The 142,423-nt window shown below is 48.9% G+C and overlaps 4 protein-coding genes and 1 pseudogene across 5 annotated transcripts in view; 1 reads left to right on the top strand and 4 right to left on the bottom strand.

The window, feature by feature from the left end:
- The window catches only part of ARHGAP23 (Rho GTPase activating protein 23), a gene marked incomplete at both ends in the record, with an annotated part of 87,624 nt that extends 77,340 nt beyond the window's left edge, over positions 1-10,284 (bottom strand). The window contains one exon of the mRNA XM_080714050.1: positions 10,222-10,284. Within this exon, the coding sequence (XP_080570176.1) occupies positions 10,222-10,284 (63 nt within the window). The remainder of the gene's footprint in view (positions 1-10,221) is intronic.
- Positions 10,285-23,603: 13,319 nt separating this feature from the next.
- LOC308275387 (reactive oxygen species modulator 1-like) lies at positions 23,604-23,838 on the bottom strand (annotated as a pseudogene). Its single transcript has one exon. The product of its transcript is annotated as a reactive oxygen species modulator 1-like (transcript).
- Positions 23,839-43,016: 19,178 nt separating this feature from the next.
- SOCS7 (suppressor of cytokine signaling 7) lies at positions 43,017-77,460 on the bottom strand (the record flags this gene model as incomplete). The annotated part of the gene is made up of 9 exons (XM_080713413.1): positions 76,262-77,460; positions 63,116-63,180; positions 58,386-58,490; positions 57,830-57,931; positions 56,866-56,996; positions 56,194-56,362; positions 51,014-51,142; positions 43,693-43,828; positions 43,017-43,137 (listed from the first exon to the last, which is right to left on the bottom strand). The coding sequence occupies exons 1-9, from the start codon at positions 77,257-77,259 to the stop codon at positions 43,017-43,019; spliced, it is 1,956 nt and encodes a 651-aa protein (XP_080569539.1). The 5' UTR covers positions 77,260-77,460.
- A 5,120-nt stretch (positions 77,461-82,580) lies between these two features.
- On the top strand, positions 82,581-109,574 carry GPR179 (G protein-coupled receptor 179; the record flags this gene model as incomplete). The annotated part of the gene is made up of 13 exons (XM_080714049.1): positions 82,581-82,658; positions 86,105-86,151; positions 86,405-87,232; positions 91,884-91,992; positions 95,618-95,705; positions 96,057-96,292; positions 97,348-97,416; positions 97,752-97,861; positions 98,125-98,363; positions 98,496-98,634; positions 99,172-99,277; positions 99,990-100,136; positions 104,652-109,574. The coding sequence occupies 13 exons, from the start codon at positions 82,581-82,583 to the stop codon at positions 109,572-109,574; spliced, it is 7,119 nt and encodes a 2,372-aa protein (XP_080570175.1).
- Positions 109,575-117,193: 7,619 nt separating this feature from the next.
- Positions 117,194-139,208, bottom strand: MRPL45 (mitochondrial ribosomal protein L45; the record flags this gene model as incomplete). The annotated part of the gene is made up of 8 exons (XM_080714048.1): positions 139,134-139,208; positions 136,816-136,993; positions 135,658-135,775; positions 130,013-130,111; positions 122,386-122,434; positions 120,016-120,165; positions 118,195-118,368; positions 117,194-117,280 (listed from the first exon to the last, which is right to left on the bottom strand). The coding sequence occupies exons 1-8, from the start codon at positions 139,197-139,199 to the stop codon at positions 117,194-117,196; spliced, it is 921 nt and encodes a 306-aa protein (XP_080570174.1). The 5' UTR covers positions 139,200-139,208.
- Positions 139,209-142,423: the final 3,215 nt, after the last annotated feature.

Below are 142,423 nucleotides of genomic sequence, written 5' to 3'. Positions count from 1 at the left end.
GTCTAGTTAAGTTGGCCAGGCTGGCCTTGAACTTGTGATCTTCCTATCTCAACCTCTTGAGTCTCTGGGATTACAGGCCTGCTCCACTACCACACCCAGCAGGAGCTCAGTCAGTTCTTGTGTCTGTAAATACAAGCTCACCTCTTTATTTTTGGTACTGAGATTGAATTTAGACGCATTAAAACGCTGAACTACGCCCCCAGCCCTATTTTATTTTTATATTGAAACAGGTCTCACTAAGTTGCTGACAGCCTCACTAAATTGTTTGTTTGTTTTTTGTGAGCCCAGGAGCATTCTACCTCCAAACTACACCCCAAGCCCTATTTTTCATTCTTTGTTTTGAAACAGGGTCTCACTAATTTGTGAAGGGCTTACTAAGTAGCCGAGGCTGGTGTAGAATATGTGATCCTCCTGTCTCAGCCTCCCAGCTACTGGGATTACAAGCGTGTGCCTCCATGCCCAGCTGTCTCACTAAGTTTTTGAACCTGGCTTCAAACCTTCGATCTTCTGTCTCAGCCTCCCAAGTACTGGGATTACATGTGTGCAAAAGGTATTTTCTAAAGAATTCTTAACTTGGGCTGGAAGTATAGCTCAGAGGCAGAGCCCTTGCCTGCAGGTGCAAGGCCCTGGGTCTGATCTCCAGAACCACAGGAGGAGAAAGTCTTCAAATTAAAGTTAAATTTGGAAAGAGGAGATGAGAGAAAGGAGATTAATTATATCACCAAGTGTATTTTGTTTGTTTGATTGTTTGTGGTACTGCGGAGTGAACCCAGGAGCATTCTACCTTCAAGCTACACCCCCAGCCTCATTTATTTATTTATTTATTTATTTTGGTACTGGGGACTGGCCTCACTAAGTAGCTGAGGCTGTCTGCGAACCGCACTCCTCCTGTCTCAGCCTCCCAAAAGCTGGGATTACAAGCGTGTGCCACCACTCCTGGCTCCACTAAGTGTTTGCTTGCTTGCTTGTTGCAGTACTGGGTATTGAACCCAGGGGCATTCTACCTGTGAACTACATCCCCCAGTCTGATTTTTTATTTTTTATTCTGAAACAGGGTCTCACTAAGTTGTGGAGGGCCTCACTAAGTAGCTGAGGCTGGCTTTGAACCTGAGATCCTCCTGTCTCAGCCTCCCAAGTACTGGAATTACAGTACCGGGAGCCACCATGCCCGGCCCTCCAAGTGGCTTTTAACCAACACCTACAGCAATTCAACCCAGTGACTGTGCTTCCATCTTAAACTCCGGCTAGCACCTTTGTGACCTCATTCACATGCAGAGGGCATCACCGGGAGCACACCAGCCTGCATCTACAGCACTGTGACTGTCTCCCCAACAGGATGGGGATTTTTTTTACATAAATATTTTGGGAAGGGGGGATGCAGGGAGCAGTCTGAACTTGTAGGCAGCCAAGAACAGATCTCACGAGACATGGTTATAAAATCTCAGAGGAGACTTTTGGTCTGGCTTTTGGGCAATAAGAAAAACAGCCTAGAAACCCCTTGAGGGCAGGGCTGGATCTTACTCACCCAGGTACCAGGAGCCAGAGAGTGTCTGGATCAGGAGGGCATTTGAGTAATGGCCACCCACGGGTGAAGGCTGGTTTGCTCTAAGACCTGGCCCACCACCTGGTTCTCCCAGCCCAGCCCTTGAGCTTCCCGCACTGCCCCTGGCTGAAATGAGGGGGATCCAGGCGTGGTGGTGCACATCTGTAATCCCACTACTTGGGAGGCTGAGACAGGAGGATCACAGGTTCGACACCAGCCTCAGCTTCTTAGTAAGAACTTGTTTCAAAATAAAAAAGATAAAAATAGAGCTTGGGGAATAGCTCGGAGTAGAATGCCTTGGGTTCAATCCCTAGTTACCAGGAAAAAGAAGGAGGAGGAGGAGGAGGAGGAGGAGGAGGAGGAGGAGGAGGAAGAAAAGGAGGAGGAGGAGGAGGAGGAGGAGGAGGAGGAGGAGGAGGAGGAGGAGGAAGAGGAGGAAAATAAATGAGGGAAAGAAAGAACAGCAGGAACACTTTACGGGGGAATGCTAGCAGGGAATGCTAGCATCCCCAGGCCACCCCTGAGAACCATGGGGGAGGAAAAGCCCCCAGGGGGAAGGAAAGGGTTTTCTCCCAAACTCCCTGGCAGCCCCAGCCTCAGGTGGCCCCATTTCCTGCATCCTCCCGCCTCGAGCTCTGGGCTCAACCTCAGCTGCCCAGCACCCTCCCCAGGTGCAGCAGGCCAGGCTTCATTAGAGCTAATGAGGGCTCAGCTCTGCAGATACCAGCGCGAGATACCAAGAGCAGGAGAGTGGCCCACGGCCCCCAAGCAAGCTGCAGTCCTCAGCTCCCCTCCCCTCTTGGGGAGGGACCAGGCCCATGAAAGGGAGATTAGATTCTACCCGAGAACAGTCGTGCATCACTTAATGACAGGGATATGTCCTGAGAAGTGCACCCCTGGGTGATTCCATCACCGTGGGAACATCAGCCTGTCCTTGCACAGACCCAGGCAGCCCAGACCTCTCTTGGGACAGCCAATACATAAGTGGCCCACTGAAACGTCCTTAGGCAGGCAGCGCAGGACTCTACAGAGAGTGTCCTGATGGGAGGACGTGTGGGGGTGTGAATTAGGAAACAGAGCCAGGGTGGAGCAGGGACCTCACCTGGGCTGCCGAGGACTCTCCTGTCCGCTGCTCAGCTGTCCCTGGACTCTGGGAACCCATCGACACAAACCCGCCCCCCCCACTCATGCAGTCAGAGCAGAGGGGCTTGCCCATCTGCCCCCCAGCCCCCCTGCCTGTCCCTTCTCCTCTCCTGTCCCATCCCCTTGGCCTATCTTGTCTCTAGGTCTGTTCCCCGAGGAGCAAATGAGCTGGGGAAGAGGCAGCCTTTGGTATTCCTCCACCGGAAACATAAAAGGGGTGCCCTCTCTGCTCTGCTGCTCTCCTTCCTCCTCCTCCTCTGTGAATAATATCGTTCCTCCCCCTTAGGAATGGGTGGACTGTGGTAGGGTCTCCGTTCAGCCACCCCTCTCAGCCTTCCAGGGGCTCCGAGGACCAGGAAAAGCCCGGATAGCCCAGACCCCCACCCTGTCCCACAGGCTCCTAGGCCGTGTGCCCACCATCCCTGAGCTGCTCTCTGCCGCCGCAGGTATTAACGATGAAGCCACAGCTGCTGTTAGGCACATCAGACAGATCAGGCCGATGGAAACCAGGCCGAGGGCCAAGATGGACTCTGCCCTCCCTACACTGACCCCCACTGGGCACCAGGGCCCCTGGGGGCTGCCCTCCTATGTGCTCCCACAGCTGGCCACATTCCTCCAGCCCACAGGCCGGCCTCCTACCCACCCCACGGAGCCCAGCGCTGCTGCTCTGTCGTCCTTTTGCCTTGCCCAGTCTGTCTCTCCTTCCAGGGACTCGGCCTGAGCTTTGAAAGGGTCACTTCAAAGAGGACCTGCCTGTGAGGGCCCAGCCAGACCCAGGGCCGGCTCCTCAGCCAGATTCCCGGCAGCTGGAGACAAGGGCTCCACTGTTCCCCGACCCCCAGACGCCCCCAAATGCACTGGGCATGAGAAGGCTTTCTTTCCCCAGTTCCGTTTGCAGGCCCGGGATCCTTGCCACGGGGAGCTGCCCTGGCCCCTCCCCCGGGAGAGGCTGGCAAGGGGAAACAGGGAACTCCTGGTTTCCCACCCCACCAGTGTGCACCCAAATCCCACAGCCACGCGACATTTGATGAAGCGGTCCTGGGACCAACTTCAGGACCAGCAGCCAGCCCCGGCTCCTCCCTGCCCCTCACCACCGAGGCTGATCTTGAACCTGTGATCCTCCTGTCTCAGCTTCCCAAGTACTGGGAATATAGGCCAGCACCACCATGCCCAGCTTCGTGTCATTTCTTTTTCTTTTTTGTACTGGGGGTGGAACTCAGGGGCCTTCTACCTCCGGGCTATACTCCCAGACCTATTTTATGCTTTATTTGAAAACAGGGTCTCACTAAGTTGCTGAGAGACTCACTAAGTAGCTGAGGCTGGCTTCGAACCTGTGTGTTCCTCCTCTCTCAGATTCCCAAGCGCTGGGATTACAAGCGTGCGCCACCACGCCTGGCTTTAATGTCATTTCTTTTTTTTTTTTCTTTTTTTTTTTGTGTGGTACTGGGGATGGAACTCAGGGGCATTCTACCTCCAAGCGACACCCCATCACTTTATTTTTTTTATTTTTTATTTGGAAACAGGGTCTCTTAAGCCAGAGAGGCTGGCTTCAAACCTGCGCACTCCTCCTGTCTCCACCTCCCAAGCGCAGGGATTACAAGCGTGCGCCACCACGCCCGGCGTCCAATCCCTAATTTTTATTCTTTATTTTGAAACAGGATCTCACTAAATAGCTGAGGCTGTCTTTGATCCGCAATCCTCCAGTCTCAGCCTCCCAAATGCTGGGATTACAAGCGTGCGCCACCACGCCCGGCTTTCACGTCATTTTCTTAATAATTCTGAGAGATTATTTCAGGGATAAGAAAACCGAGACTAATCCACGGGTGGTAGTACATGCCGGTAATCCCAGCTAGGGAGGAGATTGAAATCGGAAGTTTGAGGCCAGCCCGGGCAATTTACCAGTCCTTGTCCTGGGCAAAAAAAAAAAAACAAAAAAAAAACAGTCCTTGTTTCAAAATAAAAAATGAAAAGGGCTGAGGTTATAGCTCAGAACAGGAAGAAGAAAGGACCAACCAACCTGGACTAAAGCAATTCTGTCATCCCAGGCCACAAAGTGAAAAGGGCAGAGGTGAAATCTGAATGTCACTCAGCAGGCCGAGGGCGAGGCTGTACTCTCAACAGGGTGCCCAGGCCTCCGCCAGGCCCAGGCCGCTCCTCTGCCCTGGCGTCCTGGCCAGCTCCCCACCAGCCTTTCTCAGCAGATGAAGCATGGCCTGGGAGCGGGGACCCACTAATGTTAATTCAAGCTGGTGAAGGGAGAGAAGAGAACCAACAGGTGGCCGGCACAGGCACGGAAGGGTTGGAGGAGAGTGGAGATGCCTCTGGGTCCCAGGTTTAGGACTGAAGCTGGTTGGATAACATCCCCTTTTGTAAGAGTCAAAGTATTGATGGTTAATGGGCTGTGTGTGTGTGTGTGTGTGTGTGTGTGTGTGTGTGTGTGTGTCTCAGTGGTTAAGCGCTTGCCTAGCATGTGCAAGGCCCCAAGTTGGATCCCCAGCACCACAAAATTTAGTAAGGAGGCGGGGCGTGGTGGCACATGCCTGTGATCCCAGTACTTGGGAGGCTGAGACAGGAGGATCGCAGGTTTGCAGCCAGCCTCAGTAGCTTAGTGAAACCCTCTGTAACTTAGTGAGACCCTGTTTCCAAATAAAAATAAAATAGGATCGGGAGTGTCTCTCAGAGGCAGAATGTCCGTGGGTTCAATCCCTGATACCATAAATAAATCATTCATATTGGCCCTGCCCCAAACCTGACTCAAGCCTCTCTCCCATTGGGCAAGGTCAGAGCCTTCCATCTCAAGGCCAGAGAGCTAAAAAAAAAAAACAAAAAAAAAAAAAACAAACAAACTGGGCTCTGTGATCCAACCTGTAGTCTTTTTCCATTTGTCCATTCCTCGGCACTGTCCCCTCCTACTCTTGGGGGAGGGGAAGGGGGAAGGAATGAGAGAGAGGAGCCAGGAGATTGGGGGAGCCCACAGGCGCCTCTTACAAATCCCGGAGAGCAGTGGGGAGGGGTGATGCGCCCTGACAGGGTTCTGAGCATGCGCCAGCTCTCCCTCCCTCGCTGGGTTTGGCTCGGGCGCTCTGGTGGCAAAAATAGCGGCACCTTCAGGCGGCCTTCCCAAGATATCCCAGCCCCACCCACTTCCCCGCGGTTTTGATCCACACTGGCCCAGCATTAATGAATTCAGTCAGTCAGCCTGTCAACAAACACTTTTGAGTACTGGCAGGGTGCCAGGCTCTGTGGATGACAAGACAAACATGACCCACCCACCCCGTGCCCGGGCCGCTGGGAACGCTGTAAAGAGCGCGGTCAACTCCTCGGCTCTGCCCCTGTGCGTTCTGTGACCTTAGGAAGCCATATCTCTGCTACGGTTTTTCATCATCCAGTGGGGCGCTGCTAACGGGTCTCCTGAGCGGTGAGCGGTAAGCACTACGCACACAGCACAGCTGCTTTTTTTTTTTTTTTTTTTTTTCCTGTCCTCAAGTAACCATGTAGAAGCCGGGTGTGGTGGTGCACGCTTCTAATCCCAGTACTTGGGAGGCTGAGACAGGAGGATCACAGCTTCAAGGCCAGCTACTTACTTAGTGAGGCTCTCAGCAACTTAGTGAGACCCTGTTTCTAAATAAAATATAAAACAGATCTGGGCATGTAGCCTAGAGGTAGAAAACCCCATGGGTTCCATCTCCAGTACCACAAAAAATAATAACAATAACCATGTAGGTAGGTGGACCACCACAATGCCAGGGGAAGAGCTGGGCTGAGCCCCCGGGAGGCGGGGAGGGGCTACTCCCTGGCTTGTGCATTGCAAACATTGATGGAGAACCGCTCGGTGCCAGGCGCTGCACTGGTCACTGGGGACACAGAGATGAACAGGACACATTGTCCACTCATCCCTGCCCCCCTCCCTCTCAGGCCCCAGTCTCAGAACCTGGCACTGAGGCGGCACCAAGAACAGAACGATGGAGGGAGAGGCATGGCCTGGGACTTGGGGGTCAGAGGACAGGGGTCTTTGTCTGCCACTCACAAGCTGAGGGACAAGGGCGCTCTCTGGCACCACTTTTCCCATGGTAGCATGGGGTTATTGGACAAGATGGCCCCCTGGTCCTGACCACTTTGACAGGTGATGAATATACCCCACCCCAAAGGGCTTTAAACTTGTCCCAGTATCCAGTCCCAAGGCCACCTTGGCCTGAGAGTCCACTGAGGCAGGGGGAAAGGAGATGCCCGCCTGACACAGACTGGCACTGCCCTGCTCACCAGCTGGCACGATTTCATAAGAAACAGGGGGCCTGGATCTAAGGGCGGGTTGTTTGAAGAGGATGGGGGTGTCGGGGAGAGGCAGCGCCAGCTCCCACAGGCCCTATTCATGGCTCTCTCCCGGGAGGGCGAGAGTGCGGGATAATTAAAACCGGGCTTTGTCCAAATCCCTGACCAAGCCAATACCTCACCTCTGAACCCCTGCGGCCAACAGAGCGGGGCTGATGCGTCTTTGAAAGGACAGTGCCAGTGACCAGAGGCGGGCCCAAGGGCAGCGGGCAGGCAGGCCAGCTGCAGGGGAAGCAAGCTGCCTCACCAGCGGCCGGGGAGTGATAGCCGAGGCTTTGTCCCCCTGAGGACAGGCAGAAGGACAAGTGACCAGGCTCCAATCCAGTGGCAGAGTTTGGTTTTGTGGTACTGGGAATTGAACCCAAGGATGTTCAACCCCCTCAAGCTACATCCCTAGTCCATTTTTATTATTTATTTATTTGTGGGTTTTTTTTTTTTTTGGTGCTACTGGGGGTGGAACCCAGAGGCTTTCTACCTCCGGGCTATACTCCCAGACCTTTTTTATATTTTATTTAGAAACAGGGTCTCACTAAGTTGCTGAAAGCCTCACTAAGTAGCTGAGGCTGGCTTTGAACCTGTGTGATCCTCCTGTCTCAGCCTCCCAAGGGCGGGGATTACAAGTGTGAGCCACCATGCCCGGCTTATTTATTTGTTTATTTATTGTGGTACTAGGGATTGAACCCAGGGACATTCTACCTCCAAGCTACACCCCCAGCCCTATTTTTTTTTTTTATTCTTTATTTTGAAACAGGGTCTCACTAATTTACAGAGGGCCTCACTAAGTAGCTGAGGCTGGCGTGAACCTGCGATCCTGCTGTCTCAGCCTCCCAAGTACTGGGATTACAAAGCGTGGGCCACCACATCCAGCTTATTTTTTGTTTTTGAAAACGGGTCTCCCTTAGGTTACTAAGAGTCTTGCTACACAGCTAAGGCTGGTTTTGGACCTGCAATCCTCCTGTCTCAGCCTCCCAAGTACAGGCATGCACCACCACCCCTAGTACAACAGGTTGACGTGCTTGCAGGCCATGTCCAAGGCAGACCCAGAGGCAGAGTGGGAAGGACAGCAAGACGAAGCCGGTCCTGAGAAGCCAGCAGTAACTCGACTCACTAGCAATGCAACCTGGGCTGAGCTGTTAGCACTCTGGGCCTCTATGTCATTACCTGTAAATGGGGATAATAATGGTATCTACCTCAAGGTTGTATTGTGAGGATTAAATGGAGTAATCTGTGTAAGTCCTGGCCCAGAGTAATTGCTATCCGTGTCTTAGCTATCAGCTATTAAAACAACTCCTCTTCCTTTAAAACACATTGTTTTCTTCCCCGGGCAGTAATGTATATGCTCACTTGAGTATACCTGCACACCCAATGAATCTCTTTGGATTTCTGTACTGAAATCCAACATCACAGGAATCTACCTGGGCCACTGCACTGGCAAACCCACCTGCAGTGATGTAACTTATTCCAGTCTCCAGCTTTGGAGTCTTTTACTTACACACAAGGAAGACCTTCCAAGTATTCCTGCACCTGGGAGTGAAGCAATCCACTGCCCACTCCTGCACGGCCCTGCTCTGCAACCAGTGCCCTCCCCATCCCTGGATGCCAACAATGCCACCAGTGCCACATCCCTTCATCATGAGTTCAGGCCTGAGGCGGTGGCACAGAAGGCCCCACTCGGGCTGCCCAACACCAGGCCTGCGCCAGGTTCCGTGCCCCTCCGCTCGTGCTGGGACCCACCCGAGCCTGCCCATCCCTTGTGGCATCCCAGCCTCTTTTCTAGTAATTTTCCTCTCCACACCTCATCTTGTGCCCTGACTACCATCAGGAAATGGAGGCCCTTGGATCCAGCTTGAATACAGGGGATCTCCTGATCTCATTCCCCAGGAGGGGGCATTCTCGGTCTCCCTGGGGCGGCCCCCACCTCACGGTGGGCAAGAGGAAGAAACAGCCAGGACTGGGGGCCTGTAGGCCAGGGTCGGAGGCAAAATGATCAGTTATGTAATCAAGATTCAAACGGCATGCCCACGAGCACATCTCAGCCAAAGCTGGCCACTTTTGAGAATGGGCCTGTTGCCCTGGCAGGGGGAGGGAACCATTTAGGATCAAAAGCCATCCTCCCCCAGCCAGGCCACCGGGTGGGGGCAGAGATGTGAGGGGATAGAGATGACGGAGGTGTTGTGGTGGGGGGAGAATCTGAGGGACTCATGCTTAATGACCTCCACCCCCGCCCCCTGTCCATCCTGAATTTCAAGTTTATAATTAGGAAACATACTCTGGCCGGAGGGAGGCGAGGAGAGATGCAAGCAGAGAGAACTGAGGACATACAGCTCCAGAAAGCACAACAGTCACAAGAGTCCTGAGAAGCCCCAGCTCCTGGGGCCAGTGGTGTAGGGGGGCTGGAGAGGGGTGTGCCAAGCCCTCAGCACCCCCAAAAGAGGAAGGGGCCTCGCTCAGCCCAGGCTGGGACCCAATCTGGACCGCAGGGAACTTCTTTCCCGGTCCCAAGAAAACTGCCCACCTGACTGTTCTCAGCCCTTCATCTGGGGACACGGTGGGGGTGTTAGGGGGCCTCTGAAGGACTGGCACCCAGGCCCAGAGGTGGGGGCTGGTCCTGGCGTGCGGATGGGGGCCGCAGGCCCCTGCCGGCCCCTCCCCAGCCTCAGCAGCTGGCAGATGAAAGAGCCCAAGCAAAGCAGCCCAGCGCTGAGTAATGCCCCTGGCACCCCGCGCCCAGACCCGCCCACAGCCAGCAGGAGGGGCAGAGAGGAGCGCAGCCGGCTGCAGGGCCGGGGGTCGCGGGCCACGACTCTTTCCCGGCACCCAGGGGGGCGGCGGACCCGAGCCTGGCAGCCCGGGGCGGCACGGCTCCGCGGGGCCACTGAGTGGCGTGGGGAGGGGGTGTCCGGCCGCGGTGGCCGAGGACGTCCCGCCCGGGCACCCCTCCCCCACCGCTCCCCTCCAGCTGTGCCGGGGCCTCGCTAAAGGAAAACGAAAACTCGGGCAGAGGAAACGGCGGCGGGCGCCCCGCCTGAAAAACCCGGACAAAAGGCGCGGGCCTGCCGCCCCCGCTCCGGGCGGCCGGGGGCCGGGCACTGCCCGAGCCGGCGGCCCCTGCCCAGCGCCCTCCTTCGCGCCCCCGGCCCGCCGGTGCCCGCCAAAGGGGGCGCGGCGACCCCGGCCCCGCAGCCCGCCCCGCCGGGCGCCCTCACCTGGGGGGGCCGGGGCTCCGGGCGCGGCGGGATCCCGACCAGGCAGAAGGCGACTCCATTCATCGGGCGGCGGCGGCGGCTCTGCGGCCGGGGCGCTGCCGGGGGCGCGGGCCGGGACCCGGGGGCGGGGCCGGGCGGGGCCCTGGGGCCGCCCCGTCGCTCCTCCTCCCGGCCACCCGCGATCCCTCCCCACGGGGCGCACCCCCTCGTCTCCCAGGGCCGCCGAGGGGAGAGGGTCCTGAGGCTGAAGGACGCGCGGGACCCGGGCTAGAGACTGGACGCAGCCTGGCCCCGAGAGGTGCCGGCCTGCAGGGGACGGTCCAGATAGACGGCCACCCGGCCCGGAGGGAGGACAGGACGGTCCAGATAGACGGCCACCCGGCCCGGAGGGAGGACGGGCGCCGAACTCAGAACTAGCACAGGGAGAGGAGGGAGCGCAAGCCAGAGAAAAAGCCAGAGAGCGATGGGCTTGGAGACCCAGAAAGTGTGAGCGGCAGAGGCAGAGTCGGGGGAGGCCCTCGGAGGTAGCGATGAGGTCACCCCGTCTAGGGAGGGAAGGGGCACAGGCTCAGGAAGACTTCGCCAAAGCCCAGGTGCATGGGGGTGCCCTCAATCTAGGAAAGGCCTCCTCCCAGGCAGAGCCTCAGCCAGGACCCCACAGTGGAGGGCGCTGAAAGCTGGAAGAGGGGGTGGGCAGAAGCGCCAATCCTGCCAGCCTCGCCTACCAGGGACTTTGCTCTGCCCGGAGCAGCCAAGACCAGACCCAGGCCACAGGGTCCCCAAGACTCCCTTTCTGGACTCACTCCGAGCTGGGCCCACAGAGACACCCAGGCCTCAGCCGGCTTCTCATTTCCTGCGCCAGCAGGACCCCTCCAGCATCCCCCACCTTCCTTCCTTGTGCTGGAACTCCGCTGCCCAACTCCCATTCTTCCTCATTTTAATTCCTACATGCTGTGCCTGTCTCCTCAGGCCTTCTCGCCATATTCTTACTCCTGCGTTCCTTTTCCCAGGTTATGAGAGAAAAAAAAGCCAGCTGGGGCGCAGTGGTACACACCTGTATTCCCAGTGCTTGGGAACCTGAGATAGGAGGATCGCAGGTTTGAGGTCAGCCTCTGCAAGTAGTGAGACCCTCATTAGCCTAGCGAGACCCTGTTTCAAAATAAAAATAAGCCGGGCGTGGTGGCGCACGCTTGTAATCCCAGCATTCGGGAAGCTGAGACCGGAGGATCACGGTTTGTGGACAGCCTCAGCTACTTAGTGAGGCCCTCTGCAACTCAGTGAGACCTGGTTTCAAAACAAAGAATAAAAAATAGGGCAGGAGCTGTAGCTCGGAGGTTGAATGCCCCTGGGTTCCATCCCCAGACCCGCACAAAATAAATAAATAATAAATAAATAAATAAATAAATAAATATAAGATAGGGCTGGGGGTATAGCTCAGAGGTAGAATCCTCCTGGGTTCAATTCCCATTACCATAATAAAATAAAATAAGAAATTAAAAGGGCTGTATGTGTAGCCTAGAGATAGAATGCCCCTGGGTTCAACACCCTCTACCCCCAGCCCCGAACCAAAAGCCAATGATAGGAACAGGCTTTGAGGAGGCAGACAAGTAAAGAAGGAAGGCGGGCGCTGCCTGGTGAAGTCACAGCCTTGGGCTAAGAAGACCTCCTGAAGCCAGGACCACCTGAGCACTGCTGACCAGCCCCAAGCCCTGCTCCCACCTTGATCAGGGTCAGGAACTCAAGTCCTGAGAGCAGGGACAGTAACCAAGCAGGCCGTCCCTCCTGTGAGCCTGAAGAAGGACATATATGTATATATATATATTTGGGGGAGGAGGTACTGGGGGTGGAACCCAGGGGCTTTCCTACCTCCAAGCTATACCACCAGCCCAATTTTATTTCTTATTTGGAAATAGGGTCTCATTATGCTCCTCAGAGTCTCGCTAAATTGCTAAGGCTGACTTTGAAACTGAAACCCTCCTGTCTCAGCCTCCCAAGTACAGAGATTACAAGCATTCGACACTATGCCTGGCTAGTTACAGGTTTTTTGTTTTTTTGGGGGGATGTTTGTTTGCTTGTTTGTTTTGCGGGTCTAGGGATGGAACCCAGGGGCATTCTACCTCCAAGCTAACCCCATGCCCTATTTTTAATTCTTTATTTTGAGACAGGGTCTCACTAAGTTGCAAAGGGCCTCACTAAGTAGCTGAGGCTGTCCACGAACCACAATCTTCCTGTCTCAGCCTCCCGAATGCTGGGATTACAAGCAATCGCCGCCACGCCCAGCTAGTTACAGGTTTTTAAAAATCAAATGCTTAATTTAAGTCCCCTACAGTCAACAGAAAAGAATTTTCCTCTATAATGATGGAGGAGCAGTAATAACTCCTCTTCCTCCTCCACCCTTTTCATCAAGGTCACGTGCGGCTGGACGTATTCCCCACTTCTAGAAAGTGCTATCTGTCTTCATCCTAATCTCCAACCCAGTCCCTGGTCCTGCCTCTCTCTGCCCCACAGCTCCAGTGACCGAGGTGCGTTCCAGCCGGGCACAGGGATCCTTTCTTAGGAGAACAAAAGGTCGTCTCTGGCAGAGGAGGGCTGGCATGAGAAAGCCAGGCGGCTGAGGCTGTGGGGGAGGGGCGGAGGGTGGGGACCCCTGGGGTGCCCCTGGCTCACTTTTTCCAGAGCTTGATGCCCTCAGACCCCGCAGGAGGCCGTGAGAGGAAATGAGCTCACACTGGCCGGCAGGAATTCCTCCCTCCACAATGCACGGCACAGACCTCCCCCCACTTCCCAGAAAGTGTCCCCCACCCCGCTGCCCTCCCCTGCTTCCTGCCTCGACCCTTCCCACCCATCTTCCCCAAGCCTTCGCCCCCATCCTTCCCGTCTATCCCAACTCCCCGTCCTGCACCCCAAACCCACCTCCCTCCTACGCTCTTTCTCTGGAGTCTGGGCCAACAGAGCCCAATGTAGGGTGGATGGTGAGCGCCTTCCAGACACTCCCCCCTTTCCAGATTCCTCCCCGGCCCACTCACCTCCTACATTCCATTCCCAGACACTTCTTGGAACCCTAATGTGTGAGGCAGTGGGGATTGTGGGGGAGCAGGCAAAGGCCCCGGGATACAGAGAGCAGGGAGCTCCTTCCCTTGAGGGGGCCTGGTCCTGCCCAATCATAGCTCTCCCTGAGATCCCAAAGAGCAAGGGGTGGGCCAGGTGGGGTGCAGACAGCGGCAGGGAGGGAGAGCAGACGGAAACAGGAGGGAGGAGAGCAGAGGGAAACGTGGAGGGAGGAGGAAGGAAACCGAGGTGGGAGGTGACAGGGGTAGCCTAGCTTGGGCAGACACGGTAAGCAGAGACGTGCTGAGTCCTCTTGGGCACTTGATGGGGATGAGAACAGAGGAAGCAAGTAAGGAGATTGGGCAGGGGAGTTACCAGGCCAGGGGGCAGGGAGCAGCCAACATCAGAGGCTTCTGGGGCTCAGTGACCTACTGGGTAGAGGAGGAAGGAGACGGAAGAGTCTAGAAGTCCAAGGTTTGGTATATCAGGTAGATCAGTTGTCTAGGGTGGTACCCCGGAGAGAGAACAGGTACAAAACGAGCCCTTTGTATGCATTATTCCAATTCAATCCTACAAAGAGCTATGAAATATATAGTATTTTAGTTTTCTGTTTGTTTGTTTGTTTGGTATTGGGGGTTGAACCCAGGGCAATCTACCTTTAAACTACACCCCTACCCATTTTTATTTTATCTTTTGTTTTGCTGAGAGTCTTGCTACATTGCTGAGGCTGTCCTTGAACCTGCTGTCCTTCTGTCTTAGCCTCCAAAGTACTGGGATTACAGGTGTGTGCCATCACGCCTGGCTTAGTATTTTGTTTTATGGGTAAGAAAACTAAGGGCCAGAGAACCCAAGGACCTTACCCAAGGCCACACAGAATTTTTTTTTTTTTTTTTTTTTTTTTTTTTTTTTGCAGTACAGGGACATCCTACCTCCAAGCTACAGCCCCAGCCCTATTTTTTATTCTTTTTATTTTGAAACAGGGTCTCACTGAGTTGCAGAGGGCCTAAGTAGCTGAGACTGTCTGTGAACCATGATCCTCCTGTCTCAGCCTCCTCAATGCTGGGATTACAAGCGTGCGCCACCACACCTGGCCGCCACGCAGGATTTTGACCCAGTTATTTGGGCTCCAAGTCCGCACAGGTAACTCACAGGCTGGAGCAGTGACTGAAGGCTTGAACCCCGAGCTCCTCTCCCTCCATGTGACAGGCCTGATGGAGGCCCAGCTGTGGAAACCCAGTGGTCCCCGAGACCAGAGGTGTGGCTCAGTCTCCAGGGAGAAGGAAGAGTGGGGGAGACAGTGCCCAGAGAGCACCAGGCTTTAGGGTCAGGAAGAGGAGGAGGTGGCAGGGAGGACTGAGAGGAAGCAGGCAGCCGGAGGACATGGCACCTGTCGGGCAGAGAGGGCACCTCCTGCAGGTCAGCGGGGGCAGAGAACCCATTGTGCTGCGAGGAAGAGCCTCAGGGACGAGGGGCGAGGCACAGAGAGGGACAGGAAGGGGGTGCTGGGCACAGGTGAGCCTCGGGCGAGATACAGTTCCACTGGGGCAGGGTCGAGCAGGTGCCCCAGAGCCTGAGGACATGGGAGGAGGGGGAGTGAGCTCAGACAGAGGCCAGGACAGCACAGGGGTGGTCACAGAGTCCCGCGGCCAGAGCCATCACGAGGATCAGGCCTGGCCCAGGAGCTGGTAAAGGGTTTATAGTTTATCAAAGGAACACAGAAGCCGGGCGTGGTGGCGCACGCTTGTAATCCCCGCGCTTGGGAGGCAGAGACAGGAGGATCGTGCAGGTTCGAAGCCAGCCGTGCGCGCTGGCTTAGGAGACCCTGTTTCCAAAATGAAAATGTAAAAATAGGTCTGGGAGTGTAGCCCAGAGGTAGAGGGGCTTCCAGGAACCCCAGTACCACAAAAAAAAAAAAAAAAAAGGAACACAGAAGCCAAATATGAGGAGGGAGGGTGAGGGGATGGGGCGGGAACTGGGGAAGGGCTGACTGGGTAACATGTGCATGTATGCCTCCACCATCTTGTACCCGTTAAGATGTGTGACTACAAAGCACCAATAAACATTTTTTTAAAAATGAGCGCAGAAAGCCGGGCATGGTGGCGCACGCTTGTAATCCCCGCGCTTGGGAGGCTGAGACAGGAGGATCGCACAGGTTCAAAGCCAGCCTCAGCTACTTAGTGAGGCTCTCAGCAACTTAGTGAGACCCTGTTTCCAAATAAAATATAAAATGGGTCTGGGAGTATAGCCCGGAGGTAGAAAGCTGCTGGGTTCCACCCCCAGTACCACCAAAAAAAAAAAAAAAAGAGCCCAGAAGCAGGAGTCAGGAGGGAGTTCATATCTACATCCTGCCGACCAGGTAGCTTCCAACTTTGAGGGCAAGTCGTCCACTCCCTAAATCTCAACTGCATCCTCTGTACGATGACAAGGCCTTCTTGGCCTGCCTCTGATTGGGTTGCTTTGTTTTGTTACTGTTGTTGTTACTGGGGATTGAACCCAGGGGCATTCTACCCTCCAGCTTCATCCCCTGCCCTTTTTATTTTCTTTTGAAACAGGGTATAGCTAAGTTGCTGAGGTTGGCCTCTAATATGTGATCTTCCTGTCTCAGCCTCCCAAGTACTGGGATATTACAGGTGTGCACCACCATGCCTGGCTTCCTGTCTCTGATTGTGTGTGTGTGTGTGTGTGTGTGTGTGTGTGTGTGTGTGTGCGTGCGCGCGCGCGCGCGTGATGTCGCACGCTTGTAATCCCAGAGCTTGGGAGGCTGAGACAGGAGGATCGCACAGATTTGAAGCCAGCCTCAGCTACTTAGTGAGGCTCTCAGTAGCTTAGTGAGACCCTGTTTCCAAATAAAATATAAAATAGGTCTGGGAGTGTAGCCCGGAGGTAGAAAGCCTCCTCTGGATTCCACCCCCAGTATCACCAAAAAACTAAAACTAAAAAATAAAAAATAAATAAAACAGTATCATGCTAGATTGATGGTCTCACTCAAACCTGCTACCCTCCTGTCTTACCCCCAGCACAAGGCTTACAGGTGTGCGCCACCACACCTGGCCTGCCTCTCATTTGAAGCTCACCTTTGGCAATGGACTCTGGGAGCTGAAAGGAAAAACAACACAGGTTCCTCCATTGTCGAGAGGGTTGTGTGTTGCTCTGCGAATCCATTATAAGCTGAAAATACCATAAGCCACCAAGGCACTTTCGACACCTAACCTACACAACACCACCCAGCATGGGCCGTGGTGCTGGCTGGGAGCTGCGGCTCCTGCCGCTGCCCAGAATCACAAGAGGATGGTACCACAAGTCACCAGCCCTGGAAAAGGTCAAAATAGTGCCTACTGAATTTGTATTGCTTTCTCACATGATAAAGTCTAAAAGTCTTAAGTCGAACCACTGTAAGCCAGGGGCTATCTGCAATGTGTGAAATGTGGGTTACTGGGCAAGAGGGCCATAAACCTGGTCACAGCACAGGCCCTTCCACATAAGGGGAGAGAGCGCCCCCTCGTGGAGAAGAAGAGGAGGGCAAGGTTAGAGGGGAGAGCTGTTCTTGAACCTGTGACTTTCAGCCCCAAGGTCTTCTACTGTCCCTGGAAGACCACAGAACTTCCTCCCCAATCTGTATCCACTTGCCCAAAGCAGATGCAATCCAGTTCAGTCAAGGCAAAAGGCATTTATGGCCTGTAATCCTAGTACTGGGGGGGGGGGCTGAGACAGGAGGATCACAGGTCCCAGCCAGCCTCAGCAACTTAGCTGAGACCCTGTGTCTGTCTGTCTGTCTTATTCTTTATTTTGAAACATGTTCTCACTGAGTTGCAAAGGGCCTCACTAAGTAGCTGAGGCTGTCCGAGAACCATGATCCTCCGGTCTCAGCCTCCCAAATGCTGGGATTACAAGTGTGCGCCACCAGGCCCAGCGAGACTCTGTTTCAAAGTAAAAAATAAAATAGGGCTGGGAGTGTAGCTCAGAGGCAGAATGCCCCTGGGTTTAATCCTCAGTGACACACACACACGTATACACACACACACACACACACACACACACACACACACACACACACACACAGGCATTTATGGAACACCTGCTACATGCAACCACCGTGCAGGTGGTGGGGATAGTTGAGAAGCCAGGCCATGTGGCTGTCGGCAGTGAGCCCTGTTCTGGGGGGCAATGAACCCCGAGAGGGCCGGCTGGGATGGGGCTGCCGTGGTGGTGGAAGCCCTAAGCAAAGCTGGGGAGTCCAGAGTGAAGGGAGAAATGAGGCCCCTGGGAGGCAGTGTTTGACCCAGACCTTTCTGGAAGGCCCTCGAGGACAAACTGCAGAGAAATGGGGCCCGGCCCCAGCCATGGAGCGGGCTCACCAGGCAGCTGTGGCGCTGTCGGTGGGCTGAGAGTAGGGAAAGGGCGCCACAGCAGCCCTGAGTCAGGGCAGGAGGGAGGTGACAGGTGCCCCGCTTCTGCCACGCAGGACTGGCTGTCCCTTAGGAGCCATGTTTAGGGAACCGAGTCGGGGTTCTGGGAGGGGAAGAGATTTGGGCTGGGTCTCATCCCTGCAGCTTCCAACTGTGTGCACAGCTGAATGATGCCCGGGCCTGTGTGTGCACGGCTGAATGATGCCCGGGCGTGCGTGTGCATGGCTGAATGATGCTGGAGCGTGTGTGTGTGTGGCTGAATGATGCCGGAGAATGTGTGTGCACGGCTGAGGCCCGGGCGTGTGTGTGCACGGCTGAATGATGCCCAGGCGTGTGTGTGCACGGCTGAATGATGCCCGGGCGTGTGTGTGCACGGCTGAATGATGCCTGAGTCTGTGTGTGCTCGGCTGAATGATGCTCGGGCGTGTGTGTGTGCATGGCTGAATGATGCCCGGGCACATGTGTGCATGGCTGAATGATGCCCGGGCATGTGTGTGCACAGCTGAATGATGCCTGAGCGCATGTGTGCACGGCTGAATGATGCCGGGGCATTGTGTGCATGGCTGATGATGCCTGGGTGTGTGTGTGCACAGCTGAATGATGCCTGAGTCTGTGTGTACTTGGCTGAATGATGCTTGGGCATGTGTGTGCACGGCTGAATGATGCCCAGGCACATGTGTGCATGGCTGAATGATGCCCAGGCATGTGTGTGCACAGCTGAATGATGCCTGAGCGCATGTGTGCACGGCTGAATGATGCCTGGGCGTGTGTGTGCATAGCTGAATGATGCCTGAGCGCGTGTGTGCACGGCTGAATGATGCCGGGACATGTGTGTGCACGGCTGAATGATGCCGGGGTGTGTGTGTTCACGGCTGAATGATGCCAGGGCATTGTGTGCATGGCTGATGATGCCTGGGTGTGTGTGTGCACGGCTGAATGATGCCTGAGTCTGTGTGTACTTGGCTGAATGATGCTCAGGCATGTGTGTGCACGGCTGAATGATGCCTGAGCGCATGTGTGCACAGCTGAATGATGCCCGGGCATGTGTGTGCATGGCTGAATGATGCCTGGGCATGTTGTGCACGGCTGAATGATGCATGAGCACGTGTGTGAATGGCTGAATGATGCCTGAGCCTGTGTGTGCATGGCTAAATGATTCCTGAGCCTGTGTGTGCACGGCTGAATGATGCCTGAGCGTGTGTGTGCACGGCTGAATGATGTTGGAGCGTGTGTGTGCACGACTGTATGATGCCTGGGCGTGTGTATGCATGGCTGAATGATGCATGAACATGTGTGTGCACGGCTGAATGATGCCGGCGCATGTGTGTGCACGGCTGTATAATGCCCGGGCGTGTGTGTGCATGGCTGCATGATGCCTGAGCATGTGTGTGCACGGCTGAATGGTGCTGGAGCATGTGTGTGCACGACTGAATGATGCCTGGGCGTGTGTGTGCACGGCTAAATGATGCCTGAGCCTGTGTGTGCTCGGCTGAATGATGCTCGGGTGCATGTGTGCACGGCTGAATGATGCCCAGGCATGTGTGTGCACAGCTGAATGATGCTTGAGTGTGTGTGTGCACGGCTGAATGATGCCTGGGTGTGTGTGTGCACGGCTGAATGATGCCTGGGTGTGTGTGTGCACGGCTGAATAATGCCTGAGCCTGTGTGTGCATGGCTAAATGATGCCTGAGCCTGTGTGTGCTAGGCTGAATGAAGCCCAGGCATGTGTGTGCACGGCTGAATGATGCCTGACCTCGTGTGTGAACGGCAGAATGATGCCTGAGCCTGTGTATGCATGGCTAAATGATGCTTGAGCCTGTGTGTGCACGGCTGAATGATGCCCGGGCGTGTGTGTGCATGGCTGAATGATGCCTGACCTCGTGTGTGAATGGCTGAATGATGCCTGAGCCTGTGTGTGCATGGCTAAATGATGCCTGAGCCTGTGTGTGCTCGGCTGAATGATGCCTGAGCCTGTGTGTGCACGGCTGAATGATGCCTGAGCGTGTGTGTGCACGGCTGAATGATGCCTGAGCGTGTGTGTGCACGGCTGAATGATGCCCAGGCATGTGTGTGCACAGCTGAATGATGGCCTGTGCCGACCACAACATCCCCTCGCAGGAACCTGGAAATACCAAGATGGAAAGGAAAGGAACTGAATCTATCATGTCATAATCTTGCCAAACACGTGTGTGTGTGTGTGTGTGTGTGTGTGTGTGTGTGTGTGTGTTTTACTGGGAACTGAACCTAGGGGCATTCTACCTCCGAGCTACACCTCCAGCCCTATTTATTTTTTATCTGGAAACAGAGTCTCAAGAGCCTCACTACGTTGTTGATGCTGGCTTTGAACCTGTGATCCTCCTGTTGCAGCCTCCTAAGAACTGAGATACAATTGTGCGCCACCACGCCGGACTCCAACACCTTTCTTTCTTTCTTTTTTTTTTTTTTTGGTGGTACTGGGGTTCCTGGAAGCCCTTCTACCTCCGGGCTACACTCCCAGACCTATTTTTACATTTTTATTTGGAAACAGGGTCTTCTAAGCCAGCGCGCGCGGCTGGCTTCGAATCTGCGCGATCCTCCTGTCTCTGCCTCCCAAGCGCAGGGATTACAAGCGTGCACCACCACGCCCGGCCAACACCTTTCTTTTAATGCCCAGGACAGCATTAGAAGGAGAGCATCACTAGCCCCTTCTAATGTGAAAATGAGGAAATAGACTCAGAGAGGTTAAGTAGCTTGCCTAGGATCTTCCAGCTTCACTGGGGAACTCACAGGAGGTCTGGCCCTAAGTCTTTGCTCTAACCACATCTAACTAGCCTGGGAGGGTCAGGCCGTCCTTTCCAGCTCCAGGACACTGGATCCTATGGATCTAGTGAGGACTCCAACTCTTCCTGCACCTGCCTGGGCCTCCTTCCCCACTCTGCCTCACCCCCACACACCCCTGCACACAGGATGGGTTTGGGGGCTGTTCAACTCTCCTCCCTGTCTCCAATTTGCCCTTCAGGAAGGGTGGAGGGAGGGAAAAAGAGGAGAGAGGAGGGGAGGGGACCTGGAGGAAGACAGGAGAGGAAGAGAGGGGAGGGGAGGAAGGAGGACAGGAGGACAGGAGGAGAGGAGGAAGGAGGACAGGAGGAAGGAGGACAGGAGGAGAGGAGGACAGGAGGAAGGAGGACAGGAGGAGAGGAGGACAGGAGGAAGGAGGACAGGAGGAAGGAGGACAGGAGGAGAGGAGGACAGGAGGAAGGAGGACAGGAGGACAGGAGGACAGGAGGAAGGAGGAAGGAGGACAGGAGGAAGGAGAGGAGGACAGGAGGAAGGAGGACAGGAGGAGAGAAGGACAGGAGGAAGGAGGAGAGGAGGAGAGGAGGAAGGAGGACAGGAGGACAGAAGGACAGGAGGAAGGAGGACAGGAGGACAGGAGGAAGAAGGACAGGAGGAAGGAGGACAGGAGGACAGGAGGAAGGAGGAGAGGACAGGAGGACAGGAGGAAGGAGGACAGGAGGAGAGGAGGACAGGAGGAAGGAGGACAGGAGGAAGGAGGACAGGAGGAGAGGAGGACAGGAGGAAGGAGGACAGGAGGAAGGAGGACAGGAGGAAGGAGGACAGGAGGAGAGGAGGACAGGAGGAAGGAGGACAGGAGGAAGGAGGACAGGAGGAAGGAGGACAGGAGGAAGGAGGACAGGAGGAGAGGAGGAGAGGAGGACAGGAGGAAGGAGGACAGGAGGACAGGAGGAAGGAGGACAGGAGGACAGGAGGAAGAAGGACAGGAGGAAGAAGGACAGGAGGAAGAAGGACAGGAGGAGAGGAGGACAGGAGGACAGGAGGAAGGAGGACAGGAGGAGAGGAGGACAGGAGGAGAGGAGGAGAGGAGGACAGGAGGAAGGAGGACAGGAGGAAGGAGGACAGGAGGAGAGGAGGACAGGAGGACAGGAGGAAGGAGGACAGGAGGAAGAAGGACAGGAGGAGAGGAGGACAGGAGGACAGGAGGAAGGAGGACAGGAGGAAGGAGGACAGGAGGAAGGAGGACAGGAGGAGAGGAGGACAGGAGGAAGGAAGACAGGAGGAAGGAGGACAGGAGGAAGGAGGACAGGAGGAGAGGAGGAGAGGAGGACAGGAGGAAGGAGGACAGGAGGACAGGAGGAAGAAGGACAGGAGGAAGAAGGACAGGAGGAGAGGAGGACAGGAGGACAGGAGGAAGGAGGACAGGAGGAGAGGAGGACAGGAGGAAGGAGGACAGGAGGACAGGAAGACAGGAGGAAGGAGGACAGGAGGAGAGGAGGACAGGAGGAAGGAGGACAGGAGGAAGAAGGACAGGAGGAGAGGAGGACAGGAGGACAGGAGGACAGGAGGACAGGAGGAAGGAGGACAGGAGGAGAGGAGGACAGGAGGAAGGAGGACAGGAGGACAGGAGGAAGGAGGACAGGAGGAAGAAGGACAGGAGGAAGAAGGACAGGAGGAGAGGAGGACAGGAGGAAGGAGGACAGGAGGACAGAAGGAGAGGAGGACAGGAGGAGAGGAGGACAGGAGGAAGGAGGACAGGAGGAAGAAGGACAGGAGGAAGAAGGACAGGAGGAGAGGAGGACAGGAGGAGAGGAAGACAGGAGGAGAGGAGACAGGAGGAGAGGAGGACAGGAGGAAGGAGGAGAGGAGGACAGGAGGAGAGGAGGACAGGAGGAGAGGAGGACAGGAGGACAGGAGGAAGGAGGACAGGAGAAAGGAGGACAGGAGGAGAGAGGACAGGAGGAGAGAGGACAGGAGGAGAGAGGAGGGCTCCCGCCTCCCGCTGGAAGCCCTGGACATCCCCAGCAGCTGCTTCCCTCTCCTGTCTGGCCCTGAGCCAGCCCTGGGCAGAGTGAGGAGAGTCTGATGGGGAGAAAAGAGGGGCAGGGCCAGCCATGGGTGGGAGAACCCCTCAGTCCTGACACCCACCCCACCGCAATTCCAGCCCCCGTGACAGATTCCAGGCATGCTCGCCTTTAAGGAAACCGTACATGCCAAAATCCACACATACCAAACAGACACATGAGGGCGGCTCTTGCACTATAAAAGGATTCTTTGCTTTACAAGAAGGCTCAGCACATGGGAAACTTAAAATAGGAGCTTCTCCGGCGCTGTGGAAAGCAGCTCCCCTGTCCACACCGCACCGCCAGGATGCACGAACATTTTCCACATGATCAGAAGGCACCAGCGGCTGGCAGGGCCTGGTACCTCCAAATTGGGCAGATCACCAGACTCCGCACCTGTGGGGCCTCGTGGTCCAGGGGAAGGCCAAGCTACTGTGCTCCGTGGCAGAGTCGTCCTAGGACATCTAGAGAGGACCTGGAGAGCCAGCGCCCGGCACAGCTGCCAAGGATTTCAGCCTGGAAAGTGGACTCACATCCGAGGCCTCCCAAGGACTTTTTAACAGTGCCGAGGATCAAACTAGGACCTTGAGCATGCTAGGCAAGCACTCTACCCCTGAGCCGTATCCCCAGTCCCTCCCAGTGACCTCCAGGGACTCCATGTTCAGACAGTCCTCCCAGGGGAGGGATTAGGGGAACAGGCCCGGCCTGGTCTGTCCTCTGGGAATGTGAAGACGCTGACCCCAGGACAGGTAGGGAAGGCTGGTGACGGCTGATGGGGGGGGGGGGCAGGGGCCAGCCGCTTGGAGGAGGACTGGAGCAGAGCTGCAGGAGACAGGGAGGAGTGGAGCCCTGCTCCTCTTAAAAAATAAAAATACACAGCCGGGCGTGGTGGTACAGGCTGGTAATCCCAGCATTTGGGAGGCTGAGACAGGAGGATCATGGTTCGTGGACAGCCTCAGCTACTCAGTGAGGCCCTTTGCAACTCAGTGAGACCCTGTTTTTTTTTTTTGTTTTGAGAAGAAAAACTTTTATTATGGTACAAGGGCCAGGATGGATGTGAAGGTGAAGACGTGGGCGGCCTCTGCTGTGCTTAGCATCGGAGGCCCATTCCGATGGCCACGAATGTGCCAAAGGTGCCGCCACTCTGCATCATGGTTTTCCCAATGCCGCCCGTCAGCTCCCGACCCCGCATTCCCGATCCTGAGGCAGGAAAAGGTCCCGAACAGCGCCGCCATGCCCACGGCGCAACCCATGACAAAGCCCATCTTCACGCGGTCGAAGCAGCTCGGCTGGGACTGCCCGTAGGGGCCCACGGCCACCGGCATCTCGCTCGCGGCCATGCTCGTCGGGTCTCAGTGAGACCCTGTTTTAAAATATAGAATAAAAAATAGGGCAGGAGTGTAGCTCGGAGGTAGAATCCCCTGGGTTCCATCCCAATACAAAAAAAAAAAAAAAAAAGGAAAAAAAACATATAGCCAGGCATGGTGGCACATGCTTGTAATCCTGGTACTTGGGAGGCTGAGACAGGAGGACCCCAGGTTTGTGGCCAGCCTCAGCTACTTTGGGAGGCGCCGTTTCAAAATAAAAAATAAAAAGGGTTTGGGAGGTGGGAGGTGTATAGCTTGGAGGTAGAATGTCCCTAGGTTCAATCCCCGGTATACCCCCCAAAAGAGGTAAAATTCACATAACATAAAATTAATAGTTTTACAACAGGCCTCCCGTGTCATTTAGTGCCTTCTTGCCTATTTGTGCTCTCGTCAGTTATGGCAGCAACAGAAAATGCCAGGCCTAGTCCTTCAGGGAGCTGCCACTGGTCATTTAAATTAATGACCATGATGCCAAGCAGGCGGGACTAGACCAGCCCACAACTCCCCCCAAACACCACGCCCAGCTCAGGGAAGATGGTGCCCTGAGCGCTCCGGCCTCCCAGTGGCTCCCTCCAACCCCCAGCCCCTCACAATCTAGGGCCACTCCACCTGGACTCCTCACCATCACAGATCCCAAGCACAAACCCCTGGGCTCAGTGTGGCGGTGCGCTCAGGGCCCTGGACGGGGGCCACTAGCTGAGACTGGGGCAGGGAAAGGAGAGTGTGGGCAGACTCCGCTCTCCTACCCAGACCTCACCTAAGCAGAGGAGGGGAAGCAGCAACCCCATCACCACCCATGCCCGCTGCTGGCCTTCTAGAGGAGGGGGCTGCACACGCTGGGGTAGGGCCCGCGCTGGCTGGGGTGGCCTGGCCAGGCTTGTCCGGGATTTGCTGAGCTGCCTGCAGGGGTGAGAGCTGTGATGGGGGGGTGCCTTCCCCCCTGTCCACTCTGCCCAGCCCACACCCTTAGTGCCCTCCTGAAAGAGGGACGGCCCCCTCCCACCTGCTGGCTGCAGTACTGTATTTGGGGCACATGTGGAGAGGGCCTCCCAGCCGACCCATCCTCTCACCGCCATGAAATGGTGGCAGCAGCTGCTGCAGCTGCTGTAACTAGGGGAGGAGGGCGCCTGGCTGGGAGAAGCCCCTGGACGCGTGGGGGGAGGGGCCGCTGTATCCTGAGGTCCCACGGAGGGGGGGGTCGGGGTTACATAGTTGTATGTATGGCAGGGAGCCACCCCCAATTCGCATCGCCGTTCTGCAAAACCTACAGCCCCCTCAGGCCTTGGTCCCGAGCGCAGGGGCCGGGACCTTACCTCGTGGGGCTGGGGGCTTCTAAATGTGGAATGTGGATGCTCTCTTTCTGGAGGGGGCAATGCCCCCTGTGCGCGCGCCTCCCTGGGTATCAGTGATGTAGGAGCAGCACACGCCCGAGTGTGTGTGTGTGTGTGTGTGTGTGTGTGTGTGTGTGTGTGTGTGTGTGTACCAGCTCTGTATCACACCGGCCCCGCCCAGAGCTCCGGCGCCCCAACCCCTCCCGGGTCCCCGGGCTATGGGCGCGCCCACCCTGGCCCAGTCACAAGGCCCGCCGCAGCCCTCGGCTCTCAGACACGCACCCACGCCCCGCGCCCGCTGACCTGCTCCATGCTGCGCCCCGCTAGGCCGTCGTCGCCGCTGCGCGGGCCCCGGGGGGCGAAGGGGGCGGCGGCCCCTCCATGCGCCCTGGCGGGGCAGCTGCACCGGCCAGCGCGCCGCGGGAGGAGCCGGCGCCGGCCCGAGCCGCCCCGCCCCGAGCCCCGCCCCCGCCGGGGTGGGGGCCTCGCCCCGCGAGCACACTCGCCGGCGCACACGCAGCCACCCACTCACACGCGCGGAGTCGCACGGTGTCACACACGCAGCGCACACTCCCTCGGGGGGCCGGCTTGGGAGAACCCCCCTGCAGGGATCCCTGCCCTCCTTTTCCAGGGTTATCAGAGTCAGAAGGAGCCCATCCTCATTTTACGGGCACCAGAGAGGGGCTTGCCCACGGTCACCACGCAGCTCGGTGGCAGAGGGGGCGGCCCACCCGCAGAGCCGCTACCCAACACCGGAGCCCCACCTGGGGGTGGCCAGCGAGGGCTGCTCCTCCTGCCCAGGGTCCAGCCTGTGTTCAGATGTGTCCTGAGGCCCTGGCTGGGGGGGAGCAAAGATGCAGATTCCTGCCGCCTGCCCGGTGTGCCATGCCCAGGCATGGCCAAGTGGAGGACGCTGACCTGTCTGTCCACTCACAGAGCCCACCCCCCAACCTGGCTTGGGGATAGTGGGGCCACTCCCTCTGGTGAAGACCAAGAAGGTGATGAAACATCTTCTCCCCCCACTGAGGCCCCACAGGGAGGCTCCTGACCACCCACCGCCCCTGCGTCCTGCTGGACAGGTCCAAACTGAGAGGGCCATCACGGGAAGGGCATGCAGCTGCCCAGGGCAGGGTGGAGTCTGAAGAAAGCGTGGATTCGCTGGGCGGGGGTGGGGGGTGGGCACAGGGCAGACTGCCTGAGCTCCCAAGCCTGCAGGTCGGGGCTGGCAGGGAGGTGACCTTACCAATGCTCCCCGAGCCCTGGCCTCTTCTACAGACCCCAGAGGGTGAGGGAGAGGAGGACAGGAAGCTGAGATGGACGTCCTCAGTGTGCCAGACAAAGGGGCTTTATAGGCTGGGGTAGGGGCATGAGGGGGCAGGGCGGCAGGGAGGGGGGTGGAGGCCCCGCTCCCCGCGGCTCACTGGGGGCTGCCATGGGACTCCCTAGCACTCTCATGCCTTGGCCAGCAGGGGATTGCCGCCAAGAGTCCGGGAGGCCCCTCCGCCTTGGCCGGCTGGGCAGGGGTCTGGTGGGCCCTGGCCACGCGCCCTGGCCTCACCCCGCTGACCAGGTCCACTCTCAGCTTCCTGCCTCGCCCTCTAGGCAGCCTCTGCTGCTGTCTGCTACTGAGGGACCCCTGGCTGCCTGGGAGGGAGGGCAGACTGGGTGGGGTCACAAGGCTATGGGGTCAATGGGGCCTTTGTCCCTGACTAGAGATGGGAGACAGGACAGTGCCAGCCAGCAGCCATGCCTCTCCCTCCCCTGGCCTCTTCCAGACCCTGGCAGAAAGTGAAAACAAAGGGGATGAGGGCCAGCACTGGCCTGCGCCCCGCCCCGCAGCTTCTGAGGTAGCTGCTGCTTCTGCAGGCCTGGGTGCTGTGCTGTGCCACCAAGCCTGGCTCTCTTTCTTTCTTTCTTTCTTTCTTTCTTTCTTTCTTTTTTTTTTTTTTTTTTTTTTTTTTTTTTTGCAGGTCTGGGGATGGAACCCAGGGGAATTCTACCTCCGAGCTATACCCCTTGCCCTATTTTTTTTTTCTTTATTTTGAAACAGGGTCTCACTAAGTTATGAGGGCCTCACTAATTAGCTGAGGCTGTCTGCAAACCGTGATCCTCCAGTCTCAGCCTCCCCAATGCTGGGATTACAAGCGTGCGCCACCACGCCCGGCTTTGTTTTGTTTAGAAACTGGGTCTCACTAAGTTGCTGAAGGCCTTGCTAACTTGTTGGGGTTGGCCTCGAACCTGTGATCCTCCTGCCTCAGCCTCCCAAGCACTGAGATTACAGGTGTGTGCCACCAGACTTGGCTTCCAACCATCTGATGAAGGAGGAGGCTAAGATTCAAACCTGAGGTCAGTCACTTAAGAGGCCTGTGGTCTTAGACAAGTATTCTCACCTCTCTGTGCACCAACGTCCTCTCTGTAAGCCAGGAGTGATGACATGACACTTCGCCACCTCACAGGGTAGTTAAAGGAGGATGTGGGCAGAAAGCACTTTGGTCCACTGGCAGGCACAGAGTGACCAATGAGAGTTAAGTAGCTTCTACAAGGGCCGAATTAGTTCATCTCATGTTGACTATTATTAGCCTCAGCTCAGCAGGTGACAGTTTCTGACCTTATCACCCAATTCCGGGAGGCCATACCTGGCTGCAAGCGGGTATTTCCTATGGGGGAACAGTCCAGCATGGCTGTCATCCCTGCCTCCCAGCCTCCTTTGCTGTCTACGGGAGAGGGAGGGTACAGGAGAGGGTGGGTAAGCCTGGGGTGCCTTGGGCCTGTGAAGGGAGAAGGAGGATTACCCAGGAGCGGGTGGAAGGAGATGAGAGGGAAGGGGGCGGGCAAGAGGGCCTGCCTCCTGCACCTGCTGCTGAGAACAAAGCCGAGCATGATGCAATCCTGGCTGGGCACAGCTGGGGCTGGCAGGCCAGAGGAAAAGTGGATGTCAGGGTAGGAAGGGCGTAAGGTGGGCACAAAGTGCTGGTGGACGCCTGGCCCTGGATTCCTGGCCCACGTGGCTCCTTCCAGTGACTCCAGGCTTCCTCCCAAAGCCCCTGGCCCAGGCCCAAGCCCAGACTCCCCCCAAACAGTCACAGCCACCTTCTATGCAGGAGGCTGGCCTGACGCAATGAGGACATCAGGCAGGCATCTCCTCAGAAGGGAGGCAACTCCCGTGGGGCGAGGGAGGCAGACTCAGATGAGAGCTGTCTCCTCCACCCCTCCCCACGGAGGCCTTCTGCAGGCCTCCCCCCTCTCCTCTTGCCCTGGAAACAAAAGGGCAAAATCCTCCGGAGAAGGTGTGATGGAAGGCGCTGCAGACCCCGAACCCAGGGCCATCCCGAGCCAGCCGGGCCCCAGCACCTCCCAAGGGCAGTTGTCAAGCCAGCGGGGCATCCATGGCCCCCAGGGTGTCTGCCCCAGCTCCCTAGGGCCACCCGGGGAGCCCAGGGAACAAAGGCGTCCAGCTTCCCCTCCACCTAGAGAAAGGGTCCTGTCCACACACCAGGGCCGGGGGAGGATGTGTAAGGAGCCAGGATTCCCCGAGGGGGCTGGGCATGCAAGAACCGGAGGAAGAGGGTTGCAGACGCTGTTGGAGTATCTAAGCCTGGCTTCGCCCCGGCACACACACTGAGGCACAGCTCAGAGTAGCCACTAGGTGGCAGGAGAGGCCTAAGGACTCAGGGCTCCACCCAGGCACCACCAGCCCCGGAGTCCAGAGTACCTGGGAGAATTTCCCTGCTGCTCTGCAGCTTCCAGGATGGGCTCCCTTCCCGAAGCCTTTGGAGAGGCAGAAAACTCTCAGCCCTTCTCTTCAAAAGACTGATGATAAACCGGGCGTGGTGGCGCACACTTATCATCCCAGCATATGGGAGGCTGAGACAGGAGGATACCGGTTTGTGGCCAGCCTCAGCTACTTAATGAGGCCCTCTGCAACTTAGTGAGACCCTGTTGGAAAATAAAGAATAAAAAGAAAGGAAAAGAGCCGGGCGTGGTGGCGCACGCCTGTAATCCCCGCGCTTGGGAGGATGAGACAGGAGGATTGCACAGGTTCGAAGCCAGCCTCAGCTACTTAGTGAGGCTCTCAGCAACTTAGTGAGACCCTGTTTCCAAATAAAATTTAAAAAAGGTCTGGGAGTATAGCCCGGAGGTAGAAAGCCTCTGGGTTCCACCCCTAGTACCACCAAAAAAAAGAAAAGAAAAGAAAAGAAAATAGACCAGCGGTGTAGCTCTGAGGTAGAATGCCCCTGGATTTAATCTCTAGTATCACCACCAACAAAAAAAAAATTTAAATTTTTATTTTTATTTTGAGACAGGATCTCACTAAATTTCCCAGGCTCGCCTCAAACTTGCAATCCTCCAGCCTCAGCCTCCCCAGTTTCTTGGATTATTGGTGAGGGCCATTCACTGGGCTGTAGCTATTTATTGAGTGCTCAATGTGTACTGAGCATGGTAAAAACATGGTTATCTCACCTATTCACAGATGAGTCAGGTGATATCCTTTCTCTTTTATTTTTTGGTACTGGGGATTGAACCCAGAGGTATTCTACCTCCAAGTCCACCCCAGTTCATACATATACATATATGTATATATAAATACTAATATATCTTATATATTTATGTATGTAAATATTTTATATATATGTATATTTGGGGATACTGGGGATTGAACCCAGGGGCATTCTACCATTTTTATGTTTTGTTCGTGAAATAGGGTCTCACTAGGGTGCTAAAAGTCATGCTAGTTGCTGAGGCTATCCTCAAACCTACAATCCTCCTGTCTCATCCTCCCAAGTATTGGGGTTACAGGTGTGCATCACCACGCCTGGCTTCTTATTTTTAATTTTGAAGCAGGGTCTTACTAGATTGCTGAGACTTTCACTAAGTATTGAGGCTGGCCTCATACCTGTGACCTTCTTGTCTCAGCTTCCTAAGTACTGGGATTATAGGTGTGCATGACCTCACCAGTTCATTCTCCCCTTTTTAAAGAGGAAACAAACCCAAAAAGCATCAATAAACTGCCCAAGGTCACACAACCAGCCAGTAGTGAGGCCTGGACTTCTCCTCAGGCTGGCCAGTCCCAGGCAGGGCCTCCCAGGAGTGTTAACAAGTAGGTACCCGCACGGGAGGGGAGCTGGGGGGAGACAAAGGACCCCTGAGTGCATCTGAGAATCCACCGTCCTTCCCCTCACCCCGCCCACCTGGAGATGCCAGGGGCCTCTCCTGTGTGATCCAAGTGCCAGCCACACCTGCTCCCTCTCCTGCTGACCGCACAGAGCATTCTGCGCCCTCCTCACCAGCATCACTGGAAACCATCCACACGTACGTTCCCAACCCAGTATGGTTGCCCCCACGCAGGCGCAAAGGTGATCCCAGCCCAGAGGCCCTGCCGGCCTGGCTGTCCACCTTTTTCAGCAAATACTCAGGGGTGTCTTGGCGTGCTAGGCACAGTGGTAACTGTAGGATGGGGCATGGCAGAGAGGAGCCAGAGTCCACTCCCTGCGTCCAGATGCAGAGGAGCAGTGTCTAAAGCCAGGCCCATGTCTTCTCTACATGCAGTGTCCTACTCAAAGAAAGAGTGACCCCCTGACCAGAAGAAAACAATGTCCACCCCTATTAGTCTTTTTTTTTTTTTTTTTTTTTGCAGATCTGGGGGTGGAACCCAGAGGCATTTGAGCTTCGAGCTAAACCCCCTGCCCTATTTTTTATTCTTTATTTTGAAACAGGGTCTCACTGAGTTGCGGAGGGCCTAAGTAGCTGAGGCTGTCCGCGAACCACGATCCTCCAGTCTCAGCCTCCCGAATGCTGGGATTACAAGCGTGCGCCACCACCCTGGGCCCTATTAGTCTTTTAATTGTGTGTGTGTGTGTGTGTGTGTGTGTGTGTGTGTGTGTGTGTGTGTGACTGAGGATTGAACCCAGGGGTATTCTACCTCTGAGCTACATACCCAGCCCTATTTTATTTTTATTTTGAAACAGGGTCTCACTAGGTTGATTGAAGTCTCACCATTTGCTGAGGCTGGTCTTGAATCTCTGATCTTCCTGTCTCAGCCTCCCAAGTACTGGGATTATAAGTGTGTGCCACCATGCCCAGCTTACTACAGTTCTTTTTTTGTGTGTGTGTGTTACTGGAGGTGGAACCCAGGGGCTTTTCTACCTCCGGGCTATACTCCCAGACCTATTTTTATACTTTTATTTGGAAACAGGGTCTAAGTTGCTGAGAGCCTCACTAAGTAGCTGAGGCTGGCTTTGAACCCGTGCGATCCTCCTGTCTCAGCCTCCCAAGCGCGGGGATTACAAGCGTGTGTCACCACGCCCGGCTTACTAGTCTTTTTAGCACTACCAGGGCTCTGGGGGAAGGGGAGCTTCTGTAGAGAAGGGGTGCCAATGCGAGGGAAACTTAGGGTTTTTTGTGGTACAAGGAACTGAACCTAGGAACACTCTACAACTGAGCAATATCCCCAGGCCCCCTCTGATTGTGGACACTGAAGATTGAACCCAAGGGTATTCTATCTCTGAGTGACACCCTCAACTCTATTTTATTTTCCATTTGGGAACAGGATCTCACTATGTTGCTGAGGCTGGCCTTGAACCTGCAATCTTCCTACCTTAGCCTCCCAAGTACTGGGATTTCAGGTGCACACCACTATGCCCAGCCCTTTATTTATTTTTCATTCATTCATTTATTTTGCGGTACTGGAGATGGAACCCAGAGGCATTCTACCTCTGAGCTACACCCCAGCCCTATTTTTTATTCTTTATTTTGAAACCAGGTCTCACTGCGTTGAAAAGGGCCTCACTAATTAGCTGAGGTTATTCGCGAACTGTGATCCTCCGGTCTCAGCCTCCCAAACACTGGGATTACAAGCGCGTGTCACCACGTCCGGCTTATTTTGTATTTTGAACAGGGTCTCATTAAGTTGTTGAGGGCCTCGCTAAATTGCTGAGGCTGTCCTCAAACCTGTGATCCTCCTATCTCAGCCTCCCCAGTTCTGGGATTACAGGCCTGTGCCACCATGCCCACTGCATAGTGCTTGGCTCTTAGTCTCTCACACAGAAGCCTTGCTGCTAAAGATTCTCTTTTCTGTTCTTCCAGACCTGCTGAACACTCCAAGCTCAGACATTACCATCTGGCACTTATTATCCTGTCCCAGTGTAAACCCAGCTAACCTCTCTCATCCTCCATCTGTGCCATCACCCCTCATTCTGCAGAGTAAAGGCCCAGAGACCATACCAAGTTTCTCAGAAGGGCGAGGAGAAAGCCGGGCTTCACCCTGTGGAGTGAGATGAGGAGCCCAGGGTTTGAAGGACGCTGGGGCCGAGCTCTCTTTATAGACTGGGCTTCTGCTGGGTGTGGTGGTGCATGCCTGATAGGAGTCTGAGGCAGGAGGATCATAAATTCCATGAGCTGGGCAAGATGGAGCACACTCGTAATCCCAGTATTTGGGAGGCTGGGACAGAAAACCAGCTTCCGTAACTTAGCAACTTAGACTGTTTAAAAAAAAAAAAAAAAAAAAAAAGCTGGGTGTGGTGGCGCACACTTGTAATCCTCCTTCTTGGGAGGCTGAGACAGGAGGATCAAAGATTTGCAGCCATCCACAGCAACACAAGACCTTCCTCAATTTTGTGAAACCCTGTTCCAAATAAAATAGGGCATAGCTCAGAGGTAGAATGCCCCTAGGTTCAATCCTGAATCAGTCTCTCTCTCTCTCTCTCTCTCTCTCTCTCTCTCTCTCTCTCTCTCTCTCTCTCTCACACACACACACACACACACACACACACACACACACACGTGAAAATAAAAAATAAATAGGGCTGCCGGGCGTGGTGGCACACGCTTGTAATCCCCGCGCTTGGGAGGCGGAGACAGGAGGATCGTGCAGGTTCGAAGCCAGCCACGCTGGCTTAAGAGACCCTGTTTCCAAATAAAAAGCATAAAAATAGGTCTGGGAGCGTAGCCCGGAGGTAGAAGGGTTTCCAGGAATCCCAGTACCACCAAAAAAAAAAAAAAAAATAGGGCTGAGGGTGTAGCTTGGGAGTAGTAGAATGGCCCTGGTTCAACCCCCAGGACAAAATACATACATATACATACATACATACATACAAAAACATGGCGTTGAGATTTGTGAATAAGAGACTTTGAGACCTTCTTCGGATCAGTTTTTTGAAAATGCGACTCCCAAGTCAGGGTTTCATCTTGGCAGCATGTTTTCCTCTAAGAATGCAGCAGGGAACTTGCAATTTTTTTTTTTTTTTTTTTTTTTGGTGGTACTGGGGTTCCTGGAAGTCCTTCTACCTCCGGGCTATGCTCCCAGACCTATTTTTATACTTTTTTACTTGGAAACAAGGTCTCTTTAAGCCAGTGCGGCTGGCTTCGAACCTGCGCGATCCTCCTATCTCTACCTCCCAAGCGCCGGGATTACAAGCGTGCGCCACCACACCCGGCCTTGCTGACAATTTTTAAAAATGCATTAAGGTGCTGGGCATGGTGGCGCAGGCTTGTAATCCCAGCATTCAGGAGGCTGAGACAGGAGGATCACAGTTCACGGACAGCCTCAGCTACTTAGCGAGGCCCTCCGCAACTCAGTGAGATCCTGTTTCAACAATAAAAAGACTAGGGCTGAGGGTGTAGATCGGAGGTACAATGCCCCTGGGTTCCATTCCCAGTACTGCAAGAGAAAAAAAAAGCATTGAAGTGGTACACCGGGCCCTAAGCAGGGAATTTGAAGGGAGGCTGGCGGGAAGGTGATGATAGGAGATAAGTGGTCCCACGAACACAGTGGTATAAATCAGAGGAACACTGAGGCCTGTTCTCCAAAGGGCTCAAGAGGGAATGGCTCGGCGGGCGTGGTGGCGCACGCTTGTAACCCCAGCATTCGGGAGGCTGAGACAGGAGGATCACGGTTCACGAACAGCCTCAGCTACTTAATGAGGCCCTCTGCAACTCAGTGAGACCCTGTGTCAAAATAAGGAATAAAAGAAAAATAGAGCTGGGGTGTAGCTTGGAGGTAGAATGCCCCTGGGTTCCATCCCAAGTACTACCTAAAAAAAAAAAAAAGAGGGAATGGGCAGCAGGAGGGATGCAGGCTAAACTTAGGAGGAGCCTAGACCGCCAGCCTTGGCTGCCAGGGTGACTGTGTGGTGAAATGTGGAAGCCCCCAGGTAGAGGGCAGGCGGCTACTCACCAAGGCAGAAGGCCACAGCTCTCCACCCTGAAGGCTCTCTGGAATTCTGAACTTCTTGGGAAAGAAAGCAGCTGTGAGCAGTGACCTATAGCCTCAGAAGTTTTCAGCATCTCTAATTTGGATGAGGTCAACACTGGGTGTGCTCTGGTTGATGACATCCCAAGGACATCTCCCATTCCTTGGGGAGGGCAAGGAGTTATTCTGTGTGTGTGTGTGTGTGTGTGTGTGTGTGTGTGTGTGTGTGTTATTGAGAATGGAACCCAGGGGCTTTTCTACCTCCGGGTTATACTCCCAGACCTATTTTATACTTTATTTGGAAACAGGGTCTCACTAAGTTGCTGAGAGCTTCACTCAGTAGCTGAGGCTGGCTTCGAACCTGGGTGATCCTCCTGTCTCAGCCTCCCAAGCGCTGGATTGCAAGCGTGCGCCACCACGCCCGGCTGAAGGTAAGGAGTAATAAGAAGGGAGAGGGCCGGAAAAATAGACCTGAGCAATGTGAAGCAATGTGAGATAATTTCTAAACATTTTTATTTCAAATCTCGTTTCACCCCTTCCCAAAAAGACATGGGTCGGTACAGCAATCATAAAAAGGAGATACAAACACAAGAGTCAAATGTCTCCCGCACTGACACTTACAAAAACCGGGAATTGTACATGGGGCTTCCAAACAGGACCTGCAGCAGCTACTAATGTCCCTTTACAAGAGTCAAACATGCCTATCGATACAGTATATACAGACACCCCATTCTGGAACTAATCTACAGGGACATCCCAACACCCACCCCTCCATCCCCAGAAAAATACCAAAACACACCCAAAGTGCATTTGTTTTGTTTATATCAAAACAGCTTTCCCTCTCCCAACCCACCCTCTGACCCTCCCACCCCATTTAAGATTGGCCTGCAAGTCTATTTTAACCATTTAGTCATTTTTTATAGTTTATGAAAATAAATTATACAGCAACTATTTTAATAAATTAAGCACAAAAAGGGAGAGTAAAGGAGGAAAACTAAACGGGAAGACAGAAACCAGGCCACGCTTTGGCTTGGAGGGAAGGAGTGGCCAGAGAGGACAGAGTGGTTGCAGGGTGTGTGGCTCCCCTTCTGGTGAAGAGCTGGCAACCACCTGAGCTCAGAGTGACACCCCCTTCGTTGAGATTCTTAAAAATAACCAAAATGTACAGCAGCGGCTGTGCCATGGGCAGCACCAGTTTGGGCATCCCACCAACCAGTCTGCCCAAGAGCGTGCCTGGATCCCGCTGTCCCTCAAGGGAGCACCAGGGAGGGAGTCGGCAGACCAGCCTGCCCACTCCACCCGAGCTGGTCAGGGAACTGGATGCAGCTTTGCGCACGCTGCCCGTGCAGAACACGATCGCCCCGCGTTCTCGCCAAGGGTGTCCTCTGTTCCCAACACTCTATCTCCAGGAGCAACCAGACGTTCGTGTCTTCCTGCCGTGGCTGGCTGCTCTCGCCTGCCCCTGAGGCTTCTTGGCTTGTGGAGGAGGGGGAGGGGGGAGCAGTGCCAGGTGCCCTCACACCCCTCTGGAGATGAGATGGGGTGAAGGGGGGCACACAGCATGCAGGACTGGCTTCCCAGGAGGTAGATGAGAATGGGAGGGGAGGTGAAGGTGCAGGGAGGCCGGGAAGGGAGACAGAAGAAACTGGTGACCCTATCGGGAAGGCCAAGAGCAACGCAAGGACAGACATGTGACGTCTGCGCATAAAGAAAGGTCTTTCTCTGGCAGATGAGAATATTCTAGATGCAACTCATTCCTCCATTTTTTAACTGCAGTACCTGAGTCCCTGGGGCCTGTCTCTGATATCGACCCCATCTCACTCCTCCCAAAGCTTTGCTCAAGCCTGCCTGTCATTTTGTGCTGAGCACGAAGCCTCCGATGTCAAAACAGGATATATCATGGGGACTTGCAGACTTTTGTGGCCCAAAAATCCTATAGCTATCATAATGCGGCAAATTTTTCTTTTTTTTTTTCTTTTTTAATAAAAAAGTTTTACTCCCCAGGAGCAAATAAATCACTTTGAACTACTGATAAACACTGCTGCAGTGAAAAGAAAGATGGCTACATGTATGCAATAGCACAAACTCAGTGTAAGGACAGCCGTGTCGACAATTAGAGATAAACCACTTACCATCCCCCCTTTCCCACAAACCAAACCCAGAGGATTCCCATAGGGAAAATGCCTAACTCAAAAGCTCCTCCCCTACGCACAGGGGCCATGTCATTCTCTTCAAAGTGGAAAACAAATCCCAGTCTCCCCCAGAGGAGATGCTCTCAACACCCCAGCTGGTAGCAAAACTTCTGCAAACAAAGACACACACACACACACACACACATGCGCCCGCGCACACACACAGACATGTAGACCTCCTTCCAGCAGCCACAGCTGTACCTCAGTGCCTAGTTCTCCAACTGCTAGGGAGAGCTAAGGGAGAGGCAGCGGGAAGTAAAGGCGCTCACCTGGGGCAGGAAGGTCCTCCCGGCCCCACCTCCGGCCGGGTTGGAGCTTCAAGCTGGCCGTGCTGTTCTGGGGGCTCAGGGTGAGGCTGGAGGAGCTGGCTCACTGGGGCACCTCAGCTCTGCCCTGCCCCTCACATGTGGCCTGGGAACTCTGACTACTCCCAATCCTTCTGGGACGTGAGCTATCTCCTCCTCACCCCCACCTCAACAGGGGCTTACACACTCAGCCCAAGTGAACAGGAGAGGAGAGCAGAGGCCACAGAAGTAGCTCCCCGCCAAGTCTTTCTTCACAGGAGCCCAGTGCTGCCACTGCGGCTCCGTCCTGGAGGGCTACACTCACTTCGCCTCGGCACGGGCGGGGCCAGGCCAAGACCATCCCTTTAGGGCCAGCTGTCACCTGCTCTAGCCTTGCACACGCGCTTCAAGTGCCAGCAGGTTGTAGCAGCAGTTGTCACTAGCTCACACTGGCTCATACCCACCCTGAGGAAGGTTACAGCAGCTCAGTTATAAATAAGTGAAGGTACAAATGCAGGGCCGAGGGTACTACCACCACCACCCTCGACTCGGAAACCGACAGCGGGTCCCCAGGAGGGAAAGCACGTCCCAGCTTGTGACCTGAACATACAACCACTAGACTGCATTTCAACTAGCACCGCAGAGCACCAGCAGGGGTGCAGGCCAAGTGCTGGCATGTGCCTAGCCCACTCCTGCGCCCTCTGCCCCCTCACTCCTCACAAGGCCCCCACGGGGCCCCCAACACCCATGCCAGGTGGAGACTGTCTCTCACGCTTCCATCTGCAGCCTCATCTACTGAGGAACGTCAGGCTAGTCTGAGCAGCGGCTAAAGCACAGAAAGACCACAGACAGCGGAGCACTCCTCCCCACGCCTCTGCAGCTGGTCTGTGTACCTGAGTGGAAGCCCTAGGGCCAGGGGTGCAGGGCTCTGCCTCCGCAAGGGCCTGAGCTGGCAGCAGTAAACAGGGAGTCCTGGCTGACAGGCAGGTGCCTGCTGACTCTGCCCTCAGCTCACCTCAGCACCCCTCAGCCTTCACAGCTGCCTGGCGCCTGAGGAGCTTCAGCTAGACGGCTGCACCGACACAGGCTTCTTTCCTGACGCTGCTGTAGGGGCTGTGCTGTTCAGCACACGCCATGCAGATTTCCGCTTCCTTGCTTTTTGGTCATGTTTTTCTTCTTGTCATGCTGCCCCCTCCTACAACCCAAAGCCTGATTTGGCACGGAGCTTCCCAGACCATCTGGTCTAGCCTGGCCTCACCCACTCTAAACATCTTTAGTGACAGTCCTCTATTCACCACCACCACGAGTCCTTCTCCAGCTGCTTTATGTGTGGCAATCACCTGCAAGCGTCCTTGGGCCAGGGATCATGTATATGTTTTCCACGGTTTCTAGCCCAGAGACACACACACACAAACACACACACTAGAAAACATTGTTTAAATTATGGATGGCTCAGCCGGGCGTGGTGGTGCACGCTTGTAATCCCAGCATTCAGGAGGCTAACACAAGGGGGATCGTGGTTCACAGCCAGCCTCAGCAACTTAGTAAGGCCCTTTGCAACTCAGTGAGACCCTGTTTCAAAATAAAGAATAAAAAACAGGGCTGGGGGTGTAGCTCAGAGGTGGAATGCCCCTGGGTTCCATCCCCAGTACTGCCAAAAAAAAAAAAAATATATATATATATATATATATATATATATATATGGATATGGGTGGCTAAAATAGGGATGGGGGAATCCCAGACCTTTAGTGGCAATATTAGCCACTCAAGGACCTCAATGGACTCCAGACTTCAAGGTCTACAGAGGGTGGCACTTTCTATAAGATGGCAAGTGAGCTGCATCCTGCAGAGGCAAGACTAACAGGTTAGGCCAATCTCTGGAACCACAATCCCAATTAGTTGATAAGACAGTGCTACAGGCCAAGAAAAAAAAAGAACCTATCAGAAGTGGGCTGAGATTATACTGCAAAGCTCAGTGTGGGATATTTCTTTACTGCCAGCTGATGATGCAAGTTTCCTCTCTGTTCAGCTACTAAGTTAAAGACTGGTCTTCTATGAAAAGCATAAAGCTGAAGGCCAGTGCTTCCAGATGAGGCAGTTTTACAAATTACCAAGATACTGGGTTCTCACCCCAAAACATCAGGAAGCACAAACCCAACAACGTGATTTATCTTGTGAGCTGGGCAGACGTAAGCACAGAGAACCCAAAAGAGTCAGCCTCAAGGACACTTACTGCAGAAAAGTAATGAAGACCCAACAGCTGTCACAGTAACCTCCCCCCAGAGGAATTCTCCAAGAAAGCAAATTCACAATGTTTTATGATTTAGCAATGGTCAGCTGCAAAAAAATTAAAAGGACCACTAAAAAACACTGAGTTTTTCTCCTCTGTCCACATCAACCTGGAAAACAGGTAACTCTCAAAATCAGCATCCGACAGACTTCTCAGTAAGTGGAGGGCCATGGGATCAGGAAACATCTTTGTTGCTAGAATAAACTAGAAAAGACACAGAAAAATGGAGAAGCCCTTGCTACCTCCCATCCCAGGAGTGAGATGACAGAGGTAAGCCTAAAAACATAGACGCGATGCTCTCTTCCTCTGAACTAAGGAAATCCCTTCAAGGCTGGGACGCGTGCGCTTTCCTCCACAGGAGCACGCAGCTTGTCTCTCGCCTTCCCGCACACTCCCTCTCACCAGCTGACAGAGTGCGGAGGGAGAGCTGACTCTGAAGCCCTGGACATGGTTTGCCACGAACCACCTGGAGCATGCTCTGTTAACCTCAGCAGCCCGTGACTGGAGCGCTGGAGCGTGGAGCTGCTCAGGTGATGAGAACAGTACTGCCTGACAGCGGGCAGAGAACAGTGTCGCCATGACTGGAGTGCAATGTAGTTACCTCAAGAGGGAGGGCTGAGGAGGGTGGAGGGAGAACAGTGTTAACTTCAGGTCACAGAGCTTAAAGAATTAATTAAGTAAAATAAAACTAATATAGCTTCCATGAGAGGTGATTCTGAAATTAGGTTCCTAAACCCTAAAAAGGAAAGGATGTGAGGAGTCACCGTTTCCTCCAGCAAAAGCCAGTTGCCAGTTTTTGTCCAACAATCTTCTCTTCCAGATGACCTGCTCTGCTTTCTCCAGAAATCCTGCTCCTACTGAAGCTGGCAATGAGCAGATTCTCCTTCCCTCCAACTTCCCATCCTGTTTTGCACCTCTCTAGCCCCTCCTCCCTTCTGCAAGGCTCATGGTGAAGACCCCAACTCTGCTTTTGGCACCAGCTGAATGACTGGCCCTGTCCTCCCTGCCCTGGAGACCTGCTCACCCTTCACACCATGTGCACTCCAAAGGGCACAAACCCCAGCTGCCTTCCTGGTGAGTTTTCCTTACTGAGAAATACAAATATCAAAACAAAACTTTTGAAAAGAAACAGTGTTGAGACTTCCAGTGTTCCAAGGAGCTCATCTAGTTGGGACGTCACAGGGTGGGTGTGAATGGTAGAGCCCTCGCTCAGAGTGGCTGTGTGCTTCATCCAAACCCCAGGCTGCAGGAGAAACTGAAATCTCTGCACAGAGAATGCCAACCCTTCCTATTCCCTTTCTCCTCATTCTTCTTCTCATGGTAGCTTCGTTTAGTTCCTCAAACTGGAGCTCGGCAACCAAATGCCTAGGTAAGAAAAGAAGAAGAAAAAACTTAGAATGGCTCAACAGAGTAGAACCAAAATGGAGCAAAAGAATAGCCTCCCTGCTGGAGGGGCACAGCTCAAGAGCAGAGCAGGCGCTGGGTATGGTGGCTCAGGCCTACGTCCTAGCTACTGGGGAGGCTGAGGTGGAAGGATTACGTAGGCCCAGAAATTCAAGGCCAACCTGGGCAACATAGCAAGACCATATCACAATAAAAATACACACAAAAAAACACAAAAACTTAAAAAAAAAAAAAAAAAAGACTGGAGCCTGGATAGTCAAATGTTTCCACACATAATGTAGCTGGTTGAAGATGTAGGATGGCCTCTCTGGAGGTCTGAAAAGATTATGCCTTTAGTGTGTGGTGGTGGGTGGGAGACTGAGACAAGAGAAATGCAGGTTGAGGACAGCCTCAGCAAGTAGTAAGACTCTCATCAACCTAGAGAGACCCTGTTTCAAAATAAAAAAAAAATAGGGCTGAGGGTATAGCTCAGAGGTGGGATGCCCAGTGCCACCCCACACACACACAGGACCTTCCCCTTGGCAAGTGCTACTTCCCCTTCCCAGGAGTCCTCAGGCCCAAGCCTGGAGCGAGTATAGCATTATGCTATTCTTTGTCACAGCAAAAAGGGACGCTGAGAGCTCAGTTCAAACTTTTGCCATACACGACTGCTTCCACATGCATGCCAGATGGCTACCCACTGGCGGCACCTCGTCTCTCCATGCTCCACTCCACCTCAGGCAGGGCCCATGTACATATGGGTCCTCTGATGCGGAATGCTCTCCTCCCAGATGTCCCTGTGGCTGCCCTGTTGATACCCAGACCTCATGAAGGCTCTCCTGATCACGCACACCTTAGTGCCCTGCTACTAACCACTAAAGTTCGTCTTATTTTCCTCAGAACACGTACAGCTGCCTGAAATTAGCCTATTCATCTGCTTAAATGTTCACTGCTTGGCTTTCCCTACAAGTAGCTCAGTGAGAACAGGGCCTTTGACTGCCTGTTAGGAACTTTATTCCCAATTCACTCTGGATACCTAACAAATAAGATGGTATTGGCTGAATGACAACTCAGAAAAACTCTCCCATTTTTGGACCCCCGTTAACAAAAAGGCTCTTCTAAAAAAGTTAGGCTGAAATGTAACTCATGCAACTTACACTCCTTTTCCTCCTTTTGTGGTACTGGGAGTGTAGCCCGGAAGCAGCCCCTGGATTCTACCCCCAGTACCACCAAAAAAAAAAAAAATAGGACTGGGGGTGTAGCTCAGAGGTAAAATGCCCCTGGATTCCATCCCCAGTACCGGAAAAAAAAAAAGAGGGGGGGGATAAAGAAAAACCCATGGGACACCAATACCAGCTGTCACTCTCCACTGGAAACAGAGAAAGTAAAGAGATTAAAGTCTTTCCTCAGTCTGAGGCAGTTACTCCCGTTGGTTTGTTTTGTATGGGGGATGGGACTGAGGGACACAGAAGGTTAGAGGAGAAGCCCAGGTATCCAGTGCTTAGCAATGACACCCACACTAAGGGAAAATGGAACCACTGCAAACTGGCAGTAGATAATAGAATGTGAGCTCTTACTCAGCCAACACCACCAAAATCACAGTTCCCTTCAACTATATTCCTTACTTACCTCAAACTCTCTTTTTTTCCTGTGAGGGAGGGTAGTGTGGATTGAACTCAGGGCATTCTACTGCCAACCTACATGCCTAGCCCAATTTTACTTTTTATATTGAAACAAGGTCTTGCTAAGTTGCTGATGCTGATCTTGAAGCTGCAATCCTCCTGGTCTCAGTCTCCTAAGTACATCCCACTTGCCTCAAACTTTCAAAGTTAACTTTAGTGTAGCTTGAAAGGCTGATTAGAATTCACTTGCATAAACCAGTATTCCAAGATATTTAATGGAGAATAAATGACTCAGTGTAGCAATGGGAGAATAGCCTCTGAAATAAATTAATTCCTCCATTCTCTTCAATAAATTACTTTGCAGTGGCTCCAAGGCTCTTTCTCCTTATCCCCATAACCCAAGCTGTGGGACTTGGTAGAGCCCCTGCTGAAGTACCTACTGCAAACAAAGGCATGTTTCATCCCCTCAGAAGGTTCTCCTCCCCTTGGCTTCCTACTTTATGTATCATTTGTGCATCAACAGGGAGATCAGCCAAGACAAGTCGGAGAGAAAGCTGAACACTCAGCTCTACTTGTGTTTCCTCCTCCTCATTTATATTCAGCAGTTAGCTTGCACGTTGCTTGGCAAATACTCTTTATGCCCTTCGTGTTTGCTCTTCTCTCAAATGGGGCATGTGCCCCTCTGAGGAGCCCATTTGTCCTATCCACTAATTCCACGGCCAGATGCCTGGATTGGAGTATGCTTTGGAGGGTGGAAGGCTCAACACATGTCGAGAGCTGCTGGGTCCACACACCAGACAGGGAAGCAAGAGCTCCTACCCTCGGTGGCAACCAGCAGGGCCCCTCGCTACGTGGAGGGTTCCACCTCTTGCTTCTGTTTGGAAATAAGCTGCGCTTCCTTTAGAGACAGGTATACCTCTTCCTGAGGATCGTAGTAGTAGAATTTTCGGATATAAGAGATCAGAGGTCTGTAAAAAATAAGAAGGATACACACATAGTGTTATTAGTATAAAATATAAAAGAAATGCCAACTTTATTCAACTCTTTCTCTTTACTCCCTTAATCTTGACCTGAAACTACACCTAAGACTTTCTGCCAACCTAATACAATTCTCATTTTCTCACTTATCACAGTTCTGTCTCGTGTGTGTGTGTGTGTGTGTGTGTGTGTGTGTGTGTGTGTGTGTGAGATGGGGATCAAATCTGGGACCTCCTGCAAGCTAGGCAAGTGTTCTACCACCCAGCTACACCTCCAGCCCTGTCTCCCTAGATCTTAACCACTCCCACTCCACTCTTCATAGGATCTGAAGAAGGCAGGCCAATACACTCACCTTCCTCCCTTTTGGCTGCAATGTGACAGATCTAGAATTAGTGCTGAGACACAGGAGAGGTGAAAGAATGATGCTCATGACTATTTTATGCCAGGCTCTCTGCCTGTATAAGCAGCTTGCGGGCCTTACTGACATTTCTAATTCACCCTCCATACTCCCCACTCCTGCCCCAACCCTCATCACCCCACTGTACTTAGGCAGTGGAAGATCCGGGATGTGATCTATCCGGACAAGCTGTCGGATCCGGAATCTGCAAAGGTGCTGAAGGGATTTGACATTGCTGAATCGGGACACTGGATAGAGCAACTGGACTGGAGTTGGTGGCAGTCCTTTGAGAATGAAAACGAAGAGAAATATTCAGAGGGAACAATGCACCTAACCACAACTCTTTTTTTTTTTTTGGGGTGGTACTGGGGGTGGAACCCATTGGCTTTCTACCTCTGGGCTATACTCCCAGACCTATTTTCTATTTTATTTGAAAACAGGGTCTCACTAAGTTGCTGAGAGCCTTACTACGTAGCTGAGGCTGGCTTCGAACCCGTGCGATCCTCCTGTCTCAGCCTCCCAAGCACGGGGATTACAAGTGTGCGCCACCACGCCCGGCAAAATGGGGCTTTTTTATAGCTCATATATCTATTTTGTGCAAAAACAGTTCCAAAAAGGGCCACTGGGGCCAGGCGTGGTGGTGCACACTTGTAATCCCCGGGCTTGGTAGGCAGAGACAGGAGGATCCTGCAGGTTCGAAGCCAGCCTCACTGGCTTAAGAGACCCTGTTTCCAAATAAAATATAAAATAGGTCTGGGAGTGTAGCCCGGAGGTAGAAGGCTCCTTTTGCAGAAGCATCACTACCCTATTTCATGCTCAAGGGAACTTATTTACTCTGCTGAATGACTGTGTGTGCGTGCGCGTGTGTGTCTGTGTGTGCTCGTGCGTACGATATTAGTGATTGAACTCCAAGAACACTTTACTACTGAGCTATATCCTCAGTCCTTTTTATTCTTTAAGACAGGGACTCTGGGCTGGGGTATAGCTCAGTGACCAGAATGCTTACCTAGCATGCCCAAGGACTTGGGTGTGATCCTCAACACCACACACACACACACACACACACACACACACACACACACGCACACACGCACACATGCACGCACGCGCATGTACACGCAAAGAGACACACGGTTTGAGACAGGAGCTTGCTAAATTACCCAGACTGGCCTCAAACTTCTGATCCTCCTGCCTTAGCCTATAAAGTAGTCTGGATTACAAGCCTATTCCACATGCCCATCTTCCCCAGAAGCATTCTTAACAGCCGAGAATCTTGCTCCCCAAAACAGCCCAGTGAATAATGCCAAGCTAGAGACTTTGTTTGAGGCTCAGTAGCCAATCCCAGGTTAAGATTCTCAAGCAAGGACAAGAATCAAAAGCCTCTCTGTTGGGAATGGGAGATACTTATTCAGCATTATCTAACAGCATTCTCAAGGTGAGGACTCAGGCTGTTCACAAGTGCCGTAGTTTGGATATAGTGTTTCCAAAGGGTTGTGTGGAAGCTTGGCCCCCTCTGTGGCAGAACCTTTTAAAAGGTGGGGTCTAAAAGAAGGTGACTATGTTATGGGGACTCCATGTTTAAAAGGGATCGGTCTCCTAGGAGTGTGTCAGGTCTTTGGTACTGAATTAGGTCCGTTGACAATGGGTTGTTCTAAGTGAACCTGGCACCTCCTCTCAATTCCTCTTCTGCACACATTCCTGCCACTGTAATGGCATCTGTCACTGATGCCATCCACCAGGAGGCCCTTACCAGAGCCCAGACGATGCCATACCATGCTCTCCAGAACTATAAGTTAAATAAACATTTTTCTTTTTTTTGTGGTACTGGGGATTGAACCAAGAGGAATTCTATTCCACCCAGCCCTAATTTATTTTTATTTTTATTTTGAAACAGGGTCTTACTGGGTTGGTGAGAGTCTCACTACTAGCTAAGGCTGACCTTGAACCTGCAATCCTCCTGCCTCAACATCCCAAGTACTAGAATTACAGGTATGTGCTACCACACCTGGATAACCTTTTTTAATAACTTACTCAAAGAAGCTGGGTGTGGTGGTACATGTTGGTAATTCCAGGATTTGGGAGGCTGAGACAGGAGGATCATGATTTGCAGCCAGCCTCGGCTACTTAGTGAAGCCTTCTGCAACTCAGTGAGACCCTGTTTCAAAAATCAAGAATAAAAGCTGGGTGTGGTGGCACACGCTTGTAATCCCAGCATTCAGGAGGCTGAGACCAGAGCATTGCAGTTCGTGGACAGCCTCAGCTACTTAGTGAGGCCCTCCGCAACTTAGTGAGACCCTGTTTCAAAATAAAGAATAAAAAATAGGGAAGGGGGTGTAGCTTGGAGGTCAAATGCCCCTGGATTCCATCCCCAAACCTGCAAAAATAAACAAACAAATAAAGAAAGAATAAAAAATAGGGGAGGAGGTGTAGCTCAGAGGTCAAATGCCCCTGGGTTCCATCCCCAGACCTGCAAAAAAAATAAAATAAAGAATAAAAAATAGGGCTGGGGGTATAGCTCGAAGGTAGAATGTCCCTGGGTTCCATCCCCCATACTTCAAAATAATAATATAAATAAATAAAATAAATAAATAAATAAATAAAGTTCTCAAGTCTCAGGTATTTTGTTAGAGCAAAAGAAAACGAACCAAGATAAGAGAGCTCCCTACAAAATTCCAGCTGTAGTAGAAAGACTGGTAAGTAGAAAGCAAGAACTGAAATAAAAGTTGATAGGCCTATCGTTCCTGCCATTTACTTCATGCCAGGACAATCAGGTTTAGCCACCTTTATTCATTCCTTGCCAGCATTCCCTTTTCTGCTTCTGAAGTTATGTTGGGTTATAGAAACAGAAAAAGAGATGATGATGCTTTTTTTTTTTTCTCCAAAGTACTGGGGATTGAACCCAGAGGCACTCTACCTCTGAGCCATACACTCGTACACTTTTTTTTTTTTTTTTTTTTAGTACTTGGGATTGAACCCAGGGGCATTTTACCTCCAATCTACACTCCCAGACTGATTTTTTTTTTTTTTCAGTACTAGGGATGAAACCTAGGGGTATTCTAGCTCCTAGCTATGCCCCCAACCCTATTTTTTATTCTTTATTTTGAAATAGAATCTTACTGAGTTGCAAAGGGCTTCACTAAGTAGCTGAGGCTGTCCGAGAACCGTGATCTTCCTGTCTCAGCCTCCCAAATGCTAGGACTACAAGAGTGCACCACCATGCCTGGCTTTATTCTTTATTTTTGAAATAGGGTCTCACTAAGTTTCAAAGAGCCTCATTAAGTAGATGAGGCCTGCTGAAAACATGTGATCCTCCTGTCTCAGCCTCCCAAGTACTGAAATTACAAGCATGTACCACCATGCCCAACTTTTTATTTTATTTATTTTATTATTTATTATTTATTTATTTGTGGTACTGGGGTTCCTGGAAACCCTTCTACCTCTGGGCTACACTCTCAGACCTATTTTATACTTTTATTTAGAAACAGGGTGATCCTCCTGTCTCCACCTCCCATGCACAGGGATTACAAGTGTGCACCACCACATCCGGCTATATTATTATTATTATTATTATTATTATTATTAGTAGTAGTAGTAGTAGTAGTAGTAGTAGTAATAGTAGCAGTAGTTGTTGCTGTTGTAGTAGTAGTACCTGGGGTGGAACCCATGTGCCTTCTACCTCTGGACTACACTCCCAGACCTATTTTATACTTTATTTGGAAACAGGGTCTGACTAAGTTGCTGAGAGCCTCACTAAGTAGCTGGGGCTGACTTCAAATCTGTGCGATCCTCCTGTCTCAGCCTCCCAAGAGAGCTGGGATTACAAGCATGCGCCACCATGCCCAGCTTTTATTTTTTATTTTGCAACAGGTTCTTACTAAATTGCAAAGGGCCTCACTAAGTAGATGAGGCTGGCTACAAATCTGTGATCCTCTTGTCTCAACCTTCCAAGTACTCGGATCACAAGTATGCACCACCATGTCTGGCTTATAATGAAGCTTTTAGAAGAATAACAACTACAGTTGTGTGGACAAGCTGGGATTGGTGCTACTCAGTGCAGAAGTGCCTGTAGAGACTCCAGTCAAGCTCAAGGGGAGCTGCACACCCTCATCAGGCTCTGTGCTGGGGAATCCCAACCCCCAGTGCCACAGAACAAAGATACCCGCCCATAACAGCAGGGACACTCAAACAGGTTCAAGGGAACTAAGACTATCTTGGTTCAATAAACAAAGGGACTATGGAAGGTAAATAAGCAAACTATCCTGAGAAAGAATTGGAAATAAAAAAATTTTTGAAAGAATTCTTTGTCTGCCATTATCATATCAAAAGAAATTCTGTAGGCACACTGGTAGGGGAAAAAGATCTACAATTATTGGGGTATAGTTTCAAACAGTTTTTCTATTTTATTTTGTGGGTCTGGGGATTGAATCCAGGGGCAGTCTACCTCCGAGCTACACCCTCAGCCCTATTTTTGATTCTTTATTTTGAAACAGGGTCTGAATCGCAAAGGGCTTCACTAAGTAGTTGAGGCTGGCCATGAACTGCAATCCTCCTGTCTCAGCCTCCCAAATATTGGGATTACAAGCGTACACCACCATGCTTGGCTCTAAGTTACTTTTTAGAGTAGCTTTTTTTGGTGCTACTGGGAGTGAAACCCAGGGACCTTCTACCTGTTAGCTATACTTCCGCCCCTTTGAAAACACAGGGTCTCCCTAAATTGCTGATAGCCTCACCAAGTTGCTGAGGATAGCTTGAACCTGTGATCCTCCTATCTCAGCCTCCCAAATACTGGGATTATAAGTGTGTGCCACTACATCCAACTGTAACTGAACTTTTGAGCCTCAGCCTCAGTTTCCTCATAGGCAAAATGAAAATAGCCTTATTTAATAAACTGACCTTGATGCTCTTACCAAAATTAGAGACATTTATTGTTTTTGTTTTGCAGGTCTAGGGATGGAACCCAGGGGCATTCGACCTCCAAGCTACAGCCCCTGCCCTATTTTTTATTCTTTATTTTGGAACAGGGTCTCACTGAGTTGCACAGGGCTGCACTAAGTAGCTGAGGCTGTCCGTGAACCACGATGCTCTGGTCTCAGCCTCCCGAAGGCTGGATTACAAGCATGTGGCACCACGCCCGGCGAAATTAGAGATATTTAAACCAAGAAACTAACCAAGTATCTGGCACATGATAGGCACTCGACAGTAGCAAACATTAGAAGGTCTAGCCCTTAATATAATGTCAAGAATCTTAAAGTTAAAATCCTTCAGGTGGGGAACATTCATGGCATGAAATGAACTGTCCTGTGAAGGGCAAGACTCCACAAAGTCAATACTCAGCAAGCAGCGAAATGCTGCAGAGTCCACTCCTGAGAGTTGCCTGGTTTGCCCTTGTACCCTGCCCTTGGTAATCACGCCATGCTTGGTATATTGTGCTGAACATGCGCTCTTCTTGCCTTTGTCTTCTTTCCTGCCCTCTCTTTGAGACTATGAGCTCTCTGAGGGCAGTCATGAGGCATTAGCACTGAATTACAAAATAAACATTTGTTAAATAAGTACTCCAAAAAGCCACAAACTTTAAGAATTGCTAAGCAGAGTCAATTCCTGAGGGAGGTTTCTAACTTTCCTTTTAACCAAGTCAAATGTATGATACCCAAATGTGTTGACAGCACTGAATCAAATACTAAATGAAGTGGGAATTAATACAGTTTACACCTTGTCATGTCTCATTTAAATCAAGATTATACAAAACATTCCTGTCACCTGATTCAGTCCTGTTACTGATGTTCTTCCCAAGGCTCCCTTGCAAGTCCCATTTATTAGTGCAATTTCTTGGCACCATGTTTAAGAATCTTAATTTTTTTTTATTTTTTGTACTAGAGGCCTTCTACCTCTGAGCTATACCACCAGCCCTATTTTATTCTTTTATTTTGAAGCAGGGTCTCACTAAGTTGCTGAGTGCCTAAGTTGTTGAGGCTAGCTGGGAATCTCTGATCATCCTTTCTCCGACTCCCAAGTATTGGGATTACAAGTGTGCACTCCCACACTGGGCAAGAAACTTAGTTTGATTCAATGGGAAAGCATGAAGTTCTCTCTGTTTGTTTGTTTGTTTTTGTATTACTGGGGATTGAATCCAGGGGTATTCTACCTCCAAGTTACACCCCATCTTTTTTTTTTTTGCAGGTCTGGGGATGGAACCCAGGGGCATTCGACCTCCGAGCTACACCCACAGCCCTATTTTTATTCTTTATTTTGAAACAGGGTCTAAATTGCAGAGGGTCTCACTAAGTAGCTGAGGCTGTCAGCAAACCGCAATCCTGTCTCAGCCTCCCAAATCCCAGGGGATTATAAGCATGGCACCACGCCCGGCTTATCCCATCCTATTTTTTATTCTTTATTTTGGAACAGGGTCTCACTAAGCTGTGGAGGCCTCACTAAGTAGCTGAGGCTGGCTGCGAACCTGCGCTCTCCCTGTCTCAGTTTTCCATGTACTGGGATTACAAGTGTGCGCCACCACGCCTGGCTGAATTTCTCGTTTTAAGTTTGATTTGTATTCTGTATATATATGATATATATGATATATACACTTATCATTTTGCCTTACACCATGCTATAGAAACAGATTCTACCAAACCATCCCTTGAGAGTATACAGACACCTCCCTGAGCGGCCAAGAAGGACAAAACAGCCACACCAGCAAGGCTGGGAACAGCTCAGAGCTCCCAAATGGACAGAAGTTTTTGTTTTAACAATAATAAGGGCAGCAAAATACAACAAAAAATATCTACTCTTTGACAGCAAGTTTAGCAAAATGAGGGCAAACCCACGGCTAGCATTTCCTAACAGCCTGTGACTGGCTCCACTTCCTAGACACTCACTACTGCCTTTCTGGTAAACACTGGCTTACATTCCCTGTTCAACATGCCCAGATTGGTAACAAGAAGCCATCTCAGAATGTCAAATGTTTATATGCTGCCTGGACATCAGAAGTGGGAGTTTGAGTTTTCTCATTCACATGGTCAAAGAACCAAAGATTCCTCCTCAGAAATCCCACAGCGCCGGGCGTGGTGGCACACGCCTGTAATCCCAGCATTCGGGAGGCTGAGACCAGAGGATCGCGGTTCGAGGACAGCCTCAGCTACTTAGTGAGGCCCTCTGCAATTCAGTGAGACCCGGTTTCAAAATAAAGAATAAAAAATAGGGCAGGGGGAGTAGCTTGGAGGTCGAATGCCCCTGGGTTCCATCCCCAGACACCCCCCCCCAAAAAAAAAAAATCCCACAGCATTGTGGGATTAATGCACAAAGGCAGAGGATTAGCCACTGGATTCTATAGGAAGAGTAGATGCTATAACAACCAGGAAAAAAAGCTTCTAGTAAGTGTGGCCTTTGTGTATGGGGGAGGGATTGAGGGGCATTTTGATACTATACTGGATCACACTCAAGAATTAAGTTAAATAATATAACTATAGCCTTACCTGGAACCCTGGATCTCAAGAAATAGAGAAACTTCCCATTTTTGGAGTGCATGATGGCTCTTTTAATGAATTCTACCACAGACTGACATCGATCCTCAAACTTGGGATGACACCATAGGCTGAAGGTTCCTGCCATGGAAAATTAAAACATGAGCATCTCAAAACATACTTTGTTTAACAATAATTCTCACTTTTGGGAGAACAATTTGTGAGCAAGCTGGGTCCAAAGTGCCTGAAGCCACTTGTTTCTGCTTATCCCAGGGGCATTCTACCTCCCAGCTACACCTCTAGCCTTTTTTTCCTTTCCTTTTCTTCTCCTTTCCTTCCTTCCTTCCTTCCTTCCTTCCTTCCTTCCTTCTTTCTTTTTCCTTTTTCTTTTTGTGATACTGGGGATTAAACCCAGGGGCCTTCTACCTCCAGGCTGCACTCCCAGATCTATTTTATATATATTTTCTAGAAACAGGGTCTCACTAAGTTGCTAAGAGCCTCACTAAATAAAGAGCTAAGGCTGGCTTTGAACCTGTGTGATCCTCCTGTCTCAGTCTCCCAAGTACTGGGATTAAAGTGTATGCCACCATGCCTGGTTTCATTTTTATTTTGAAACAGGATCTTGCTGTGTTGCTGAGGGCCCCACTAAGTTGTGAACTGGCCTTGAACCTGTGATCCTGCTGTCTCAGCCACCCAAGTACTGAGATTATAAGCATGCGTCACCATGCCTGGCAAGATATTGCCTTTAACAAGACATAAATTAGATAGGCCTATTAAGTAAATATTAAATTTAAGTTAGAGCCAGCCAGGCATGGTGGCACATGCTTGTAATCCCAGTACTTGGGAGGCTGAGACAGAAGGATGGCAGGTTCAAAGCCAGCCTCAGCTACTTAGACTCTCTGCAACGTACTGAGACCCTGTTTCAAAATAAAGAATAAAAAATAGGGTTGGAGGTGTAGCTCAGAGGTAGAATGCCTCTGGGGCTGGGTATGGTGGTGCACGCTTATAATCCCAGCATCCAGGAGGATGGCGCAGGTTCGAAGCCAGCCTCGCTGGCTTAAGAGACCCTGTTTCCAAATAAAAATATAAAAATAGGTCTGGGAGTGTAGCCCGGAGGTAGAAGGGTTTCCAGGAACCCCAGTACCACCAAAAAAATTTTTTAAATAAAAAAATAAAAAAAAGAATGCCTCTGGGTTCAATCCCCATTACAAAAAAAAAAAAAAAAATTAAGTCAAAAAATACTCTAAAAAGATTTTGTCAAGTATGAACATAGGTGGGCATGGCAGTACATGTCCGTAATCCCAGGACTTGGGAAGCTGAGACAGGAGGACTGCAGGTTTGAGACCAGCCTCAGCAACTGAGACTCTCAGCAACCTAGCAAGGCCGTGTTTCAATATAAAAAATAAAACAGGAGCCAGGTGTGGTGGCACACGCTTATAATACCAGCATTTGGGAGGCTAAGACAGGAGGATCACAGTTTGCAGATAGCCTCAGCTACTTAGTGAGGCCCTCTGCAACTTAGTGAGACCGTTTCAAAATGAAGAATAAAGCCGGGCGTGGTGGCGCACGCTTGTAATCCCAGCATTCGGGAGGCTGAAACTGGAGGGTCACCGTTTGCAGACAGCCTCAGCTACTTAGTGAGGCCTCTGCAACTCAGTGAGACCTGGTTTCAAAATAAAGAATAAAAAATAGGGCAGGGGCTGTAGCTCGGAGGTCGAATGCCCCTGGGTTCCATCCCCAGACCCCCCACCAAAAGAATGAATAATAAAAAACAGGGTACAGGGTATAGTTTGGAGGTCGAATGCCTCTGGGTTCCATCTCCAGACCCGAGGGAAAAAAAAAAAAAAGAGCTCAGAGAGTGGATCACAGGCAGAATGTCACTTGGTTCAATACCTAGTACCAAAAAAGTATAAATATTAATCCTTAAATCATAGATTTCCTGTGTTTTTATATGTATATGCTTATTATATGTGCTAAGTCCTTATATATATAAAATACACACATTTCAAAGAACATGAGAAAAGACTATTATAAGCTGGGCATGGTGGTGCACACCTGTAATCCCAGTACTTGGGAGGCTAAGACAGGAGGATTGCATGTTCAAAGCCAGCCTCAGAAACTTAGGCTCTCAGCAACCTAGTGAGACCTTATTTCCAAACAAGAAATAAAATTGGGCTGGGGATGTAGCTTGGAGATAGAATGCCTTTGGGTTCAATACCTAATACCACACACAAAAAAGGAAAGAATACCATAGCAAAGACAAGTTAAAATGACATCCTCCTCAAAATGTAAGTCTTTGCCAGGCGTGATGGCGCACGCTTGTAATCCCTGCACTTGGGAGGCTGAGACATGAGGCTCGCACAGATTCGAAGCCAGCCTCAGCTACTTAGTGAGGCTCTCAGCAACTTAGTGAGACCATTTCCACATAAAATATAAAATAGGTCTGGGAGTATAGCCGAGAGGTAGAAAGCCTCAGGGTTCCAGCTCCAGTACCACCAAAAGAAAAAAAAAAAAAAGTAAGTCTTCAAGTATTCACAGAATAGCAGAGTAAAGACAGGCATAGAAGTTTTTGGGCCTCATTTATTCAGTGTGTGTTAAACAGAAAATAAAAAATTTCCTTCTTTTAATTTCCAAAACTATATGCCCCAACATATTACAAAGTTTCTATCTAAACCTTCAAAATCAAGCCGAGCATGGTGGTGGCGCACACTTGTAATCCCAGCATTTGGGAGGCGGAGACAGGAGGAGCTATTTAGTGAGGTCCTTTGCAACTTAGTGAGACCCTGTTTCAAAATAAATAATAAAAAAACAGGGCTAGGGGTGTAGCTCAGAGGTATAATACCCCTGGGTTCCATCCCAGTACCTCAAAAATATTAATAAATATAAAAATAAGTAAATAAATAAACTTCAAAATCCCAAAGGCTTCCAAGACATAAAAAATAAAACCAAAAAAAAAAAAAAAAAATCGAGGCCACTATAAATTCCAAAAGAATTTCCCACAAAAAGAATACAAATTAAGGATATTAATTACTCCAGAGAACTGTAGGTTTGAGTCTCTCAAGAGACTCTTACAGTATCACTTAAAAAGATGAAGACAAATGTCCCACTGCTAACTGGCCACTGAAAGGCCTACAAGGCTTCTATTAAAATCTCCATTTATCCAAGGAAGAAAAGTCCCTTTGAACAAAATGTAACTCAAGAATCACTTGAAAGAGTCTTATTCCTGGCATCACACCTATCAGAAACCTAAAGGCCCAGCACTTATCCATCATTCCCATATCTACTTATTATTTTAATGGGTTTAACAAAATGCTTCACTCTGAAATGCTTTGTTTTGCATTTTGCTTTTGTCTGTTTGCTTTTGGTGTCTGGGAACGGAGGCTGTAGCTCCCCCAGCCTGCCCCACGTTATCCAGTTCATTCTCAGGTCTGCAGAGGGAAGTTCTTTTCTCTTCATGCATCTCTGAGGTAGAGATGGGGACAGAGGAGACCTCGGCCAAGGCTACACTGACCTAAATAGCCACTTCCTGTCTCACAAGAGAAACAGATGAGGTAAGTCCAACGGAGTATAAGCTAAGAGGAGAAAAGGCACCATGTGGCCAAGAGAAACGCGACAGACTCTTATGAGAAGTAGAGCTTGTTTAAGGCTGAACAAATGGGGAAAGACCGAGGGAATGGCAGAGTAAGTAGGTCCCTGAAATGCCCTAAAGTTCTGTATACTGTTTTTTTGTAGCAAATGCAGTTTCTAAAAAAAAAAAAAAAAAAAAATGTATTAGTCAGCCCTACCACCCAATGACCATCACGAGTTTCTTTCCCAAGTCAAAGAAAGAATGCCCCAATTTACAATCCATCCAGAGGGCTGTGTTTAATAAGTTATCTTCTAGACATTCCTGAATGAAACACCATCTAACCGCAAAGGAAGCGGTACTACCTGGAAGACAGCAGACAGTCAAGAGCACCCTGATCTCACAAGTCCTCAGCACTCCAGTGAATGTTTCCCAAAAGACTACATAGCTGACCCCAAGAGAGGAAATTAACATCTTTATATTGCCTGCCAGGTAGTGACCACGGGGTAGAGATATTCTCATATATTTATGTCTAGAGATCCTGTGACTATTCTGTTCTGAATTTTTCTGCCTGATATATATATATAGAAATAATTACACATATTTATACATATATATGTATACTGTGTGTGCACATGCATGCATGTGCCACACCTCCAGCCCTGTTTTGTTTTGATTTTAAAATAGGGTCAGCTAGAGCCAGGCGTGGTGGCGCACGCTTGTAATCCCCATGGTTGGGAGGCTGAGACAGGAGGATCACACAAGTTCGAAGCCAGCCTCAGCTACTTAGTGAGGCTCTCAGCAACTTAGTGAAACTCTGTTTCCAAATAAAAATATAAAATAGGTCTGGGAGGATAGCTCGGAGGTAGAAAGCCTCTAGGTTCCAGCCCCAGTACCACCAAATAAAAATAGGGTCAGCTGAGTGTGGTGGCACATGCTTATAACAACAGTACTTGGGAGGCTGAGTCAGGAGGATCCCAGGTTTGCAGCCAGCCTCCACAACTTAGTAAGATGCTATTTCAGAAGAAAAGAATAAAAATAAGTCGGGTGTAGCTCAGAGGTTGAATGTCCCTGGCTTCCATCCCCAGTACCACACACACAAACACACACACACACACACACACACACACACACACACACACAAAAAAAAAACCCCAAAAAAAACAGAGTCTTGCTAAATTACTGAGGCTGGCCTCAAACCTGCAATCCTCCTGTCTCAGCCTCCCAAGTACTGGGATTACAGTTGTGTACCACCATGACCATCTTCTGGATGATAAATTTAATTAAGAACAAGCTTCGAATACTTTAATGGTCCTGAGTTACTTCTTGCTTTTACCAAGAGTTTTACTGGCTCTGTTCTCAGAAACCTCTTCAAGTAGTGTTGTTCCTCTTATTTATGAGATAAGATGCTGAGGAGACTCTTAGGTCTCCTTATTCTCCCTTTCCTACCTCCTCCCATATTTCTTCCAGTGACTGAAACCAGGGCCCATATCAACATTAATAAGCTTATGACATTTCCCCCTCTATTCCTAATTTTATCCCTATGAATCCTTCCTATGAAAGTCAGGTAGCACAGGTAGAAAGAGGCACGGAGGAGAAAGGTCCTCACAGCGCCAGCGCCTCCTACCTCTGTAGTGCTCCATTCTAGTGTGGTGGGTGATGCCCTGCGAGCGGAAACTGAGGCTCAGGATGTAGCGAGGGTCAGAGCTGTCCCGGACCAGGAAAGAGCCGTCCGGCTTCCCTTTCAGCTTCATCTCTGCATCTTCCCAATTCATGGGTCCCCAGTACCAACCACACTAGCAAAGGTAAGAAAAAGCCAAGTAGTTAACAAAAGGGAGAACTGTCAAAGTTTTCAGCACAATCTATTTTACCAGAAGAGAACCCCTCCCCCCGTTTTCTGAACACTTGAGTAGGCAGAAGCCGCCACAAGCTCTCAACCACCAGCAAAGAACATCAGGCTCGTTTTTCTTTTAAGTCCTCCAAAAAAATAAAAAAGACTAACTTTATAATTCCATTACAAGGGCCCTACAAAGAAAAGAAGAGGGAACTGGGTCAGTTATTTATCAAAATCTTAGGACATGTAAGCATTTCTCTACAACGTTCCTTCATCGTGTTCACTTTTCTTCCCCCAAATTCAGTTTTATTACATCTCTTGTACTATTAACAAGAACAGCATCCTGCTTTGTCACTGTAAATGTGGAGGCAAGGAAACCACTCTCCTTTAAAAACAGGGAGGGCCTAGGAACAGACCCTGGGCATGGGGGGAGAGTTGGGCCGCCAGGCCTGAGGCGCCACCTACCTTCTCCAGCTCCCGGAGGCTGGCCGCAAAGCTGCTGGAGTCAGGCCGGTAGAGGGGGCACTGGAGGTGCTGGGGGGGCTGGCTGTGCAGGGATTCGGCTGCTCGGATGGGAGCAATCCGGGGAAATGCATCTGTAGAGCAAGAGAGTGGGGTCATGTTTATCCTCACTGCTCCCACCTACAAACAGACCCTCCCCGCAAAAAGAGATGCTAACTGAAGAGGGGCAAGGCATTAGAAGCTAAGCTGGGAAGGGTAGAAGCCAAAGCAGTGGGAAAGAGCTGGATGGGCTGGAACAAAAAGCTGTGTGGGCTTGTGTAAGCTGTGAGGATGGGCGGGGGCATTTAACCCCAGGAAAGGGGTGAGGGAGCTGCTCACTAACCTGACTAAGGTGACTACTTCAGGGGCTTCACCAGCCTAGAGCGATGCCAACTTCTCCCACCTTGAAGTGAAGTGTCGATAAAGCAGCCTTGGAAATAGTGACTCGCTTACTTGCCCGGGAAGAGTAACGATTTGCCAGGCAGGTAGAAAAGAATGCAGATTTCATTCATTTTACTCCTGGGGGACTGGAGGCTGGCAAAGTAGTATGGGCTACTAAATGCTTGGTACTTATTTACAAGGCTGCAGTAAATACTAAAAACGTAGAAAAACCATAGGACTTTGAAAACCAGCAACATATTAAACCTCCTCACTATGCTGACATTAAGGCAGTTTCTTATATCTACTCAAGGATTGCAAAACAGTCTCAATAGCAAAGAAAGGAAAAACTCAATACTCCTTTATTTCTAAGAAAAATCAGATTCACCTCCATAAAGAAATGGTTAGAAAAAAACAGTTCTCAGCCTCATTCCCAAGGTGTTCTGGTCCAGCCAAAGGGGAAAAGATTTAAGCTTTCTCATAAGTTATTTCCATCAATAGATTTCTCCCATCCTTCAACTCATAAGTCTTGCCTCTAAGCTAAGCTAACCTGGGGCATGGGGTGGAGGAGGCGGAGGTAGGGGGAAAGACTGCAGGGAAGACCCCATCGGAGCCACAAGGACAGATGTAGGCAGCGTCCCACTGATATCATCTAGAAGAGAGAACAAAAGCAAGAGGTTCAGAAAAATGAGCACAGAATGAGCAAGGTAAGGCAGAGCAGAGGGAGGGTCATCAGGCCGCCCTCCGGGGCAAGGGGGCCTGACCTTCACCCTATCTCTTGCACAGAGGGCCAAAACTCATCTTAATCTGGTTTGCTCTGCCTGGAAAGCAGTAGAGTGCGGATATTCCTAAAGCTGCCCAATAGCAGTAGATTCAGGACAAGATAAATGGATAGCTAATTAGCAAATGGACAGTAAATACTGCAGCATGCAGGTAAGAGACCCATTTAACTGCCTCGGGAGATGGATGACAGGGGTGCTGAGAAAGGTACAGAAAATAACTGGGTCATCATCAGAAACCCAGGGGTGTCTGGCTCCTGGTAAGGAACAAGTCCTAAAGCTCCCCTCCCACAGGGACACGCCGGCAGAGAGGGGAGAGCACTATACCTAGGAGGCTGAGGCTTCTTCTTGGAGGAGGAGGGGGAGTTGGAGGGTGTGGAGAGCTCAGGCCCCGCTGAGAAATGTCCACATCCACAAGCGACACTGTTTCACCTGAGGGACAGTCATGGAGCAAGCGTGTTACAGATGCACCCTGCCCAAAGCTGAAGCCGGAAGCAAGGGAAGCAAGGGGGAGCAAGGGAGGCTGGGTTCTGCAACTCTCAAAAAGCTCAAAATCCAGCCACAAGTGGCGGTGCACACTTGCAATCCCAGTGCTCAGGAGGCCGAGACAGAATTGCAGGTTTGAGACCAGCCTCAGCAACTCAGTGAGGCCCTCCACAACTTAGAGAGACCCTGTTTCAAAATAAAATAAAATAGGGCTGGGGGTGTAGCTCGGAGGTAGAAAGCCCCTGGGTTCCATCCCCAGTAATGCATACAACTCCAGGCTACACTCCCAGACCTATTTTTACTTTATTTGAAAACAAAGTCTCTCTTCTCTCAAAATCTAACCCAGAACAATTTAAAAATTCTGTCAGCCGGGCGTGGTGGCGCACACTTGTAATCCCAGAGCTTGGGAGGCTGAGACAGGAGGATCACACAGGTTCGAAGCCAGCCTCAGCTACTGAGTGAGGCTCTCAGCAACTTTGTTTTCAAATAAAGTAAAAATAGGTCTGGGAGTGTAGCCTGGAGGTAGAAAGCCCCTGGGTTCCACCCCCAGTACCACAAAAATAAAATAAAATTCTGTCATTCCTTTACTCTGTTAAGAGTCAAGGGTTCTTTAAGAGAAAACATGGGGTTAACAGTGCAAACACCATCTCATGCTGGTTCTGCCCCTGACTTATTTTGAACACGGCATATAACCTTGAACAAGAGATCTTCTTTATCAAATTGAACAGCACGTTTGTCTTTACAGACTGGCATACCAATTTCTGCCTTAGGGAGCAAAGCAAGTGGCTTGTTATGTCAAGTGGACACAGAAAAAGCAAGTGCCAGGAAAATGCTAAGAACTGCAGGGTATGCTGAATGCTGATAAAGGTCCTGATGTTAGCTCAGACGGCTGTCCACACCAGATTTTCCAGAGAAGTCACATATGAAAGAATCTAGCATTAAAGGTTGATTCTAATAGTTCCTAATAGCAGAGGCTCAAAGTCTAAAAGCGCATTTACAATGCTAACAATTACTGCAGCAGTTAGCAAGGTCAGATAAGCCTAGCTAAGCGTCCTAATAGGAACTTGGTGGGGTGGTGCAGGATTTCTCTTACTTCCCGGAATTATCATGTGTTCCTGCCATATAAACTACTCCTTGCCACCCAATTTCACTCACCGCTCTCCACTTGGGTTGCCAGACATGTATTTTATTAACAGAGGCAGATGGCCAGGAATAGGTTTGTTCTAGAAGGTCTAATCCACAGGTCAGAACTCAGAATGTCTCTAATTTAGCCCTTAGGAAGTTATTTCCAATACCTTTTTCTTATTCAGAGCTGAATTAGCACTTAGCTATTATTTTAACGCTTCCCAGTTGTGAAAACATCTCTAAAAGGCCAGAAGCTAGGTTTTCGGAATCTAAATACACAATCTTGACAAAGGTCTTGCTCACTCAGTAAGATCAGCACGGGGCTGGAGGCGTGGCATTGGTGGTTCAAAACCTGTCTAGCTCCCATGAGGCTGATGCCCAGTACTGGGGGCAGGAGAGGAAGACAGAAAAGCTCTTCTGCAAGTCATCAAGGGAAGGGTGCTAGGAGGCTGGAATGGACTAGCTGAGAGCCTCTCTGCCCTGAGCGGTGAAACAGGCCCATCACTGCCTGACAGGTCAGAGGGCGCTTAAGGTTAAAATGTAATTCAGGAGAGACTGATGTTCCTTACTTTAAGGAGGAAATAATTATTAACTAGAAAGACATGTTGCCAATAGGAGATGGTGTGTGTGTGTGTGTGTGTGTGTGTGTGTGTGTGTGTGTGTGTGTGTGTGTAAGAGAGAGAGAGAGAGACTGACTGACTGACTCTCTCTTGTCCAAGCTGATCTCAAACTTTTGATCCTTCTGTCTCAGGCTCCAGAGTAGACAAGATTACAGGCTTACACCACTGTGGCTTCTGGATACAATTTTTTCTTTTTTAGAACTACTAGGGATTGAACCCAGAGGCATTCTATTTCTGAGCTATACCCCACTCTCCTGCAGCCCAATTTTTATTTTATGTTTTTGTTTTGAAGCAGGATCTCACTAGGTTACTAAGAATCTTACTACTTGCTTAGGCCATCCTCAAACCTACAATCCTATCTCAGCCTCCCAAGTACTGGGATTACAGGTGTGTGCCACCACACCTGGCAGGATATGATCCTTTAATTCTAGGCCTGGAGTAAGGACAGAGATCTCCTTCTCCACTGTACACAGGTACCAATTCGTTTGTTCTGATCGCTTAGCTCACCTCAGTGGGGGTTACACTGGCCTGATTAACAACTTCTGGAAATGCCCATCCCCCAAATCATAATTCTTCCCATTAATCACCTTTCGTGTGTGTGTGTGTGTGTGTGTGTCTATGTGTGTGTTTCTGGGGATTGAACCCAGGGGCATTCTCTCTCTAAGCTATACCCCAGCCTGTTTTATTTTTTTATTTGGAAACAAGGTCTTGCTAAGTTGCTGAGGTTTCAAACCTGCAATTCTGTCTCAACCTCCTAAGTACTGAAATTATAGACGTGTACCACCATGCCCAGCTTCTACACTTTTTTATGTATGTGTGTGGTACTAGTGGTCAAACCCAGGCGCTTTTCTACATCCGGGCAATATTTTTTCTTTATGGTCTGGGGATGGAACCCAGGGGCATTCAACCTCCGAGCTACACTCCCCGCCCTATTTTTTATTCTTTATTTTGAAACAGGGTCTCACTAAATTGTGGAGGGCCTCACGAAGTAGCTGAAGCTGGCTTCAAACCTATGTGATCCTCCTGTCTTAGCCTCCCAACCGCTGGGATTACAAACCTGAGCCACCACACCTAGCTAGCTTCTACACTTTTTTTTTTTTTTTTTTTTTTTTTTGGTGGTATTGGGGGTGGGACCCATGGGCTTTTCTACCTCCAGGCTATACTCCCAGACCTATTTTATACTTTATTTGGAAACAGGGTCTGACTAAGTTGCTGAGAGCCTCACTAAGTAGCTGAGACTGGCTTCAAACCTCACTAAGTAGCTGAGACTGGCTTCAAACTAAGTAGCTGAGACTGTACTATCCTCTTGTGTCAGCCTCCTAAGCACTGGGATTACAAGCGTGCGCCACCACACCCAGCTGCTTCTACACTTTTTTAAGGGACACAGTATCCAAAAGAATTGAAGACTTAGATTTCTTTTTTTTTTTTTTCTGCAGGTCTGGGGATGAAACAAAGGGGCATTCAATCTCTGAGCTATACTCCCTGCCTTATTTTTTATTCTTTATTTTGAAACAGGGTCTCACTTAGTTGCAGAGGGCCTCACTAAATAGCTAAGTACTGTCCATGAACCACAATCCTCCAGTCTCGGCCTCCCAAGTGCTGGGATTACAAGCGTGCACCACCATGCCCAGTTTGAGACTTGGATTTCTTCTTAAAAGGCTTCTCAAGCCAGGCCTGGTTGCTCACGCTTGTAATCTCAGTACTTGGGAGGCTGAGACAGGAGGATCCGGATTCGTGACCAGCCTCAGCTACTTAGTGAGGCTCTCCGCAGCTTAGTGAGACCCTGTTTCAAAATAAAGAATAAAATCTGGCTGCCGGGCGTGGTGGTGCACGCTTGTAATCCCTGCACTTGGGAGGCAAAGACAGGAGGGTCGCGCAGGTTCGAAGCCAGCTGCGCTGGCTTAAGAGACCCTGTTTCCAAATAAAAAGTATAAAATAGGTCTAGGAATGTAGCCCAGAGGTAGAAGGGCTTCCAGGAACCCCAGTACCACCACCAAAAAAAATAAACCGGGCTGGGGATGTTGCTCAGAAGTAGTATGCCCCTGGGTTCAATCTTCAGTACCAAAAAAAAAAAAAAAAAAAAAAAAAAGGCTTCTCACTTCTCAATTATAATCAATGAGAGCACTTAGCCTCTGAGACTGAGGCAGTATGGAAAAGACCTTCTTTGCTACAGCATATTATTCAACCAGGAGCTTCACATTCAACTGACAGAACGAGAGTTCTATCAGAAGAAGCTCCCCATGAAACGAGGCAGTACCCACTACCCAGAGGACATTCAACAGCATTCCCACTTTAGCAACTGTGTTCCCTGCTGGAGAGACTTAAATTAGATACAACAAAGAACTCTAACAGCTGCAAGAATTGCCACCCCTAAAATGGGTAAAACACGAACTCATATAATCCTCTTTGCCCAAAGTCTTTAAAAATAGATCAGATACTCATGGATCATTTTTATTAGGTAATCTGTGAACTCCCTTGGAAGCAAGGACAGGAATTATATGACTTCTTCAGAGTCCTTTATGCATTGTAAGCCTATAAATTTGTAATTCTTACATTTAATTTATATATGATGACCCTGAACCGAGCACTGCATAACTGCTAAGGCCACCCAATTACCAACAAGCAGCCTTTCCCTCCAAGTATAAAGTCAGGAACACATACCACACCATAAAAATAGCCTCACGCAAACCCAGCAGGCACGGAATGAAGAGGATTGCTGCAGGCGCGCCTGAGCGCCCCTGGAGATGCATCTGCAAGTATACTTCCTGACAGGTCTCCAAACACGCTCGCCTTCAGACGTAAGAAAGAGAAAGCTCTCGTCCTTACCTGTGAACATGGGGCTGAAGGAGACTGGAGAAAAGGCACTTTGAGTTCTTGTCAACCTGGGTTTCCTAGAAGGTAAGAGAGCATGCAGAGAATAAAGGGGAGAAATGAGCATGTATGCAATTAAATCACTACAACGCTCATGCCAGATGTACTGAAAAACAAAGCAAGCCCTAGTCAAACATTGTTACTACCTAAAATTTAAAGGAGGAGAATGAGATAATTAAGTCAATTCCTTAAATAGACTGGGCTACAAAGCAATGAGAAATCCATTTGGATCACTCCATACCTAGCACATTAAAAGAGTAAAACACAAGCCGGGCGTGGTGGCCCAGCTTCTAATCCCCACGCTTGGAAGGCTGAGACAGGAGGATCGCACAGGTTCTAAACCAGCCTCAGCTACTTAGTGAGGCTCTCAGCAACTTAGTGAGACCCTGTTTCCAAATAAAATACAAAAAAGGTCTGGGAGTATAGCCCAGAGGTAAAAAGCCTCTGGGTTCCACCCCCAGTACCACCAAAAAATAAAAATAAAAATAAAAAAAAATAAAAGAGTAAAACACAAGCCAGGCATGGTGGCACACGCTTGTAATCCCAGCATTCGGGAGGCTGAGACAGTAGGATCATGGTTCACAGACAGCCTCAACTACTTAGTGAGACCCTGTTTCAAAATAAAGAATAAAAAATAGGGCTGGGGGTGTAAAGGTAGAATGCCCCTGGGTTTCATTCCCAGTACCGAGGGGAAAAAAAGAAAAAAAAAAAAGTAAAGCACAGTCAGGCATGGTGATTCACGCTTGTAATCCCAGCGTTTGGGAGGCTGAGACAGGAGGATCATGGTTCAAGGACAGCCTCAGCTACTACTTAGTGAGGCCTTTTGCAACTCAGTGAGACCCTGTTTCAAAATAGAGAATAAAAAGTAAGGCTGGGGTATGTAGCTCAGAGGTAGAACAACCCTGGGTTCCATGCCCAGTACTACAATAAATAAATAAATAAATAAATAAATAAATAAATAAATAAATAAGCAAAACACCTTAAGTGGTTAAGTATCAAGTCCATTTTGAGAGGAAGAAAGTCAGATGCTGAGTTGATTTTCATTTGGGAGCAAATTAAAAAAAAGGCTTTAGCCAGGCGTGGTGGCGCACGCCTGTAATCCCCGCGCTTGGGAGGCAGAGACAGGAGGATCGCGCAGGTTCAAAGCCAGAGAGCGCGGCTGGCTTAGGAGACCCTGTTTCCAAATAAAAATGTAAAAATAGGTCTGGGAGTGTAGCCCGGAGGTAGAAGGGCTTCCAGGAACCCCAGTACCACCAAAAAAAAAAAAAAAAAGGCTTTAGACCTGAATGGACCTGAAAGCTTAGAGTATCAGCTTTCCCTCTGAGCCTGCCTCTCAGGATAAGAGCTCTCAAAAGAACCAAGGAACCAGGGAATATATACTGAACTGAGAAGAACACTGTAGTCTTCAACCACAAAGACCTGTGAACTCTGCACAATTACCCTCCCCTGAAGTGTGGGTCCAAGCATGGCTCACAGGCTGGCCTTCTCAGGGAAAGGGCTCTGCCAGCTTCATCTCCGCTGAGTCACTGCTCTCTCCATGACTCCTCCTTTACAGCGTTCCAGAAACTACCTAAAACCCAGCCCTCATCCCAACCCACCCTCAACTAGGGATGAACCCAGGGGTGCTCTACAAGTGAGCTAAATATCCTGCTTTCTGTGTGTGTGGAAGGGGAGGGTGCTGTGGGTTGAACCAGGGGCATTCTACCTCTAAACAGCCCTGTTTTTTTACTTTTTTTCTTTTTCTTTTTTGGTTGTACTGGGGGTGGAACCCAGAGGCTTTCTACCACCGGGCTATACTCCCAGACCTATTTTATATTTTTATTTGGAAACAGGGTCTCATTAAGTAGCTGAGGCTGGCTTTGAACCTGTGCAATCCTCCTGTCTCAGCCTCCCAAACTCGAGGATTCCGCCACCACACCCGGATTAATTTTTTTTTTTTTTTAAACAAAGTCTCACAAGGGGCAGGGGGCCTCACTAAGTTGCTGGGGCTGGCCACAAACCTGTGATCCTCCCATCTGAGCCTCTCAAGTATTGGGACTGTGGGCATGTGCCAAAACACTTGTTCCCCTTTCATATTTTATTTTGAGACAGTCTCACTAAGATGTCAGGGTTGGCCTCAAACATGCAATCTTTAGGTCTCAGCCTCCCAAATTGCTGGATTACTGGCATGAGCTGCCACGCCCAGCTCCAAATCTCCTTTTGATTATACACCAAAGATAATTTCACTTTGCACCAATTCCTTAGCTTTTTAGCAAGAAATCCTAGAGACCTAAATATAGACTCTCTGGCCAGAAATGAGCTACACTCAAAAAACTCACCTCAAAATGACTGAACTAAGAGGAAAGAGCTTGTTGAGCTGATGGACACAGGCTACGTGCTCACTGAGGCACATGTCCTGATGACTATGTAAGTTTGTCAAAATAATAGAACTGGACACCTAAAAGAGTCAATTTTAGCCAGGCGTAGTGGTGCGTGCTTATAATCCCAGTACTTGGGAGGCTGAGACAGGAGGATTACATGCTCTCAGCCAGCTTCAGCTACTTAATAAGGCACTCTGCAACTTGTGAGACCATTTCAAATTAAAGAATAAAAATAGAGCCAGGCGTGGTGGCACAGGCTTGTAATCCCAGCTACTTAGTGAGGCCCTCCGCAACTTAGTGAGTCCTTGTTTCAAAATAAAGAATAGCTGAGTGAGGTGGCGCATGCTTGTAATCCCAGTATTCAGGAGGTTGAGACTGGAGGATCGCAGTTTGGGAACAGCCTCAGCTACTTAGTGAGGCCCTCTGCAACTTAGTGAGACCCTGTTTCAAAATAAAAATATACAATAGGGCAAGAGGTGTAGCTTGGAGGTCAAATGCCCCTGGCTTCCATCCCTAGACCCAGAAAAAAAAAAATGAAAAATAGAACAGGGGGTAGAGCTCAGAGGTTGAATGCCCCTGGGTTCCATCCCCTGACCTGCAAAAAATAAAATAAAATAAAAAATATTGGGCTTGGGATGTAGCTCGGAGGTAGAATGCCCTAGGTTCCATCCCCAGTAGCACAAAAATAAATAAATAAATAAATAATAAAAAATAAAAAATAGAACTGGGTATGGTACTGCATGCTTGCAATCCCACTACTTAGGAGGCTGATACAGGAGGATCCGGGTTAGCGGCCAGCCTCAGCTACTTAGTGAGGCCCTCGGCAACTTAGTGAGACTGTTTCAAGATAGTCGCCAGGCGTGATGGCGCACGTTTGTAATCCCCACGCTTGGGAGGCAGAGACAGGAGGACCGCACAGGTTCGAAGCCAGCCTTGCTGGCTTAAGAGACCCTGTTTCCAAATAAAAAAATATAAGATAGGTCTGGGAGTGTAGCCCGGAGGTAGATGGGTTTCCAAAAACCCCAGTACCACCAAAATAAATAAATAAATAGTCAAAATAAAAAATAAAAAGATAGGGTTGGGGGTGTAGCTCAGAGATAGAAAGCCCCTATGGTGACTGAACCAAGAATCATTCTATCTCCAAGCTACACCCCAGACCTATTTTATTTTTTATTTGGAAACAGAGTCTCACTAAATTGCTGAGAGTCCTCACTAAGTTGCTGAGGCTGGTTTTGAGGTGGAATCCTCCTGTCTCAGCCTCCCAAGTACTGGGATTACAGATGTGTGCCACCATGCCTGACGCAAACTTTAACTCTTTTTAACTATCAACTGCACTAGTAGAGGGGGGCAAAAACAAAGAAAATCCTATTTAAAATTATTTTGACTTGAGATGTGTTTGTGGCTTTTATTTAAACTTCATTGGTGTATTTTATTCTCACATCATAATAGAGTGCATAATGGTAGTGGCATACATACACATGGGTTTATATTTTAACACAGATGCTTGGACCTCTCACAATCCAAACAAAATTCCAAAACCACAGCATAAAGACCTTACTCAGAAAGAGCTAAAACACAGGTAGTTTCTTCCGCCTAGACCTGTCTTCACACTCCCTCTGTGACCTCCTCCACGCCGACTCTTGAGAGTCTAATGATACACACACTGTGAGTGCCATACCCGATACATGAAGAAGATGTGGCTACTAACAACAAGACACAACCACACAGAGTCTCTCTGTTTATACACGTTTCTCATGATGATCTGAAACTTAGTGCCAACAACCCAAACAGCTAGAATGGAAAGTTAATTCCACTGGACATGAACTTTAAGACTGCTGAAGGGCTTCCAAACTGACTTTTATTTGATAATTTTTGAGTACAACATTAAACTCAGCAAGTAGAAACCCAAAGCCTGGCCTTTCAAAAGGTTCACACCTCAGCCATTTGGCTGTTTGCCTCTTTTCAAAGGAAGCTACATTACTCTGCCATCTGCCTATGCTGGGGACAAGACTATTCGGTGCCAAGCACTGAAGAACGGCAGTACCCAAATGCACACATCTTGCGGAGGCCTTCTCACTTCAGCTCATCTTCTCCCCCGCCCCCGACATTTTGAAAAAGAAATCATAGTTTCTAGGATCTAGAAAAAGAAAAACATCTGAATCTAAACCCAGGCAAAGCCATTTGAGAGTACCAAGATGGTTTTTACTGGCAAATAAAGTTGCCTTGTGGCTGGAAGCTAAGAGGTAAAAGGTCTAAGAGATAAAAGGTTAATAATACATAATTAGGCGTGGTGGCACATGTTTGCAATCCTAGCATTGGAGAGGCTAAGACCAGAGGATCGCGGTTCATGGACAGCCTCAGCTACTTAAAGTGAGGCCCTCTGAAATTTAGAGAGACCCTATTTCAAAATAAAGAATAAAAAATAGGGGTGGAGGTGTAGCTTGGAGGTAGAACACCCCTGGGTTCCATCACCAGAACCATACACACACACAAAAAAAATCTAAAGCAGTTTCTGTCTCAAGATCCCTGAGAGCATTCTAATGACAGTCACTGATGAAAAGACCACACTGGATGACTACTAAAAAAGTAAGTAAGTAAATAAATAAATAAATAAATAAATAAATAAATAAATAAATATCAAGCCTGGCATTCTAAGTGGGTGTGCTATTTTTGGAAGAAAAACATGAATGATGTAGCTCTAGACAAACTTTTTTTTTGGTACTGGGGATTGAACCCAGAGGCATTCTACCTCCAAGCTATATCTCTATCCTGATTTTATTTATTTGAAAACAGTGTCTTGCTGAGGGCCTCAGCTAAGTTGCCCGGGCTGGCTTTGAACCCATAATCCTCCTGTCTCAGCCTCCCAAGTCCTGGAATTGCAAGCATGTGCCAACACACCCAGCTCCACACCCAGCTTGGACAAACATTTAAAATTAATCTCCTTTACTACATTCCCATATTATATTATTTCTTCCCAGACCACCCTGACAAGTCTTAAGAGTCACTGGAACTTTGCCAGAGGGTCACTTGCACTTTAGCAGGAAAAACAACTGAGAGGAGTGGGGATGGGGCAGGATTTGGTGGGCGCTGTCTCAGGTGACAGGACAGTAAAGGAGCAGGGGCCGCAGGCAAGAGTCTTCTTTGAGGCTGGCAATCCTTTGTGTCAGCGACTTCACTCACTGTGCCAAAGGTAACAAAAAGACAGAATGCCTTAGTTCATTTTTTTTTTTTTTTTTTTTTTGGCGGGTCTGGGAATGGAACCCAGGGGCATTTGACCTCCAAGGTACAACCCCTGCCCTATTTTTTATTCTTTTTTATTTTGAAACAGGGTCTCACTAAGTTGCGGAAGGCCTCACTAAGTAACTGAGGCTGTCCACAAACCGCGATCCTCCGGCCTTGGCTGGATTACAAGCATGCGCCACCACGCCCAGCCAGCCTCTGTTCATTTCCAACCTGCAAGTTATCATTTGTATTGCAACAGATTTTAGATACAAAGTTACACACACACACACACACACACACACACATATAATTTTTTTGGGGGGTGATACTGGGGGTGGAACCCAGAGGCTTTCTACCTCCGGGCTATACTCCCAGACCTTTTTTATACTTTATTTGGAAACAGGGTCTCACTAAGTTGCTGAGAGCCTCGCTGAGTAGCTGAGGCTGGCTTCGAACCTGTGCGATCCTCCTGTCTCAGCCTCCCAAGCACGGGGATTACAAGCGTGCGCCACCACGCCCGACTAAATATAAAGTTATAAGCACTAAACTAGTCAGCTAATTTTCAGATTCTTTAAAATCTGAATTTTTTTTTTTTTGGTACTGGGAGTTGAACTCAGAGGCATTCTACCTCTGAGCATATCACAGCCCTATTGTATTCTTTATTTTGAAACAGGATCTCATTGAATTGCAGACGGCCTCACTAAGTAGCTGAGGCTGGCCAGGAACCTGCAATCCTCCTGTCTCAGTACTCAACCCAAGTACTGGGATTACAAAAGTGTGTCACTACACTGCTAAAACCTAAAACTTAAACAATGAAATAATAATGCCTCACCCTTGTCCAGAAATGTCCTTTAATGACTCCCAAAGACTTACAAATATCCCTTTCTAAAGTTACTTTCAGCTGGGCGTGGTGGCTCAAGCTTGTAATCCCCACGCTTGGGAGGCTGAGACAGGAGGATCGCACAGGTTCGAAGCCAGCCTCAGCTACTCAGTGAGGATCTCAGCAACTTAGTGAGACCCTATTTCAAAATAAAATATAAAAAATAGGTCTGGGAGTATAGCCCGGAGGTAGAAAACCTCTGGGTTCCATCCCCATACCACCAAAAAACAACAAAAAAAAAGTAACTTTCAGCCAGGTGTGGTGGCGCATGCTTGTAATCTCAGTACTTGGGAGTCTGACACTGGAGGGTCCAGGTTTGTAGCCAGCCTCAGCTACTTAGTGAGGCCCTCTGCAACTTAGTGAGATCCTGTTTCAAAATAAAGAGTAGCTGGGTGTGATGGCACATGCTTATAACCCTAGCATTTGGGAGGCTGAGACTGGAGGATTGCAGTTTGCCGACAGCCTCAGCTACTTAGGCCCTCTGCAACTCAGCGAGACCCTTTTTCCAAAAAGAATAAAATAAAAAATAAGGCTGGCGGTGTAGCTCGGCGGTAGAATGTCCCTGGGTTCCATCCCCAGTACCACAAAAATGAATGAAGGAAAGAAGGAAGGAAGAGCCTGGCATGGTGGCGAGCTGCTTGAAATCCCAGCATTTGGGAGGCTGAGACTGGAGGATCACAGTACATGGACAGCCTCAGCTACTTAGTGAGCCCCTTTGCAACTTAGTGAGACCCTGTTTCAAAAATAAAGAATAAAAAACAGGGCAGGAGGTGTAGGTCGGATGTCAAATGCCCCTGGGTTCCATCCCTAGACCCACCAAAAAAAAAAAAAAAAAAAAGAAGAAGAAGAAGGAGGAGGAGGAGGAGGAGGAGGAGGGAGGAGGAGGAGGAAGAGGAGGAGGGAAGGAAGGAAATAAAAATTCAGGCTGGGAATATAACTCGGAGGTAAATACCCCTGGGTTCAATCCCCAACACCATACTAAAAACAAAACGAACAAACAAACAAACAAACCCAAACTAGGATGCCCAAATATCAAGAAAGAGTTTTGTAGCCCCAATGTACCTCTGTCCCTGCTAAAACACAGATTGCCAATTCAGGCAGCCTGTGCCATTTCCAACACGTCATAAGCCAGTGTCTGTTCATGTGCTACAGGCACAAAACCATGTGTTCATCTTCAGTTCCAATACACAGACATCTGTGAAGCAAGGTCAGATCCAAAACTCCATCATAAACCAACTACAGAACTTATGAAGGGACTTCCAGGAAAAAGCCAAGAGGAAAGGTCCAGTGCCTAAAACTTCAAGAATGATGTTAGCCAGGAGAATGCTAAGGAAGCAAAAGCACAAGACTGAAATGGACAGAGACATCTAAAGCCAGGGAGCTCACTTGAAGAGAGTGCCAACCATAATCACTTGGTGGAAAAATAGTTAAAAAGATCAACACAGTGTGGACCCAAAACCCAAATACAGAGCCAAAACTTCATCACACCATAAAATCACTCCACTCTCATAATATGACTCAAAAAGATGCCTTCAGACCTGAAGACTCAAGGAAACAGCAAAAAGGTTTCTCCTGTCTGCCAGGTCTGTCCCATGACTGCAGGGTCCCAAACTGATGCCAAGGCAGCCTGCCTCTCTATTCAGAATTTTATCTTTTTTCCCAAAACAGATAGAAAACTACCACAGAACTGTTATTCATTTCTCCACCACACGACTATGAAGACTGCCAGTTATAGCCTCAACTCAGTAAACTCAGTCTTAACTCAGTACAAGAAATCTTGAAAAGTGAACAAGCTACCCATTTCCAACCAAGTATGGATTCAAAAAGGGCAGATCGAATGCTGTTTTTCACCAAATCCAAAGGAAGACAATCAGCTCAACATATGTGAAACAGTCAAGGGAACTCCACTGGTTTTCCTAAAATAGAAAAGTTCTATATTATGAGGCCTATAGGCATTAAGCCCAGCTCTCTGAATTCCAACATATGTGTGATATATAAGGCCTAGCCCAGTTCTCAAGAACAGAAACCTGATTAGTTGGCAGGCCCATTTCTTCACTTAAAAAGAATTACTGTCAGGAGCCTGCGTGGTAGTACACACTTGTAATCCCAGTACTTGGGAGGCTGAGAAAGGAAGATTGGGAATCATTTCGGCTACTTAGTGAGGCCCTCTACAAGTTAGTGACACCATGTTTCAAAATAAAGAATAAAAGTCAGGCTGGGCGTGTAGCTCAGTGGTAGAATGCCCCTGGATTCCACCCCCAGTACCACACAAAAAAAAAAGAGCTGGAGATGTAACTCAGATGTAGAACACCACTGGGTTCAATCCCCATTACCACAAAAACATACACACAAAAAGAATATCTAAGCCGGGTGTGGTGCTTATAATCTCAGTACTTGGAAGGCTGAGACAGGACAGCCTGAGCAAGAAGTGAGACTCTCATCAACCTAGCAAGACCCTGTTTCCAAATAAAAATAAAATAGGCCTGGGGGTAACGGTAACACGCACACACACAAATAACTCTTACTACTTACTCTCTTAGCAAATTCAAAATCGTCTAAAAAAAAGTCAGATTTTTTTGTTTATATGGCAACTACTAAGCCTTACAAGATGATGACAGGAAATACTTTCTAGCTGACAGTGTGGATAAGGTAGACAGGAAAGGTACATGTTGAAAAAAGCAAAGAGAATTATGCCTAGAGGTTATTGTAAATGCCTCAAATTATATAGCAAAGACAGCAGAAGCCCATAATTAACTACAATCAACAATGAGGAAGAAGGCATATACCCTTTGGCAAAAGACTGAAATTTTCCACCGCTTCCAGGTTCTACCAATCAAAATAAGAGAACAAGCTAAAAATCCAAACTCATCCTTCCTCCCAACAAGGCAGACTTGCTTAGGAGGTACAGATCGACAGAAATCACAACTACCCTGGCCAGACTCACCAAGTTTCTCACAGCTGTGAAGCTGCCAACAAGACTGGCACATAGTAAGCTGTGGAAAAGCTAACAAGCAGCACCAAATCCTAAGCGCAGAAAAAATTTACCAATTCAATCTTACTACTTTTCTTCCAAAAAGCACATAATATTCCATCTAGATTTTTCTTGTCTTCAATCTTGTCCTATGAGAACAGGAACAAGACAGTTACCACTCTCCCATTTTATAGATTAAAAAAGAAGCATAAAGAAGACAAATTTGGCCTCCATCCCACAGCCGATGTTGAAATTCTAAATGGAATCTAGACTTTTGCATTCTCTATACAACATGGTGCTTCCAAACAGCAGTCAACCAAACATTTATACACAAATACCTAGCTCTTCTCCAATTCATCAGAAAAAGCCCTTGGACCAAAAAATGTAATTCTCCAGTGCTCTGAACTAAGCTTCTTTGCAAGAGGTATGGCCCAATTTGCTCTGCAGCAGAAATCTGTATTGTGCTTACTGTGAGGGTTGGTGACAGAGCAGCCAATGACCATTAAATTCTGCTTCCAAAAGCAAAAACCCGTATAATGTTATATGCCTTTTCCTCTCCCTAATCTATTAGACATAGCAGCTAATTTCACGCCACACCTCATATTTGGCATCTCTGGAATCTTAGACCAAGTCCCGGTCAATATGGAACAAAGGCAAGACAAACCCCAAGAAAATTAGCAATCTATCCTATGTCATTACCCACAATTTCAATCCCGCCCTCCTCCCCCATCTGATGAAAATTTCATCTGTATTGTTAAGTGGAGCATCAAATACAGAGTCTACTACAGAAAGAGCTGTTTCAGCAGCCACACTCTTCAAGACTTGAACTCTCAGCATGAGTTCTTCAGGAAGCAAATGGAGAAATAGAGGCCCACCTGAAGGGGCAACACAGATTTTTTTATGGACTTCGGGTTTGGTCTGTTCTCCAAATTAAGCCCAAAGCACAGCTGTTCAGAAATGGCAACAAGGCCAAATGGAGCCCACATTTTCCTCTTGAAGTATCCAAGTTCCCTTGAGAAGACTGGATGAGTGGTTCCCAGTTCAGGATAAACTGGAGAGCTTTTTTTTTTGGCGGTACTAGGGATTGAATCCAGGGGCAGTATACCTCCGAGCTACAACCCCAATCCTATTATTTAATCTTTATTTTGAAACAGGGTCTCACTAAATTGCAGAGGGCCTCACTAAGTAGCTGAGGCTGGCTTTGAACCTGCAATCCTCCTGTTTCAGCCTTCCAAGTACTAAGATTACAAGCAGGCACCACCACACCCATTTGGAGAATTTTTTTTCTTCTTCAGTACTGGGGATGGAACCCAGGAGCATTCTACCTCCTAGCTACACCCTCAGCCCTTTTTTTATTCTTTTTTTTGAAAGAGGGTCTCGCTAAATTACAGAGAGCCTCACTAAGAAGCTGAGGCTGTCAGCGAACAGTGATTCTCCTGTCTCAGCCTCCCAAATGCTGGGATTACAAGTGTGCACCACCATGCCTGGCTGGAGAGTGTTTTTTAATTCAAATTCTTGACCTACAAACTGGGTGTGGTGGCACATGTTTATAACCCTAGTACTTGGGAGGCCGAGACAGGAGGATCACAGGTTCGAAGCCAGCCTCAGCTACTTAGTGAGGCCCTCTGCAATTTAAATTTAGTGAGACCCTGTTTCAAAATAAGAAATAAAATCGGGCTGGGGTGTAGCTCAGAGGTAAAATGCCTCTGGGTTCAATCCCCAGTACCAAAAAAAAAAAAAAATCTTGACCTCCAGAATACCAAAAACCCCACAACTAATTGTAAGGCACAGTAAAGTTATTATTAAACAATCTGCCTTTTGTTTATTTGTAGTACTGGGGATTGAACCCAGAGGTGCCACTGAACCTAGAGGTATCATTAAGCTACACACCCAGCTCTTTTTATTTTTTTATTTTGAGACAGGGTCTGGCCAAACTGCCCAGGTTGGTCTCAAACTTGTGATCCTTCTGTGTAACTGGGATTACCAGCATGCCCTCCCCTCACACACACACACACACACACACACACACACACACACACACACACACACACCTAGGCCTGTTCTTCAGCCTAGATTTGTGGCTTCCAGAATGTCTCAAGAATCCATCATAAACCAGGTGTGGTGGTACATACTTGTAATCATTTGGGAAGCTGAGACAGGAGGATCACAGTTTGCAGACAGCCTCAGCTACTAGTAAGGCCCTTTGCAACTCAGTGAGACCCTGTTTCAAAATAAAGAATAAGCCGGGCATGGTGGTGCACTGCTTGTAATCCCAGCATTCAGGAGGCTGAGAATGGAGGATCGCGGTTCGCGGACAGCCTCAGCTACTTAGTGAGGCGCTTTGCAACTCAGTGAGACCCGGTCTCAAAATAAAGAATAAAAAACAGGGCAGGGAGTGTAGCTCGGAGGTAGAATGCCCTTGGGTTCCATCCCCAGACCTGCAAAAAATAAATAAATAAATAATAATAATAATAATAATAATAATAATAAAAACTGGGGCTGGGGATGTAGCTCGGAGGTAGAATGCCCCTGGCTTCCACGTCCAGTACCACAAAAAGAAAAGGGAAAAAAAAAAAGACTCCATGATAGCCATGCATGGTGACATATGCTTCTAATCCCAGTACCTGGGAGGCTAAAACAGGAGGATTGCAGGTTTGAGGCCAGCCTCAGCAACTTAGCAAGACCCTATTTCAAAGTAAAAAAAATAAAACAAAAAAGGGGCTGGATGTGTCACTCAGTGGTAGAATGTCCCTGGGTTCAATTCCCAGGGCAAAAAAAAAAAAAAAAAAAAAATCACAGAAGGTACACCAAGACCAATTCTAGTCTTAACAAGACCTATTCAGAACTAAAATCCACAATGGCAGTACCATAAGGGAAGTCGTCTCATTTCATTGACACAAAAGTTGACAGCTTCCTAACTGACAGTAGAGATCTAACACTAGATGTCGAAGATCAGCCCACCATTTAGAAATGCAGGAAAAAAAACTCTAGGTCTAAATTTGTAATTTTCATTTCTTGGCCTAGAACTCATTTATCAATGTCTGTACCTCACTCAGTATTCTCAGATGGGCTTGAAAGAGACAGCGAAGCTATTTCCTATTCTCACAGACAGTGGTCAGCACACAGGCTTGAGAAAGCATGTACAATCTAAGAGAACAACCGGGAAAACATTAAAACTAAATAGAAATGCCCAGCTGATTGCTGGCCTGTAACTGCACAAATCACTCTGGCCATGTGTATGCATGCGTGTGGGTGAAGAGGAGCAGGGTGCCGGTGAGCAGAATAATATGCAAGGTGGACAAGCTAATAATTAAGCAGGGCGATCAGCACCAGCTTGATGCTCCAAAGGCCAAACATTCCCAACAAGCTCCCTACTGGGGTGACAGGGGAAAGACACCTTGTTAAAACTTAGAGGGGGCCAGGGTGGGGACGATTTCAAAGAGATGCTAACCAGCTGGGACCTGTCACCCAGTGTGAACTCGAAGAGCGAAAGCTATTTCCACAATTAGCTCTGGGCTCATGTGAGATGTCACCACCCTTCGCCCCAAGTTTCTGCTTCCTCACGAAGATCGTATCCTAAGGTATTTTCAGAATTGTGTTAGGAATATCAAAAAAGGGAAATGAAACAAAAAATGGAACTCTGTCGCCAGTCCCCCCGCTGGTCTCACCTCCCCGCGTCCAGCTCCCTGCCCGAGGAGCCTCCCATGTCCGTCAGGCTCGCAGCCGAAGCAGCCAGCTCTCCAGAGGGCCTCTTGCCGGTCCCATCCCCACCGCTCGAGCCACCGTTGCAGCTCTTCGTGCGAAAGAGACGACTGAGGCGGATTTTGAAGGAGCCCTTTCGAGAAAGGCCCGCGAAGGGCCGGAGGGACCCAGGAGGCGGCGGCGGCGGCGGCGGCGGAGGTTGCTGCTGTTGCTGCTGCTGTTGCTGCTGCTGCTGCTGCTCCGCTCGACTCAGGCGCCCTGGAGGGACTAAGTCCTGCAGCGGGAAGGGCACCGGGGGTAATTCGGGGCCCGGGGGCTGCAGCAGAAGCCGGCTGCCCCCTCCTCCACGGCCCGGGCTGCTGAGCTCCTCTTCCGAGCAGCTGTTGGTCTCCAGGCTCTCGGCTTCCGATTCCAAGCCCTCCAGGACTAGCAGCGCGTCGCTCGTTTCCGTGGGGTCCTCCCCGGCCTGCGGGGTGGCAGCTGGCGGCTGGGGCTGCGAAGGGGGCGGCTGCGGCGGGCACGGACACGGGCAGCAGTCCCCACCGACTGTCTTGACCCCCGGCCCCGCCGGCTGCCCGAGCCCCAGAGCCGCCAACTGCGCCTCGAGTCCAGCCACCGGGCCCCAGGTCCGCTCGAGCGCCAAGCCGGGGGGCAGGGCCTTGGGGTCCAGGGCACAGCGGTGCCGGGGACACAGCAGTTCCGAGGGTCCCGGCTCCGGGGCCGCCTCCGCGTCCTCCTCCTCCGGCGGCCGCCCCACGTTGCGGAACACCATCAGCTGCGGCGGCCGGGAGCCCCGCGGGCCGGGCCGCGCGAGGAAGGGTGGCGGCGGGGGGCCATGGCCCGGGGGCGGCGGCGGTGGGCCTGGCTCGGAGGCCGCCTCTCCATAGCCGAGGAGGCGGCTCAGGACACGGTACGAAGCGGCCGCCGCCGCCGCCTCGCCATCCCGGAGCTCGGCCCCCTGCATCGGGGAGAGAGAGGGAGGGAGGGCGGGCGGCTGCGAGCCGGGCTGGGGTGGAGACTAGGCCGGGCCCCGCCGGAGCCCCGCCCGCCGCGGCCCCCGGAGCGACAGCGCTAACGGCCGCCGCGGCCTCTGCCTCATAGAGGGGGCGGGGGGCGCGCGGAGCTCGGCGCGAGCCCAGGCCGCGCGCCGCCGCCGCCGCGGACCGCCTCCGGCGCGTCACTTCCGGCACACGCTGGCCACGCCCCTTTCCCCAAGGCGTGCTCCTATCGGCCTCCTCGACGCGTGACGTAAGGCGCGCCCCGGGCCGCTATTGGCCGGCAGCCGGTTTTCGGCCGGCGTTGGTCTCCTGCCCCGACGACCCCCGCTTTTCACTTCCTGGGCACCCAGGCCCAGGTGGTCCCTTTCGGTGGAGTAGAGCCGGCGCTGAGACCCGGGTCTGGTACCGGGAGAGAGCCGCTGGCCTCGGAAACAGCTCCAGTTCTCGTCCGGCCAGTGCACCTTGCGATGCGCGTGACCTTGGCCAAGCCTTTTCAGTAATCTCTATCCCCTCCTGACATCCACTGAATTACGGAGTGACTCAATAACGTGTTCTAGAGCCCATGGTGTGCTGATAAGTGTTTACAACCAGCTCTCTGGGGAAAGAGAAGGAATATATGTGCATACGTTTATCATACATTTTGCTGATAAAGCATGAGTAGCATGCAGTTTACAAATACTAATAAAACCGCTGGACTTGGCGCACGCTTGTAATCCCAGTGCTTGGGAGGCTGAGACAGAGGATCGCGCAGGTTCGAAGCCAGCCCCAGCTACTTAGTGAGACCCTGTTTCCAAATAAAAATATAAAACAGTTATGGGAGTGTAGCCCAGAGGCAGAAGGCCTCTGGGTCCCATCCCCAGTACCACCAAAAAAAAAAAAAAAAAAAAAAAAAAAATGCGGCTGGGCAAGTAGCTCGGTGGTAGAAGGCCCCTGGGTTCAATCCCCAATACCACAAAAAAAAATTTAAAAATCCTAATAAAATATACAAAAACAAACCCCATATAACTGGTTCTCACAGAATGCTTTCACTGATTTTTGGGGTGCGTGTGTGTGTGTGTGTTGGCTAATATTTCCCTCTTAACAAAAGAGAAAGCAAAAAAAAGCAAAGAAACTTGACTAGATTGTCAACAATGAGAGTAACTTCTTTGGTGAATCAGAAAACAGTTAAGTACTGGAAGAATGTTTTCTCCATTTTTGTGCTGTTTATAACGATTACAGGTATAACACATGAAGTTTAACTCTGAAATTAACATATCCTCCACCATTTTTTTTTTTTTTTTTTTTTTTGTCTTTTTGTGGTGGTGGGAATTGAACCCAGGGGCATTCTATCTCTGAACTACTCCTTAGCCCCCTCCTTTTTTTGTTTGGAGACAGGGTCTTACCTAGGTTGCTAAGAGTCTCTCTAAATTGCTGTGATCCTCCTGTCTCAGCCTCCCAAGTACTAGGCCCCAGGTCCACTTGAACACCACTGTGACCCAGCTTTACTGATGATGATGATGATGATGATGATGATGATGATGATGATGATTTGAAGTTCTGGGGGTGGAACCCAGGGGCATTCTACCTCCTAGCTATACACCCAGCCCTATTTTTTATTTTTTATTTTGAAATAGGATCTCACTGAGTTGCAAAGGGCCTTACTAAGTAGCTGAGGCTGTCCACGAACCCTGATCCTCCGGTCTCAGCCTCCCAAATGCTGGGATTACAAGCGTGCGCCACCAGGCTTGGCTTACCACTTTTAAATCTAGGTTATGAACAAAACAATAAATCAAGCCCTAATTTGTAGTATTTGCCCAGTGGCTGATTTCAGTCTATCAATCTGACCTTAACGAGACAGAATTAGGAAGACATGAGCCATAATTTACTACTTATTAGATGGGAATTGAATCATACAGATACAATGTAAATAAATAAAATTACTGAGATTAAAAAGGTTTACTGAGCCTGGTGTGGTGACACAGGCTTGTGGAGGCTGAGACAGGAGAATCACAGGCTCGAGGTCAGCCTCAGCAACTTAGGCCCTCTGCAATTTAGTGAGACCCTGTTTCAAAATAAAATAATAAAAAATAGGGCTGGGGGTGTAGCTTGGAGGTAGAATGCCCCTGGGTTCAACCTCCAGTTCTGCAAAAAAATAAATAAAATTAAATAAAAAGGTTTACTGAGAATGTCCATTTCTTTATTTATTTCTACTGGAGATTAAACACAGGGGCATTCGACCTCTGAGTTATACCCCCAGCCCTATTTTTTATTATCTTATTTTATTTTTTTATTTTGAAACAGGGTCTAAGTTGCAAAGGGCCTCACTAAATAGCTGAGGTTGGCCACGAATATGCAATCTACCTGTCTTAGCCTCCCAAGTACTGGGATTAATAAGCATGCACCCACCATGCCGGACTTTGTCTTTTGTTTTGAAACAGGGTCTCACTGGGTGGCTGAGGCTGGTCTTGAGTCTGCAATTCTCCTGTCTCCACTTCCCAAGTGCTATGATTATAGGCATGAACTATCATTCTTAGCTTGTGTTTATTTTTAATATAACTTAAGTATAGGCTTTTTTTTTTTTTTTTTTTTTTTTGCGGGTCTGGGGATGGAACCCAGAGGCATTCAACCTCCCAGCTACACCCCCTGCCCTATTTTTTTATTCTTTATTTTGAAACAAGGTCTCACTAAGTTGCAGAGGGCCTCATTTAGTAGCTAAGGCTATCTGCGAACCGTGATACTCAGGTCTCAGCCTCCTGAATGCTGGGATTACAAGCGTGCGCCACCACGCCCGGCCTAGTCTTTTTGTTTTTTGAAACAGGGTCTCATTGAGTTGCAAAGGGCCTCCCTAAGTAGCTGAGGCGTCCATGAACTGTGATCTTTTGGTCTCAGCCTCCCAAATGCTGGGCTTACAGGCATGCACCACCACACCCGGCTCATACCAGCCCTTTTAAAATGTTATTTTTGAGACAGGGCCTTGCTAAGTTGCTCAGACTGTCCTTGAACATGTTGTCCTCCTGCCCTAGCCTCCTGAGTAGCTGGGATTAAGGGCATGCACCACCACACATGACTATAACTTAATTTGATAGTGGCTATATTTAACAACTGGCTTATAAAATTCCAGAAAAAAAAATATATAAATTTTGCAGTACTGGGGATGGAAACCAGGAGCATTCTATCTCCAAGCTATACCCCCAGCCCTATTTTTCATTCTTTATTTGGAAACAGGGTCTCACTAAGTTTCAGAAGGCCTCACTAAGTAGCTGAGGCTGTCCTCAAACTGGATCCTCCTGTCTCAGCCTCCTAAATGCTGGGATTACAAGTGTGGCCACCATGCCCAGCTGCAGAAATGTTAACAATTGACTTTCAAAAGCTGATATGAAGCCAAGTGTGTTGGCACATGCCTGGAATCCCAGTACTTGGAAGGCTGAGACAGGAGGATTGTAGGTTTGAGGCCAGCCTCAGTAATTTAGCAAGACCCTCAGCAACTTAGTGACACCCTATTTCTTTTTTCTCTCTCTCTCTTTTTTTTTTTTTTTTTTGGTGGTACTGGGGTTCCTGGAAGCCCTTCTCCCTCCGGGCTACACTCCCAGACCTTTTTTTATTTATTTGGAAACAGGGTCTCTTAAGCCAGCAAGGCTGACTACAAACCTGCACGATCCTCTTGTCTCTGCCTCCCAAGCATGGGGATTACAAGTGTGTGCCACCACGACCAGCTACCCTATTTCAAAATAAAATATAAAACAAGTCTGGGGGAAGCTGGGCATGGTGGTACATGCCTGTAAGCCCAGCATTTGGTAGACTGAAACAGGAGAATCACAGGTTTGAGGACAGCCTCAGCAATTTAGTGAGACTCTCAGGAACTAAGACCCTATTTCAAAATAAAAAATAAAATGGTTCAGCCGGGCATTTGGGAGGCTGACAGGGAAGGATCACAGTTCACGGACAGCCCCAGCTACTTATTGAGGCCCTTTGCAACTCAGTGAGACCCTGTTTCCAAATAAAGAATAAAAAATAGGGCTGGGTGTGTAGCTCGAAGGTAGAATTCCCCTGGGTTCTATCCCCAGAACCACAATAAATAAATAAATAAATAAATAAATAAATAAATAAATAAATAATGGGTAAAATAGGGCTGGGGATATGGCTCAGAGACCCTGAGTTCCATCCCCAGAACTACGATCAATCAATCACCCACTGCAAAAAGTATTGAAACTCACAAGGGAAAAGGAGGAAAGATTAGCCCAAAATATTTAGCAACTTCAGTACCTGAAGGCGTATTGAGTGAGAAGGCTGAAGATCTGCTGTGTGTCCTGCTGTCACAGAAATCTTTGCAAAATGGATGTGGTGAGCCAGGTGTGATGGCGCACGCTTGTAATCCCAGCCTTTGGGAGGCTGAGACAGGAGGATCGCGCAGGTTCAAAGCCAGCCTCAGCTACTTAATGAGGATCTCAGCAACTCAGTGAGACCCTGTTTCCAAATAAAATATAAAATGGGTCTGGGAGTATAGCCTGGAGGTAGAAAGCCTCTGGGTTCCATCCCCAGTCTCACACACACACACACACACACACACACACACACACACACGGATGAATGGATGTGTTGAAAGCTGGGTGTGGTGGCGCTTGCTTGTAATTCCAGCATTCGGAAGACTGAGACATGAGGATGGAGATTCATGAACAGCCTCAATTACTTAGTGAGGCCCTTTGCAACTCAGTGAGACACTGTTTCAAAAAAAAAAAAGAATAAAAAACAGGGCTGGGGGTATACCTCAGAGGTACCATGCCCCTGGGTTCCATCCCCAGTACCACACACACAAAAAAATGGAAGTGTTATCATCGTTCACGTTTTCCCACTGTTCTTAGGCTAAATATACAACTCCCAGAAGTATTAGGTTGAATGCGGAGAGGAACCAGGCCAGACAAGGAATGGGGGAGCAAAATTTTATTAGGACTTCTGCCAATAGATGGGCTGAGACCAAAAGGGCATGAACCCAGAGGGCCGGGGTGGAAGTACTATTTACAGGGGAGGGGTCTGCAAGGACCTGCAGCGCACGTGAAGCTGAAACCAGAGGTCAGTTCCCGTGGGTGAGGTCAGCTCGTCTTGGCCGTGAGGTTATCTTTAGCACAGCACAGCCTCTGCAAAGAAACAGCTGAGCAGGCCCTAAAGGGCGACTCTGCCAGGGGGCACAGTTTCCTCACTGGTTTTACCCTGATGGGATTATATTGTCCTGGCATTAAGGAGGCCTATAGGGCCTTGTGTGATCTGACCAGGCTTCACCTTGCTGTCTGTCCCCTGCAATCCCAATAGCACTATGGCGGTTTCCCACATGGATGGGCACTGTATAAGCTATGTCCCTTCGCTGGAAGACTTTTCCATCTCTTTGTGCCTGGTAAACTCGTGCCCATCCTTTGGGTTGGATTCTCTCACTACACCAGAAGATCTCCCCAACTGGGTCTTTTTTCTTCTCTGAGCCCCAAAGCTATGCCTTTGTTTCACTGTATTGTACCCATGGTTTGTTTAAAATCTGTTTTCCAACCGGGCGTGGTGGCGCACGCTTGTAATCCCAGCATTCGGGAGGCTGAGACAGGGGGATCCAGGTTTGCAGCCAGCCCCAGCTACTTAGTGAGGCCCTTTGCAACTTAGTGAGACCCTGTTTCAAAATAAAGAATAAGAAATAGGGCTGGGGGTATAGTTTGGAGGTAGAATGCCCCCAGGTTCCATCCCCAGTACCGCAAAAAATAAATAAATAAAATCTGTTTTCCTAGGCAGGGCGTGGTGGCGCACTTGTAATAACAGCATTTGGGAGGCTGAGACAGGGAAATCACAGGTTCAAAGCCAGCTTAGCAGTTTAGTGAGGCTCTCAGCAATTTAGTGAGACCCTGTTTCCAATAAAATATAAGATAGGTCTAGGGATGTAGCCCAGAGGTAGAAAGCTCCTGGATTCCATCCCTAGTACCACACACACACACACAAAAAAAAAAAAAAATTAGTGAAGCCAGGCGTGGTGGCACACACTTGTAATCCAAGTATTTGGGAGGCTGAGACAGGAGGATGACAGGTTAGCAGCCAGCCTCAGCAATTTAGTGAGAACCTGTTTCCAAATAAAAAGTAAAATAGAGCTCGGGATGTATCTCCGAGGTAGAATGTCCCTGGGTTCAGTCCTCAGTACCACACACACACGCGCGCGCGCGCACACACACACACACACACACACACACACACACACACACAGAGTGAAATTCAAATTCAGTTCTGTCTGACCCTAAGGCTTTTATTCTATATCCTCCTTTCCCTCAAATCTTTCTCATATGTCACCAGGCTTCTAAAGAAAAGAAAAAATGCTATAGCATCCCAAAACACCTGAGGCCTAAAATCATCTAAGATCCCTGGATCTCCCTGGGAAACGTTCTGGCCCCAGCGATTAGTGGAGAGACGCCAGGTATGTGACTCTGCAGTGCCCTCTGCTGTCCAGAAACTTTCTTGGCCACAGAAAAGGCTGCCTATATCAGCCATCTGGGGTAATCCCACTTGCACAGGGTATACTGAGGTACAAAGGAACACACACAAACTCTATGTAAAGCAAGACAATGAGGGCTGCTTTAAGCCAGCCGTGGCGGCGCACACTTATAAACCCAGCATCTGGGAGGCTGAGACAGGAGGATCATGGTTCATGGACAGCCCCAGCTACTTAGTGAGGCCCTCTGCAACTCAGTGAGACCCTGTTTCAAAATAAAGAATAAAAGGCCAGGCGTGGTGGCGCACGCTAGTAATCCCCGCGCTTGGGAGGCGGAGACAGGAGGATCACACAGAATCGAAGCCAGTCTCGCTAGCTTAAGAGACCTTGTTTCCAAATAAAAATGTATGAAAAATAGGTCTGGGAGTGTAGCCCGGAGGTAGAAGAGTTTCCAGGAACCCCAGTAACACACACACACACAAAAAAAAGAATAAAAAATAGGACTGGGGGTGTAGCTCGAAGTCGAAGGCCCCTGGGTTCCATCCCCAGACCCACAATAAATAAATAAATAAACAAACAGGGATAGGGTATAGCTTGGTGGCAGAATGTCCCTAAATTCAATCATCCCCTGCACACATATGTGCATACAGGAGGATCGCACGAGTTCAAAGCCAGCCTCAGCTACTTAGTGAGGCTTTCAGCAACTTAGTGAGACTCTGTTTCAAAAAAAAAAAAAAAAGGTCTGGAGGTAGAAAGCCTCTGGGTTTCTACCCAGCTTTCTTTTTTCTTTTTTCCCTTTCCTTCTTCTTTTCTTTCTTTCTTTTTTTCTACCATGAACTGAGGGGCATTGTACCTCTGAGCTACACCCCCAGCCCTATTTTGTTATTCTTTCTTTGAAAACAGGGTCTCACTAAATTGTGGAGGGCCTCACTGTAGTTAAGGCTGTCCTCGAATCTGCAATCCTCCTGTCTCAGTTTCCTAACTATTGGGATTAAAAGTGTACGCCATCACACCCAGCTCCTCCTGGCTATTATATCCGCTCTTCAGTGGATCAAGACTTACGCTGCTGGGCGTGGTGGTGCATGCTTGTAATCCCCGCACTTGGGAGGCTGAGACAGGAGGATTTCACAAGTTCAAAGCCAGCCTCAGCTACTTAGTGAGGCTTTCAGCAACTTAGTGAGACCCTGTTTAAAAAAAAAAAAAAAGGTCTGGGGGTATAGCCTGGAGGTAGAAAGCCTCTGGGTTCCACCCTCAGTACCACAAAAAAAATAAAAAGTAAAATAAAGCTGAGGGTGTAGCTCAAAGGTCGAATGTCCTGAGTTCAATTCCTAGTACCATCAAAAACATAAAACATAAGAGCTAGAGTGGTACCCAGGCATGGTGGCGTGCACTTGTAATCACAGCATTTGGGAGGCTGAGACAGGAAGATCACAGTTCATGGATAGCCTCAGCTACTTAGTGAGGCCCTCTGTAACTTAGCAAGACCCTGTTTCAAAATAAAGAATAAAAAGAATAAAAAATAGGGCAGGGGGTGTAGCTCGGAGGTTGAATGCCCCTGGGTTCCATCCCCAGACCTGCAAAAAAAAAAAAAAAAAAAAAAGAGCTGAGAGTGGTGACACACACCTGTAATCCCAGTATGTGACAAGAGGATCTCAGGAAGCCAGGCGTAGTGGTGCATGCTTGCAATTCCCACATTTGGGAGGCTGAAACAGGAGGATCGCAGTTCTTGGACAGCCTCAGCTACTACTTAGTGAGGCCCTTTGCAACTTAGTGAGGCCTTGTTTCAAAATAAAGAATAAAAAAAATAGGGCTGGGGTGACACTCAGCAGTAGAATGCCCTGGGATTCCATCCCCAGTACTACACACACCAAAAAAAAGAGTATCTGAGGTTCACAACAAGCCTCAGCAACTCAGCCAGACCCTCAGCAACTTAGTGAGATTGTTTCAAACTAAAGAAATAAAATAGAGCTGGGGATCTAGCTCACAGGTAGACTGCTCCTGGGTTCCATTCCTAGTATGTCTGTCTGTCTGTCTGTCTCTCTCTCTTTCTCTCTGTCTCTCTCTGTCTCTGTCTCTCTCTGTCTCTCTCTGTCTCTCTCTCTCTCTCTCTCACACACACACACACACACACACACACACACACACACACACACAAAATCTAGTTGCGCAGCAGGCTGCCAGGAGATGCAGCTTGGCCCTTTATCCGGCCTGTTGGATTGCTGCTGGGAGGCCAAGTGTAGAGAGGGGCACCAGCTCATCTGCGGTTGCTATGGCGCCCCATCCTGGATTTGCCCATCTCTCCTAATGGAGCAAAGGGCAGCGGGAGGAGGGAGGTAGAGAGGGCACGACTGGTCACTTCCCCTCCTCTCTCTCCGAAGCAGATGTGGGGTGGGGGTTGGGCACTGGATCAGAGCGAGAGGAAAGAGTGGTATGCCAGGATTAAGAGATGGGGGTCACACTGGGAGAGGAGGGGCAGGGCCCTCATACCTATACCCAGAAGCCAGTGTGTGTGTGTGTGTGTGTGTGTGTGTGTGTGTGTGTGTGTGAGAGAGAGAGAGAGAGAGAGAGAGAGAGAGAGAGAGGGAGAGAAACGGGGAAGGCAGGAGAGAAGGTGTAGCGGCAGCAGCTCCACTGCAGCCTGCATTGCCCTGGCCTCTCTGAGCCCCTGCATTCCCCCGCAGCCAGCACCCCAGGGTCCTGAGAGCTGTCCTGAAGATGGGCACCAAGGCAGTGGCCACGCCCTCCCCTGTGTGGGGGCTGCTGAGCTGCTGTTTCCTCTGCAGCTCGGCTCTAGGGGGTCCAAGGCCCCTCCGCTCTCTGCCCCCGCTGTCCTCCCAAGCCAAGCCAGGATCTGTGCCCAGGCGGGAGGCCCTGCACGGGGCTGAGGCAGCCCTGGCTTTTCTTTACTCTGGAGATGCCCAACAGCTACTGGGGGCTAACTGCAGCCAGCGCTACGAAGCTCCTGGGGCAGAAGCCAGACCAGGGCTTCCCCCGATCCTACAGAGGGCAGCGGGTACCCTTGTCCAGGCCGCCAATTTTCTCAACATGCTGCTGCAAGCCAATGACATCCGGGAGTCCAGCGTGGAGGAGGATGTGGAGTGGTACCAGGCGCTGGTCCGCAGCGTGGCTGAGGGAGACCCGCGGGCCTACCGGGCTTCACTGACCTTTAACCCTCCACCAGGGGCCAGCCATCTGCAGCTGGCCCTCCAGGCCACCCGAATGGGGCAGGAGACCATCCTTCAGGACTTGTCTGGGAATTGGGTAATGGGGGACACCCTGGCTGGAGACCTGGACAGCCCTGCCCTGCAGAAGCGGGTGTTGACCAATGACCTAAGGAGCCTCAACAGCCCCAAATGGCCACAAGGCGATGGCTACGTGGGGGACATACAGCAGGTGAGACTGTCTCCTCCCTTCCTGGAGTGCCAGGAGGGCCGGCTCCGTCCTGGCTGGCTGCTGACACTCTCAGCCACCTTCTATGGACTCAAGCCAGACCTCAGTCCGGAGGTTAGGTAAGTGGGTTGCTGCAGGATCTGAGAGATTTGTGGGTGTATGGGGTGGGGGCATAATTTTACCCAGCTGCACACAGACCATTTGGCAAGAACATGTACATGTCTAGGGGATGTGTGTGTCTGCTTGAAGCCAGCTCTTAGAATCTAGAACTATTTGTTAATGCTACAGATTTGAGAGTATACAAGGGAGTATATATGTTTTCATACTCTGTATGAATCAATCCATTTACACATATGTATCTGGGTATCTGTTTATTTGTATGTCCTTGAGCACATGAATGAATGCCTATAGCATGTGTGAATACAGTAGGGAGACATGCATAGGCATGCTTCTATATGTACCAATATGTACATATGTGTGTACCAGTGTGTGGGTTTAGACAGCCATAAGTGTTTGTTTGTTTGTTTGTTTGTTTGTTTGTTTGTTTGTTGTACTGGAGATGGAACCCAGAGGCGTTCTACCTTCGGGCTCTATACCATCCCTGTTTTAGTTTTTGGTTGGAAACAAAGTCTCAATAGGTTGATGAGAGTCTCACTACTTGCTGAGGCTGTCCTCAAACTTGTGATCATCCTGTCTCAGCCTCCCAAGTACTGGGATTACAGGCATGTATCACCATACTGGGTACAGGCATAAGTCTTTTTTTTTTTTTTTTTTTTTTTTTTGTGATAGTGGTGTTCCTGGAAACCCTTCTACCTCCAGGCTACACTCCCAGACCTACTTTATATTTTTATTTGGAAACAGGGTCTCTCTCTCTCTCTCTTTTTTTTTTTTTTTTGTGGTACTGGGGGTAGAACCCAGGGGCTTTCTACCTTTGGGCTATACTCCCAGACCCATTTTATATTATATTTGGAAACAGAGTCTCACTAAGTTGCTGAGAGCCTCACTAAGTAGCTGAGGCTGGCTTCGAACCTGTGTGATCCTCCTGTCTCAGCCTCCCAAGCACGGGGATTACAAGCGTGCGCCACCATGCCCAGCGGCATAAGTCTTGATCCACTGAAGAGCGGATATAAAAGCCAGGAGGAGCTGGGTGTGATGGCGTACACTTTTAATCCCAATAGTTAGGAAGCTGAGACAGGAGGATCGCAGGTTCACGGCCAGCCTCAGCTACTTAGTGAGGCCCTCTGCAATTAGTGAGAACCTGTTTCAAAATAAAGGTAGGAAAATAGGGCCAGGTATTGTGGTATACACTGGTAATGGTACTTGGGAAGCTGAGACAGGAGGATCACCGGTTTGAGGCCAGCCTCATCTGCTTAGTGAGGCCTTCCACAACTTAGTGAGACCTTGTTTCAAAATGAAGAATAAACCCAGGCGTGGTGGCTCACGCTTCTAATCACAGCATTCGGGAGGCTGAGACCGGAGGATCGCGGTTCATGGACAGCCTCAGCTACTTAATGAGACCCTGTTTCAAAAAAAAAAAAAAGAATAAAAAATGGGGTGGAGGGTATAGCTCGGAGGTCAAATGCCCCTGGGTTTCTCCCCATACCTACAAAAAAAAAAAAAAAAGAATAAAAAACAGGGCTGGGGTATAGCTCAGAGGTAGAATGCCCCTGAGTTTAATCCCCAGCACCACAAAAAATAAGTAAATAAGTAAATAAATAAATAAATAGGGCTGGGGATGTAGCTTGGAGGTAGAAGCCCTTGGGTCCAATCCCCAGTACCAAAAAAAAAAAAAAAGAAAGAAAAGAAAAAGAACATAGGGGGTTTGGGGGTGTAGCGTGGAGGTAAAATGGCCCTGGGTTTAGTCCCAAGTACCACATTAAAAAAAAAAAAAAAAAAGGCAGGAGGAACCAGGCATGGTGGCACATGCCTGTAATCCCAACACTTGGAAGGCTGAGACAACAGGATCACAGGTTCGAAGACAGCCTCCACATTTTAGAGAGACTCTCTGCAACCTAGTGAGACCCTGTTTAAAAAAAAGGAGGGGGTAGGTGCTGGGGTTATAGCTCAGAGGTAGAATGCCCCTGGGTTCAATCCCCAGTACCATAAAAAGAAAAAAACAAAAAAGTAGGAGGAAGCCAGGCATGGTGGTACATGCTAATAATCCCTCCCAGTACTTGGGAGCCTGAGACAGGGGAATCACAGGTTTGAGGACAGCCTTAGCAATTTGGCAAGACACTCTGCAAAATAGTGAGCTCCTGTTTCAAAATAAAAAATAAAAACCAGCCGGGCGTGGTGGCGCACGCTTGTAATCCCCACGCGTGGGAGGCAGAGACAGGAGGATCTCGCTGGTACGAAGCCAGCTGCACTGGCTTAAGAGACCCTGTTTCCAAAAATATATATAAAATAGGTCTGGGAGTGTAGCCCGGAGGTAGAAGGGTTTCCAGAAACCCCAGTACCACCAAAAAATAAATAAATAAAAGCCATATGTAGTGGCACAAGCCTGTAATACCAGTACTTTGGAGGCTGAGACAGGAGGGTCTCAGGTTTGAAGGCAGCCTCAGCAATTAGTGAGGACCTCAGCAACTTAGTGAAACCCTGTTTCAAAATAAAAATAAAATGGCCGGACGTGGTAGCACACGCTTGTAATCTCAGCATTTGGGAGGCTGAGATAGGAGGATCATGGTTTGAAGACAGCCTCAGCTACTACTTAATGAGGCCCTTTGCAATTCAGTGAGACCCTGTTTCAAAATAAAGAATAAAAAATAGGGCTGGGGCCAGGCATGGTAGTGCATACTTGTAATCCCAGAGCTTGGGAGGCTGAGACAGGAGAATCATACAGGTTTGAAGCCAGCCTCAGCTACTAAATGAGGCTCTCAGCAAATTAGTGAGACTCTGTTTCCAAATAAAATAGAAAATAGGTCTGGGAGTATAGCCCGGAGGTAGAAAAGCCCCTGGGTTCCACCCCCAGTACCAAAAAAAAAAAAAAAAAAAAGGGCTGGGAGTGTAGCTTGGAGGTAGGATGCCCCTAGGTTCCATCCCTGGTACCGCAAAAATAAATAAATAAATTAATTAATTAATTAAATTAAAATTGAAAAATAAAAATAAAACGGGAGCCGGGCATGGTGGCACACGCTTTTAATCCCAGCATTCGGGAGGCTGAGACTAGAGGATCGCGGTTCGCAGACAGCTTCAGCTACTTAGTGAGGCTCTTTGCAACTCAGTGAGACCCTGTTTCAAAAATAAAGAAACTAAGCCGGGCGTGGTGGCGCACACTTATAATCCCCCCACTTGGGAGGCAGAGACAGGAGAATCGCTCAGGTTCAAAGCCAGCTGCTCTGGCTTAAGAGACCCTGTTTCCAAATAAAAAAGTATAAAAATAAGTCTGGGAGTGTAGCCCGGAGGTAGAAGGGTTTCCAGGAACCCCAGTACCACCAAAAAAAAAAAAGGAAAGAAACTAAAAATAGGGTTGGGGGTGTACCTTGGAGGTATAATGCCTCTGGGTTTCATCTCCAGTACCACAAAAAAAATTTTATAATAAAAAAAGACTAAAAAATACAGCTAGGGTTGTAACTCAGAGGTAGAATGCCCCTAGGTTCCATCACCAGTACTGCAAAAATAAATACATAAATAATAAATATTAAAATAAAATGGGTTAGGAGTTAGCTCAGAGGAAGAATGTCCCTGGGATTCAATCCCCAGGACCACAGTCAATCAGTCTGTCCATCAGTCAGCCAATCAATAGGGTTGGGGTGTAGTTCAGAGGTAGAAAGCCCAAGTTTAATCCCCAGTTCCAAATTAATAATGTTAATAAAATAAAAGGGAGGAGGAGGCTTGGCTTAGGTGACAGTGACAAACTGTGTAAACACTCCCGGAATTAAACCTGCTGCTCAGGTGGAAAGCTGTGAAAGGAGGCTTCCCCAGGAGAAGAAAAATTCTTGGGTAGGGGCTTGGAACACATGCCCTTCCTTTCCGGGAGTTAGTGGGGGTCCCCCAGGGCCATTTCCAGTGAAGTGAGGGAGGCACTGTTCTGCCTGCCCTGAGCCAGGAGCCTGAGATGCTCCTCAAAGGGACCCACCCCCCCACCCCCACCCCCATCCCGTGAGGGTGGGGAGTCCTGCTGGCAGCAGACAGCACAGTGCAGCAAGGCTTTGACAACCAACATCCCTTTTCCAGCTCTGGGTCCCCATTCATTGTTCCCAGCAGGGCTCCGCTCCTGCCAGCCGGCAGCCTGGCTCCCTGCCAGCTCTCCCCTCACTCCGCCCAGAACAGGGCCTGAGGAGCAGCTTCAGCGCAGGGCTCCTCCACGCCATTGCCCTTGCTGTGATCTGCTCAGATTCGCTCTGGAGGGTGAGGGGGTGGTTAACAGCTTAGCTGCTTGTGTCTGTGTGTACCTGCCATGGGGCAGTGTGAAAATGCCCTTCAGACAGATGGGCAGAGTCCCAGCTTTTGCGTGTCTTGACATGCCCCCTTCCTTTGCCCATTGACAGAAATAATAAAATGATAATTTTATTATTTATTTATTTTAATAACAAAATGATAGATGCTGAGAAGCGGAGGGGTTGAGGAACAGCCTCCCTCGCGGAAGAGAGGTTGTTGCCACAGAGACAGGGTTAATAGCCCTGGAGAAAGGGACTGTGTGTGTGCCCTCCCGCCACACAGCCACTATATTAATGTTTGCCAAGACAGCACCACTCAGAGTCTAGTGCCCAAAGACACATGTTCACCTCGGCATCCATTGCTAGGCCCATAACTGCCAATTCGCTGCTCTAGGGGCCAGGTGCAGATGGACATAGATCTCCAGAGTGTGGACGTCAATCAGTGTGCAAGCGGCCCAGGCTGGTACTCTAATACACACCTGTGTGATCTCAACAGCACCCAGGTAAGGAAGAGGAGGATGGAGCGTTGCTAGGTCCAGCCTCCCAGTCCTTTTCCCATCCCTGCATCCCCCAGCTACCAGGAGCAGCTGACAAAGCCACCCTAGCATCTCGGAGATTCGGGGGCATCCCTAGTGACTGGCAGGGGTGAGATGTCAGTCTTTTTATTTGTTTATTATTATTTTGTGTAGGGGGGTGCTGGGGATTGAACCCAGGGGCATTCTATGTCTAAGCTACACTGCCAGCCCAGTTTATTTTTTATTTTGAAACAGGGTCTCACTAAGTTGCCAAGGGCCTCACTGAGTAGCTGAGGCTGGCCATGAACCTGCGATCCCTCTGTCTCAGCCTCCCAGGTACTGGGATTACTAGTATGCACCACCATGCGCAGCTTTTTTATTTATTTACTTTATTTGTTTGTTTGTTTGTTCTGTGGTACTGGGGATTAAACCTAGGGGCATTCTGCTGGGCGTGGTAGCGCACGCTTGTAATCCCCGCGCTTGGGAGGCTGAGACAGGAGGATCGCGCTGGTTCGAAGCCAGCCTCAGCTACTTAGTGAGGCTCTCAGCAACTTAGCGAGGCCCTGTTTCCAAATAAAATATTAAAAAGGTCTGGGAGTATAGCCCGGAGGTAGAAAGCCTCTGGGTTCCACTCCTAGTACCACCAAAATAAATAAATTAATTAATTAATTAAAATAAAATAAAATAAACCTAGGGGCATTCTACCTCTGAGCTACATCCCCAGCCCTATTTTTTTTTTTTTTTTTTTTTTTTTTTTTTTTTTGGTGCTGGGGAAGGCTTTCTACCTCCAGGCTATACTCCCAGACCTATTTTCTATTTTATTTGGAAACAGGGTCTCACTATGTTGCTGAGAGCCGCACTAAGTAGCTGAGGCTGGCTTTGACCCTGCGCGATCCTCCTGTCTCAGCCTCCCAAGTGCTGGGATTACAAGCATGCGCCATCATGCCTGGCCTTTTATTTTTAATTTTTTTTATATAGTTTGGTACTGGGGATTGAACCCAGGGGCATTCTATCTCCGAGATATACCCGTAAGTCTATTCGTTTTATTCTTTATTTGGAAATTGGGTCTAAGTTGCAGAGGGCCTCACTAAGTAGCTGAGCGGCTAGTCATGAACCTGCGATCCTCCTGCCTCAACCTCTCAAGTACTGGGATTACAAGCATGCCCCACCATGCCCAGCTATGCCAGTCTTTTTGTTTTGTTTTGCGGGTCTGGGGATGGAACCCAGAGACATTTGACCTCCGAGCTATACCCCCTGCCCTATTTTTTTTTTTTTTTTTTTTTTTTTTTTGGATACAGGGTCTCACTGAGTTGCAGAGGGCCTCACTAAGTAGCTGAGGCTGTCCATGAACTGCAATCCTCTGGTCTCAGCCTCCCGAATGCTGGGATTACAAACGTGCACCACCACGTCCAGCTATGCCAGTCTTTTTAAAAGTGCAGCCACCTACTGCCTACTCCCACCATGTCCCAAGAAAGCTCCCCCTAGGGCCATTGAGGTCCCATGTGACTCTCTGCCTGCTGTCCTTCCTGCTGCTTGGAGCTCCAGGATCTCACTCTTAATCATCTTCTTCCTTCCTCTGAATTGCATGCTCCATGTCCACACAGCTCTGGGTCCATCTTGGCCCACAACATATGCTCCATCCGTGTTTATCGAAATAAGTGGAGATGCTGGTTGGGGTGTGGCGTTGGACTGACAGTGAGGACTGGCTGGCAATCCTGCAAGCCCAATACTGGGACACCAGGCCAGTGAACTCATCTACTCCATGGTTACTCTGACTGCATGCTTGTTTCCAGCTGAATGGAAGCCAAGCGAAGCCCTGTAGCCTGCTGTGGTGGGGGGGCACATTGCTCTGGGCACACAGGTGGCCCTCCTGCTCTTCAGAGACATGTATTTGGAGCTAGAAGTCCAGGGATAGAGAAGGATTCCCACGTCAGTCGTGGTTGCACACACTTGTAATCCCAATACTTGGGAAGCTGAGAGAGGAGGTTTGTAGGCTCTCGGGACAGCCTCAGCTACTTAGTGAGGCCCTCCACAATTTAGTGAGACCCTGTTTCAAAATAAAGAATAAAAGCCGGACATGGTGGTGCATGCTTATAATCCCAGCATTTGGGAGGTTGAGACAGGAGGATCACAGTTTGCAGACAGCCTCAACTACTTTGCAACCCACCCAGTGAGACCTGTTTCAAAATAAAGAATAAAAATAGGCCTGGGGGTATTGCTGTATTGCTCAGAGGTAGAATGCCCCTGGGTTCCATCCCCAGTACCGCAAAAAAAAAAAAAAAAAAGAAAAAAAAAAAAAAGTACCGAGATACCCTCCCAGCCCTATATTCTATATTTTATTATTTTATTCTTTTTTTTCTTTTTGTGATACTAGGAATGGAACCCAAGGGCAATCTACCTCAGAGCTATAACCCCAGCCCTATTTTTTTTTATTATTTTGAAACAGGGTCTCACTGAGTTGCAGAGGGCCTCACTAAGTAGCTGAGACTGGCTGCTCCTCCCGTCTCAGCCTCCCAAATGCCGGGATTACAAGCGTGTGCCACCACACCTGTTTGTTGTTGTTGTTGTTTGTTTGTTTTTGTTTTTTGGGGTTTACTTTTTTGGTTTTTTGGTGGTACTGGGGATTGAACCCAACATTCTACCTCTGCCTTTGCCTTTTTTTTTTTTTTTTTTTTGAAACAGGGTCTCACTAGGTTACTGACTCAGCCTCCCAAGTACTGGTATTACAGGCGTGTGCCACCACGCCCAGCTCAGTTCTTTTTAACCCAGCCCCACTCACTTTCCTGGGTACACATTTGTGTGATATTGTGCAGACCGTAGCAGGAAAAGAGCGGGATCCAGTGGTCCAGGCAAGAGGGGAAGCTGGGCCTCAACTTCATAAGCACCACAGTCTGAGCCCTGTAGAGATGCCAGGGGCTGGATACAGAATCTTCCAGGCTAACTTCTTCCTTGGCCCCAGTGATATCTGTTCCCAGTCTCTCCCTGCAGCAGATCCACCCTCATCCCTGTTCTCACTTCCCCACTGGGGGGGTCTCGGAGACCTGCTCTCTCCCCTACTGGGCAAACATCAATGGGAGGAGGTAGAATAAAGAGCTGGGCTTGGCATCCCACCAGCCTGGCATTAGCCTGGCATTAGGGCTAGTAAAAGCAGTCCTGTGCCAAAGCCAGATGGCCCCCGATGGAGGAAGCTGCTACCCCGTGGGGGCCTTTTCAACCTACCTGTGTGCCGAGGAGGGAGGCTGATGGGGACCCTTTGAAGCAGGATGGAGGCACACAAAAGTGTGGTGGGACTTGGAGTTCTCCCTGCTTCCACCTCCCCCGGGGCTTTGCCCTAGCAACAGCCGGCCACTGGGAATGGGACCCATGAAGCACCTGTCACTGCTGGTCTGAACAAAAGGGTGACTTGTCCCATGCTCTGCTTAGAGTCTCCTTAGAAAGAGGTGATAGCAGGGGCGCGGAGAGGGTTTCCATGGAGAAACAGCTCCCCAGGGCCTAGGGAGAACTTGGTGACGTTCCCCAGTATAGATCTAGAAACCGTGGCTAGGGAGCTAGATGGACTCTGCAAGCTCCCCAGAGGACCCCATGTGAACACATGCGCTCATCACCCCCACAGTGCGTGCCCCTCGAGGGTCAGGGCTTTGTCCTTGGCCGCTACCTCTGTCACTGCCGACCTGGATTCTACGGGGCAAGCAGCTCTGGGGGTATGTATGGCGAGGGTCAGGTGGGTCTTTTACAGCCTAGGAGAGTTGGGATGGAAAATCTGGGGGAGAAAGGCAGGTTTGGGGGAGATCCTGGGAGGAAAATTGTAAGACAGCAGCAGAAAGACAGCAGGGTTGTTTGGGGGGGTGCCTGCCTTCTGACAATGGGCCTGAGCATGTAAATGTGATACAAGCTGGCTTCCCAATCCTGTCACCCTGACCTCCCCAGCGATGACCCACTCCCTCGTATCTTGGGACTACAGACAATAGAACAGCATAAGCAGCAGGACACAGGCCGGGACCTCAGGATGCCCAGCCAACCCCCTTGCCCTGCACTCACCTTGTTCTTCACAGGGTTAGAGGAGAGTGCCGCTCAGATCACCGGGCAGTTTGGGGCCTTACACGGCAGCTCGGGGAGGCTGCTGCGGTGCCATCCGTGTCCTGAGGGCTGCACCAGCTGTGTGGATGCCACGCCGTGCCTCGTGGAGGAGGCCCCGGCGCTGCGGGCTGTGGTGCTGGCCTGCCAGGCCTGCTGCATGCTGGCTGTCTTCCTGAGCATGCTGGTCTCCTACCGCTGCCGCCGGAGCAAGGCAAGGAAGGTCCCATACCTCTGTCCTGCAAACACATCCAGCACAGCTCAAGTACAGACCTGAGTCTGCCTAACACCAGAATTTGGGGGAACAAGTGCCAGTGTTTTTTTCTTTTCTTTTCTTTTTCTTTTTTGCCGTACTGGGGATTGAACCCAAGGGCATTCTACCTTTGAGCTATACACCTAGTTCTATTTATTATTCTTTATTTTGAAAAAGGGTCTCACTAATCTTTTAAGGGCCTCACTAAGTAGCTGAAGCTAGCCACAAACCTGAGATCCTCCTGTCTCAGCCTCCCAAGTACTGGGATTACAGGTGTGAGCTACCACACTCAGCCAAGGGTGCCAGTCTTGACTCTAAACTGAATTCACTCTATGCCATAAGGCAGGTGACATCTCCACCTTAGATCTGTTTCCTTATCTGCAAAATGAAAGCTTTGGACTTAATTCAACAAATGCTTGGCAAATATCCACTGTGAGCAAATCAATGCTGAGGTACTAGGGCAGCAATGTGCAGCCTGGTGGGATCCCAGGAGGAAGCTCACATGTCAGTACAGTGACAGCAGTCAGAGAGAGGCGAAGACGAAGGTCTGAGTTGGTGCGGGAGCTCAGAGAAGGGAGCCAGTCATCCTGCCTGAGATGGTCAGAAACACTTTCTGGAAAATGTGACATTTGAGCCAGGCTTGAAGGTCAACTGGGTATTTATGGGCAGAGAAGGGGGCTCCTACTCTAGACGAGGGGATGGTCTGACCCAAAGCTTGGAGAACTCAGGAGATCCTTTCTAGCTTCAGCAATCTCTGATTTGAGTCCAGGGGGACTAGGAGGGCTGGGCCTGCAGGGGAGCTAGAGAAACCTTGGCCTTAGCTAGGCTCACTGCCAAAGCAGCTAAGAGCGTAGGGCAGAAAGTGGAGGAGTGACTGTGCACAGACACGGACGCTAGTCTTACAGGCGAAGCCTTGGCTGAGGGCTAGGGTGACCGCTAACCCCCCAGCACCATCATCCAGGCTCCCACCCCGCCCCGCTGCCCTGCTCACGGGCTTCTCTTCCCTGCACTCACAGAGGATCCGTGCATCTGGAGTTGTCCTGCTGGAAACCATCCTTTTTGGATCACTGCTTCTCTACTTTCCTGTGAGTCTCAGGGTCCCCCCATCCCCACCCCAGCATCCTCTAACCCCAAAATGCTTCCTCCTCTCTAACCTCTTACAAAGATTCAAAGACCTCGAATTCCCCTTCCCCATACCCACACATGGCCAGCTGGTCTAGTGAGCTCGGGAGTCAAACAGCCCCAGGCTTAAAAGAGCTCTATGACCCGCTGTGTGATTTAGGACAAGTGATACCCAAGCTGCTCCTCTGCAGAATGGAGGTGATGGCACTCTGTTGCAGGGCTGTTGGGAGGACTGGGCACGCGGGCCTAGCAGAGGAGAAGTGCAGGGGAGAGCAGCCGCCTTGCCCCTTCCCACTAGGTCTTCATCCTGTACTTCAAGCCCAGCGTATTCCGCTGCATTGCTCTTCGCTGGGTCCGGCTGCTGGGATTTGCCACTGTCTACGGGACTGTTACACTCAAGCTGTCTAGGTAGGCCCAGGCAGGCCTCTCCCCAGGCCGCTGGCTCATTTATGCGGTGGAGATTTCCCTGACCAGCTCGGCTCCCTGCCCCAAGCCTACCCCATCACTAGCCTCAACCTTGTCCCTCCCATGTAAATTTTTGAGACAGGAAACTACGGAAAGGCTAGGAAGACGGATAAATGAGTGGCGGGGAGGGTGACATGGACAGAGGCAGGTGCCCGGGCCCCCTCCTCGGTCCTCCTAAGCCTCCATGTGCACCCCAACCCTTGAAGAGTGCTACAGCTGTTCTTGTCGCGAACGGCCCAGCGGGGCCCGCACCCAAGCAGTGGGCACCTACTGCGACGCCTGGGACTGCTCCTGCTGCTCGTGCTGGGCTTCCTGGCCGTGTGGACAGTGGGCGTCGTGGAGCGAGACGTCCAGCACGCACCTCTGGTGACGCGGGGCCACACCTCCAATGGCCGCCACTTCTACCTCTGTCACCATGACCGCTGGGACTACGTCATGGTCGTGGGTGAGTGCTCCCGCAGAGCCCAGCCTCCCTGCGGCCCTGGCTCTACACCTCCAGCATCCTCTCGTGCTGGTGCCCCCCCTTACCCCCAGACCCCGGGCTGCCCAGGTGCCACCCTCCCCCACCTCCCCACAGCTGAGCTGCTGCTGCTGTGCTGGGGCAGCTTCCTCTGCTACGCCACCCGGGCCGTGCCCTCCGCCTTCCACGAGCCGCGCTACCTGGGCATCGCCCTGCACAACGAGCTGCTGCTCTCCGCCGCCTTCCACGCAGTCAGGTGAGGGCGCCCATCCCACGCCGTCCTCGCAGTACTGCTCTGCTGTTGGGAGGGCCAGGAAGAGCCCCGCACACCCCTCCTGTACCGTCTGGCCTAGGGAAGAGGGCCCGCCCATCAGAAGAGGAAGATAAGCCACCTCTCTGGCACCCAGCACCTACCTTCCCACGCCCTGCCAGAAGGTTCTCCCTCACTCCTGTACCACTCGAGCAGACCGCCCGCGTGGGACCACGGGGACCTGGCCCTGTGAGGGAGGCAGACTTGACCACTGGGCAATCCTAACAGCACCACGGAGCCCAGCTCTGTTCTGTAAGCTAAGCTGTCAGAGAAAGCAAGTTGAAATAGCCTGGAAGGGCTTCTCAGAGGAGGCAGGGATTAACAGGAGCCTTGAAGTAGCACATACATCCAGGAGAGAGTAGAAGAGCGCCATGCCTTCCTCACCCACGGCGCTCAGGACGGGGCTGGAGAGGAGCCAGCCGGGCGAGGCCGGGAGGCTGCTCCACGGCACCAGTGGTCATCCGCCTCCCATCTGGCCCCCAGGTTTGTACTGGTTCCTTCCCTACACCCGGACTGGACCCTGCTCCTCTTCTTCTTCCACACCCACAGCACTGTCACAGCCACGCTGGCTCTCACCTTCATCCCTAAGGTGAGGTCTTCCCCTCCTGCTTGGTGAGGGCACTGGGGCCCTGCTGTCTCCACAGCGCCCTCTCCAGCTCAGGGAGAGGATGGCGGAAGGTGCTGGGGTGAGTGAGCTCTGAGGGGTGGGCCCTGAGCAAGGACTCCGGTGGGGGAGGAAGCTACTCCTGCTTCCAGTTCTCAGGCAGAGGACATAAGTGCGAGGGCTGGAGAGGGTCCTTTCAACACAGGCAGAAGGCTGGCGAGCTCTGAAGACCTGCTTGGAGGCAGTTAAGGAGTGGAGGTGGGGGAGCTGGAGGGCACAGTGAGGGACTGCTGGGCAGGAGGGCAGGAGGGCAGGAGGGCCTGGTCTCTGGGCTAGAGAAGAGCAGGGAGGATGAAAGGGAATAAAGCCACACCAAGCGTGGTGGCGCAAGCTTGTAATCCCAGCATTTGGGAGGCTAAGCCCGGAGGATCACAGTTCGCGGACAGCCTCAGCTACTTAGTGAGGCCCTCTGCAACTTAGTGAGACCCTGTTTCAACAATAAAGAATAAAAAAAGGGCTGGGGGTATAGCTCAGAGGTAGAATGCCCCTGGGTTGCAAAAAAGAAAGAAAGAGAGAAAGAGAGAAAGAAAGAAAGAAAATAAACCCCTGCAGACCCCAGAATTCCAAATCAGAGAAAGGGTGGAGAATCAGGTGAGAGTAGGATGGTGTCTTTTTCCCCACACATTGCTCTGGCCAGTTCCGGAAGCCGGGGGCGCCTCCCCGGGAGGAGATCTTGGATGAGGTGTACGAAGATGAGCTGGACCTGCAGCGCTCAGGCTCCTACCTCAACAGCAGCATCGCCTCAGCCTGGAGCGAGCGCAGCCTGGATCCTGGAGATATTCGGGTAGGTGCTGCCCCTCTCTGACTTTTATTTTTGTGTGTGTGGTCCTGGGGGTGGAACCCAGGGGCTTTTTCTACCTCTGGGCTATACTCCCAGACTTATTTTCTACTTTATTTGGAAACAGGGTCTCACTGAGTTGCTGAGAGCCTCACTAAGTAGCTGAGGCTGGCTTTGAACCTGTGCCATCCTCCTGTTTCAGCCTCCCAAGCAATGGGATTACAAGCGTGCGCCACCACGCCTTGCTTCTCTCTCTCTCTCTCTCTCTCTCTCTCTCTCTCTCTCTCTCTCTCTCTTTTTGGTGGTTCTGGGGTTCCTGGAAGCCCTTCTATCTCCGGGCTACACTCCCAGACCTATTTTACACTTTTTTACTTTGGAAACAGGGTCTCTTAAGCCAGCATGGCTGGCTTCAAACCTGCGCGATCCTCCTGTCTCCACCTCCCAAGCGCGGGGAATACCAGCGTGCCCCACCACGCCCGGCTCTCTAACTCTTTTGATACTGGCTTTTAAGGACTGGGCAGAGAGCCAGCACGTGCCTGTAATACCAGTACTTGGGAGGCTAAGACAAGAGTATTGTAGGTTCTCTAAACCAGCCTCAGCAACTTAATGAGATTCTCAACAACCTAAAGAGACTGTTTAAAAATCTAATAAAATAAAAAGAGCCGGGAGTGGTGGCACACACTTGTAATCCCTGTATTTGGTAGGCTGAGATAGGAGGATTGCGGTTTGCGGTCAGCCTCAGCTACTTAGTGAGGCCCTATGCAACTCAGTGAGACCCTATTTCAAAATTAAAAATTAAAAATAGGGCTGAGGAAGCCAGACATGGTGGCGCACGCTTATAATCCCAGCATTTGGGAGGCTGAGACACGAGAATCATGTTTCGAGGACCTCAACTATTTAGCGAAGCCCTTTGCAATTCATTGAGACCCTGTTTCAAAAATTAAAAATAAGCCGGGCGTGGTGGCGCACGCTTGTAATCCCCGCGCTTGGGAGGCGGAGACAGGAGGATCGCGCAGGTTCGAAGCCAGCCGTGCTGGCGTAAGAGACCCTGTTTCAAAAATATAAAATAGGTCTGGGAGTGTAGCCCGGAGGAAGAAGGGCTTCCAGGAACCCCGGTACCACCAAAAAAATAAAAAAATAAAAAAATAAAAATTAAAAATAAAAAGTCTAAAAAATAGGGCTGGGGGTGTAGCTCGGCGGTACAATGTCCCTGGATTCGATCCCCAGTACCACACACAATAAGTTAATAAATGAATAAATAAATAATAAAAGTTAGGCCAGGCATGGTGGCGCATGCTCATAATCCCAGCATTCGGGAGGCAGAGACCGGAGGATCACAGTTCATGGACAGCCTCAGCTACTTAGCGAGGCCCTTCGCAACTCAGTGAGACCCTGTTTCAAAAAATAAAAAGACTAGCCGGGCGTGGTGGCGCACGCTTGTAATCCCCGCGCTTAGGAGGTGGAGACAGGAGGATCGCGCAGGTTCGAAGCCAGCCGCGCTGGCTTAAGAGACCCTATTTCCAAACAAAAATATAAAAAATAGGTCTGGGAGTGTAGCCCGGAGGTAGAAGGGCTTTCAGGAACCCCAGTACCACCAAAATAAAATAAAATATAAATAAATAAAAAGACTAAAAAATAGGGGTGGGGGTATAGCTCAGAGGTACAATGCCCCTGGGTTCCATCCTCAGTACAGCAAAAATAAATAAATATAAAAATAAAAAGTACTGGGGGTACAGCTCAAAGGTAGAATGTCCCTGGGTTCAATCCCCAATACAAAAAAAAAGTACTGGGGAGGGAGTGGGAGCACCGCTGCACCTTCTACCCACTCGCACCTGACTCGTCTATAACTTCGTTAGAGAGTCCTTCCCATTCCCAGCGCCCCTAATCCTAACTGCCTCTGCCATTCCTCCCCACCCACCCATGTCCTCCTCACCCTCTGAGCTCTGCCTGCCTTCTGCCCCACTCTTGGACAAAGACTGAACTAAGACCATCCAGCTAGGTGGTCAGGGAGTATAAACATACTTTGCCACAGCCACGGCACCTCAGTCCCCCACTTCCTGAAATATAAGGCAGTATTGTCCCCTTGTGCTGGCTCTAGAGAGAAATCCAGAGCAGAAAAATCCTCCATCATTTATACCTGAATACATTTTCCTGATCCACTACTCCCATCAATCTCATTTAATACTTTTAAGTGAGTGAACACTGGTAAGCCAGCCAGCAGCATCATTGCAGAAGAGGCTCAGAGGTCAAGAAAACTGCCTCAAGGCACAAATGGGTCAGTAATCTCAAACCCTCTTCCTGTCTCTTATGCTAATGATTTCCCACCAAACTACAAGACCCTAGAGAGGGAGGACCACTGAGCCCTCAGAGCTGAACGGCTCCAGAACAGTGCAGGCTGGCACTGGTCTTGCAGGAAGGAAGCATTGAACCCTCAGTTTCAGAAGCAGAGGAGGTGTTGCAGGAATATGTTGGGGGGGAAAGGTGCATGGTGTGTGTGTGTGTGTGGAGAAGTAATCCCCACCACCACCACCACACAGACAGACAAACAGAAAAACCGTGGATTCTTGTCCTAAGCTAAGAATAAGTATTCATCGCTTGGACAGCTGCTGAAGATTTAAAGAAGTTTATTAAAAAGATAGAAATATAGAGATAGTTACAGCCCTGTGCCCGGAGGGAGGCACAGGGGGGCAATTCGAATGAAAATGCCAAAGAACTCCAGTTCACTGAGTTTTTATCCTAAATCCAGCAGGTCCCTCTGATTTTTGGAGATCATGTTACCCTTTATCTCCAACCCCTGCTCTGCTTCTGTTATCTCTCCAGCCGAATTTATGGCCTAAAGGGGGAGGCATCTCTATCTCCAAACACAGGCCCAGATTTATGGCCTGAGGGGGAGGCATCTCTGTCTCCAGACACAGGCTTTTACCTTTTGTCTTATCCCCCAAAATGTGTGAAATTGTTCTTAGGAATGCAAGGACATGTTAGCTAACCCTGGCTTTCTTAGTAAAGAAGATATATTTTAAAATTGGACATCTTTCCCAGTATTGACACATTAATACATTTTAAACCCTCTTCCCAATACCAGTACAGAGGGACATAACTTGAAGGAAAAGAGATCCTTAGAGAAAACTGTCTAAACAAGGGCCAAAGCCAGGCGCTGTGCACTCCTGTACTGTCACAGGTTGAGACAGGAGAACCGCAAGTTGGAGGCCAGCCAGACTTAGAAATTTACTGAGGCCTTCTTTCTTTCTTTTTTCTTCTTTCTTTCTGTTCTTTCTGTATTTCTTTCTTCCTTTTCTTTTCTTTTCTCCTTGCAGTTCTGGCAATTGAACCCAAGCACATTCTACCTCCGAGCTACAGCCCCCAGGCCTATTTTATTCTTTATTTTGAAGCAGGGTCTCACTAAAAGGCAGAAGGCCTCACTAAGTAGCTGAGACTGGCCATGAACCTGCGATCCTCTTGTCTTAGCCTTCTGGGATACCTGGCTCCAAGACCCTGTTTCAAAATTAAAAATAAGCTGGGCGTGGTGGCACACGTTTGTAATCCCAGCGCTTGGGAGGCTGAGACAGGAGGATCACACAGGTTCGAAGCCACCTCAGCTACCTAGTGAGGCTCTCAGCAACTTAGTGAGACCCTGTTTCCAAAGAAGGTATAAAATAGGTCTGGGAGTATAGCCCGGAGGTAGAAAGCCCCTGGGTTCCACCCACAGTACCACAAATAAATAAATAAATAAATAAATAGACTAAAAACTAGGGCTGGGGTATGGCTCAGAGGTATAATGCCCTGGGTTCCATCCCCGGTACTGCAAAAATAAATAAATAAATAAATAAATAAATAAATAAATAAATAAATAAATAAAGTAAAATAAAAATAAAAGAGTGGCTGGGTGTGGTGGCGCACACTTATAATCCTAGCATTTGGGAGGCTGAGACAGGAGGATTGCACACGTTCAAAGCCAGCCTCAGCTACTTAGTGAACCCCTGTTTCCAAATAAAATATAAATTAGTCCTGGGAGTCGTGGTGGCGCACACTTGTAATCCCAGCATTTGGGAGTCTGAAACAGGAGGATCTGGGTTCGCGACCAGCCTCAACTACTTAGTGATCCCCTTTGCAATTCAGTGAGACCCTGTTTCAAAATAAAGAATAAAAAATAGGGCTGGGGGTGTAGCTCGGAGGTAGAAACCCCTTAGGTTCCATCCCCAGTACTGGAAAAAAAAAAAATAGGCCTGGGAGTGTAGCCTGGAGGTAGAAAGGCCCTGGGTTCCATCCCCAGTACCACCAAAAAAAAAAAAAAAAAAAAGACTAAGGGTGTAACTCAGGAGTAAAATGCCCTAAATTTAATCCCTAGTACCCAGGGGATAAAAAAAAAAAAAAAAAAACAAGCAAATCTCCTCCCCCCAAAAAACTATAAATAAATAAAGCCAATAAGGGTCAAGGGGGAGACTGGCAAGGCCAGGGGTTGGGATAGCTCATTCCAGCCATCTCAACGGCATCTCAGCTCTCCTTTTCTCTCCCTGCCCTCAGGATGAACTGAAGAAGCTCTATGCCCAGCTAGAAGTCCGCAAGACCAAGGAAATGGCTGCGAACAACCCCCACCTACCCAAGAAGCAAGGCAGCTCACGCCAGGGTCTGGGCCGTTCCTTCATGAGGTACCTGGCTGAATTCCCAGAGGCCCTGGCCCGACAGCACTCCAGGGACTCGGGCTCCCTTGGCCTCAGCAGCCTGCCAGGCTCCTCCCGCCGCCGCCTCCTCAGCTCCAGCCTCAGGGAGGCAGAAGGGCCACCACCTCTGCGCAAGTCCCGCAGCATCTACGACCACCACAAGGAGCAGGACCCGCCTCTGCTAGACTCTGCACTCAAGAGGAGCCTGTCCAAGAGGGCCTCGCGCGTGGAGAACCGGGAGTCGGAGGGTCCCCCTGCCCTGGGCTTCCGCTCAGCCAGTGCCCATAACCTAACAGTGGGAGAGAGGCTGCCCAGGGCCCGGCCCACTTCCTTGCAGAAGTCGCTCAGCGTTGTGACTGGCTCCAGGGAAAAGGCCCTGCTTGTGGCCAGCCAGGCCTACTTGGAGGAGACCTATCGGCAGGCGAAGGAGAGAGAGGAGCGAAAGAAGGCTGAGGCAGCCATGACAAGCCCAGCGCGGAGGCCATCGGCCAGGAGGCTGGAGCGGGCTCGAGCAGCCCCGCTGTCGGCTCCACCCTCCCCTGCCAAGAGCAGCAGTGTGGACCGCGCCCACTCCTTGGCCAGGCCTCACGAGGAAGCTGGTAGAAGGCTGCCTCGCCCACCCATCCGGCATCAGATCTCCAGCCCCACCTTGGCCCTGTCCAGCGCCTGCCTGGGGGAGCCAAAGACGCTGTCTCCCACCTCCACCCTGGCTCCAGCTCTGATGCCAGCTCTGGCCCCAAGCCCTGCCCCTGCCCTGGCACCAGTCCCTGCCCCTCCACAAAGCCCCAGCTTACTCACCTACATCTGCCCTTGGGAGAATGCAGAACTGCCAGTCAAGAAAGAAACCGTGACCCAGGAAGGCCCCTCAGGGCCAGATCGAGGCAGCCACTCCCCTGCTCCACCTCGGGCCAGGCTCTGGAAAGCCCTCTCTGTTGCAGTAGAGAAAAAGGGGGCTGGAGAGAATGAGACAGACGCTGAGGAAGGGCGTGTCCAGGGGGAGGCCGATGATGTAGATGAAGACAGGCCCAAGATCTTTTCTAAATCCCACAGCCTCAAGACCCCTGTGCAGCAGGGCTCCATGCGCAGCCTGGGCCTCGCTATCAAGGCTCTGACCCGGTCTCGAAGCACGTACAAGGAGAAGGAGGGTGGGGAGGAGAGTCCCGAAAAGGAGAAGAACAGGGCCCCCGCAGAGGGTGTGGGGGCTCCCCCTCGGTCTCCCAGGCTGGGCCGGCCCAAGGCAGTGAGCAAGCAGGCGGCCCTCGCCCCCTGCGAAGATGAGGAGTCCCTCCAGAACCAACAGAATGCTCAGACCAGCAGAATGCTCCAAGTCTGTCACCAGGAGGGCAGCAGAGAGCAAGAGAACAGGGGCAAGAAGACATCCCAGGGTCTGGGGGAGCGGAAAACTGAAAAGGCAGGTAGAACAGGGCTTGCCACACTGAGGCAAGTTTTTGGGGACAAAAGTACTGAGCAAATAAAGGAAGCCCCTGTGGGGAGGCGAGAGCCCAAAGCTGGCCTCCATCCCCTGGGCAGTGCTGACAGCAGGGTGGCAGAGGTATGCCCCTGGGAAGCCACCGAGTCACAAGAGTGCCCGCTGGACAGAAGTGACAAGGCCAAGGTCTGTCCGTGGGAGATGGATGAGGGGGGGGGCCCTGAGAGGAAGGCATCAAGGCAAGATCTAGCAGACTCCCAGGTGGAGCAAGGCAAAGCCCCAGAAAAATCAGAGCCCAGCAGTGTGGCTGCCACTGCTCGGAAAAAGCCAGAGAGGCTGGTCAGGAGCCAGGAGGCCGTGTGTCCCTGGGAGAATGCTGACCCTGCAGGTGTGGACATGAAGAAGGCGGGGAAGCTCCAGGGGGAAGCCACGAGCCTAGAGGCTGGTTCCTCCCACACTGCCAAGGCAGAGGGAGCCATGGTGCTCCCCCAGGAAAAGCAGCAGGCCCCCAAGAAAGCCGCCTCCTGGACAGACCAGGAGCTGGGCACAGACCTGGAGTCCCTTTGTCCGTGGGAGAGTACAGATTTCCGGGGCCCCCTGGCAGTCTCACTGCAGGCCTCAGGGGACACGGGGCACCCGGGAAGCCTGGGCAGTGGGGTAGTGGAGGTGTGTCCGTGGGAGGCAGGAGATGCACCTGCTAACAGGAAGGCAGATGTCTGCCCCTGGGAGCTGGGTGATGGGCCAACGGGGAAGGAAACACTGAGTCAGGGGGCTGGTGGGCAGCCTCTCCAGGGAAAGGGGAAAGCCTCCGGAGAGGGACGCTTAGGAGAGAAAGGGGAGCAAGCCAGGAAGGCGGTGCTCACATTAAGTCAGCGGCAGGAGTCGGTGTGCCCCTGGGAGAGCACAGCCCTTGCGCAGTCCAGGCCAGGTCCAGACAACAGCTCACCCATAGCAGGTGGGCAGCTCCTAGGCCACGGGGGCAGCAGAGCAACACAGGTGTGTCCATGGGAAGCTCTCGAGCCAGAGGAAAAGGAAACACCTGCCACAGCAGAAATCTGTCCCTGGGAGGTAAAGGAAAGAACAGAGGACCGAATGCTGGGACAGGCATCGAAAGGAGACTCTCAGATGGATGAGGAGAAAACGCCTGCAAAGGCAGGAATCCAAGATGTCAGAGTGCGGGAAAAGCCTGAGGGGCAAAGTGGGAAGCAGGAGGCAGTCTGCCCCTGGGAAAGTGTGGACCCCGGCAGCTTCTCCCCACAACCAGGTCCGCGAGACACGGAGAGACCCCAAACCATCTCCCAGGGATCAGGCAGTGTGGGAAGCAAAGTTGCCGAGATCTGCCCATGGGACACGGAGGAGACCCTGACAGCGGAGAAGGCAAAGATCTGCCCCTGGGAGGTGGGTGCTGGGGCAGGGGAGCCTGTGGGAGCTGAGGCCATTGGGAAGTGTCCAAAGGATATGGGGAAGGATTCTGAGGATTCTAGCTCCAGGAAAACAGCTACCGTAGATCCAAAGAAGCCAGAGAGGCTGGGCCTGGAGCAGGAGGTGGCCTGTCCCTGGGAGAGCTTGGGTTCAGGAGACTCCTCTCAGCCTTCAGACCCTCTGGACTCTAGCAGACCAGAAGCTGGACTCCAGGCACTGGATCGCGCGTGCTGCAGGCCAGCTGAGGTGTGTCCCTGGGAAGTGGAAGAAGCTCCCAGCAGTGAAAAAGCCAAGATCTGTCCCTGGGAGGTGAGCGAAGGAGCTCCTGGGAAGGGACTGGAGCAAGAGACTGGGAATAAATCGGCCTGGCAGGAGGAGAAAACTATAGGAAAAGGAAGGCTCAGCTCCCTGGGGGAAGATATCCCAAACTGGGAAGCAAAACTCCATCCAGAACAAGAAGCTGTTTGTCCTTGGGAGGACAAGGACTTGAGAGAACCATCTGCTCAGACTCCCAAGGTCTCAGACTTGCCCAGCAGCACTAGTAGCCAGGTGGCAGAGACACATTCCTCGGAAGTAGGTAAGGAAGCAACAGAGAAGGGGGGCCTGAGACAAGACCCAAAGACAGGCTCCCTTCCAGAACACTCGATCCACGACAAAGCTCCAGTTTTGAGAGCAGAATTCACTTCTGCAGGAGGGAGAATACCAAGCAGTGAAGTACCATCAGTCTGTCCATGGGAGAGTGTGCCTACAGGCCCTCTCACCCAGCCTGACAGTCAGCACCCCGACCAATCCGGAGCCAGCTCCCGGACACTGGCCAGTGCAGGGGGCAGGGCCACAGAGGCGTGCCCATGGGATGCTCCTGACCCAGAGGGGCGTCAGCCTGACAGCAGCGCCAAGGCTGAAATCTGCCCGTGGGAGGTGGCTGAGAGAGTCTCTGAGCAAGAGATGTCAAGACGGGACAGAAAGGGGGAGCCTCAAGAGATAAAGGGGAGATCCCTGGAAAAACCAGAGCCCGAAGGTGTGGCAGGCCAGAAGCCACCAGATGCCACAGACTCGGGGAAACAGGAGGCCAGGGAGAGCCAAGACAATGGGGGTGTGTCTCCACAGCCAGCCCCTGGTGTTTCTGACAGAAGCAAAGGCAGCTGGGAGGCAGAAGTATGTCCGTGGGAAGTGGAAGAGGCTCCCTCTGCCAAGAAAACGGAGATCTGCCCTAGGGAGGCGAGCGAAGGAGCCCCAAGCGAAGGGGGGCGGGAGCAGAGGGCTGATGGAGAATCAGGAGGGCAGGGAGAGGAGTTCCTTCCGAAGGCAGGAGGATGTGGAGGGGCTGAAGGACCCTTTTCAAAAGCAGCAGCAAAACCCAGCAGAGAGGACACAGTTTGCCCCTGGGAAGGCACAGGGTCAAGCAAGCTTTTCCCCCAGACAGATGCTCTGGAGACTGAGCCTCCCAAAGTCAGCCCCCACAGAGCAAGCAGCATGGGGAGGATAGCAGAGCAGTGTCAGTGGGAAGTCACAGACCCAGATGGAAATAAAATAAAGGGCACCATGGCAGACATCTGTCCTTGGGAGGAAACTACAGCCCCATCTGAGGAATCTGGACACCAGTCTTTATCAGCAGCTCAGACAGAAAACTTCCCCACAGCCTCTGAGAAATCACTATGCCTTTTAGTTCATGGACCTCTAGGTAGCTTCCTTCCAGAAAGCAAGAGCTCCCACCCCGAGGCAAGCAGGCCAGCCAGTACCTTTATGCTGGAAGGTGTCAGAGAACCACAAGGACCTTCAAGGGTTGGGCCAAGGACCAGCCTAGCCCCGGAGCCAAGTCTCTTAGAAGCTGAGGTTCAGAAGTCTGCTTCCTTAACTGAAGACCCAGAACACCTGGCTTCTGAAGCTCCAGATGAAGAGCTAATCCCTCCTGTCTATCCTTGGGACTGGGAGTAACAGCTCCCCAGGTGAGCTCACATGCAGAGCCATGCCTCAAGAACTTAGGTCTTTCCTGTTTTCTTGTTCCCCAAGAACTGAATGAAAGACACCTGGTCACTTCCTTCCCCAAGGCCAGAAGTCAACTCATTCAGAAGACAAACTGGAGCCGGGCGTGGCGGTGCACGCTTGAAATCCTAGCATTCCGGAGGCTGAGACCTGAGGATCTCAGACAACCTCAGCTACTTAGTGAGGCCCTCTGCAACTCAGTGAGACCCAGTTTCAAAATAAAGAATAAAAAATAGGGCAGGGGATGTAGCTGGGAGGTCGAATGCCCCTGAGTTCCATCCCCAGACCCGCAAAAAAAAAAAAAAAAAAAGACAAACTGAACAAGAAGTGTGCAGCTTGGACCCCCTTCTTTAAAAGCAGGGAAGTTTGGCCAGGTGTGGTGGCACACGCTTGTAATCTCAGCATCTGGGAGGCTGAGACAGGAGGACTGCAGTTTGCGGACAGCCTCAGCTACTTAGTGAGGCCCTTTGCAACTCAGTGAGACCCGGTTTCAAAATAAAGAATAATAAAAAAAAAAATAGATCTGTGCATGTAGCTTGGAAGTAGAATGCCTTTGGGTCCATTCCCAGTACCGGGGCTGGGGTAGGCGGGTAAAAAAGCATGGAAGTCCAGCCTTTCTTTACTTTTAACTTCTCATCTCACTCAAGGAAACAAAGGCTGAACCCTGGCTTCCAAAGAATCCTCCTACCTATCTAGAATACTCTAGATAGATACTCTCAAATACTATCTAGAATACACGAGCCATCAGAGACTGGACACTCACCTGTAAGGAAGGCTAGTGTTAGCAATGAAAGGAGGTCAGCAGTGTCTAGAACAGGGAAACCCAATTCTTTGAAATCTATGAAAGGGCCATTTTTTTTTTTAGTACTGGGGATAAACCCCAGGGGCATTTTACCTTTAGGCAACACCCCCAGCCCTATTTTTTTTTCTTTAGTTTGAAACAGTGTCTCACTGAGTTGTAAAGGGCCTAAGTAACTGAGGCTGTCCATGAACCACGATCCTCCTGTCTTAGCCTCCCAAATTCTGGGATTATAAGTGTGCACCACCACGCCCAGCGAAGGGCCGTTTTTTGTTTTTCTTTTGGTGGTAGTAGGGATTGAACTCTTCTACCTCTGGGATACACTCCCAGACCTATTTTTTATATTTTATTTGGAAACAGGGTCTCTTAAGCCAGCGAGGCTGGCTTCGAACCTGCGCAATCCTCCTGTCTCCGCCTCCCAAGTGTGGGATTACAAGTGTGTGCCATCACACCTGGCCAAAAGGGCCATTTTTTGAGACAAAACTAAATCACAGAAAGATTGGCAGCATAGGGACTGCGGAACTATATATGGCTCTAATGTTACCATACAAAGCTTAGGAAACCACTGAATTCAGGCGGAAAAATAAACTGGTGAAACACTAAAAAGATTCAAAATTGGTGTCTGAAAAGCCTTCAGGGACTTAAAGACCTCTTTAGACTATGAATCTCCCATTTTGACTTTGTTTCTCATCCCTGCCCTGCTTGACTGCTGAGGTGAAGGTAATCAAGCGCTCTGACATCCATGTCAATATCTGGCATCCAAAGTGATGTCAGAGACAGAACAGAGGAGGAAAAACCACCTCTCCAGGTCCTCCCACCTGGGCAGGGCAAGGTGGCACTCTTCCCTCCGGGCATCCTCGGTATGCCTCCTGCCAGCTTTCAGGTCTGCCTCTTCCTGCCCCAGCTGGACCCAATCCCCAGGGCTCATCTCACGGGCTCATTCTCCTAGCCCCTTTGCACTGTCACCAATGGGACCCATCTTTATCAATGCACCTGGAGCCCAGGGGAATCTCTGGTTCTGAAACAAAAACCACTCCACATACCCTGCTCAGTAATAAGAAGCCACATTCCTCTCCTTCCCAGAGGAGTGGGAGAAAGAAAGTAGGTCCTGTTTATAACCAGCATTCCACCCACTTCTGACCTCTGAAAGAGTGGAGCTCCAAGGCAGGTTGGGAGCCCGAGGCTGGGACAGTACAAAGCCTTCTTTCTTAGGCAGCTCGCTTTCTCTTCCCTCAGCTCTCACAATAGTCAGCTCAGGCTACCCTTGCTTAAGCAGCACCCAATGACAGAGTGCTGGGATTAGATACCACCAGAGAGAAATGGGGAAGGAGAAAAACATATAAAGAAGTACTGGAGCTGGGCTAGTGGGACACACTTATAATCTCAGTACTTTGGAGACTGAGACAGGAGGATCGCAGGCTCAAAGCCAGCCTTGGCAACTTAGAGAGGCTCTCGGCAACCTAGTGAGACCCTGTTTCCAAATAAATAAAATCAGCCGGGCGTGGTGGCGCACACTTGTAATCCCCGCGCTTGGGAGGCTGAGACAGGAGGATTGCGTAGGTTCAAAGCCAGACTCAGCTACTTAGTGAGGCTCTCAGCACCTTAGTGAGACCCTGTTTCCAAATAAAATACAAAACAGGTCTGGGAGTATAGCCCGAAGGTAGAAAGCCTCTGGGTTCCATCCCCAGCACCACAAAATAAATAAATAAATAAATAAATAAATAAATAAATAAATAAAATCAGGCTAGGGATGTAGCTTGGAGGTAGAATGTCTCTGTTCATTCCTAGTACACACAAACAAAATAAGTCCCAAGATTAGCAAACATAGCTCGGTGTGGTGGCGCACATTTGTAATCCCAGCATTTGGGAGGCTGAGACTGGAGGATCCAGGTTCACAACCAGCTTCAGCTACTTAGTGAGGTCCTCTGCAACTTCATGAAACCCTGTTTCAAAATAAAGAATCAAAAATTGGGCCAGGGGTGTAGCTCAGAGGTTGTAATGCCTAGACCCATCCCTAGACCCCCCCCAAAAATTTAAAAAAATAAATAAATAGGGCTGGGGGAAGAGCTCAGAGGTAGAATGCCCAGGGGTTCCAAAGCTGGTAGAGGCACTAAGCATGGCAGTTAAGCCCTACCTTCTCACAGTGCAGCTATGAAGTCATTTGGCCAGGGGTAGACAAAACAGGAGGAAAACAGTGAATCTACATGTAAATGCTCTGAGTAGTTACTAATAGGTCTTGATTTAGCCAAAAAAAGCTAAGTTGCTCCCACATTCACTCCTGTGAAATAAACCACGGAGAGAGAGAGAGAGAGAGAGAGAGAGAGAGAGAGAGAGAGAGAGAGAGAGAGAGAGAGAAAAGAATGCTTTTCTCCGGTGTCACTGGCATTCCAGAAAAAGTAGCAACATGATCTATTCCAAAAGGGAGCACAGGAATGGAGTAACCTATTTTCCCCTGGGGGCCAGATGCTCTTGTTCCCATGCCAAGGCCCTCCCACTTATCCAACCCCTGGGCTTTTACAGTAGTGACTGGAGGATGCTGTTGTTCTGGGCTCCTGCTACTTAACGCCACAGCTTCTGAGCTGATGTGGACTTTGCCAACTGTATAGCCCAGAACAATCCTATTAGGTCTTGACCTAGCTGAAAAAAGCTAAGCTGCTCCCACATTCACTCCTGTGAAATAAACCATGAAGAGAAAAAAATAAAGAATGCTTTTCTCCACCAATGCAGTTTGCTCCAGCTTATTCATAACGGTGATTCTTTTTCAACACAGAAGCAGCAGATAAAGAGCACGGTGGGCCTGCTCCAAAGCCCGGGGTCACAGCACCGCAGCCTCGGGGGCTCGGGCAGGCGCATTCTCCACCAGTGCCCAGAACTGTAGCTGACACAGCAGATGGTCTCTGCCTGGTCCTTCTAGCCAAACCCCGCACATCTGGGGCCATTCGTTCAGCTGGATTTGGTCCCAAGAGGAAATGAAAATTGCGCTTATCCTCTAGCTCCCTGGTAGCAGCTACCGCTGAGCTGCTATTTAGGATTATCTAGAGACCCCCAAGACAGAGCCAGGCGAATGGGATGAAATAGCTTATTTGAAACAGTTTTTATGTATTCAAGAGAATTTGATGTAACATTTGCCCACTAACCCTGTATTTTTCTCTGCTTCCCTACCCTGCCAGGATTACCTCCCCTTCACCCACACTCCCCAGCTGTGGACTGTGCTCAAAGCACTTTTCTTCTCATTCTGCCTTAATGCAGGGCTCAGGAAAATGGGATAGGACCAGACCTCACTAGGCAGTAACGCTGCAAACTGATGTGCATTTTAAGCCAAAAGGCTTGAGAGTAAGTAGCATAATGAGAGTGGCTGTTCTGTCTTCCCTAAGCATATACAGCTCTATTTCCATAGTCAGCACTCAACAGAGCTTTTAAAAACACCCATTTTCCACAGTGAGGCCTGGTGTGTTTGCTGCTTTGCTAAAATGATTTCTTCAGAAAGAGTGAGGTTATTTATTCTTTTTTTTTTTTTTTTGGCAGTACTGGGGATGAAACCCGAGGGAATTCTACCTCCGAGCTACCCTCCCAGCCCTATTTTTTTTTTAATTCTTTATTTTGAAACAGGGTCTCACTGAGTTGCAAAGGGCCTAAGTAGCTAGGCTGGCCGTGAACCATGATCCTCCTGTTTCATCCTCCCAGAGGCTGGGATTACAAGTGTGCGCCACCACGATGGGCTTATTAATTCTTGACCTGACTCCACTCTAAAGACAAGGTCAGAATAGATTAATCCTTAAAGTGACAGACTCAGCTGGGCGTGGCGACACAGGCTTATAATCCCAGTACTTGGGAGGCTGAGACTGGAGGATCACAGGTTCAAGGATAGCCTCAGCTACTTAGTGAGACCCCATGCAACTTAGTGAGACCCTGTTTCAAAATTTAAAAAAGGGCTGGGGTGTAGCTCAGAGGTAGAATGCCTCTAAGTTCAACTGCCAGTTCTAAAAAAAAAAAAAGAAGAAGAAGACATTCAGGCTGGGGCAGGCGGGGGGCGTAAGTGGTGGAGTAAGACACCTTAAAACTGTGGAAAAGCCAGGTGCAGTGATGCATGCCTGTAATTCCAGTACTTAGAAGGCCGAGACAGGAGGATTGCAAGTTGGAGGCCAGCCTTAGTAATTCAATGAGAACTTCCTCAACTTAGGGAAATCCTGTTTCAAAATAAAATATGGCTTGGGGTATAGCTTGGAGGTTCTAGGTTCCATCCCTAATACACACACACACACACCCCTGTAGACTTAAAATAGTCAGAATTAAAGCCCCCCCCTCCTTTTTTTTGTAGTACTGGGGGTTAAACCCAGAGGTATTCTACCTCTGGGCTCCCCCTCCAGCCCTATTTTTTCTTTTCTTTTTTTTGCGGTACTAAGGATGTAACCCAGGGGCATTCTACCTCCAAGCTACAACCCCAGCCCTACTTCTCTTTTTTTCTGAGAGTCTGAGGATGGAACTCAGGGGCATTCGACCTCTGAGCTACATCCCTGCCCTGTTTTTTTTTTTAAATCTTTATTTTGAAACAGGGTCTAAGTTGCAGAGGGCCTCACTATATAGCTGAGGCTGTCTACAAACCATGATCCTTCTGTCTCACCCTCCCAAATGCTGGGATTACAAGCGTGTGCCACCACGCCTGGCTAATTCTTTATTTTTAAAACAGGTTCTCTGCCGGGCGTGGTGGCGCACGCTTGTAATCCCCGCGCCTGGGAGGCAGAGACAGGAGGATCGCGCAGGTTAGAAGCCAGCCAAGCGCGCTGGCTTAGGAGACCCTGTTTCCAAAAAAAAAAAAAAAAAAAAAAAATGTAAAAATGGGTCTGGGAGTGTAGCCCGGAGGAAAAAGGGCTTCCAGGAACCCCAGTACCACCAAAAAATAAAATAAAATAAAATAAAACAGGTTCTCAAACCACGCATGGTGGTGCAGGCTTGTAATCCCAGCATTTGGGAGGCTGAGACAGGAGGATCATGGTTCGTGAACAGCCTCAGTTACTTAGTGAGGCCATTTGCAACTCAGTGAGACCCTGTTTCAGAATTAAAAAAAAAAAAAAAAATAGGGCTAGGGATAAATCTTGGAGGTGGAATGCCCCTGGGTTCCATCCTCAGTACTGCAAAAAAAAAAAAAAAAAAAAAAAAGTCTCAGAGTTGCAAAGGGCCTAAGTAGCTGAGGCTGGCTGTGTGAACCCACATCCTTCTGTCTCAGCCTGAGGCTGTTCATGAACAGTGATCCTCCTGTGTCAGCCTCCCAAATGCTGGGATTACAAGTGTGGGCCACTTTATTTTGAAACAGGGAATTTGCAACTAAGTTGTTGAGGGCCTAAGTAGCTGAGAATGGCTGCAAACCCATGATTTTCCTGTCTCAGCCTCTCAGGTACTGGGATTACAAGCATGCACTACCATGCTTGGCTTAAAGCTCTATTTTCATTTATAATTTTTTGTGGTGTAGGGTTAGGATTATTGAACCTAGGGGCATTCTACCTCAAAGATACATCCCTAGTCCTATTCTATTTATTTGGAAACACTGTCTCGCTAAGTTGCCAAGTAAATCCATTTTTACTGATTAAATAAACAGCATTATAAGCCAAGCTTATTGCTGGAAGTGATTTCCTTTGTCATTACACAGATAACCAAGGGCAGAAGCCCTTATCCTTTTAACAACCCGGCTGGAGCTAAGGAACAAGGAGAGTCTGGGCTGTTTTCTTCCACATAGGTTCATAATCTGGTGCAATGACCTCCCCAATTCTGGGCTAAAAAGAATAGTCCCCATCTCTAGGTGTTAGAAAGCAGGGAAGCAAGTCAGCATATGAAAAAAGACCCTCTTAATTGGTACCCTATTTTATAAACACTAGTCATTCTTCCCAAGTCTGGATTTCTCAGAAGTCACATCACTCATAACCAGGCTCTTCTTCCACTTCCACCAACTGAAGGCGGAAAAATATACAGAACCCATCAAAATTTGTCCAACACTCTGATTGTGTTTTATTTCAAACTCTGAGCTCTGCTCAGTAATCAGAAAAATGTTCCTTATTTTGTGTCTGCTGTGAAAAAAAAACACACGTTTGTTCTCTGAAACATACTGCCTTTCATCTAAACTCAGAAACTAGACATGTGATATTTGTTTGTTTATTTATTTATTTATTTATTTATTTAGTGGTACTAGGGGTGGAACCCAGAGGCTTTCTACCTCCGGGCTATACTCCCAGACCTATTTTTATATTTTATTTGGAAACAGGGTTTCACTAAGTTGCTGAGAGCCTCACTAAGTAGCTGAGGCTGGCTTTGAACCTGCGCGATCCTCCTGTCTCAGCCTCCCAAGCGCGGGGATTACAAGCGTGCGCCACCACGCCCAGCTAGAAATGTGATTTTTAAAAGGAAGAGGGTCCGTGGCTGTGCACATCAGCCTTCTGCTTGGCGCAGCCACCAGCTATGCTGTGAGACTGAGTCTGCTGAAAGACCCCCGGCAGGCAGGAGAGAACAGGGCAGCCTGAGGGAGTTGGGTGACATCACAGCCTTCAGTGGTGTCATAACAGGCTTGACTCAGGAATCAGGTTTTTTTTGGTACTGGGGACTGAACCCAGAGGTGCTCTACCATTGAGCTGCATCCTTGGCTCTGTTAAGTTTTTATCATGAGAGAGGGTCTTGCTGAGTTTCTGAGGCTGGCCCACTACTTGCAATCCTAAAGCCTCAGACTTCCCAGTAGCTGGGATTACAGGTGCACCACTGCACCCAGCACCAAGAGTCATTTTTGTCATCAGGATAGCTGAGACTTATGGGCCTCTCCTTGTGCCTCTTCATAGTCCTCCCATGGTTTCAGCTGGGGACCAGGAATCATCACAGTCTGAAAGAAAAATAGGTTAAGTTACTTATCAGCTAAACCCATAACTTACCCAGAAGGAATTCATTCCTGCCTCTTCCCACTGGGAGGAAGACTTCCCCATCCCTGATGTTGCATCATCCTCTCTCTCCACTAGGTGGTGCCCAAGAGCAGCAGTTTAGGATGCCACAGATGCTCTACCACTGAGCTTTATCCCCAGCCCCGCCTCAGGTGTCTTTTTGTGTGTGTGTCTGTGATACTGGGGATTGAGCCCAGAGGCATTCTACTTTCGACCTACACCCCTAGTCCAATTTTATTTCTTATTTGGAAACAGGGTCTTGCTAGGTTGATGAGAGTCCCACTACTTGCTGTGGCTGTCCTCAAACCTGCAATCCTCTTGTCTCAGTCTCCCAAGTACTGAGATTATAAGTGTGCACCACCGTGTGTGTGTGTGTGTGTGTGTGTGTGTGTGTGTGTGTGTGTGTGTGTGTGTGTGGTACTGGGGGTTGTACTCAGGGACATTCTACCTCTGAACCATACCCAGCCCTATTTTATTTATTTATTTATTTATTGTGGTACTGGGGATGGAACCCAGGGGCATTCTACCTCCGAGCTACACTCCCAGTCTTATTTTTTAGTCCTTTTTATATTTGAAACAGGGTCTCATTGAGTTTCGAAGGGCCTCACTAAGTAGCTGAAGCTGTCCGCGAGCCATGATACTCCTGTCTGTCTCCCGAATGCTGGGATTACAAGCATGTGCCACCACGCCTGGCCTTATTCTTTTATTTTGAAACAGGGTCTAAGTTACTGAGCGCCTTGCTAAATTGTTCAGGTTGGCCTCAAACTTGGAATCCTCTTGTTTCAGCCTCCCAAGTACTGTAATTACAAGGTTGCGCCACCATACCCAGCTGCTTCAGGGCTCTTAAACCATGCCTTACCTTAAGAATGGGCTGCTTAGGAGGCGCCCATGGAGGAACAATCTTTCCATGCATTCTCCAGCTGCCATAGGGGTTCGTCAGGTGTTTTTCAAAGACAACATACTCTAGGACATCCTTGGGCACATCTTCCTGTCCATACATCAACCGACCAAACCGATCATAGATAGCCAGAATCTATAAGGATGAAAGCAAATGTGACCTGTTAGTTTTAATTGGTGTTTATTTCTTGCCACACAGCTCTTTTGGAAATAATCTTAACAAAAAACCTAAAATTTAAAACAATTAAAAACTTATCTCGCAGGGGCTGGGCATGGTGGTGCACACTTGTAATCCCAGCATTCGAGAAGCAGAGACCAGAGGATCGTTGTTCGTGGACAGCCTCAGCTACTTAGCAAGGCCCTTCGCAACTCAGTGAGACCCTGTTTCAAAATTAAAAAGACCCTGTTTCAAAATTAAAAAGCTGGGGTGTAGCTCAGAGGTAGAATTCCCCTGGGTTCTATCCCCAGTACTGCAAATAAATAAATAAATAAATAAATAAATAAATAAATAAATAAATATAAATTTATCTCACCGGGGATGGTGATGCACACTTATAATCGCATCAGCCTCAGTTACTTAGTGAGGCACTTTGCAACTCAGTGAGACCCTGTTTCAAAATAAAAAATAATTAGGTCGGGCGTGGTGATGCACGCTTGTAATCCTAGCATTCAGGAGCAAAAACTGGAGGATCATGGTTTCTGGACAGTCTCAGCTACTTAGTGAGGCCCTTTGCAGCTCAGTGAGACCCTGTTTCAAAAAATAAAAAGACTAGCCGGGTGTGGTGGCGCACGCTTGTAATCCCCGCGCTTGGGAGGCTGACAGGAGGATCGCACAGGTTCTAAGCCAGCCTCAGCTACTTAGTGAGGCTCTCAGCAACTTGGTAAGACCCTATTTCCAAATAAAATATAAAATAGATCTGGGAGTATAACCCGGAGGTAGAAAGCCCCTGGGTTCTACCCCCAGTACCACAAAAAAATAAAAAAATTAAAAATAAATAAAAAGACTAGCTGGGAGTAGTGGTGCACAGTGTCTGTCTGTCTGTCTGTCTGTCTGTCTGTCTCTCTCTCTCTCTCTCTCTCTCTCACACACACACACACACACACACACACACACACACACACACACACAAAATCTCAACAGCCAGGTATGGTAACACATACCTATAATCCCAGTACTTGGAAGGGTAAGATAGAAGGATCGCAGGTTTGAGGACAGCCTCAGCAATGTAGTGAGGCTCTCAGCAACCTAGTGAGACCCTGTATCCAAACAAAAAAATAAAAAAGGGCTGAGAGTGTAGTTCAGAGGTAGAATGTCACTGGGTTTAATCCCCAGTACAAAGGAAATCAATAAATAAACAAAAATCAAATAATTATCTCAAAATTCTGAATCTAGGACTAACTGCTGACTCTACTCTTAGAGGTTCTATGATAGGGAAGGGTAGGGCAAATTCAACAAATATCCTGATGCCACGCCTTAGAAAAGCTAACATTTAGCAGAGGGAAGGCACGATGACAGACAAAGGAGGACCAAGGCTAGTTAACCTTTCCTTATAGGTTCCTAAGAACCCACAGTCATGGGGCTGGTAGGGGAGCTCAATGGGAGAGTACCTGCCCACCACGCATGAGATGAGGCCTGGGGTTCCATCTCCAACACCACACACACACACACACACCACACACCAATACACACCCTAGAGTCTTGAACTGAGTACTCCAGAGACAGGCACCCCATCTTGGGGTGAAGTGAAGAGAAGCCTGGAGGAAAGCCAACTGGTGACTCTACCTGCCGCGTGTGCATTCGAACGGTAACCTGGCCATACATGTTGCCTTGGTTCACCAGACTTGAGCAGCGAACCTGAACCAACTGCACTGGCTCTAAGGACTCCACGAAGCTCCAGCGAACAGTCTTATACTTGAGGTCCCAGACCATGTCCTAAGGGCAGAGGAAAACAAGTTCAACTGAGATTTTCTACTACCCCTAGGGACACTGGTGCTACCATACAGATGTCATGTCCCACAATACCATAGCCAATAAGCCATGTTTCCACCCACACAGACTCATGTTCTTACTCTCTTCCTAGTTCTGATTAAGCTACTGCTCAAGCCCACCTCCCAAATTTCTATTTATCTAAATCACAACTCACAGCCGGGCGTGGTGGCCCATGCTTGTAATCCCAGCATTTCAGAGGCTGAGACGAGGATCGCGGTTCGCGGACAGCTTCAGCTACTTAGTGAGGCCCTCCGCAACTTAGTGAGACCCTGTTTCAAAATAATGAATAAAAAATAGGGCAGGGGGTGTAGCTCGGAGGTCAGATGGCCCTGGGTTCCATCACTAGACCCGCTAAATAAATAAATAAATCACAACTCACGACCCGCCCATCCACTTGGGCAAACCATACTCCACACCTTTGCCAGCACCCAAGGCACAGTGCTTCCTACCACATGCTCTCCTAATCCAATCACTGCATGCACTCCTGCTACCGTGTATGCTTCTCTCCCACTTTCAAATGTGAAAGGGAGAGCTGGCCATGGTGGCCGATACTTGTCATCCCAGTATTTAGGGAGGCTGAGACAGGAGGATTCAGGTTCACAGACAGGGTAGCTACTTAGTGAGGCCTTTGTTTAGTGAGACTTTGTTTCAAAATAAAGAATAAAATAGGGCTGGGGGTGTGACTTGAAGGTAAAATGTCCATGGGTTCCATCTCCAGTACCTCAGAAAAAAGTAAAAGGTTGGAATTTTATTTTTTATGGTACTGGAGACTGGACCCAGAGGCATTCTACCTCTGAGCTAAACCACTAGCCTAATTTAGTTTTAGTTTGATACTGGGTCTTACTAGATTGATACAAGTTTTACCAAGTAGCTGAGGCTGGCCATGAACCTGCAATCCTACTGTCTTAGCCTCCCAAGTACTGAGATTACAAGTGTGCGCCACCATGCCTGGCTGAAAAATGGGAATTTTATAGAAATACTAGGACTAAACATTAAGACTATATTAAGCCAGGTGTGGTGGCGCGCGCTTGTAATCCCAGCATTCGGGAGGCTGAGACCCGGAGGATCACGGTTCGCGGACAGCCTCAGCTACTTAGTGAGGCCTTCTGCAACTCAGTGAGACCTGGTTTCAAAATAAAGAATAAGAGCCGGGCGTGGTGGCGCACGCTTGTAATCCCAGCACTTGGGAGGCTGAGACAGGAGGATCGCACAGGTTTGAAGCCAGCCTCAGCTACTTAAGTGAGGCTCTCAGCAACTTAGTGAGACCCTGTTTCCAAATAAAATAGAAAGTAGGTCTGGGAGTATAGCCCGGAGGTAGAAAAGCCCCTGGGTTCCACCCCCAGTACCACCACCAAAAAAAAAAAAAAAATTAAAATAAAGAATAAAAAATAGGGCAGGGAGTGTAGCTCAGAGGTCGAATGCCCCTGGGTTCCATCCCTAGACCCGCAAAAACAAAACAAAACAAAAAGACTAGATTAGCCGGCATGGTGGTGCACACCTGTAATCCCAGTACTTGGGAGGCTGAGACAGGAGGATCGCACAGGTTCAAAGCCAGCCTCAGCTACTTAGTGAGACCCTGTTCCCAAATAAAGTATAAAATAGGTATGGAGTGTAGCCCAGAGGTAGAAAAGCCCCTGGGTCCCAAACCCAGTACCACCAAAAAAAAAAAAAAGACTAGATTAGCTCTGCTTATCTCGGGAAGACTGACTGAAACTGAAAATAGAAACAAAAGCTGAATTTGTAGAAAATGAAAGTCTTATTCTTGGACCACTGACTGAACCACGTACAAAGTCCCCATTCTCAGGCCGCCCCCATTACCTAAGATCTGTCATGGCGTAACATAAACCTCATGAACTCCTGTTAAATTCACTGCAGTGTAGCCATGCACGGGTAGGTGTGGCTCCAGCCAGCCCACTCCTGACAGTGGGATCTGTCCCTGTGGTTTCAGTGTTGCCTGCTGAGGAACTTTCTCTTTTTGAATTCACCATGGCCTTTACCAGAGTCTATGGCGAGTCATTAATGTTTAGGTAAAAATAAAGGAACTTGAGCTTGTGCCTTAAACTTCCTGTACTTTCAAAATTGATCCCCCTTAAGAAAACTGAGAAGTGATGTCCAGCATCTGCCCTCAGGGATCTTGCCATCTTAAGGAGGATGAGAACCTACCGGAAAACAGTGTTCAGTTACCAAGGTATGAAGCCGGTCATGGTCTGAGCTAGGAGAGAAAGAGACACATTACTAATGCGTCCTTTCAAAACACCGTGTGAAAGCTGAAAAGGGCACTGAAAGTAGAAAACAATTCATTTCCACAAATATTTGTAAGACAGATAATATGCTGAGTTCTAGGGATATGAAGATGAACAATAACATGATTTACCAGAAAATACTGAGATCTAATTGCACAGTAAAATTATGTTTGAGTCTCTGGAGCAGAAAAAGCTTCTCTGAATTTACTTCACATCCTTAAAATGGCCAAGGATCCTCACTGGTACACACAACTAATTTTTGTTCTAAGTTGGTATGGGAACAAAGTCTAACACTGTATAACGATCAAAAGCTTGTCTTAAATTGGGTGTGGTGGCACATACCTGTAATCAGAGTGCTGAGAGTAAGGATAGTACTTGGGAGGCTGAGACAGGAGGGTCACAGGTTTGAGGCCAGCCTCAGCAATTTGGTGAAATCCTGTTTCATAATAAAAAATTAAAAAAAAAGAACTTGGGCTGGGCGTGGTGGTGCACGCTTGTAATCCCCGTGCTTGGGAGGCAGAGACAAGAGGATCATGCAAGTTCGAAGCCAGTCTTGCTGGCTTAAGAGACCCTGTTTCCAAATTAAAAAAAAAAAAAAAAAAAAAAAAAAAAATATATATATATATATATATATATATAAATAGGTCTGGGAGTGTAGCCTGGAAGTAGAAAGGCTTCCAAGAACTGAAGTACCACAAAAAAAAAAAAAAAAAAAAAAAGAACTTGGAAGGCTGAGACAGGAGAATTGCAGGTTCACAGCCAGACTTAGCTATTTGGTAAGGTCCTCTAAAGCCAGGCGTGGTGGCGCACGCTTATAATCCCTGCGCTTGGGAGGCTAAGACAGGAGGATCACACAGGTTCGAAGCCAGCTTCAGCTATTTAGTGAGGCTCTCAAGAACTTAGTGAAACCCTATTTCCAAATAAAGTATAAAATAGTTCTGGGAGTGTAGCCCGGAAGCAGAAAAGCCCCTGGGTCCCCAATATCACCAGAAAAAAAAAAAGGTCCTCTGAAAATAGCAAGACCCTATTTTACCCTCCCAAGTACTAGGATCAAAGGCATGAAGCACAATGCCCAGCTAAGACTAGTTTCTTTCAGATACTAGTATGTGATTTTTACCATACTTTCATATTTTACAGGCAATTTAAGTCCATCTGCTTCTCTCCAACCTCTCATCCAGAGGCCATTTCTCTCACTGTAGGACTAAACTGAATTGTGGTGACAACTGCCATGACAACCACTGTGGCTGGCACCTTTGACAAATTCTCAGTCTTCAGTAAAAATAAACCACATTTTCTATGAGCTCACTTAATTTTTTATTTATTTTGAGCCATGGTCTCACTATGTTGCCTAGGCTTGCCAAGACATCCTGCTGCCTCGGCATCTATGTGTTGAGACCCCCCACTCCACATAGTTAATTGGCAGAAAGCCCCGAGAAAGAGGTATCGTCTCTGGCCAAAATATCCCCCACTTTTACCCTTCATGACTATTAATATTTCCTTTAACTTTCTACACGAATTGCTCCAGTGATGTGAAATCAGGACTATAAATAGAAATTGAGTCCGTGGATATAAATTTTCTAATAATTTGTCTAAAGGTCCTTGGCTTTGCTCAATAGTAAGGAAAAAACTGGCCAGAACTCAGATGCTGTGATAAGCATTCCAGCTGCAGCAATCACAAAGGGTCTCCATCCTCACTCCTATCACTAGGTTAAGCTATTAACTCCGGTAACCAATAGCTCAGTTTAAGGAAACTTTGTTTACCCTTGAGATCCTGCCTAGAGACAGAGAAGATAAAATTTTGTGTGTGACTTCGAAGCAATTTAGTTGATGAACAACTTAGTTGCCAAAATACAATAGAGCCAAGGAGAAAGATTGTTGACCTTCACGCCCAGTGTGAGCGTTCCCCGAAACAGGGAGAATGCCGCATGGCTAGAAATGAAAATGACAAAATAAAGGACAGATATTCTAAATATATATGTATGAAGGAAAGGAAATACCGTAAGAGTAAGAAAGCACTTTTTCATGAAGAAGAGCTTATCATAAGAACGTCCTGACTGGGAAAGAAAGGAATTAGAAAGTTAGAAGCAGGTTGCAGAGGGTTTGTGATAAGGAAATGGATTATTAGAGACCAATAGGCCTTTAATAGGCTTTTTGTCTAAAAAAGAGTGTTCAGCAGTTAAGGAAATACATCTGACAACTAAATCCAAGAACTTCACAGTGTTATTTGTGGTGTCTTATTTGCCAAGCTGTGTTGTGAGTTTTTGTAAGCTTTCAGACTTCAGAAGGCAAGGCGGATGAGATCTGAGAGACTCCCATCGCATCTCCCTGGACCGCCACAGCTCCCCATGCTTGTCATATGGATATAGATGGAAACTTCAAAAAAGAAAGCAAAAGAAGATTCCATGAGAAGGCGTATTCTCCAAGCCCTGGGCCTTGGGCGTGCCTGTATTGCCTTTGGAATTTACCTTTGGACCTGCCCTGCTGCAATATCGGAAGAAAGATCCGGAGCTTATCTCCTAAATGCTGGACTAGTCATTTACTTTGTTTATATGTAATCCACTATTGTTTTGCTGTGATTGCCCCCCTTCCCTTTCTTTTTTTTCTCTCCTATTATTAATCACTGGTTAAGGGTATAAACTTCTCTGGGTTCCTGTAATAAATTGTCATTGGCTCAAGAAGCCTTTGTCCACCTCAAATTCTTTCCCAAGCGCCGTACCTAAAAAACTTAGGGAATTCATAGAGGGAACAGAATTGCTGCAGATAAGTTTCTGCAGAACTCCACCTGCCTTTTGCCCCATCTTTCTGAGGCTCCCGGTCGCGAGTGGACTTGCCCCCACAGGACTGAGCCAGTCGGTAACATAGGCTGGCCTCAAGTTTGTGATTTTCCTGCCTTACCCTCCCTCCCAAGCAGCACTATAAGCATGTACTACCATGCCTGGCTTGAGTTCACTTAGCTTTAGAACAGAACTTACACTGAAAAGTAAAAGGAAGACATTTGCTTCTGCAATATAATGGACAGAGGTAATATAGAACTATTCTTACTAGAAACATCTAGACATGTTGGGTAAAATGTAACAGGCACATGCATACACAGATACACATGCTCCTTGAATTGGGACTGGAAGCCAATGAACCTATCATAAGTTGAAAATACCAGAAGCCGAGGTGAGACAAAAGGATCGCAGACAGCCTCAGCTACTTAGTGAGGACCTTTGAAACTCAGTGAGAACATGTTTCAAAATAAAGAATAAAAAAATAGGGCTGAGAGTGTAGCTCAGAGGTAAAATGTCCCTGGGTTCCATCCCTAGTACCACACACACATAAAAAAGAAAATACCAGAAGCCAAATACACACTTAAATACACCTAACCTACCCAACCTCCTAGCCTGGCCAGACAGTACCGTATGGGTTGTTTTCCATTTCCCCTTTAGATTTTGAGGATGACAAATTTGTAGCCCAGGAAAAGATAAAAATTCAGAGTATGGTTTCTACTGAAAGCACATTACTTTCACACCATCATAAAGACAAAAAATCCTAATGTGAACCATTTAAGTCAGGGATCACCTGTACACACATTTTTAAACATGTTAGCCTAGTTTACAAGAAACAAAGGTAAATCCCCAGATGCGAGAAAAGAAGAGGGAACCAAAACAGAAAGAATGAGGCCTCCACAATTTAGTAAGACCTTGTTTTTTTTTTTTTTTTGCAGGTCTGGGGATGGAACACAGAAGAATTCGACCTCCAAGCTACACCCCTGCCCTATTTTTTATACATTGAGTTGCGGAGGCCCTCACTAAGTAGCTGAGACTGTCCGTGAATCGTGATCCTTCAGTCTCAGCCTACCGAATGCTGGGATTACAAGTGTATACCACCACACCTGACTATAAGACCTTGTTTCAAAATAATAATAAAATAAGGTTGGGGGTGTAGGTGTAGCTGGGATATAGAATCCCCCTGGATTCAATGCCCAGGATGTCCAGTATGATTTTAAAAAGGGGGAAGAATAAAGAATATAATCTGAAAGTGTAAAGGATGACCCAGAAAAAAAATCTCATGGCTAAGAACTTGATTTTTCCTTAAAGTCTGGATCTCTGAAGAACAGAAAACAGGCCTTCATATCCCTACATAAAGCTATGACTCTCAAAAGTGTCTTCCAGCCCAGTGTAGTGGCGCACACTTGTAATCCCAGCATTTGGGAGGCTGAGACAGGAGGATCCAGGTTCACAGACAGCCTCTGCTACTTAGTGAGGCCCTTTGAAACTCAGTGAGACCCTGTTTCAAAAATCAAAAGACAAGTCGGGCATGGTGGTGCACACTTGTAATCTCAGCATTCTGGAGGCTGAGACAAGATCGCAGTTCGCAGACAGCCTCAGCTACTTAGTGAGGCCCTCCGCAACTTAAGTGAGACCCTGTTTCAAAATACAGAATAAAAATAGGGCTGGGGGTGTAGCTCGGAGGTCAAATGCCCCTGGGTTCCATCCCCAGGACCCCCCACCAAAAAAAAAAATCAAAAGACTAGGCCAGGGCCGGGCGTGGTGGCGCACGCTTGTAATCCCCGCACTTGGGAGGCGGAGACAGGAGGATCGCGCAGGTTCGAAGCCAGCCACGCTGGTGTAAGAGACCCTGTTTCAAAAATATAAAATAGGTTTGGGAGCGTAGCCCGGAGGTAGAAAGGCTTCCAGGAACCCCAGTACCACAAAAAAAAAAAAAAAAAAAAAAAAAAAGACTAGGCCAGGTGTGGTGGCACATCCTTATAATCCTAGCATTTGGGAGGCTGAGACAGGAAGATCGCGGTTTGTGGACAGCCTCGGCAGCATAGTGAGGCCTTCTACAACTTAGTGAGACCCTTTTTCAAAATAAAGAATAAAAAATAGGGCAGGGGGTGTAGCCCAGAAGTCAAATACCCCTGGGTTCCCCAGACCCCCAAAAGTAAATAAATAAGAAAATAAAAGACTAAAAAAGAGGACCAGTGGTGTAGTTCAGAGTTAGAATGTCCCTGGGTTCCATCCCCAGTACCAAAAAAAAAAAAAAAAAAAAAAATTCAAGAAAGCTGTAAGCCCATATCATAATCTGATTTGGACATAGAATTTATAACTGTATAGTGAAGAAATTCTGAACTAAGAAATTAACAGAGCCGGGCATGGTAACAAACACTTATAACCCCAGCATTCAGGAGGCTGAGACAGAAGGATTTCAGACAGCCTCAGCTACTTAGTGAGGCCCTTTGCAACTCAGTGAGATCGTTTCAAAATAAAGAATAAAAAAATAGGGCTGGGGGTATAGCTCAGAGGTAGAATGGCACTGGGTTCCATCCTCACTACCTCAAAAAAAAACAAAAAAAAAACCAAAAAAAAAAACAAAAAAAAAAAAAAAGAAAAGAAAAGAAAGAAATTAACAGAAAAACTGATGCCTGGTCAATGATACCCTTGGAAGAAGCACCTGGCAGAAGGAAACAAAATGTCTGGAACCTGTGCTGGTGGTTCACTTTTGTAATCCTAGTACTTGAGAGGCAGAGACAGGAGGATCACAGTTATACAGCCAGACTTAGCAACTTAGTAAGGCTCCTGTGACTTAGTGAGACTCTGTTTCAAAATAAAAATAGGTGTAGCTCTGAGGTAGAATGCCCCTGGGTCAATCTCCCACACCAAAAAAAAAAAAAAAAAAAAGAAAAAAAATCTCTCTGGAGGCTGAGGCTGTAGCTCAGTGGCAGAGCACTTGCTTAGCATGTGTGAAGCAGGCTCTAGGTTCCATCCCAAGCACCACAAAACAAAAATCCAGAAAACTCCCTGGCAGCATATCTGTAACAGGTTGTTTGCAATTCTCTCAGAAGAAAATCTCCACTGACGGTAAGTTTACAACTGTGTAAATGAACACTACAGAACATACCTGGAATCTAACAAAATTCAGATTTTGAGATGATTTTGAGACACTGACATGGAGCAAAAAGATGAAATAAGGAAGCTCTGGGAGTAGACCCAACACACACACACACAAAACCTGATAAACTATTTTACCAATCAGGTTTATCCTGAGTGGACACTTACGATAGCCAGAGAATTGCTTGATGATATCCAAACGGTCGTAGTGGCACATGCCTGTAAAACCAGTACTTGGGAGGCTAAGACAGGAGGATTGCAGGTTTGAGGCCAGCCTCAGCAACTTAGCAAGACCTTGTTTCAAAATAAAAAATAAAATAGGCCGAGGGTACAGTAGAAGTCTCCTGGGTCCAATCCCCTATACCAAAAAATAAAAAAATCATATGCAAAAACTGCCTATCATCCTCCTCTCAGCCCTGCCCTGAAGGTGGTGTTAGTGGCCTGCATTCCTATAGTGAATGGCTGGTGCCAGGACAGTGGGGCTCCTGCTCTCCAAAAATCTGGGGTTGCTTGCATACTTTGGTCAGCCTGGTGGGTCACAGAGAGACAAGTACAGACACGTGACCTGGTTTCTGTCCTTAGTTTGGCTTTACCAGCTTTTCCTACCAGTATCTCTCAAGAGATTAAAAAGGAAAATACCTATTTTGTTTTTATTTCATGAGACAAGTAAAGTCTTTGTCAGGTCACTGGTTGGCCACATAGACGATAAACAAAAACTTCAGTGACTACAAACAAGGAACACACATTTAGCTAAAGTGCTATGGAAAAATCCCAAATGGACAGTGGCAGCCCTGATGAGGAAAATGAGCAATTCCCAAGGAATGGGACAATCTCATCTCCAGAGTTACCACACACTAATACTCAGGATGTCCAGTTCTCAACGAAAAATGACACAGCTTACAAAGAAACAGGAAGCTAGCCGGGCGCGGTGGCGCACGCTTGTAATCCCAGTATTCGGAAGGCTGAGACCAGAGGATCGCGGTTCGCAGACAGCCTCAGCTACTTAGTGAGGCCCTCCGCAACTCATGAGACCCGGTTTCAAAATAAAATAAAAAACTGGGCAGGGGGTGTAGCTCAGAGGTTGAATTCCATCCCCACACCCACACAAAAAAAGAAAGAAACAAGAAGCTATGGCCCACTGCCAGGAAGAAACGAATGTGACAGCAACCACCCTGGGAAGCCCAGACATCTGGAGTTGGGATGTAGCTCAGTGCACTAGCCCAGCATGCACAGCACTGGATTCAATCCCCAATACTGCAAAAAAAACAAAAAAACCCGACAGATATTAGAGTTATTAATCAAAGATGTTGAACCAATTGCCCTAAATACATTAATGATATAGAGAAAACAAAGACTTAAAGAAAACAGGAAAATAGTGTATGAACAAAATAAGAACATCAACATAGGAACAGATATCATAGAGAAAAAAACAGATATTCAGGCTCAGCTGGGTATGATGGCGCACATCTGTAATCTCAGTACCTGGGAGGCTGAGACAGTTCAAGGCCCATCTGGGCAGTATGGTGAGACCCTGTCTCAAAATAAAAATAAATAAGTAAAAAGAACTGGGGATATAGTTCAGTGGTATAAAGCCTCTAAGTTAAAAACAAAACCACGCCTAGAGTAACAGCTACTGAGAATGAGCATGTAAAAGATGGGAAGTTCACTTACTTGTTTAGACAAAGGTGAGCTTCAATGAAGATATCCTTAGCTTTTTCTGGGAAGTCCTTGGTCTTAAAATTCGCATCATATTCTTTAATCTTCCGGACTCTATAAAATTAAGCATGAAAATTATTCTAAAGAATGCTCTTAACAATTCCCATAACTCATTGCTTATATTAACATCTGTTAGTGTCTGTCTACTCATTCAATAATTAACTTTTGCCGGAAGCGGTGGCGCACGCTTACAATCCCAGCATTTGGGAGGCTGAGACAGGAGGAACCCAGTTCGTGGACAGCTTCAGCTATTTATTGAGACCCTTTACAACTCAGTGAGACCCTGTTTCAAAATAAAGAATAAAGCCAGACATGGTGGCACATGCTTGTAATCCCCACATTTGGGAGGCTGAGACAGGAGGATTGCACAGGTTTGAAGCCAGCCTCAGTTACTTAGTGAGGTTCTCAGCAACTTAGTGAGACCCTGTTTCCAAATAAAAAAAGGTATAAAATAGCCGGGCGTTGTGGCGCACGCTTGTAATCCCTGTACTTGGGAGGCGGAGACAGGAGGATAGCGCAGGTTCGAAGCCAGCCACACACGCTGGCTTAGGAGACCCTGTTTCCAAATAAAAATGTAAAAATAGTTCTGGGAGTGTAGCCTGGAGCTAGAAGGGCTTCCAGGAACCCCAGTACCACCCCCCCAAAAAAAAATATATAAATATATATATATAATATATATATATATATATATATATATATATATATATATATATAAATAAAATAGGTCCGGGAGTATAGCCTGGAGGTAGAAAGCCCTTGGGTTCCACCCCCCAGTACCACCAAAAAAATAATAATAAAAAATAAAAAAATAAAGAATAAAAGCTGGGTGTGATGCGGCACGCTTGTAATCCCAGCATTTGGGAGGTTAAGACAGAGAATCGCAGGTTTGTGGACAGCCTCAGTTACTTAGTGAAGTACTTTCCAACTAAAAATAAATAATAAAAAAATAGAGCTGGGGATATACCTTGGAGGTAGAATGCCCCTGGCCTAAATCTCTAGTACTACAAAAAAAGAGAAAAAGAATAAAAAAAAATTGGAAGGCTGAGACAGGAGAATCTCGGTTCGCGGACAGCTTCAGCTATTTAGTGAGGTCCTTTGCAACTCAGACCCTGTTTCAAAATAAAAAATAAAAAATAGGGCTGGAAATGTAGTTTGGAGGTAGAATGCCCCTGGGTTCCATCCCCAGTACTACAAAAAAGATGGATGGATGGATGAATGGATGGATGGAAGAAAAAATAGGGTTAGAGGTGTAGCTCGGAGGTAGAATGTCCCTGGGTTTCATCCCCAGTACTGAAAAAAAAAAAAAAAATTGAATCCAAGTGTGGTATACTTGGGAGGCTGAGACAAAAGGATCACAGTTCACAGGCAGCCTCAAGAACTTAGTGAGGCCCTCTGCAACTTGGTGAGATCCTGTTTAACAAAAAAAAAAAAAAAAAAAAAAAAGGGAGACAGGGCTGCTCGGAAGTAGAATACCCTTGGGTTCAACCCCCAGAACCAAAATAAGAAAAAGTCATTTGATCAATACCATTTCATAGTCCGCTCACCCCAGAACTTTGCTCGTATTCTTCTGTTTCCCTAGAATGCTATTCCTCACTACACCCCCCACCCAGCTAACTCCAAACAATTCTTTAGGTCCCAGCTTTAAATGACATTTCCTCAGGGAAGCCTTCCCTGATCTGTCAGACCAAGTCATCTTTCCATCTTATGCTCCCACAGCACTCATACTTCAGCATGTCTATAATTGCTTAATTATATGCAATCAGTATTTAATGACTGTCTTCCTCCCCAGGGTGACAACTCCATAGAAAAACCATGTGTGTTCTGTTCATCATCATCACAGATCCTCCCACCCAAGATCACAGTTCAGGAGAGAAATACATGAGAGGAAATTATGGCGGCACAAAGTATTAGACGTAGCAGTATAAGTGTGCTCTTACAATCGCAGCAAAGGAAGCACCAGAGAGTTAGCGAAGGCCGAGTAACAGACACTGCCTCAACTCGAAGAGTACGTTACCACCACGTAGAGATGAGGGCAAAAGGCATTAGCAGGTAATGAAAAGAATATGCAAAGACAGAGATACGACAGTACTGTACAGGAATTAGTAATTAGTTGGAAATTTGGAAATGCTGAAGTTTAGGATGAGAAAAATGAAATAAGGGGCAAAAATGATGAGGACAGAGAAGGTGGTCTGGGCCGGATTATAAAAGCCTGAATATCACTGAAGAAAACTGGATTTTATTCTTCAGGAAACAGGAACCACAAGAGTTTCAAGCAGGAAAGGTGACATAAGCCGCGTATGGTGACGCACGCTTGTCATCCCAGCATTCAGGAGGCTGAGACTGGAGGATCGCGGTTTGCGGACAGCCTCAGCTACCTAGTGAGGCCCTGTTTCAAAATAAAGAATAAAAAATAGGGCATGGGGTGTAGCTAGAAGGTCAAATGCCCCTGGGTTCCATCCTCAGACCCGCAAAAAAAAAAAAAAATTATTTATTTACTTATTTATTTGTATGAGGAATAGAACCCAGGGGCATTTTACCTTCAAGTTGTACCCCCAACCAGATTTTATTTCTTATTTTGAAACAGGCTCTAAGTTATAAAGGCTTTGCTAAGTTGCCAAGGCTGGCTTTGAAACTGTGATCCTCCAATCTTAGTCTCCCCAGTACTGGGATTATAAGTGTGCAACACTATGTCTGCCTAAATTCTATATTTTGAGAAATAAACCATAGCTATGCAAAGAATTAACAGACTCAATATACTGTGCACGTAAACCTATGCATGATCATACAGACAGAGCTAGAATGACAAAATCTAAATGATTTTGTCCTTTCAACTAAGAGAAACTAAGAAAAAGGTTCAGGGTCCTGCTCCTTAAGTAAGGCCCAATTAACTCCCTACAACAGATTTGTCATCTTGATTCTGATTTTTCTTATTCTCTGAAGTGTTAACTCTAGGGTACTTCTTGTGTAAATAGGCTCTCTTTTCTTATTAGTTAAATTTTTATTTATTTATTTTTTGGTGGTACTGGAGGTAGAACCCAGGGGCTTTCTACCTCCGGGCTATACTCCCAAACCTTTTTTTATATTTTATTTGGAAACAGGGTCTCACTAAGTTGCTGAGAGCCTCACTAAGTAGCTGAGGGTGGCTTTGAACCCGTGCGATCCTCTTGTCTCAGCCTCCCAAGCACGGGGATTACAAGCGTGCGCCACCACGCCCGGCAAATATGTGTGTGTGTGTGTGTGTGTGTGTGTGTGTGTGTGTGTGTGTGTGTGTGTTACTGGGGTTCCTGGAAACCCTTCTGCCTTGGGTTACACTCCCAGACCTACTTTTTATACTTTTTTTTTTTTTTTTTTTTGGAAACGGTCTCTAAGTCAGCGTGGCTGGCTTTGGACCTGCCCGATCCTCCTGTCTCCGCCTCCCAAGTGCAGGGATTACAAGCATGCGCCACCACACCCGGCTTATTAGTTAAATTTTTAAACATATGATCACAAAAGGTTATATATACTACAATGTCTACTTCCTAAAAGTACCATTGAAGCTCAGTGTGGTGGTGCACACTTGCAATCCCAGCATTCGGGAGGCTGAGACTAAAGGATCACGGTTCACGAACAGCCTCAGCTACTTAGTGAGACTCTTTGCAACTCAATGAGACCATGTTTCTTTTCTTTTCTTTTTGGGTGGTACTGGACATGGAACCCAGGGGCTTTCTACATCTGGGCTGCACTCCCAGACCAATTTTTTTATATCATATTTGGAAACAGGGTCTCACTAAGTTGCTGAGGCTGGCTTCAAATCTGTGCAATCCTCCTGTCTCAGCCTCCTAAATACTGGGATTACAAACATGCACCACCACGCCCCTTTCAAAATAAAGAATAAAAATAGGGCTGGGGGTATAGCTTAGAGGTACCACACACAACACAAAAAAAGTACCATTGAAGGCCGAGATGCTAATAACCAGAATGCCAACATTATTCTGTGTGTGAGGGGAAGGGAAACTAGAAATTAAACTCAGGGGTATTCTACCTCCAAGCCACACCCCCAGCCCTATTTTTAAATATTTATTTATTTATTTACTTACTTACTTATTTATTTTGAAGGTAAAAGGGATGGAACCCAGGGGCATTCTACCTCCAAGTTATACCTCCAGGCCTATTTTTTATTCTTTATTTTGAAACAGGGCATAAGTAGCTGAGGCTGGTCGTGAACCGCGATCCTTCTGTCTCAGCCTCCCAAATGCTGGGATTACAAACGGGGGCCACTATGCCCGGCTTTTTTTTTTTTTTTAATTATTTACTTATTTTTTGTGAGTCTGGGGATGGAACCCAGGGGTATTTGACCTCTGAGCTACACCCTCTGCCCTATTTTTTATTCTCTATTTTGAACTAGGGTCTCACTGTGTTGCAAAGGGCCTAAGTAGCTGAGGCAGGCCGTGAACCTCGATCCTCCTGTCTCAGCCTCCCAAATGCTGGGATTACAAGTGTGGGCCACTATGCCTGGCTTTTTTTTTTTTTTTTTTTTTTGAGGGTCTGGGGATGAAACCCAGGGGTATATGACCTCTGAGCTACACCCTCTGCCCTATTTTTTATTCTTTATTTTGAAACAGGATCTTACTGTGTTGAAAAACGTCTCACTAAGTAGCTGAGGTTGGCCGTGAACCTCAATCCTCCTGTCTCAGCCTCCCAAATGCTGGGATTACAAGCGTGTGCCACCACGTCCAGCTTATTTTATTTTTTTAATTGTGAAACATAGTCACGCCAAGTTGATGAGAGTCTTACTACTTGCTGAGGCTCTCTTCAAAACTGCAATCCTCCTGTCTCAGCCTCCCAAGTTCTGGGATTATGGGCGTGTACCACAATGCCCAGCCACATTATTCTATGTTAAATACAGGCTCTAACCTGGGCTTGGTGGGCATTCATGTAATCTCAGTATTTGGGAGACTGAGAGAGGAGGATCCCCAGTACCAAAAAAAAAAGAAAAAAAAAGGCTCTAGTCAGGCATCGTAGGAATTCATATAATCTCAGTATTTGGGAGGCTGAGAGAGGAGGATCAGAGGTCTGAGGATAGCCTCAGCACGCAGTAAAACTCTCATAACCTAGCAAGACCCTATTTCAAAATAAAATATAGATGGTGGCTCAAAGGTAGAATGCCCGTAGGTATAATGTATAATTCCCGTAAAACAAACACACACACATAGACTATATTACAGAGGAGAAAAATACTGTCAAGTTATTAAAAAAAAAAGTTATCTTCAACCCAATTAACCCAAAAAGGCCTCTCTGGGACAAAGTAGCAATAAGACATTTCTATTTGTTTTTGGTTTTCTTTTTCTTTTTGGTTTATTTATTTATTTTTTGGTGGTACTGGGGGTGGAACCCAGAGGCTTTCTACCTCCAGGCTACGCTCCCAGACCTATTTTATATTTTATTTGGAAACAGGGTCTCACTAAGTTGCTGAGAGCCTCACTAAGTAGCCGAGGCTGGCTTTGAACCTGTGCGATCCTCCTGTCTCAGCCTCCCAAGCACGGGGATGACAAGAGTGCACCACCATGCCTGGCAAGACATTTCTATTTGAATATTGACCCCTGGTTTTCTCAGATACCTACGACAATTGTGTTGCCACATTCTTCTTCAATCTGTCAGTTCTCTGTTTTAGTCCTTCCTTTGAAAGCGATGACATTCGAGCATCACCCTCAGGAGGAACATAAGCATCAAAGATACCAGCTGTAATGAGAGAAGAAAAAAACTAAGGAAGCATGGTAAGATTGATGAAAAGTCACCTTCAGGTTATAAAAAATTGGAAAGGATCCTAGTATAAAGTAAGCTAATTAAATAAACTTACAGGTAGAGAGAACCGTGTTACCTTAGGAAAAGAACAGAATAACAAGCTAGGTGTGGTGGAACACGCTTGTAATCCCAGAATTTTGGAGGCTGAGACGGGAGGATTGCAGTTCACAGACAGCCTCAGCTACTTAGTGAGGCCCTCTGCAACTCAGTGAGACCCGGCTTCAAAATAAAGAATAAAAAAATAGGCAGGGGATATAGCTCAGAGATCAAATGCCCCTGGGTTCCATCCAGACAGGCAAAAAAAAAAAAAAAAAAGAATAAGACGGGCATGGTGGTGCACACTTATAATCCTAGCGCTTGGGAGGCTGAGACAGGAGGATCACACGGGTTCAAAGCCAGCCTTAGCAACTTATTGAGGCTCTTAGCAACTTAGTGAGAACCTGTTTCCAAATAAAGTATAAAATAGGTCTGGGAATATAGCCCAGAGGTAGAAAAGCCCGTGTTCCACCCCCAGTCAAAAAAAAAAAAATTAATTAATTAATTAATTAAAGAATAAAAAAGGGAAATAATACAAATTAGAGCTGAGGATATAGCTCATAGGTATAAATGTCCCTGGGTCCCATCCCCAGTACCACACTCACAAAAAAAAAGCAGAATAACTTAAGCGTTGTTGCTTTTTTTTTTTTTGGTACTGAGGATGGAACCTGTCTCAGCCTCTCAAATGCTGGGATTACAATGGTGCGCCACCATACCTGGCTGGCTCACGTAAGTGTTTTTTCATAGCTTGTGTTTACTCCTACCAAACAGGGAAATTTCACCCTTTCTAGAAACAGAAAGAAGATCAAAGATGACTTTATGAAATATAGAAAATAAATTATTTTGAGACTGAATTGACTTTAGTTAATTTAATGTTATCAGTCTTAGCTGAAATCATTCCAAGTTCCCCTACTAGAGAGTAGGAGAATACTGAACCTCACCTGTACACGCCAGATGTATGGGACGTTCCAAGTGTTCCGGAGGAATAACCAATCCTGCTTTCCGGGCATGTTCTAGAAACTCCTTTTCTGTTTTGTATTTGGGTTCATAAACAGGTGGTGTGAAACGTTTTTTAGTTCTTACTGGAACTACAGCTGTACATTGGGTCACCAAGACTGGCTGGAAAGTGAGGGAAAGGTTAGAATACAAGTAACCTGGGGAAAAAAATCTACTATCTTCAACAAACATTAAGAAAAACCTTAAAAGGATATATCCAAAGATTGTTACAGGAACAATCATAAAACAGTTATTACAGGGAAAAATGAATTATTACCTGAACACCTAGACTTCTATAACCAAATGCCAGTGAGCAACCTTAATTAACATCACTCAATACTTACTAAAGGCAGCCAGGCCTGGTGGCACACACTTGTAATCCTGGGAGGCTAAGACAAGAGGATCGCAAGTTCATGGCCAGCTTCAGTTGCTTAGTGAGGGCCTCTGCAACTTAGAGAGACCTTGTTTCAAAATAAAGAATAAAAGCCTGGTGTGGTGGCGCACACTTGTAATCCCTGCGCTTGGGAGGCTGAGACAGGAGGATCACGCAGGTTCAAAGCCAGCCTCAGCTACTTAGTGAGGCTCTCAGCAACTTAGTGAGACCCTGTTTCCAAATACAATATAAAATGGGTCTGGGAGTATAGCCCAGAGGTAGAAAGCCTCTGGGTTCCACCCCTAGTACTATAAAAAAAGAAAAAAAAAAAAGAATAAAAACATGACTAGGGGTGTAGCACGGAGATAGAATGCCCAAGTTCAATTCCCAGTGTCATACACACCCCCAAAAAAAAAAATTAAATGGCTTTCCATAGTATTACTGGATTTAGAATTGTTTAAAGGCATCATCTTTCAAATAACTTTCAGTCCAATGAAGAACTTTAATTATCAATCCAATACTGACATGAGGGTAATGCTATTATTAAACCACAATTAGCTGGGCATGGTGGTGCCGGTTTGTAATCCCAGCATTTGGGAGGTGGAGATCAGAGGATCACCATTCACCAACAGCCTCTGATACTTAGTGAGGCCCTTTGCAACTCAGTGAGACCATTTCAAAAAACAAAAAGACTAAAATATAGGACTGGAGGTGTAGCTCGGAGGTAGAATGTCCTTGGGTTCCATCCCTAATACTGCAATAAAAAAAAACAAAACAAAACACAAACAGCTGGTGTGGTGGCTCCTGCTTGTAATCCCAGCATTTGGGAGGCTGAGACAGGAGGATCACAGTTTGCAGGTGGCCTCGGCTACTTGGAGAGGCCTTTTGCAACTCAGTGAGACAGTTTCAAAATAAAAAAAAAGAAAGAAGGAAAAAGGACTGAGGTGTAGCTCAGAGGTAGAATACCCCTGGTTCAATCCCTAGTACCACAATAAAGAAATAAATAAACAGGGCTGGGGAGCTAGGCATAGTGGCACACTTGTGATTCCAGTACTTGGGAGGCTGAGACAGGAGGATCACAGGTTCGAGAAAAGCCTCAGCAAGTAGTAAGACTCTCAGCAACCTAGGGAGACCCTACTTCAAAATAAAAATTAATTTAAAAATTAAAATTTTAAAAATTAAAAATAAAATAGAGCTGGAATGTAGCTCAGAGGTAGAATGTCCCTGGGTTCAATCCCCAGTACCACTCAAAAAAAAAAAAAAAAAGGAAAGAAAACTCTTTTTGGCATGTTCTCGTTCACTCAGACTACATTTTTTCCCCCTTCTTTTTGTGGTAATACTGAAGATTTAACCCAAAGGTATTCTACCTCCGACCTATAACCCCAAAGCCCTTTTTACTTTTTGTTTTGAAACAAGGTCTCGCTAGGTTGCTGAGAGGCTCACTAAATTGCTGAGCCTAATCTCGAGCTTGGGATCCTCCTGTTTCAGCAAACCAGGCTCCAATAAACTCCTTAAAGGCCAAGTGACCTCCTCTAGCTGATCATCAGGTTTGCTCAGGCAGGAACAATAACAGCGCAAAACTCCCTCCTCCCGTTACTATTCAATCTGGACTATTTAAAAGAATCGAAGAAAAGCGGGTTCATCTACTCCTACAGACCGAAAAAAACCTTAAGAAACTTAATTCCCGCGAACTCTCTCGCCCTCACAGTCCCGACAGGCTCTCCTCGGTAAACCACTGAACTACATAGGGGGATCTCGTTCACCTCAAACTTTCCCCCCAGCCTGACTCGCACGGTCCAATCTCACCAAGGTCTATGCGCAACGAGTGATCCCCCCTCTTTTCTGTTCTCCTTCACTCGCTGGAGGCCTATCTGCCTTGTCCCTACCCACCTGCCGAGACCACCATCCCAAAGCCCGGGATAAGGAAGACAACCCCCGAGACATGGGGGCAGCCATTTTGTTCACGCAAAGGCTGCCGGGATGGAGGCAGAGCGTGACGAGCGTAGAGGAGGAAAGAAGGCGTAGAGGGTGGAGCTAGCTCGGGAGTGGAATTTTCCAGGGCGCGCGCCCTCTGACGAAATGTGAGCCGCGCGGACGCGCACGTGCTGGTGGGGGCGGGGGAGGGCGGAGTACGTTCGCGCGTGCGCAGTGAGACCGCGTTTGGGGCAGGGTGAACCGCACGGCTGTCACGCGCCAGCCCGAGGCAGATGCGCCTGCGCGTGAGCGCTGCTGGCTGCTCAGGGTTGCCGCATTCCTCTGTGCTTGGCACGTTGCTGTACCTTATTTATGTGCGGAGAAAGAAAAAAAAAAAAAGGCGTTTCCCTCCTAAATCGAGAGTTGAGACAAATGTTCTTCTTTATCTTCATTATTACCTGAAGTACATTGGATCCCAGGGCGGAGATGAATAGTTTGAGTCTGTACCTGACCTCAATATGCTGTGTAACCTTAAACCTGAGCCCTAGTTTTCCCTTTTTACCTTGTGAAGAAACTGCTTTCTTACTGTCAAATTAAAGGAATTGTCCTCTGTGTCTGCTAACGCAAATGGGTTGACAAAAGCATTTCTAATTAATCATTCGGGAAGAAATATTAAGACAATATTAAAAATTTAACAACAGCTTTAGAAATTGCTTACCAGGTACCTGGCAATTTTCTAAGCACTTTAGATATTTTGACTCACTCCTTCCAAGCCCCATGATAGCCATGGATATGAGCCTAGCAGAATCTAAGTAAATATAACTGCTCTTTGTGCTGGACACAGATAACATCCCTGCCCCTAGAGTCCACCCAGTGCAATGTCCCTAAAGCAAGAAAGCTCCGAACGGGGGTATGAACTGGAAAGGAAGCCCTGTGTATTAGGTCTCTTGCCCTAATGAACAATACTCATCTCTGTTGAAGGAAGCTAAGATCACCAAAATGCAGGTGGTCGTCAAACCCCAAAATGATTTCTTCCTCTTTTGCTCTACAACTTTCTTCTCTTAGCTGCCCTTCTTTCTCATCCATCTTTCCACTCACCCCTGCTGCGGGGGACAAAGCCTTTGCCTTTGCCTCTTTCTGTCTGCCCTAGATTCCGTATTCAAAGGTGTGTTTAGGAAGAGATACTTGCTCATCCTGGCTCAGTCAGGAAAGAAGCCCCTGCATCCTGCCGCTCAAACTATGCCTAGAATTAAGCCTCTTCTTGCTCTACTTTCACCCCAGCTGACTAAATCAAGCAATAATCCTAAAAGGGAATTTCAGGCTTTTTTGCAAGTTCCCCCCCCCACCCTCCCACATAATATTAGGAAGGAGAGAGCAAAGCCCTTGGATCAGGGTAATCTGTTTCTAACCCACTTGTTCTCAGGGATTACGTCTGCAGGGGAAGGGAGACAAAAATAAATCTAACACCTTAGGACAGAGAACTTGGGGAGGAAGCACCAAGAATACCTGGAGAGCTGTGTATGTGTCGTCCCAGGAACCTAGTAGCCCCCTCCTCATATACTGAACCCTCATATAAAGGTCCACAGACTTAAAATTAGACCAGTGTTTGATAGGTAATACATGTTTTATTTATTATTTTTTCAGTACTGGGATTGGAACTTAGGGGCATTCTACCTCCAAGCTACACCCCCAGGCTTATTATTATTATTATTATTATTATTATTAGCAGTACTGGGGATGGAACCCAAGGGCATTCTACCTTTGAGCTACACCCCTAGCCCTATTTTTTATTCTTTATTTTGAATCAGGGTCTCACTGAGTTGCAAAGAGCCTCACTAAGTAGCTGAGGCTCTCCCACAAACCGCGATCTTCCTGTCTCAACCTCCCAATGCTGGGATTACAAGCACCACGCCCGGCTTTAGTAGTAGTAGTAGTAGTGGTAGTGGTCATCGTCATCGTCGTCGTCCTGGATATTGAACTCAGAGGCATTCTACCTCTGAGCTACATTCCCAGCCCTATTTTATTTTTATATTTGGAAGCAGGATCTAAATTGCTGAGGGCCGCTGGGCGTGGTGGCGCACGCTTGTAATCCCCACGCTTGGGAGGCTGAGACAGGAGGATTGCACGGGTTCGAAGCCAGCCTCAGCTACTTAGTGAGGATCTCAGCAACTTAGTGAGACCCTGTTTCCAAATAAAATATAAAATGGGTCTGGGAGTATAGCCCGGAGGTAGAAAGCCTCTGGGTTCCACCCCTAGTACCACCAATAAATAAATAAATAAATAAATAAATAAATAGCTGAGGGCCTCACTAAGTTGCTGAGGCTATCCTCAAACCTGTGATCCTCCTGTCTCAGCCTCCCAAGCGTGGGGATTACAAGCATGTGCCATCACACATGTCATGATGATGATGATGATGATGATGATAATTCTGTACTGGGGATGGAACCCCCAGGGGCATTCTACCTCTGAGCTACGCCCCCAGCCCTATTTTACTTTTATTTTGAAACAGTCTCACTAAGTTGCAGAGGGCCTCACAAGTTGCTAAGACTGGCCACAAACTTGTGATCTTCCTGTCTCAGCCTCCTAAATACTGGGATTACAAGCATGTGCCACCACGCCTGGCTATGTTTTATTTATCTACTTATTTGATTTATTTATTTATTTTTGTGTATGTGTGTGTCTGGGGATGGAACCCAGGGTCATTCGACCTCCGAGCTACACCCCCTGCCCTATTTTTTATTCTTTATTTTGAAACCGGGTCTCCCACTAAGTTGCAGAGGCCCTCACTACGTAGCTGAGGCTGTCCGTGAACCGCGATCCTCCGGTCTCAGCCTCCCGAATGCAGGGATTACAAGCATGCGTTACCACGCCCGGCTTTTTTGGGGGGTTTTGATTGAGCCCAGAGCTACATCCCCAGCCTGATTTTATTTCTTATTTGGAAACAGGATCTTGCTAGGTTGATGTGAGTTCCACTACTTGCTGAGGGTCTCGAACCTGTGATCCTCCTGTCTTAGCCTCCCAAGTACAAGGATTACAAGTGTGTACCACTACACCTGCTGTAATAAATGTTTGTTTTTTGTTTTTTGTTTGTGTGTGTGTATGTGTGATACTGAAGATTGAACCCAGGGACATATTACCTCTGAGCTACATCCCCAGCCCAATTTTATTCTCTTTTGATTTTTTGGTGGTACTGGGGGTTGAACCCAGAGGCTTTCTACCTCCGGGCTATACTCCCAGACCTATTTTATATTTTTTTGGTTTGGAAA

This window comes from Muscardinus avellanarius (genome assembly GCF_963383645.1).
Source record: "Muscardinus avellanarius genome assembly, chromosome: 16".
NCBI classification, from domain to species: domain Eukaryota; kingdom Metazoa; phylum Chordata; class Mammalia; order Rodentia; family Gliridae; genus Muscardinus; species Muscardinus avellanarius.
Note: the sequence above shows the minus strand (reverse complement) of the source record. Positions and strands in the feature narration are given on the sequence as shown.